The sequence below is a fragment of the Oncorhynchus gorbuscha genome, linkage group LG10 (genome assembly GCF_021184085.1).
Source record: "Oncorhynchus gorbuscha isolate QuinsamMale2020 ecotype Even-year linkage group LG10, OgorEven_v1.0, whole genome shotgun sequence".
Classification (NCBI taxonomy): Eukaryota; Metazoa; Chordata; class Actinopteri; order Salmoniformes; family Salmonidae; genus Oncorhynchus; species Oncorhynchus gorbuscha.
Window position 1 is genome coordinate 26,962,747 of NC_060182.1, and position 121,896 is coordinate 27,084,642.

General features: G+C 44.0%; 5 protein-coding genes, 1 long non-coding RNA gene and 1 pseudogene across 20 annotated transcripts; 4 read left to right on the forward strand and 3 right to left on the reverse strand.

Moving 5' to 3' along the window:
- Nucleotides 1-22,084: 22,084 nt before the first annotated feature.
- On the forward strand, nucleotides 22,085-38,177 carry LOC124045777 (solute carrier family 2, facilitated glucose transporter member 1-like). 3 transcript variants are annotated; one of them, XM_046365388.1, is made up of 11 exons: nucleotides 22,085-22,212; nucleotides 22,316-22,483; nucleotides 27,786-27,881; nucleotides 29,106-29,266; nucleotides 34,064-34,304; nucleotides 34,444-34,606; nucleotides 35,000-35,187; nucleotides 35,367-35,471; nucleotides 35,717-35,818; nucleotides 35,938-36,141; nucleotides 37,197-38,177. In XM_046365388.1, the coding sequence occupies exons 2-11, from the start codon at nucleotides 22,466-22,468 to the stop codon at nucleotides 37,398-37,400; spliced, it is 1,482 nt and encodes a 493-aa protein (XP_046221344.1). In that variant the 5' UTR covers nucleotides 22,085-22,212; nucleotides 22,316-22,465; the 3' UTR covers nucleotides 37,401-38,177. The 3 variants fall into 3 exon arrangements, with proteins under 3 accessions (XP_046221344.1, XP_046221343.1, XP_046221345.1); XM_046365387.1 differs by lacking the exons at nucleotides 22,085-22,212; nucleotides 22,316-22,483 and adding an exon at nucleotides 22,666-22,713; XM_046365389.1 differs by lacking the exons at nucleotides 22,085-22,212; nucleotides 22,316-22,483 and adding an exon at nucleotides 28,189-28,266 and having other exon boundaries at nucleotides 27,802-27,881.
- A 24,458-nt stretch (nucleotides 38,178-62,635) lies between these two features.
- LOC124045779 (targeting protein for Xklp2-like) lies at nucleotides 62,636-72,762 on the forward strand. Of its 6 annotated transcripts, none has more exons than XM_046365390.1 (17): nucleotides 62,636-62,791; nucleotides 63,110-63,246; nucleotides 63,904-64,044; nucleotides 64,143-64,278; nucleotides 66,135-66,221; nucleotides 66,343-66,384; nucleotides 66,662-66,772; nucleotides 67,068-67,177; nucleotides 68,061-68,206; nucleotides 68,373-68,544; nucleotides 68,669-68,807; nucleotides 69,130-69,349; nucleotides 69,594-69,860; nucleotides 70,170-70,316; nucleotides 70,521-70,632; nucleotides 71,087-71,274; nucleotides 71,930-72,762. In XM_046365390.1, exons 1-17 carry the CDS (start codon nucleotides 62,676-62,678, stop codon nucleotides 72,038-72,040), a joined length of 2,382 nt encoding a protein of 793 aa, XP_046221346.1. In that variant the 5' UTR covers nucleotides 62,636-62,675; the 3' UTR covers nucleotides 72,041-72,762. The 6 variants fall into 6 exon arrangements, with proteins under 6 accessions (XP_046221346.1, XP_046221348.1, XP_046221347.1 ...); XM_046365392.1 differs by having other exon boundaries at nucleotides 71,108-71,274; XM_046365391.1 differs by having other exon boundaries at nucleotides 66,665-66,772.
- Nucleotides 72,763-73,807: 1,045 nt separating this feature from the next.
- LOC124045785 lies at nucleotides 73,808-76,825 on the reverse strand. Its single transcript, XR_006840901.1, has 3 exons — nucleotides 76,752-76,825; nucleotides 75,039-75,218; nucleotides 73,808-74,924 (listed from the first exon to the last, which is right to left on the reverse strand). It is a non-coding gene; the product is annotated as an uncharacterized LOC124045785 (long non-coding RNA).
- Nucleotides 76,826-80,886: 4,061 nt separating this feature from the next.
- Nucleotides 80,887-88,451, forward strand: mylk2 (myosin light chain kinase 2). Of its 3 annotated transcripts, none has more exons than XM_046365400.1 (17): nucleotides 80,887-81,081; nucleotides 81,230-81,539; nucleotides 81,857-81,969; nucleotides 82,130-82,208; nucleotides 82,293-82,474; nucleotides 82,650-82,728; nucleotides 84,524-84,866; nucleotides 85,041-85,228; nucleotides 85,370-85,475; nucleotides 85,599-85,692; nucleotides 85,763-85,872; nucleotides 86,228-86,369; nucleotides 86,568-86,638; nucleotides 86,752-86,880; nucleotides 87,135-87,287; nucleotides 87,386-87,518; nucleotides 87,735-88,451. In XM_046365400.1, exons 2-17 carry the CDS (start codon nucleotides 81,278-81,280, stop codon nucleotides 87,840-87,842), a joined length of 2,292 nt encoding a protein of 763 aa, XP_046221356.1. In that variant the 5' UTR covers nucleotides 80,887-81,081; nucleotides 81,230-81,277; the 3' UTR covers nucleotides 87,843-88,451. The 3 variants fall into 3 exon arrangements, with proteins under 3 accessions (XP_046221356.1, XP_046221357.1, XP_046221358.1); XM_046365401.1 differs by having other exon boundaries at nucleotides 84,548-84,866; XM_046365402.1 differs by having other exon boundaries at nucleotides 81,421-81,539.
- Nucleotides 88,452-90,285: 1,834 nt separating this feature from the next.
- LOC124045782 lies at nucleotides 90,286-96,137 on the reverse strand (annotated as a pseudogene).
- Nucleotides 96,138-97,436: 1,299 nt separating this feature from the next.
- On the forward strand, nucleotides 97,437-113,933 carry LOC124045780 (polycomb group protein ASXL1-like). 3 transcript variants are annotated; one of them, XM_046365397.1, is made up of 13 exons: nucleotides 97,438-98,059; nucleotides 101,286-101,368; nucleotides 103,465-103,467; nucleotides 103,632-103,749; nucleotides 103,901-104,060; nucleotides 104,740-104,870; nucleotides 105,078-105,162; nucleotides 106,075-106,197; nucleotides 106,913-107,079; nucleotides 108,755-108,851; nucleotides 109,223-109,328; nucleotides 109,476-110,457; nucleotides 110,767-113,933. In XM_046365397.1, exons 1-13 carry the CDS (start codon nucleotides 98,003-98,005, stop codon nucleotides 113,455-113,457), a joined length of 4,803 nt encoding a protein of 1,600 aa, XP_046221353.1. In that variant the 5' UTR covers nucleotides 97,438-98,002; the 3' UTR covers nucleotides 113,458-113,933. The 3 variants fall into 3 exon arrangements, with proteins under 3 accessions (XP_046221354.1, XP_046221353.1, XP_046221355.1); XM_046365398.1 differs by lacking the exon at nucleotides 103,465-103,467 and having other exon boundaries at nucleotides 97,437-98,059; XM_046365399.1 differs by lacking the exon at nucleotides 106,075-106,197.
- Nucleotides 113,934-114,133: 200 nt separating this feature from the next.
- Nucleotides 114,134-121,293, reverse strand: pcmtd2a (protein-L-isoaspartate (D-aspartate) O-methyltransferase domain containing 2a). Of its 4 annotated transcripts, none has more exons than XM_046365406.1 (6): nucleotides 121,113-121,293; nucleotides 119,955-120,270; nucleotides 119,538-119,640; nucleotides 119,049-119,220; nucleotides 116,215-116,338; nucleotides 114,134-115,709 (listed from the first exon to the last, which is right to left on the reverse strand). In XM_046365406.1, exons 2-6 carry the CDS (start codon nucleotides 120,259-120,261, stop codon nucleotides 115,270-115,272), a joined length of 1,146 nt encoding a protein of 381 aa, XP_046221362.1. In that variant the 5' UTR covers nucleotides 120,262-120,270; nucleotides 121,113-121,293; the 3' UTR covers nucleotides 114,134-115,269. The 4 variants fall into 4 exon arrangements, with proteins under 4 accessions (XP_046221362.1, XP_046221361.1, XP_046221360.1 ...); XM_046365405.1 differs by having other exon boundaries at nucleotides 119,955-120,261; nucleotides 121,014-121,293; XM_046365404.1 differs by having other exon boundaries at nucleotides 121,014-121,292.
- Between the last annotated feature and the right edge of the window lie 603 nt (nucleotides 121,294-121,896).

Genomic DNA, 121,896 nt, shown 5'->3' on the forward strand with positions numbered 1-121,896 from the left:
CGATTCTAGATTTAATTTTGGATTGGAGATGCTTAATGTGAGTCTGGAAGGATAGTTTACAGTCTAACCAGACACCTATGCCTTGTTAATTTGTGGAATTTCTTTCCTTCTTAATGCTTTTAAGCCAATCAGTTGTGTTGTGATAAGGTAGGAGTGGTATACAGAAGATGGCCCTACTTGGTAAAAGACCAAGTCCATATTATGGCAAGAACAGCTCAAGTAAGCAAAGAGAAATGATAGTCCATCACTTTAAGACATGTAGGTCAGTCAATTCTGACATTTTCAGGAACTTCGGAAGGAGTGATCTATCAGCCAGAGTGTTACCAGCTACAATCTCTGTATACCGCTATTGTGCCCATGCGCTTCGCCCAGCCTGTGATGTGTGTGTTGTTGGTCACTGACACTTTCAGTTCAAATGACCAATAAAGCAAGTATGGTAAAATTAAGGCCAGGCTGACTATGGTATCTGTGCGTGTAATGTATCTAGTCCCAAATTGTCTACATGGTTCTAAGAAGTTCTGGTGAAGTTGAGTCTTTCAAGTTTCCATTAAGGTTGTACTATTGGTTATCGATGACAATGTGGAAGAAGTAGATGCTATTTTACATAGGGTCAATGAAAATGTGACTGACTACCTCAATTCGGTCTTACAGTATGTAGCAACATTTGAAATGGTGTTTTACATTGGATAGAAGTAGAGACTCTGAGCTACAAAATGGTATACTTCAGTTGAGGAACCATGGAAAGCAATTTTGCTTTGAAAGTTAAACATGTAACCCCACTTGAGAAAATGGCCCCACCCATTTCTTTAAGGATTCACGTGAGGTCTTGTGCTAAACAGAGTGAGTAGGGTAGTAAACAACAAAAGATTTCATGACTAAAAGTGGTAAAAGTAACAGCCTACAATAATCAAATCAAAGTTTGTCACATGCACAGGATATAGGTGTAAACTGTACAGTGAAATGGTTACTTGCATATTTGCGTAGTAGCAATATCAAAAATAAAGTCTCAATATACAGTACCAGTCAAAAGTTTGGACACCTACTCATTCAAGGGTTTTTCTTTATTTGTAATATTTTCTACATTGCAGAATAATAGTGAAGACATCAAACTATGAAATAACAGATATGGAATCATGTAGTAACCAAAAAAGTGCCTTTGCCTTGATGACAACATTGCACACACTTGGCATTCTCTCAACCAGCTTCATGAGGTAGTCACCTGGAATGCATTTCAACCAGTGTGCTTTGTTACTATGAAATAACACATGTATCTAACAGCCAAAGATATTAGCACTGAAAATGACTAACTACACTAGCTTACAGTTAGCTAGCAAGCGGTTGTTAGCTAGCTAACGCTCAAGCTAACATTTGCAAGCTACCCAATTATGATAGGACAAACTATTTAACCTCAACAACCATCACATGCATAATTCGTAGTGATTGTTCAGTCAGCCAAAACACCCTTGATCAGAATAACGTTAGCTGTTTTCCACTAGTCAGTCACTCAGTCACACTAGAACTAGAGTACTTGCAAATATTCTGGTGAACCTCACGTGCTGGTGGCGGGTAAATTAACCCACTGGCTGGGTCAAAAATCCATAACCCAGCACCAACAACCAAACCTTGTTGTATTTACAGAAAACAACCCAACGATTGACCCAATGCCTGCAACCCAGCAATTGGGTCATCCAAACAACTCTTACATCTCAAAGCCATGCATGCAAGAAGCCTTACCCTGTCATGTGTACACATACTGTATTTCTCTGTCCTCAGTTTGATTGAAGGCCTATATCTGTATTTTTGCCTTGTACCTGATTGCTTCTAGAAAGTGAGAAGGAACAACACATGATCAGGATGAGCTAGCTACTAGTTTAAAGTGATGAAATATCTCATTCTTACAAAGAATGAATATATGGGCTACATTTATGAGAATACACGCATTGAGGTGCTTCAACACCTGCATTGCTTGCTGTTTTAAGTTGGGTTTCTGTACAGCACTTTGAGATATCGGCTGATGTACGAAGGACTATATAAATAAATTTGATTGGACTTATAAATCTTGAAGACGATACACTCATTTATCACTCAAAATAAGTGTTGCGTGAGTGCACCACAAACATATTTCCAGGGTGTTGATGCATCCTCCTCCCATGCCTCTTCCAACACATCAGATGGATACCTTTCCCTTCCCGTCAGAATTAAGGTTTGCTTTGATGTCAAATCATATCATATTGTTGCTAGCTAGCTACCTTAGCTGTTGTGTCCAATTCTGTACTACCATTAAAAGGGGGACGCATCACAAGCCAACTTCACTGGCATTTCAGGGTCGTAATGCATCAGGACCTGTTCAGATAATATGAGCCGTTTTGCCTCCAGAAATGCATTTTCACACTGCTCTGTCCGCCGCCATGTCCTATTCTATTCCAGGAGCTGATATAGATGCTGGAGTACTGCTGAAAGGTTTGGAAGGAATCTTCTGTAGTAATTGATCAGTCCCATGAAAGATCTCACTTCTGATATTTTGTGGTCGTGGTGCCTGTACCACTGCCTCGATTTTGTCCTGTGTTTTGTGTAATCCATTGCAGTCAATTTCATGTCCACAGAAGACAAGCTTGTCTTTGAACTCACACTTCTGTAAGTTTACCTGTAGACCATACTCTTTCAGTCTTTTCAGGACCTCTTTTAGGTTAGCCAGGTGCTCTGTCGGTGCGTCCTGTTATGATCATGTCATCCAGGATACACTGGGTTCCTGGGATTCCTTGCAAAATCTGGTCAATAGTTCATTGCCAAATGGCTGGGGCTGATGCAATGCCAAAAACCAGGCGGTTATACCTGTATAAACCTTTGTGTTTATTGTCAGGTACTGTTTGGAGCTCTCTTCAACCGGTAGCTGCAGGTAAGCCTGTTTCTGATCGATTTTACTGAAGTGTTTCCCACCAGCTAGTGCAGCAAAAATGTCATCCAGATGTGGTATGGGGTATCGGTCCACATGCAACATTGAATTCAGTTACCTTGAAGTCCCCACACATTCTAAAAGACCCATCTTTCTTCACAATAGGAACTATGGGTGTGGCCCATTCGCTTCTGTCCACTTTTGTCAGGATCCCTGTATCCTGCAAGCGATCGATTTCCACTTCCACCTTTGGTCTCAGGGAGTATGGAACAGATCTGGCTTTGCAGAATTTTGGGGTTGCGTCATCTCTTAGTAGAAGTTTTGCTGTGAAGCCTTTTACTGTTCCCATCTGAAAACTGTGTTGTATTTATTCCGCAAGTGTTCCAGTGTTTGGTCTGTGCCTTTCTCTTTGGACTGGAACATGTGGAGCATTTTCAAGTCACACCAGTTCAGCTTTATTTTTGAAAGCCATTCCCTGCCAAATAATGCGGGGCCAGTTCCAGGCACCACATACAGCTGTAACTGCTGTGTTTGCCCCCCATAACGCACTCTGACCTGCAACGCCCCCATTGGGCTCAATCTCTCTCCTGAGTAGGTCTTCAGCAACACATTTGTGTTCTTCAGCTTGATAGCCTTAAAGTTCTCATTGTAGACGGTAGTGGAAATCATAGACACTGCAGATCCTGTGTCCAGCTCCATTTTGAGGGGTTTGCCTTCGATATCTGGTGTCACCCATATTATGCTACTGCTGGGAGAAGTCACTGTTAACTCCATTGTACCAATTAATCGTTCATCTGAATCACTGCCACTGTTCTCTGCTAGTGCATTCACAGACCCTTTAATTTGCTCATTTTTCCTTTTGTGACTGAATTTTGCTTTGCATGCTCTTTGAATGTGCCCCCTTCTACTGCATTTGTCACAAATTTCGTCTTTGAAACGGCAGTCCTCTGCTCTGTGACCATCTCTGTCACACCTGTTGCATTTTTCGGCCACACGGGGTCGCTGTCGGCTGCATGAACTTGTGCAGGGAAATTTGTGACAGGTCAGTACTTCTTTTACTTTGCAACGCAAATGCATCTTTAGTCGCGATTTCCATAGCCACAGCAATTTCAACCGCCTTTGCAAACGTGAGCTCTGATTCTGTGAGCAAACGTTTTTGAATGTCATGCGCAGTGTTCTATGTTATTCTGGTACTAACTCGTTTGAGTAAATGTGAAGCTCCAGTTCAATTACTTGTATTCAGAGTTTTTCTTATTATATAAATGAGTACTAAGTGTTAAGACACTACAATGGCGACCAGGATGATTTCCTGCAGTGTGCATCACGAATACAGATGGAGCTCGTAGGAAGAGGAAGATTTTGACCATGTAGCACAACAGCTAGCAAGCAGTGAAGACGAGGGGAGAGCTGACGAGAACGAGGCGGCAGATCAAAGACCCGTGGAGCCAGAGGTAAAGAGAACGGCTAGCAGCGGGAAAATAGATGTGTTTGACGACACGCCAGAAAATTGGGCAACTTACATTGAACGACTGGAACAGTACTTCATTGCAAATGACATTGCTGATAACAAGAGAGTACCAGCGTTGTTGAGTTTAATTGGTCCAAAAACATACAGTTTGGTAAGAGATTTGACTGTCCCTCTGAAGCCCTCAAATGAAACATTCACAGAAATTGTGGAGATATTGCAAAATCACCTATCCCCCAAACCACTCCTCATCGCAGAACGTTTTCGTTTCCACAAGAGAGATCAGAATGAGGGGGAGAGTGTTAGTACATATGTAGCAGAGTTGAAGAAACTGTCTGAACATTGCCAGTTTGGAGAGAACCTAAATGACACATTAAGGGATCGATTTGTTTGTAGACTGAAACAGAACAACACTGCACATGACCATGGGTGCTCCATCCTTAAAGGGGACATCAGTAATTAACAGAACTTTTCTCCCACATTCACCGTAATCATGTTCCCCTCCACATTTGGCACGTCTTTCCCTCCTTTACATTGAAAAGCTCCATTACCCATTATTTCGCATTTAAAACACCACAATCTCTGACATTGAAACTAAGGAATCCTATCTGTACTTTTCTTGTCCCATAACCTTCTCAAACCTCAGCAGCACTGATAGGCTTTCATTTCTTTGACCAGCTTTCCTTGACCCACTTGGCCTCAATCACTCTTCCTCCCTTCAAATTTTCTATAATATCATCTATGGACATAGATATTGGGACCCCAGTAATAACTCCAATCTAGCATAAGCACCAATGACATGGGTTTTTATTTTATTGTAATTTTGTTGCCCCTTTTTTCTCCCCAATATCGTGGTATCCAATTGGTAGTTAGTCTTGTCCCATCGCTGTAACTCCCATACGGACTCAGGAGATGCGAAGGTCGAGAGCCGTGCGTCCTCCGAAACACGACCCAGCCAAGCCGCACTGCTTCTTGACACAATGCTCGCTTAACCCGGAAGCCAGCCGCACCAATGTGTCGGAGGAAACACTGTACACCTGGCTACCGTGTCAGCGTGCATGTGCCCGGGCCCGCCACAGGAGTCACTAGAGCGTGATGGGACAAAGACATCCCGGCCGACCAAACCCTCCCCTAAACTGGACGACGCTGGGCCAATTGTGCGCCACCCCATGGGTCTCCTGGTCGCGGCCAGTTGCGACAGATCCTGGACTTGAACCAGCATCTCTAGTGGCATAGCACCTTAGACCATTGCGCCACTCGGGAGGCCCACCAGGGACATGGCTTTTAAGCTTCTTCCCATTAAGCTATTAAATTTTCAGAATATTCTCTTGCTGAGCCTGGCTTTCACAAATATTAACAATCTACCATTTCCAATGAACTGAGCTAATTTGACTTTCTACTGCCGACCATTGTTGTCCTTGACCATCATCCTCCTGCTCCATACTATCAGAACTGACACCCATATTGTTCACATTCCAGCACATCTGTTGCTTCACTGACTTTTTCTCAATTTCCTCCATTTTGTCCTCAGTACTCGCCGCCATTTCCCCTTAACAGCTCACGGAATCTCCGCCAGTTCTTTTGTGTCCCTGACCTGTATGAAGCTACCCACAATAAGGATTAGCTTCTGGTAAACTGTTTGCTACTAGTGGCAATAAATGTTGCTGCCACAGGTTTGCCACAGATTCAAATAGAATCTTGAGAGAATTGTCTGCCACAAAAAAAACTCAGGTGAACTGTTTGCCACTAGTGGAAATAAATATTATGGTTGCCAAAGGTTCGCTGCAGATTCACCACTAGTGGCGAACATTTGCAACATTTTTGGCACACGTTTTAGGTTTGCAGCAAATTTGCCACAAACTTGCATGAAGTTTTCATCAAATGTATTTTTGTAAGGGTTGGCTATAGATATAGATGCATGACTGTATTTATGCAGTGAAATTAATTGTGATTTCATCATAATGTAGCTTTCCAATATTGTTTGAATAGCTCAATGTTAATATATTCTTATTTTCTGTATTAAATTGCCAGTGTACGTGGCAATATTGTATTAATGTGCAAGACATTTTCTACAATGGCTTTCTGTTCCATGGTGTTCTGTTGGACCAGTATTTGGTCCTGCTTTCCTGTGCTCAAAGTTATAGGTGCTATTCTACACAAGATGGCAGCAGCATACAGTACTGCCAAGGGGACCCTGCTACCAGGTTCCCCTAATAGCTCTGCATAAGTCTATGGAAGGTTGCTGGGGTGCTGCATAAGGGGCCTGTGTTCAAACATTTTCTCACATTGAAAGCAAAGGATCACTTGCTGTTTTCCGACAATGCTTAGTTAAACATATATTTTCATCTACATCCCTCAAACACAATGACTTCAAAGAAATGTGCAAATGTCACCACCTTTCTTTTCACATCCCCTTTAGAGCAACTTCCTGTTGTTTTTATAGGGGCTTGACCAAAGTTTTCGATCTTTTCATCTAGGAACCATTTGAACTTTTTTAAGGATTGTTCTGAACTTTCACTTTCGTGGATGGGATTTTATCTCCATCTCTGTTCGATAACTTTAGAAAGATCCTTCAAGGCTGGAACAAGTTATTTTACTGTCACATGTAGATTTCCAGTTGCTGGTGTCGGTCATTAAAATTCCAAAGCTGATGAAGCAGATTCTCCATTTCATTACATAGATTGGTCAGCACATTTACCAGCTTGTCCCTAGCTATGACTCATTGCACTGAATGACTGGTAAAATTCAGGGTGACAGCCTGTTCTCCTATTTGTCCCAGTGGCAGGAAACAAAGAGGCAAAGTTGTCCTAATTGGGGAAAGGGAATAATGGCCCTACAGTATTTCGCCAACAGAGCAAACTGAGTACTCTTGCCACATAATTGTGGCTTGAAACTGCATGCACTGTGCTGATGTCATGTCACCATCTTTGTGGGAGTGATGGGTTCCATTTGACACCCCACTTTCATGCTGTGCAACGAACCTTTCGACAGTGTCAACCTCTATTACAAAATGGTACCCTTGATAACAGGGACAAGAGCAGGAGAGAAAGTGAATGTGGGGGTACTTGTTTTGGGTACACTGGTGTCGTGTCTTTGGCTATGCCGGATTAAGTGATATGACATGCTGTTCTATAAAATAATTTCTCCGTACTTAATATCACCTGATTGAGCTAATCATGTAAATGTAATTAACGAGAGTCGGGGCACCACGAAATAATATTTATAGAGCTGTTATCTTCCGAAAACTCTTAAAGACCTAGTAATATTTTACATCAATAGCAGTCAATATTTATCGACACCTTAATTCAGTCTCATCTGAAAGTTGTAAATTCTTGGGTATCTACACGAACCCTGGCTAACAAGTTGAATCAGCAGTACAAAATTGGGTTTAATTATTTATTTACTAAATACCTAACTAATTACACATAAATCATAACTTGATGAATAATTATGTCATAAAGGAAAACGTCCCTAGCGGGCGGAACAGATATGACAGCTTGTTACACAAAAGAAAATGGGCTGGGTTTGAGTGAAAGAGCGGGAAGAATGAGGAACAAAGGGCGAAGCTGTGCTATCGTAAATACAGTATCTTATACATTCTAAATTACCACCCATTTGGAACAGGAAAATGCAATAAATATTTACTCTGAGCTGCGCTTCGGTAGGTTGGTGGTAGATGGAAGGCCGTGTTGCCAAACCGAGTCCTTTGAAGAATGACTTTGGTGGTCAATTGGTTACGTTGCAGTAACGTCATCGTGTGGTAGACAGTAGACTGTCTGTTCCTTCCTAACCTGCGTTTGCAGCTGTTGTTGCTAACTCAACAGCTAGGAGGTATCACTTCTGTAGTGAATAAGAGTTCAAAGTTCATGCCATTTGCAACCAAAGCTCACGCTGATGTTGGCTTCGTTCTGTAGTTATTATCTGAACCATTCTGACATTGAACCGTCATCCTCGGAACCGGAGGTTATATTGTCGTCAAGGCTTTATATAGGAAGGGAGAGGAGGGCGTGTTTGAAAAGTTTTATAGCCCATGTCCCTTCACAGGGGCAGGCCACTGATTGAGCAGTCCTAACCTTATGAAAACCCAAATCTCACATTTAAGAAGCTAAAATCAAGTTTCATCCCATCACGAATAATTTCATATAAAAACATTTAAATTGGGCAACAATTTAGAATCCGATAACTCTGTGTAGACATTCCACTGTAGTTTGTCATCTTATCATTGATAAGAATGTCTTGGATGACAACCGAACTGACATCATATTCATTAAGTACCACCACATATGTTCAATTGGTTGGGTTACCAGAATATAGTTCATTTCCCCCCACCTTCTGATGTTCCCAGAATCTCTATGTTAACCAAGGGGTCTGCAAATGTAACATCAGTAGGGTAGAGAGATGAAAAAGAGTGGAAGAGGAATTTGACTGTCGTAAACCTACCCACAGGCCAACGTCATGACACTGAGTATTTTGCCGCCACCAACCTCCGGATCAGGTCTTGATCTTCCTGTTTGAACTCAGTGAACTGGCAGATCCCATCCCATTCAACTTTACAGTAGGTCCAGGATAGAGAGAGAGTGTCAGAAATGATGGCATGCAAGGCTACCCAGTAAAAAGTTAAAATCGCCACTACTGTACAATATGCTTGCTAGGCACTGGTTTAAAAGAGTGAATAACAGTAGTTGTTTTGAGGGGGAAAGTCCTTGCACCAGCCTTCCTCAATATTTGTTCTCTGCCATGCCACCTATACATCTTCCTTGACTGTTCTACCCATGGGCTTGTGTGTATTTACTAGGCCTACTTTCATGATTTATTAATTGTGCATAGTGTCTCGAAGCACTTATACCATGTGTCTTTTCTCTGTACTCTGGATTGGCCAGTTTGGATGTCTGTCTCCTGTGCTAGGCTGGGATTGGAGGCAGGATGGAGGCAGGATGCTGGATTAGGCAGCGGGAGTAGGTGGGTGTCAGAGCAGGCAGGTGGGGAGGGGGATCAGGTTCCCGTCATGTGAAGTTGAGTCATCCTGGAGGCAGGGAGTATTCCCATGAGCCAGCAGCACTATGGAGGTCACATGACTGTCTGGATTAGGTGTCATGTTTGTAGCCAAGCTCATCCTCTCTCAAGGGAAGTCGAGGTGGCCATCGGCCAGTTCACACCCAGCCTCAGCCCTCACCAACAACAACTGCAAGACAAAAGTGTGTGTTTCAAACTCGCATTGGTCTCACATGCAAGATGTTCAACAAAAACAATTGCTCTGGTGCAAAGTTTGAAGTTCTATTTTTTTCAGAGGGAATCAAATTAAACACAAAGGTAAAATAAACGTTAGGATTGAGGTTAAATGAAAACAATATGGTTTAGCTTTAAGAAATTATTCCCTTCTGAAAATGATAGGTGGCAACTTTGCACAATTGCAAATGCTTAGTAAATCTGGTCCTAAGACCTGTATGTTACATCCTATCACAGCATCATCCCAGTGTCAGAGGTGCTGGTATCAAAGCATTTCCTTAAAATAGCAACTGTACCCAGTGTGATTACAGTCAGCACTAGGAACTGTCCAGATAAGCAGTCTCTCACCTGTACTTAGATGAGAGAAACAATGCGACACTGCCAGGACAGGTGAGAGGGAGGGACAGACATATATTATCAAATGATCCTGGAACAAATGAGTAAAGTCATTATTATGAAAGTGCAGACCTTGTTCTTCCTTGTGAACATCAGTTGGCTACCCTATAGCTTGTTCTGCTATCCCGGTGAGAGAGACAGGCTCGTTCATTCCAAATAAAGCTTTTTAGAAGTTTTGTCTCGTCATGAACAACAGACCCCCTTCCTATGCTAGCTTGCTACCGATGTCCTGGCTAGCTGTCTAAATCGCCTTGACCCCGAAACCAACCACTCCACTCTCTGGACTCTTTTGATCACTCGACTAAGGATGCCTCTCCTTAATGTCAATATGTCTTGTCCATTGCTGTTCTGGTTAGTGTTTATTGGCTTATTTCACTGTAGAGCCTCTAGTCCTGCTCACTATACATTATCCAATTTATTAGTTCCACCACCCACACATGCAATGACATCTCCTGGTTTCAATGATGTTTCTAGAGACAATATCTCTCTCTTCATCACTCAATACCTAGGTTTACCTCCACTGTATTCACATCCTACCATACCTTTGTCTGTACATTATACCTTGATGCTATTTTATCGCCCCCAGAAACCTCCTTTTACTCTCTGTTCCAGACGTTATAGACGACCAATTCTTATTGCTTTTAGCCGTACCCTTATTCTTCTCCTCCTATGTTCCTCTGGCGATGTAGAGGTGAATCCAGGCCCTGCAATGCCTAGATCCACTCCTATTCCCCAGGCGCTCTCTTTTGATGACTTATGTAACCGTAATATCCTTGGTTTCATGCATGTTAACATTAGAAGCCTCCTCCCTAAGTTTGTTCTATTCACTGCTTTAGCACACTCTGCCAACCCGGATGTTCTAGCTGTGTCTGAATCCTGGCTTAGGAAGACCACCAAAAATTCTGAAATTTTAATTCCAAATTACAACATTTTCAGACAAGATAGAACTGCCAAAGGGGGCCTGTGTTGCAATCTACTGCAAAGATAGCCTGCAGAGTTCTGTCCTACTATCCAGGTCTGTACCCAAACAATTTGAACTTCTACTTCTAAAAATCCACCTCTCTAAAAACAAGTCTCTCACCGTTGCCGCCTGCTATAGACCACCCTCTGCCCCCAGCTGTGCTCTGGACACCATATGTGAACTGATTGCCCCCCATCTATCTTCAGAGCTCGTGCTGCTAGGCGACCTAAACTGGAACATGCTTAACACCCCAGCCATCCTACAATCTAAACTTGATGCCCTCAATCTCACTCAAATTATCAATGAACCTACCAGGTACCCCCCCAAAGCCTTAAACACGGGCACCCTCGTAGATATCATCCTAACCAACTTCCCCTCTAAATACACCTCTGCTGTCTTCAACCAAGATCTCAGCGATCACTGCCTCATTGCCTGCATCCGTAATGGGTCAGCGGTCAAACGACCTCCACTCATCACTGTAAAACGCTCCCTGAAACACTTCAGCGAGCAGGCCTTTCTAATCGACCTGGCCGGGGTATCCTGGAAGGATATTGATCTCATCCCGTCAGTAGAGGATGCCTGGATATTTTTTTTAAATGCCTTCCTAACCATCTTAAATAAACATGCCCCATTCAAGAAATTTAGAACCAGGAACAGATATAGCCCTTGGTTCTCCCCAGACCTGACTGCCATTAACCAACACAAAAACATCCTATGGCGTTCTGCATTAGCATCGAACAGCCCCCGTGATATGCAGCTATTCAGGGAAGCAGAAACCGTTATACATAGGCAGTTAGAAAAGCCAAGGCTAGCTTTTTCAAGCAGAAATTTGCTTCCTGCAACACTAACTCAAAGTTCTGGGACACTGTAAAGTCCATGGAGAATAAGAACACCTCCTCCCAGCTGCCCACTGCACTGAAGATAGGAAACACTGTCACCACTGATAAATCCACCATAATTGAGAATTTCAATAAGCATTTTTCTACGGCTGGCCATGCTTTCCACCTGGCTACTCCTACCCCGGTCAACAGCACTGCATCCCCCAACAGCAACTCGCCCAAGCCTTCCCCATTTCTCCTTCTCCCAAATCCATTCTGCTGATGTTCTGAAAGAGCTGAAAAATCTGGACCCCTACAAATCAGCCGGGCTAGACAATCTGGACCCTTTCTTTCTAAAATTATCTGCCGAAATTGTTGCCACCCCTATTACTAGCCTGTTCAACCTCTCTTTCGTGTCGTCTGAGATTCCCAAAGATTGGAAAGCAGCTGCGGTCATCCCCCTCTTCAAAGGGGGGGACACTCTTGACCCAAACTGCTACAGACCTATATCTATCCTACCATGCCTTTCTAAGGTCTTCAAAAGCCAAGTCAACAAACAGATTACCGACCATTTCGAATCTAACCATACCTTCTCTGCTATGCAATCTGGTTTCAGAGCTGGTCATGGGTGCACCTCAGCCACGCTCAAGGTCCTAAACGATATCTTAACCGCCATCGATAAGAAACATTACTGTGCAGCCGTATTCATTGATCTGGCCAAGGCTTTCGACTCTGTCAATCACCACACCCTCATCGGCAGACTTGACAGCATTGGTTTCTCAAATGATTGATTGCCTCGCCTGGTTCACCAACTACTTCTCTGATAGAGTTCAGTGTGTCAAATTGGAGGGTCTGCTGTCCGGACCTCTGGCAGTCTCTATGGGGGTGCCACAGGGTTCAATTCTTGGACCGACTCTCTTCTCTGTATACATCAATGAGGTCGCTCTTGCTGCTGGTGAGTCCCTGATCCACCTCTACGCAGACGACACCATTCTGTATACTTCCGGCCCTTCTTTGGACACTGTGTTAACAACCCTCCAGGCAAGCTTCAATGCCATACAACTCTCCTTCCGTGGCCTCCAATTGCTCTTAAATACAAGTAAAACTAAATCCATGCTCTTCAACCGATCGCTACCTGCACCTACCCGCCTGTCCAACATCACTACTCTGGACGGCTCTGACTTAGAATACGTGGACAACTACAAATACTTAGGTGTCTGGTTAGACTGTAAACTCTCCTTCCAGACCCATATCAAACATCTCCAATCCAAAGTTAAATCTAGAATTGGCTTCCTATTTCGCAACAAAGCATCCTTCACTCATGCTGCAAAACATACCCTTGTAAAACTGACCATCCTACCAATCCTCGACTTTGGCGATGTCATTTACAAAATAGCCTCCAATACCCTACTCAACAAATTGGATGCAGTCTATCACAGTGCAATCCGTTTTGCCACCAAAGCCCCATATACTACCCACCATTGCGACCTGTACGCTCTCGTTGGCTGGCCCTCGCTTCATACTCGTCGCCAAACCCACTGGCTCCATGTCATCTACAAGACCCTGCTAGGTAAAGTCCCCCCTTATCTCAGCTCGCTGGTCACCATAGCATCTCCCACCTGTAGCACACGCTCCAGCAGGTATATCTCTCTGGTCACCCCCAAAACCAATTCTTTCTTTGGCCGCCTCTCCTTCCAGTTCTCTGCTGCCAGTGACTGGAACGAACTGCAAAAATCTCTGAAACTGGAAACACTTATCTCCCTCACTAGCTTTAAGCACCAACTGTCAGAGCATCTTACAGATTACTGCACCTGTACATAGCCCACCTATAATTTAGCCCAAACAACTACCTCTTTCCCAACTGTATTTAATTTATTTATTTATTTTGCTCCTTTGCACCCCATTATTTTTATGTCTACTTTGCACATTCTTCCATTGCAAAACTACCATTCCAGTGTTTTACTTGCTATATTGTATTTACTTTGCCACCATGGCCTTTTTTGCCTTTACCTCCCTTCTCACCTCATTTGCTCACATTGTATATAGACTTGTTTATACTGTATTATTGACTGTATGTTTGTTTTACTCCATGTGTAACTCTGTGTCGTTGTATCTGTCGAACTGCTTTGCTTTATCTTGGCCAGGTCGCAATTGTAATGTATTCTCAACTTGCCTACCTGGTTAAATAAAGGTGAAATAAAAATATTTAAAAAAAAAAAAATGAAAAAGCTGTTTGTTTGGCTAGCACACAACTTGGTAAAAACGTAATGGGCTCTCTCTATAACTGTAGCCTCTGTGTGGTGAAAGTCCTTTCAGTGGTAGATGACGCCATGCAGATATTGGATTGCAAACGCCCATTGTGCTCTCCACCCTACTGTTTCCATTCTAGCATTGTGGCCCGTAGTGGGTGTAATGACCCAATACACAAAATATTTATCACAGAAAAAATATATAGCTGCAGTAATAAATCAAATGTTATTTGGGGGAATTTGTTTACAGGACAAAATGACTAACCTAGACTTTGCTTAGCTTATTATGTACGCAGGTGTAGTAGTAGTTCACCAACCAACTAACATGTAAACAGCAATAAGGAAGTCATTTCCTTTCTCTGACTACTAGGCCATACTGTTGTGGATGTGGTCTGTTTATTGTATTTTCTTATCCTGAACTGTTGCTATGTTCACAATGTGTTGTGTTTATCATTGTTGGTCCATCAGTCAGTCAGTCAATGGTCGGCTAACTAACTAAGGTGACCCTTGCGAATCCATTAGGCCTATTATCATGACAGAGGAGGACCACGTGTCTTGCATGCAAGGGCTATCTATATCTTCACTGGTTACAGCACAACCAAAGCAGAAACCCATTCAATAACCAGTCTGGTAGGTGGAAGAATGGGATTCCTGTTTCTGCTAAATGACTCATTACCTGTCAGTTCTGTCTTTCATTATATACTGTACTAGTTTAATACAAAGCAAACTATCATCTGTACTGTTTTGTATAAATGTATTTTCCAAACCTGGATGTTTTTGATCATGTTTGGCTTTTGACAAGGTGTTCGCAATGGCTTGTATTCAAGAATTCTCTTTTGATATATTAAACAATGCTGATCCCACCAAACCTCCACCCATTCTTTCTTTTAACATTATTGTTTATGTTCAGTTTTTAAAAGTATTGATTAAGTCATATGGACCCAAGTTTTGCATTAATTTGCTCTTGGAGCTGTAGTCTTTGCACGTAGGTCTTTACTGCACCTCACGAAAGATGTTTTCTTGATTTTTGGGACAGCTCCCTACTGTCAGGAACAAAGGTTGGCGTCAATACAGCCAATGATCTCAACAAAAGTAGTGTACTTCAGTCCCATTTTTTTATTAGTAGTAAGACCAAACCTATTGATATTTTTGTCCTATAGTTAATGTTCCTCTGGTGGCTTTGACCTGTAAACCAGATCTACTCAATGTCCCATCCCTCCACTTGCAAAGCTCCAATCCAGTATTATTGCTGTGCGTGTCTTTTTAAAGTGTCTTGTACCCATTTATGGAATTGGCCTGTTTTTTCCTTTTTAATACAAGCAATGACCATTGTTACATTTTTAAATTTGAGTAATTTAGCAGACACTCTTATCCAGAGCACCTTACAGTTAGTGCATTCATCTTAAGGTGGCTAGGTGGGACAACCACATCACAGGCATACAGTAGTAAGTATACATTTACTCAAAGTAGCTATCAGCAAAGTCAGAGCAAAGAGGGGGGGGGATTCAAGTGCAAGTGCTGTTTTTTTAGGGGGGGAGGGGTTGAGGTGAGGGGGATTATTTCAGATATTCTTTGATGAGGTAGGGTTTTAGGTGCTTTCGGAAGATGGGCAAGGACGCTGCTGTCCTAGCTTCAGGTTCCACCATTGGGGTGCCAGGACAGAGAAGAGCTTGGACTGGGCTGAGCAGGAGCTGGCCTCTCGTGGGGGTGGGACGGCCAAGAGACCTGAGGTGGCAGAAATGATGTGCTCGGGTTGGGGTGTAGGGTTTGAGCATAGTGGTAGGGAGAGACAGTTCCTCTTGCTGCTCCGTAGGCAAGCACCATAGTCTTGTAGTGGATGCGAGCTTTGACTGGAAGCCAATGGAATGTGCGGAGGATCTGGGTAGCATGGGAGAACTTGGGATGGTTGAAAGCCAGTCTGGTTATAGCGTTCTGGATAAGTTGCAGGGGTTTGATGGCACAAGCGGGGAACCCAGCCAGCGTGTTACAGTAGTCCAGATGGGAGATGACAACTGCCTGGATTAGGACCTGTGTGAGGTAGGGTCGTACTCTACGGATGTTGTAGAGCATGAACTTGCAGGAGCGAGTCAATGCTTTGATGTTTGCAGAGAACGTGACCCTGGTGTTGTCCAGGGTCACGACAAGGTTCTTTGCACTCTGGGAAGGCGACATCTAGGAGGATAAAAATAGGAGAGTTAGCTTCGACAGTGCGGAGAGCCTCTGTGACAGAGAGAAGAGCATTCTCGGTTGAGTGACCCGTCTTGAAGCCTGCCGGGTTAGAGTCAAGAAGATCATTCTGAGAGGGATAACGAGAGAATTGATCAAACCGTGTACAATAGTGAAAATTCACTTTGTCTGAGAAATACAATGAATTAACGTAGATGGTCTATGACCCTAATAAGATGTACTATCTATTATTGTTTGAAGGCTATAGGCCCATTATCGTGTCTAGTTGGTATAGCCAAGGTTGAGAGCCCTGCGTCACCACCCGGAATACTATAAGATGCACGTGCTTAGGTTAAATGTTATGCAATTATTAAGAGGCTCAGGAACAAAGAGCTAATATCTTGCAATGTCCTTCTCAATGTCCTAGCATTAAATCATTTAGTTAACTTTAGCTCAGAGAAGCACAGTTAGAGACCGAGCATACATGCTATGTATATTGCTAATAACATTTACTGCTAGTGTAACAGTATAATTTTAAACCGTCCCCTCGCCCATACCCGGGCGCGAACCAGGGATCTTCTGCACACATCAACAACAGTCACCCACGAAGCATCGTTACCCATCGCTCCACAAAAGCCGCGGCCCTTGCAGAGCAAGGGGAACTACTACTTCAAGGTCTCAGAGCAAGTGACGTAACCGATTGAAACGCTATTTAGCGCGCACCGCTAACTAAGCTAGCCGTTTCACATCCATTACACTCACCCCCCTTTTGACCTTCCTCCTTTTTCCGCAGCAACCAGTAATCCGGGTCAACAGAATCAATGTAACAGAATAACTTTACGTCCGTCCCCTCGCCCATACCCGGGCGCGAACCAGGGACCCTCTGCACACATTGACAACAGTCACCCTCGACGCATCGCTACCCATCGCTTCACAAAAGCCGCGGCCCTTGCAGAGCAAGGGGAACTACTACTTCAAGGTCTCAGAGCAAGTGACGTAACCGATTGAAACGCTATTTAGCGCGCACCGCTAACTAAGCTAGCCGTTTCACATCCGTTACACTAGACACTTCACCTAATAAGTAGTAGTCCTCAGAAATGTGAGGACTACGGTTGGTATCCATTTAAAGATAATCCGATTTATTACAGTTATGCAATAAGAACCCATTTAACAAATGGTACATATCAGAAATCTTTGAGAAAAAGAATACAAAATGTCCTAAGTCTTAGCAGCATAGTGGTGTATTTTCTATGACATACAAATGTACATCAGGAGATCGGTTTTCCTAAGACTCCATAATCAATGTTTAAACCCAGTTTTTATTATTATTCCAAGAGCGCCAAATCCCAGCATCTCCAGTCTAATTAGCATCACTTTGCATGGCCCAAAACATTAAAACAAAGACATGAAAACATTCTTGGATCTAGTCATCACATCCCTGTGTCGCTCCTCTTTTTAACTAGTCGCCATCCGACAAACAGAATAACGGTTACTCTAACAATAAATCCATAGCACTTACCATACAATGAAACATGTCAAAATTCATAGCTCTTTATGAACTCTTGAAACAATCCAAACATGACAATCTAATTGTTTTAATTAATTTAGTCGGTTCAAGTTGCATCAGTCTTCACCCCTCCTGGCTTCAGTGACCCTAGAACTTCTGTGGTAATGTCTCTTCATTGAGATTGCCACATAAGGTGTTTGACCCCTGTGATAGCCCAAAGATGGTGTCATTGTACCAATACTCAGCGTCAGCAATTCACTAGGCGTATCTTCGCCACTGGCCATCATCGTTCACATTTGTTTACTCTCTTTATATTTCCACTACAACCGCATGCTCAAGTGTTTTGGAAAGAACCTAAAGGGATACAGGTCTATAGTTTTTGACATCAGATGAGTCGAGTGTTGGTTTCTTGAGGAGGGGATTAACTCGGGCCATTTTGAAGTCAGAGGGGACGCAACCAGTGGTCCGGGATGAGTTGATGAAGCAGGAGGGAGAAGGATTTAGCAGAAGGGAGTGATGATAGGATAGAAGACGATGGAGTGGTGGGAGAGATTGCGACGGCTCATGACCATCTGGGTAGGGGCTGAGTGGCTAGGGTTGGTGGAAAGGGAGACAAAGGGAAACAAAATAGGGATCAGGGGGGTTGCAGTGAGAATACTAGGTATTGCTACTAGTATTGCTTGCCTTGTGAGCGTATTGCTTGCCTTGTGAGCATATTGCTTGCCTTATGAGCGTATTGCTTGCCTTGTGAGTTGGAGGGATTGGGAAAGTGTGAGGTCAAAAGAGTGGAAAGATAATCGAAGGCAGACGTCTATAGAGGTTGAATTCGCCATGTACAAAAAGTGATGTGCCATTGTAAGGAAATTAGCTTTTCAAGGTGTCAAGCTCATTGAGGAACTCTCTAAGGGCTACTATTGGGTGATCGAAGACAACAATGTTAAGCTTTAGTGGACAAGTGACAGCATTGAATTCAAATGAGGAGATGGACAGGTGAGAGAAGGAGAAAATAAAACCTCTTCACTTAGGAGAAATTAGTAGCCCTGTGCCACCACTGCGGCAACCAGATGCACTTGGATTATGAGAGAAAACGTAGTCGGATGAAGAGAGCAGCTGGATTAGCAGTGTTCTCTGGGGTGATCCATGTCTCCGTCAGGGCCAAACAGGGACTGAGGGGCAGCATAGGCTGAGATTAACTCAACATTCTTGACCACAGATTGGCAGTTCCAAACGCTGCCAGGGACCCATAATTCCACATGGATTGTGTGCGCAGGGTACACTAAATTAGAAGGGTTGCAGCCAAGGTGTGTGGAGTGTCTGTAAAGCCTATAGGGAGAAGAGCAAACGGGTATAGAACACACACATAGTTTCAAAGCTACAAAAGTGTCATTAATTTTCAGGCATTTTCAAGACTGAGAATTTACAGTCACCTCGGGCTCCATATTCACATAGTTATATCCATAATGTTCATTATTTGTTTTAAAAGTGGACATTGCCAGGCCACTGACAGTAACATGATGCCGTAGCCTACGCAAACAGATTTTAAGAGTCTATATGAAACATGTAATGTTCATGTGAGGGACAATTGCTCCTCCTGATGTTAAACAGGTGTAACGAAATTCCTCTTCTTCAGAGGAGGAGTAGAGTAGCAAGGATCAGACCAATGTGCAACGTGTCCATAATGATATATTTAATAAATCAACAGAACACTGAACAAAAGTACAAACAAACAACCGAAACAGTCCGTATGGTGAAACACTAGCACAGGATACAACCACCCACAAAACACAATAGAAAACAGGCTACCTAAATATGGCTCCCAATCAGAGACAACGACTGACACCTGCATCTGATTGAGGACCATACTAGGCCAAACACATAGAAATATAACAGAACAAAACATAGAAAAACAACACAGGATGCCCACCCCAACTCACACCCTGATCAACTAAAATAAAGACATAAAAAAGGAACTAAGGTCAGAACGTGACAACGGGCTCACTTCCCAAACTATTGACAATGCCAATCTTGTATTAGTGGTGTGGCTAATTTGGCAAAGAGGTAGATTTATGTGTTCAGAAAATATTTTGATACCATGCCATCACAGATCTGGCATGTGAGGGCTGTGGCACCCATCTTAAAAATTAAAGGTTGAATAAAAAAAAAATAAACACATCCAGGAAAGAGCAGCTTAGCATTACCACGATGCAGGGAGTAAACAGCATACGACTGACATGAACAACTCCTATGGAAATTTAGCCGTGTTTTCAACATTATAATTTCTTGTAGTTCTACACTTTTTGTCCAAGGGGTGAAGAGGAAATTGTACAGTTTTAAAGCATACGTCCTGCCAATGTCCTGCCATTCACAGATCACTGCACCTGTACATAGCCCATCTGTAAACAGCCCATCTGTGAACAGCCCATCTATCTATCTACCTCATCCCCATACAGTATTTATTTATCTTGCTCCTTTGCACCCCGGTATCTCTACTTGCACATTCATCTTCTGCACATCTTCTGCCAGGTCGCAGTTGCAAATGAGAACTTGTTCTCAACTAGCCTACCTGGTTAAGTAAAGGTAAAATGAAAAACATGTTGCCATGAGTTATGCAATATTCATATGATATCTGAGTGAGCGTGACAAACAAAATCAATTGGGGCCCACTGGAGGTCAGGGCCCCTGGGCACATGCCTTGCGTACTCGGTTAGTAATTCTGCCACTACCAGGTTTAGATTGCTAGGTGAGTCTAGCCAGCTATCTATAAAATGTTCGTTGACATGGCCTAATTAAGTGACTGTCAGTGACTGACGCAAGAGAATAACTGCTGCTTTTTCATTTTATTTTTGTTTGGGGTCCCCAAGCGGATGGTTGTTGCTTATGTCTAGAAACGGCACTGCTCAAGACATTGCTGCCAGTACGACTGTTCCTGTCAGTCGTGTGCTGTTTACTCCTGCATCAACGTTCATGCCAAGCTGCTCGTTCAAGGATTTGTTTATTTATTTTAGTCAGTCAACCTGTATTATGCTGGCCCAAAACAATGTAGGGAACGTTCTGATCAGTGGTATAGTGGTTGGTAAACACACATAAAACACCCTAGTGACATCTTATCAGAAAAATCCAGAATAATTATTGTGGGAGTTTGTATATGAATTAAAAGCTCCATCACCTATTTTTGAAGATATCTGTCATGGAGCCAGACCTGCGATTGGCACAATATCTAAATATCTATCTATATATTTTTATACAATATGTGCCAAATTTTGTGCTTTTATCTCAAACTGAACAAGTATTATGCTTAGTCACCTCAATATATGGTCTGATTCATATCTCCTCACTGCTTGAACATTTAATTAATCTAATCCCCAAGTAACTCAACAATGGCCATGTTCCTAAATCAACGCTATGCTACTATTCACTTCCACCAGAGCACATGCCACTCAGTTACTTTCAGACCAGCCCTACATCTAAACAGCTTGTCTGTCTTTATCATTGAACTTCAAATCAAATGTTCACCTTACAGTGAAATGCTTGCTTATGAGCCCTTAACCAACAATGCTTTAAGAAGTTAAGAAAAATAAGTGTTAAGTAAAAAATTGATAGGTTAAAAGTAACAAATAATTAAACAGCAGCAGTAAAATAACAATAGCGAGGCTATATACAGGGGGTACCGGTACAATGTGCGGGGGCACTGGTTAGTCGAGGTAATTGAGGTAATATGTACATGTAGGTAGAGTTAAAGTGACTATGCAGAGATTATAAACAGAGAGTAGCAGCAGCGTAAAAGAGGGGTCTGGGTAGCCCTTTGATTAGCTGTTCAAGGAGTCTTATGGCTTGGGGGTAGAAGCTGTTAAGAAGCCTCTTGGACCTAGACCTGGCGCTCCGGTACCGCTTGCCGTGCGGTAGCAGAGAGAACAGTCCATGACTAGGGTGGCTGGATTCTTTGACAATTCTAAGGCCTTCCTCTGACACCGCCATGCCGGGCAGTGGTGCAACCTGTCAGGATGCTCTCGATGGTGCACCTGTAGAACTTCATAACAATTTCATGAAAGACATTTGATGAAGGTAGGCTTTATCAAGCCTTTATTTCACCTCATGGATATGCCTCCTTTAATTTATAATACATTCTGCACACATTGAAGGCTTTACCTTTTTAAAGTAGCCTAACAATACATAATATTACAGCAATAAATTAGTTACTAATGTATACTTGAATTGCTCATCTATTAACAAGTACTCTTGCCTTAGATACTAGAATTACTTTTTCAAAGTAGCACATGCAATATACATATGGACTGAAGTGGGAAAATAGCTCTGTCCATCAGAACTTTCTTCTACAGTAGTACGCAATGATCTACGTCATCTGCCGAGCTATCCACATCCAATTAGAATCATATTTTACAAACGGGCTCTCCCACTCCTTGGAATCGTTCGCTTCGAAGCTGCCGACAGTCAATAACATTGAAAGCTGATTGAATAATATTAACCGGCTTATGTTCAGTAAGAACGTATCAATGGGAGCCTATAACGAACGGTAGGTATACTCGCGTATCATATAATAGATAAGTAAAGACCGCATAATGAAATTGTAATAATGAATTGTGGATTTTCAATGTTTTTTAAAACTTTAATATCAGTATTTACAAAGGCTAACGACGGTGTAGTAAGCACTGGATTTTAGTTTCCCCACTGGAGATAAAAGGATACTAGAAGACTCTTCTGCATAATTGTGTCCTGTCTTCTGCGAGGTATCCCGACAACCATCGATACTTCGTTGATCAATCACCATGGAAGGCGAAGGAAAGGTAATGACAAAGAGAGACCCAGAAACTGGTCAAATTAGCCGAGTAGCCAAAGTATGCTGATGGGCAAAGATAGTCTTGTTAGCATGTACAGTTTGGTTTGTCTACATGATTTATGGATAGTCTACTAATGTTACTAATGCTACTAACTTTTTTTGCAGAGTGTATGGAATAGCCTGGGCAGCACTTGGGCGCATGCCATGAAACGACCCGACACAAAGGATGTTTGTAATGTAAACATTTGACAATAACTAATGTGGTTGGGTTAGGGTTCAACGGGATGGTTAAATTTGTTTGTGGGACCAAAGTCTCAAACTTGCATATCAGTCTAAACTGGATCCTTATACTTAAAGCAGAGTCTGATGGATTGTTTATTTTGTGAATTACATAAAACGAAATGCTTACAATTATTTACTTTATTTGAGTTTGACCAAGTGTCAAAACATCTACAGTTGAAGTCGGAAGTTTACAAACACTTAGGTTGGAGTCATTAAAACTCGTTTTTCAACCACTCCACACATTTCTTGTTAACAACCTATAGTTTTGGCAAGTCGGTTAGGACATCTACTTTGTGCATGACACAAGTCATTTTTCCAACAATTGTTTACAGACAGATTATTTCACTTATAATTCACTGTATCACAATTCCAGTGGGTCAGAAGTTTACATACACTAAGTTGACTGTGCCTTTAAACAGCTTGGAACATTCTAGAAAATTATGTCATGGCTTTAGAAGCTTCTGATAAGCTAATTGACATCATGTGATGTACCTGTGGATGTAATTCAAGGCCTACCTTCAAACTCTGTCTCTTTGCTTGACATCATTGAAAAATCAAAAGAACTCAGCCAAGACAAGAAAACAAATTGTAGACCTCCTCTACAATGGTTCATCCTTGGGAGCAATTTCCAAACGCCTGAAGGTGCCACGTTCATCTGTACAAACAATAGCACGCAAGTATAAACACCATGGGACCACGCAGCCATTATACCGCTCAGGAGGAGACACGTTCTGTCTCCTAGAGATGAATGTACTTTGGTGTGAAAGTGCAAATCAATCCCAGAACAACAGCAAAGGACCTTGTGAAGATGCTGGATGAAACCGGTACAAAAGTGTCTATATCCACAGTAAAATGAGTCTTATATCGACGTAACCTGAAAGGCTGCTCAGCAAGGAAGACGCCACTGCTCCAAAACCGCCATAAAAAAGCCAGACTACGGTTTGCAACTGCACATGGGGACAAAGATTGCACTTTTTGGAGAAATGTCCTCTGGTCTGATGAAACAAAAATAGAACTGTTTGGCCATAATTACAATCGTTATGTTTGGAGGAAAAAGGGGGAGGCTTGCAAGCCGAAGAACACCTTCCCAACCGTGAAGCATGGGGGTGGCAGCATCATGTGGGGGTGCTTTGCTGCAGGAGGGACTGATGTACTTCACAACATAGATGGCATCATGAGGACGGACAATTATGTGGATATATTGGAGTAGCATCTCAAGGCATCAGTCAGGAATTTAAAATCAGGAATTTAAAGCCTTAAAGCATACTTCCAAAGTTGTGGCAAAATGGCTTAAGGACAGCACAGTCAAGGTATTGGAGTGGCCATCACAAAGCCCTGACCTCAATCCTATAGAACACTTGTGGGCAGAACTGAAAAGGCGTGTGCAGCAAGGAGGCCTACAAACCTGACTCCGTTACACCAGTTCTGACAGGAGGAATGGGCCAAAATTCACCCAACTTATTGTGGGAAGCTTGTGGAAGGCTACCTGAAACGTTTGACCCAAATGAATTATTCTGACATTTCACATTCTAAAAATAAAGTGGTGATCCTAACTGGCCTAAAACATAATTTTTACTTGGATTAAATGTCAGGGATTGTGAAACTGAGTTTAAATGTATTTGGCTAAGGTGTATGTAAACCTCCGACTATATGTGTGCGTGTTGCCGTCCTATGTCAATGGTGCTTGCATCTCTTCTGACTGACAACATTTTAAACAAATCATGTTATTTTATTACTTATTGCTCACCCTGAGAAATTATAGGCATAATCCTAGTTAGATAAACGCCTTATGTTATAATCACCAGTATTCCCCTTCATCATCCTTATTCGGTGCATTCGGAAAGTATAATAAGTCAAAGACCCTTTGACTTTCTCCACATTTTGTTACGTTACAGCCTTATTCTAAAATTGATTAAAAATGAATAAAAAATGCAATCTACAAACAATACCCCATAATGAGAAATAAATAAAGGTTTTTTAGACATTTTGCAAATAATTTAACTTCAGACTCTTAACTCAGTACTTTGTTTCAGCACCTTTGGCAAAGATTACAGCCTCGAGTCTTCGGTATGACGCTACAAGCTTGAGACACTTGTTTTTGGGGAGTTTCTCCCGTTTCTTCTCTGCAGAGCCTCTCAAGCTCTGTCAGGTTGGATGGGGAGTGTCGCTGCACAGCTATTTTCAGGTCTCTCCAAGGACATTCAGAGACTTGTCCCGAAGTTGTCCTAAGTTGCCCCGGTCTGAGGTCCTGAGGCCTCTGGAGCAGGTTTTCTTCAAGGATCTCTCAGTACTTTTCTCCGTTCATCTTTCCTTCGATCCTGACTAGTCTCCCAGTCCCTGCCGCTGAAAAACATTCCCACAGCATGATGCTGCCACAATGCTTCACCTTAGGGATGGTGTGAGGTTTCCTTATTTTGACTGGGCAGCCAGCTCTAGGAAAAGTATTCTTCCATTTAAGAATTATGGAGGGCACTGTTCATGGACCTTCAATGCTGCAGAAATGGTTTTGTACCCTTCCCCAGATCTGTGCCTCGACACAATCCTGTCTCTGAGCTCTACGGACATTTCCTTCGGCCTCATGGCTTGTTTTTTTGCTCTGATATGCACTGTAAACAGGATGCACTTGTGCTCAATTTCGAGTCCCATAGCAAAGGGTCTGATGTTTACCTTTCCGGCAAAGGCCCACACATCAAATTTTATTTGTCACACACATGGTTAGCAGATGTTAATGCGAATGTAGCGAAATGCTTGTGCTTCTAGTTCCGACAATGCAGTAATAACCAACGAGTAATCTAACCTAACAATTCCACAACTACCTTATACACACACAAGTGTAAAGGGATAAAGAATATGTACATAAAGATATATGAATGAGTGATGGTACAGAACGGCATAGGTAAGATGCAGTAGATGGTATCGAGTACAGTATATGAGATGAATAATGTAGGGTATGTAAACATTATATTAAGTGGCATTGTTTAATGTGGCTAGTGATACATTTTTTACATCAATTTTCCATTATTAAAGTGGCTAGAGATTTGAGTCTGTATGTTGGCAGCAGCCACTCAATGTTAGTGGTGGCTGTTTAACAGTCTGATGGCCTTGAGATAGAAGCTGTTTTTCAGTCTCTCGGCCCCTGCTTTGATGCACCTGTACTGACCTCTCCTTCTGGATGATAGCGGGATGAACAGGCAGTGGCTAGGGTGGTTGTTGTCCTTGATGATCTTTATGGCCTTCCTGTGACATCGGGTGGTGTAAGTGTCCTGGAGGGCGGGTAGTTTGCCTCCGGTGATGCGTTGTGCAGACCTCACTACCCTCTGGAGAGCCTTACGGTTGTGGGCGGAGCAGTTGCCGTACCAGATGGTGATAAAGCCTGACAGGATGCTCTCGATTGCGCATCTGTAAAAGTTTGTGCTTTTGGGGACACGCAAAATTTCCTCAGCCTCCTGAGGATGAAGAGGCGCAGCTGCGCCTTCTTCACCACGCTGTCTGTGTGGGTGGACCAATCCAGTTTGTCTGTGATGTGTACGCCAAGGAACTTAACTTTCTACCCTCTCCACTACTGTCATGTCGATGTGGATAGGGGGCTGCTCCCTCTGCTGTTTCCTGAAGTCCACGATCATCTCCTTTGTTTTGTTGACGTTGAGTGTGAGGTTATTTTCCTGACACCACACTCCGAGAGCCCTCACCTCTTCCCTGTAGGCTGTCTCGTCGTTGTTGGTAATCAAGCCTGCCACTGTAGTGTCGTCCTCAAACTGGAAGATTGAGTTGGAGGCGTGCGTGGCCACACAGTCGTGGGTGAACGGGGAGTACAGGAGAGGGCTCAGAACGCACCCTTGTGGGGCCCCAGTGTTGAAGATCAGCGGGTTGGAGATGTTACCTACCCTCACCACCTGGGGGCAGCCCTTCAGGAAGTCCAGTACCCAGTTGCACAGGGCGGGGTCGAGACCCAGGGGGTGCTGGGCCATGTTGACTACAATGCTTCCCACAGTTGTGTCATGTTGGCTGGATGTCCTTTGGGTGGTGGACCATTCTTGATACACACAGGAAACTGTTGGGCGGAAAAACCTGGATTCACTTGGTCAGTCTGTCATGGAAAAAGCAGTTGTTCCTAATGCTTTGTACACTCAGTGTATATTGCTGTTGAACTGGATGGTTAAATTTGTCTGTGGGACCAAAGTCTCAACTGGCTCCTGATACCTAAAGCAGAGTCTGATGGTTTGTATATTTTGTGAATTACATAAGGTGAAATGCTTAGACAGAGATTCATGTCTGTGAGTTTGAGGGAAACTTCTATAGACATTAGTGTGACTGCAACTATTTCACATCTTGGAGGGGGTGTCACTCACTAAGAAGAGCCTACGCATTTAGGTGTGTTTCTTACGTAAGTTAAGTGTTCGCGTGTGGCTTGGCACCGTGTGGCCTGTGTAAGCAAGCTGTCCTGTTAGCTTGCCTTGGTTCTGATGTTCCTCATTCCTTAAGTGGATTATACTGAATGGACCACCAGTCTCAGCCAGTGCTTACCATAGTGTCACAATGGTGGTGCACCTGCGAAGCTCAAGGATATGACAGTTGTCCAGATCAATTAATAATTTTAATAAAGCGGATACTCTTTGTGAACAGTTTAGTCTTCAGATGTATTGTTCCAACATTAGACATTGCTAGAACATTTGTCATCAACTGTTCCTAAGGGGATTACACTGAACGGACCACCTGTGTCAGCCAAGTGTTACCGTAGAGTCACTATCACTTGTAAGTATGTTAACACAGAGTCCAAGTCAGGTCTCAATTTCTTGTGCACATTTATTAAGTCTTAGTCCCAATTCACCTGTCATCTCATCCAAGTCCAAGACTTCTTAAATAAAAATCAGATTAGGCTAAATATACCCTCTCTCAAAGCTGGTAAAAATAAAAAAAAGATTACTTGTAGGCTAATGATTTAATGCATGTGTTCTGAAGGCAGATGGAGCACTTTAGCTATTCTTTGTTAAACTGAAGAGATCTTTGTTTTTCCTCTGTGCCCACAGGGGTTGACGCTCCAGCTGATGATGGCAGTGGGAACAGCTGTGATTGGCTCGCTGCAGTTTGGCTACAACACAGGGGTCATCAATGCTCCCCAAAAGGTGAGTGAGAAAAAGAGTTTCAAATGGCACCCTAATTCCTATATGGTGCACTATTTTTGGACAGAGCCATAGAGGCCCTGTATAGAGAATCAAGTAAAAAAAAAATTATGCATATTCTATGTTTGTGACCCTTAGAAGCCTGTCCAAATCCATTGAATGCGAAAACAGTATTGTTCCTATTCTTTCTTGATACCTCTGACTAGCTCAGCAGGTTAAGATGTTCCTCAGAGATGCATGGCGCTCATAGATCTCCTACCCAAAAGGTGCCGTAATGCATGTTCCGACAGATTGCATCTCATCTCTCCAGCAGGAGCCCTGCCAGGTCAATCGAAGGTGATACATCACATACATGTAGGATCTTTGACTGACGTGGTGAGACTCGCTGGTGAGATGAAGTCCTTCTACTGAATTTAACACTTGGCTAAGTGACAGTCTGGCAGATATACTGGAGAGACTCTTGTACTGTATGTACTTCACGCCAGCAGCTTCTTAAGAAAGTTCCTCGAGGTTTCGCTGATGCCTGCTCTGTAAATAAGAATTTTCCTGAAATCCCAGTTGGAGGAGTCACAGATTTCCATCTTATTCCAGGAAGCCTTCAACTGGGAAGTTTGGGAAAGGTTTACCATTGTGATCAATTCACTTGTGGTGTGTCCATTACACCTGGCAGAGATAACAAGGATTATTGTCCAATTCACAGGATTTAAGGGGAGGCTAGAGGAGTGTAACTGAGTTGTCCGATGAAACGAATGTATTTTGCATCCCTCTGATTTAAAAAAAAGTTGACATTGTGCACCAATATAGCATTTTAAAAGCCTGTTATATTAAATGAAGTGCCCTTCTATAAATCTCATTCAGCATTTTGACATGTCCTTCCGTGTGACTTCTAGGAACATCTTAACCCACTTAACGAAAAATGTTACCATGTCATTGGATTTAAGTTCAAAGTTGGGTGAAAAAAAAGATTAAATTAACTATTTTGGTTGAAACATGCTCCAATGTTTTGTCACGATCATTTGGACAAATCACGATATCGCAGATGTTCGCATTGTTCCATTGTTAGTTCTGGGTAATACCTATAATTTCACTGTATGGTTGGTAATTTACTATAAAGTGAAATGTGACTGTGTATGTATGATCATTATATTATTTAACGTCTCCATCAACCTTCAATGATGACTATAGTTTATGTATATTCTTCATGTTTTATGTTTTATTGTACCGTAGATCATTGAAGGCTTCCTGAATGACACGTGGAACAGCAGGTACTCTGAGCCCATCCCTACTACTTCCCTGACCACCCTGTGGTCCATATCCGTGGCCATCTTCTCTGTTGGGGGCATTTTCGGCTCCTTCTCCGTGGGCCTCTTTGTCAACCGCCTGGGCAGGTAAAACTGCAGTGTTAATATATTTTAGGCTGGTATTCATATTAAAAGGTGATTTTAGCATGTAAATCTTGGTGGGGCAAAGTCAACAACAAAAAATATGATGCATGCCAACAAAGCCCACTACACTACACAACACAACACTAAACAATACATGAATTACTGTCAAGGGTGTTCTACAGGAGGCGAAGTCACGTGCAGGACAGCAGAGAGTAATGAACAGGTGCACTTTAATTCCGTTCCACAAAATACAGCACATAAAAACAATAACGTGCCAAAAACACGGAACATGGCAAAAGTAAAGCGCCCGACAATAATCCACATCACAAACAAACAATTACACACAAAGACATGAGTACTAAATACATGCAGTAATTATGGAATGAACACCAGGTGTGTAATGCAACGACAAAACCAATCTAATATGAGAAATGGAGCGGCGATGGCTAGAATGCCAGTAACGCCGAACGCCGCCCGAACAAGGGGAGAAGCCGACTTCAGTGGAAGTCGTGACAGGGCCCCCTCCCCCCCTTGACGTGCTGCTCCAGTGGCGCGCCGACACCGGCCTCATGGACAACCCGGAGGGCGAGGCGCAGGGCGATACGGCCGGCAACGGTGAAACTCCCACAGCAGTTCGAGGTCCAAGACATCCGCAACTGGAACCCAACACCTCTCCTCCGGACCGTACCCCTCCCACTCCACGAGGTACTGAAGGCCCCCTGCCTGACACGAATCCAGGATGGAATGAACGGAGTACGCCAGGGCCCCCTCGATGTCCAGAGGGTGCGGAGGGACCTCCCGCACCTCAGACTCCTAGAGCAGACCAGCTACCACCGACTTGAGGGGTTAATACGGTAATCAGAGGGAAGCTGTAATCTGTAACACACCTCGCTCACCCTCCTCAGGACTTTGAATGGCCCCACAAACCGCGGACCCAGCTTCCGGCAGGGCAGGCGGAGGGGCAGGTTTCGGGTTGAGAGCCAGACCCGGTCTCACTGCGGTGACTTTCCGCACTGTTCTTTTGGTGACGCGCAGCTCGCTGGAGGTGAACATGGGTGGCCTCCCATGTCTCCTCCGTGTGCCTGACTCAGTCGTCCACTGCAGGAGCCTCGGTCTGACCCTGATGCCATGGCGCCAGAACCGGCTGGTACCACAATACGCACTGAAAGGGGGAGAGGTTAGTGGAGGAGTGGCGACACGAGTTCTGTGCCATCTCGGCCCAGGGCATGAACGCCGCCCACTCCCCGGGCCGGTCCTGGCAATAGGACCGCAGAAACCTGCCCACATCCTGGTTGACTCTCTCTGCCCGTTACACTCGGGGTGAAAACCTGATGATCGAGACCCCCAGATGTTCCATGAACGCCTTCCAAACTCTCGATGTGAAATGGGGACCCCGATCAGACACTATATCCTCAGGCACCCCGTAGTTCCCGGAAGACGTGAGTAAACAGCGCTTCCGCAGTCTGTAGGTTCGTAGGAAGGCCGGGCAGAGGGAGAAGACGAAAGGACTTAGAGAAACGATCCACAACAACCAAGATAGTAGTGTTTCCTTGTGAAAGCGGTAGATCGGTTAAAAAATCCACAGATAGGTGTGACCAAGGTCGTTGTGGAACGGGTAAGGGGTGTAGCTTACCTCTGGGCAGGTGTCTCGGAGCCTTACACTGGGCACACACCGAGCAGGAGGAGACATAAACCCTCATGTCCTTAGCACTGTCTGACCGATCCCCGGATGACCAGAGGGAGACGCGTGAGCCCAAGAGATCAATTGGTCATGGACAGCAGACGGAATGTACACACGCCCTACGGGACACTGGAGGGGAGCGGGCTCTGTACACAACACCTTCTCAATGTCCGCATCCAGATCCCACACGACCGGTGCTACCAGGCAGGAGGCCGGGAGTATGGGAGTCTGATCCATGGGCCGCTCCTCTGTGTCATACAGTCTGGACAGTGCGTATGCCTTCTTATTCTGGGAACCTGGCCTGTAGGATAAGGTAAACACAAAACGAGTAAAAAACTTGGCCCACCTTGCCTGACGGGGATTCAGTATCCTCGCTTCCCGGATGTATTCCAGGTTGTGGTGGTCAGTCCACGGTCCCCCACATCATAGTTGCGCTCCGCTGGGCTGAGCTTCTTTGAGAAGAAAGCACAGGGGCGGAGTTGTGATAGCGTACCCAAGCGCTGTGAGAGCACGCCTCCTATCCCAGCCTCGGACACGTCCACCTCCACTATGAATGACAAAGAGGGATCCGGATGGGCCAGCACGGGAGCCGAAGTAAACAGAGCGCTTAGCTGCCCAAAAGTCCTGTCCGCCTCAGCCGACCACCGCAACCGTACAGGACCCCCCCTTCAGCAGTGAGGTAATGCGAGCAGCCACCTGGCCAAAACCCCAGGTAAATCTCCGGTAGTAATTGGCAAACCCTAAATATCGCTGCACCTCCTTTATAATGATGGGAGTCGGCCAATTATGCATGGCTGCAATGCGGTCACTCCATCTCCACCCCTAATGTGGAAATGCGGTATCCTAGGAAGTAGACTAACTGCTGAAAGAATAGGCATTTCTCGGCCTTGACATACAGGTCATGCTCCAACAGTCGTCCAAGTACCTTGCGTACCAAGGACACATGCTCGGCGCGTGTTAGCGGAGTATATCAGAATGTCATCGATATACACCACAACACCCTGCCCGTGCAGGTCCCTTGTCTACAAAGTATTGGAAAACTGATGGAGCATGCATCAACCTGTATGCCATGACTAAGTACTCATAATGGCCTGAGGTGGTATCTTCCACTCGTCCCCCTCCCGGATATGCACCTGGTTATACGCACTCCTGAGATCCAGTTTCGTGAGGAAGAGCGAAACAGTTCATTCAGCCTCATTTACTGCCTTTAAAAAACATAGCTGATATGGCTGACTTGCTTAAACAAATGTGGTTTCTACTGCCAATTGAGATGTACAAACTATGGCATAAGGTGATGACGAGCGGATAAGAGGCAAACCGTATTTTCGATTAAGACATTAATGAGGGAGCTAGGACGGACGTAGGCAATATAACTATTTGTTCAGCATTTTGAAATGCAGCGACAGAATCCAGAACATGGGCCATTCTAACAGTGTTGTCCCTGTACAAGTCAGAACTGTAGGATAAATAAAGGAGGCATTTAAGCAGCTTTTTGAAAGCTCTTACAATATTCAATGATGACATTTCTCTAAAACAGGCTATAGGCTAAATGTGCACCATCAAGTCAGAACAGTAGGCTGTTATGAGGGACGAAATGGATCAAATTATTAGGGTGAGGCACATGGGCTAACAGCTTACTACACAACATACACTTAGTATTACTTTCTTGGCTACAGTACATATGTCCCTGGCATATTACATCATTCATGCAGCAGCATACAATACATTTTTGGACTCACTTTGTTGTGCTGTGCTCACTTGAACAGGAAGGTGGCGCGGCAGTCCTTCTTGTGGGCTCTAGAAAGAGGTCCAAAATTCAGTTGGTTAACAGTCATTTTATTTTCCCAGTCGGAGCTGGTTCCCAGTTGTCTTGAACTGAAGTCTGAGATTTCCCGGTTCTGAGTTTCCAGTTGATTTGAATGCGACAGAACTGATGCTGGATTGACAGCATGGCAAATGTTTTCAAACTTTTCTGGCCCATGCTGTTACTCCTTTATTCGTGATATCCAATTGGTAGTTACAATCTTCTCTCATCGCTGCAACTCCCCTACCGACTTGGCGAAGGTCAAGAGCCAAGCCACACTGCTTCTTGACACACTGCTCACTTAACCCGGAAGCCAGCCACACAATGTGTCGGAAGATACAATCAACCTGACAACCGAGGTCAGCTTGCAGTAGCTCAGCTCGCCACAAGGAGTCGCTAGAGCGCAATGAGACAAAGACATCCCGGCCTGCAAAACCCTCCCCTAACCCGGATGACACTGGACCAATGGTCACTGCCGGCTGTGACACAGCCTGGGATCGAACCCCGGGCTGCAGTGGCGCCTTAGCACTTATTCTTGAATTTGCGATTTCCAACTTGTGTAATGTTTATGTCCAATGGCCGATGAGCACCTATACGCTTTATCTATAATTTCTCTTCATATGACAAGGATTGAAAAAGTTTTGCCAGTAGATTGTCGACTTGATTCATGATGAATGCTAGCTAAGATTTTTAAAGTATGATGTTGACATGATCAGTCCAATCAAGGCTACTGTAGATATAATGTGATTTGATGTCATTTTAACTGTGGCCAATGACCTTGAGCCTTCTTGGATTGGCATTTCTAATGTAAGTCTATGGCAGCACCCAGGGGGCTTGTATTTTCTAGCTCTACCTATAGATTTTGCGGTGACGTAGTGTCCCCATGAGTGACAGAACATTGAGCATATCACGGCGCAACTAGAAAACTGGCTGTCTCACCACCACAAAAAAGCACTGAGCTAGGCTGAATCACCTGCAAAAAAGAGACCATGTTTGTATGCGTCTTTATTAACTCAATTATATTTTTTTTACATTGTTTGCAAACTGATATGTGACACATATTAATGGCAAAATAATATGCTAAACAGGCAAAAAAAAAAAACTATATATATATATATATATATATATATATATATATATATATATATATATATTAGCTAAACAGGTGGGGTTCCCACCTGCCATGAATGATGCGTCGCTGCTGGTGGTAATCATGGGTCATTTGGGTTTGTTGTGCTGTCCTATGCACCTCAACAACAGTATAGCGTTGTTGCGCCTTTAGGAAGTGAAGACGACCTCTGTGAATGATTTGCAGGAGAAACTCGATGCTTATTGCCAACGTGCTGGCGTTCATCTCCGCCGGGTTCATGGGCTTCTCCAAGCTGGCGGCGTCGTGGGAGATGCTGATTATCGGGCGCTTCATTGTGGGGCTCTACTCCGGCCTGTCCACTGGCTTCGTGCCCATGTACGTGGGGGAGATTGCTCCCACCTCGCTCCGCGGGGCGCTGGGCACTCTGCACCAGTTGGGCATCGTCCTTGGCATCCTCATGGCACAGGTAGGCACTGTCCGTCGGGTGACTTTAAAGCTAGTGATACAGCACAGTACTCAAGTAACCTTACCACAGTGTATTTCCATGGTAGTTTATCTTTCATTGACAGCATAATTACAGTGTAGTTAAATATTGTTTCCTACAGGTGTTTGGGATCGAGTCGATCATGGGGAACTACACTCTGTGGCCCTTCCTGCTGGGCTTCACATTCATCCCAGCCATGCTTCAGTGTATCCTGTTACCCTTCTGCCCCGAGAGCCCCCGCTTCCTCCTAATCAACCGCAACGAGGAGCTCAAGGCCAGAGAAGGTAAGCCTCTGACCAGCTACTGCTACACCCTACACCCCTCAAACTCAACTCTGGACCTCAAAGCCAGTTCCACTGCATTTTTTCATTGTTCCCCTTTTATTCAGGGACTGATTTTAGACCTGGGACACCAGGTGTGTGTAATTAATTATCAGGTAAAACAGAAAACCAGCAGACTCCAGACCTCGTAGGGTAACACGAGGTCACGAAAAGCAGGAGAGCTCTTGGGTGTGCTGGCTTTTGTTGCAGCCCTGCTCTAACACACCATTGAACTTGTTAAGGTCCTGACCAGAAGCTTATTAATAGAATCTGGTGTGTTAGATTAAGACTGTAACAAAGGGCTTCACCTCGAGTAGCTCTCCAGGAGGGAATGGAGCTGAGTTTATTTCCCTGCAGTGCTGGAGAAGCTGCGAGGCACTGAGGAGGTGGGTGCCGACATGCAGGAGATGAAGGAGGAGGCCAGGCAGATGATGAAGGAGAAGAAGGTGACCATCCTGGAGCTGTTCCGCTCGCCGCTCTATCGCCAGCCCATCTTCATCGCCGTCATGCTTCAGCTCTCCCAGCAGTTGTCTGGCATCAACGCTGTGAGTGTGGGACACTCTGGGAGACACACACTGACTTGCAAATACACACATGCTAACTCGGGCACACACACACACACACACACACACACACACACACACACACACACACACACACACACACACACACACACACACACTTCAAACTATATGGTCCAGTCAATTATTACATTTTTGTGCAGGTTTTCTACTACTCCACCAGGATCTTTGAGAAGGCGGGAGTCTCTCAGCCAGTCTATGCTACGATTGGTGCCGGAGTGGTCAATACAGCCTTCACTGTTGTGTCTGTAAGTCTGAAACACTGTACAACATCCATAAACAGGAGCCCAGTCCCAGTGATCATATGAGCATCTCAACAATGAGTATTACGATTTTTGGGTGGGAATGGAATTTATCAAATATGATTATTGTTTCCATTATGATATATTCGGAGATAAATGTATAGTCCATCTGACTGTAACAGAAATGAATCCACTTCCCAACCCCTACAAACACCACCATTCTTCTCTTCTTCCTCTCTCTCTTTATTTAGCTATTCGTCGTGGAGCGTGCTGGGCGAAGATCCCTTCACCTCACTGGGTTGCTGGGGATGGCATTCTCAGCTGTCCTGATGACAATCGCTATGGCACTACTGGTATATATAATGGCGCAATAAACATTTTTTTTATCACTGGATTTGCGTATATCATATTTTATGTAGACGACTACCTCAGCCAGCCTCCTCCACTGATGTTCCCCTGTGTTTTTCCTCAGGACCAGCTGCCATGGATGTCCTACGTCAGCATCGTAGCCATCTTTAGCTTTGTGGCCTTCTTTGAGATCGGCCCAGGCCCCATCCCCTGGTTCATCGTGGCTGAGCTCTTCAGCCAAGGTCCTCGGCCCTCTGCCTTTGCCGTGGCTGGATTCTCCAACTGGTCGGCTAACTTCATAGTGGGCATGACCTTCCAATACGTTGAGGTAAGGAGACAGAAAAAAAACTCTCCGATTTTGGGGTTATTGCCTTGATGGCTCTATTACATATGTACCGGTATATCAATTATTACAAACCGTGTAGTTTGTGTCCTGGGTGCTGATTGGCTGAAACAGCATATCAGCCGTGTCTATATCCAACAATATACCACAGTTATGAGACAAAAATAGTTGTTTCCTATTCTATTTATGTTGGTAACCAGTTTTATAATAGCAATAATGCATCTTGGTTTGTGGTATGACATAGCGTCGTGCCTAAGAACAGCTCTTAGCCGTGGTATATTAGCCATATACTACACCCCCTCGTGCCTTACTGCTTAAATATACCACACCCCCTCTTGCCTTTTTACTTAAATATACACAGAGTATACAAAAGATTAAGAACACCTGCTTTTCCATGACATAGACTGACCAGACGAATCCAGGTAAAAGCTATGATCCTTTATTGATGTTACTTGTTAAATCCCCTTCAATTAGTGTAGATGGAGGGGAGGAGACGGGTTAAATATGGATTTTTAAGCCTTGAGACAATTGTGACATTGATTGCGTATGTGTGCCATTCAGAGGGTGAATGGGCAAGGCAAAAAATGTAAGTGCCTTTGAACGGGGTATGGTAGTAGGTACCAATCACATCTGTCTGTGTCAAGAACTGCAACGCTTCTGGAGTTTTCACAATCAACAGTTTCCTGTGTGTGTCAAGAATGGTCCACCACCTAAAAGACATTCAGTCAACTTGACACAACTGTGGAAATCATTGGAGTCAACATGAGCCAGCATCCCTGTGGAAGGCTTTCAACACTTTTTAGAGTCCATGTCCCGTCGAATTGAGGCTGTTCTGAGGGCTAAAGGGGGTGGGGGTGCAACTCAATATTAGGAAGGGGTTCCTAATGTTTGGTTTACTCAATGTACATTGAAAGTACAGTATATATTATATACCTGTAGTTTATAATAGCCCTGATGACTTCCATTTTCAATTTGAAATTGAAGTCCAATTTATGAATGGAAAAATGTGAAAATAATGTTACTTTCTGTCTTCTCTGTAGCAACTGTGTGGCCCCTACGTCTTCATCATCTTCACTGTGCTACTGCTGGGCTTCTTCATCTTCACTTATTTCAAGGTGCCCGAAACCAAGGGACGGTCGTTTGACGAGATCTCAGCCGGCTTCCGCCATGAGGCCGGACAGTCAGGGGAAAAGTACGCTCCTGATGAGATGAACAGCCTTGGGGGAGCCGACTCTCAACTCTAAGATCTCCGACAACACCCCCAACCTCCTTCAATACTACTGATAGACTGGGTGGGCAACATACGCCTGGGCATTTCTAGTTTAGGGACGAGTGCCACTCCTATAGGCCTTCAGAGTCCCACCTCTCCTGCTCTCTGTGGTAAACTGATGACTGCAGTATGCATTGGGTTTCAGGAGGGCGCGATGAGAGACTGCAAATTCACAATAGAGATGTGTAGAGATCGCAACGTTGTATGTGTCATTATGGTGTCTGTGGCAGCATGGGCAGCACCATTGAGGCCAACTCTATTTTAAAGTAGTACATTTTCTTCTGTTGATGTTTAAAAAAGTGAAATGCTATTGAACGCAATTGAGAACGCAATTGAGATTCTCCCATTGGCCTTCCCCACCCAGCTGACTACTTTAAAATGGTGGAAGACCTCAATGGCAATGTCCATGCAAAAATTTTTTATTTCCAAGTAGCGATCTCTATACATCTCTATAGTATTCACAGGAAGTAGAGGCTCTCCTTGTAAACCCTTGTGTAATATTGGCAGATATCCATATCAGAGATGAAAGAGAAAGCGAGACATCTCATAGGCAAATTATTTCATATCCGATCGGGTGGCGCAAACGGGGGAGAGGGGAATAAGTAGACCAGAGCCAGCTGTTATAAATGTTATGCAGGTGAATGAGGACCCAAAAGCGACTTAACAGAAAGAGTTTATTCCAGTCTTTAACAAAAACGATAATCCTGGATACTATCACAGGTAAAGTCAAAACAGGAAAACTGAAACCCTCTAGTCAGTAGAGGGGAACAACTGGAGATGCGACCACAGACTGCAGGTCGCTTCGGGAAGGCGCAGGCCGTAGCTGATATAGACACCTGCTCACACGCAGCATCTGAAGAAGGCAAAAACACGACAGGACGGAACTAGGACACAGAACAGCAAACAAGGATCCGACAAGGACAGAAACGAAAACAGAGAGAGAAATAGGGACTTAATCAGAGGGCAAAATAGGGAACAGGTGTGAAAGAGTAAATGAGGTAGTTAGGAGAATGAGGAACAGCTGGGAGCAGGAACGGAACGATAGAGAGGGAGAGAGGGAGGGGGAGAGAGAGGGATAGAAAGAGGGAAAGAACCTAATAAGACCAGCAGGGGGAAACGAATAGAAGGGGAAGCACAGGGACAAGACATGACGATCTATGACAAAACATGACAATAAAAGGGCGTTTGAGACATCTTCATTATCTTGTTGGTTTAAATCCTCATCAGCCTGAAAGGGAAAATAGCTCTCTATCCTCTTTTGGTCTCTTCCTGCAGCTTAAAAGGGCTGACTTGGTTGCTATTAAGATAACAAAGTGAAACACTGAATTAAACAATGCTTTCCATTCCACTTATCCAATCCTTAATATCACCACAGACTATGCAGTTAGTGAGACACATTCTCAATTCCAACTGTTCATCCACAATTTACTTCAGCAAACTCTGACAATAAAAACAAAAACCCCCGACCAATCTTATTGACAAAAGGTTATAACAAGGCACCATATCCCTGACCAAACCGAGATATTGTCAAATGTATGTCAATATTTGACTTATTTGTGTCTTGGCTCTTCTGTTACTGAGGAGCAATATGAACAATCTTTGCTAAAGTATTCTATTTATGCCATGAGAAATTAATGAATTATGAAGCCAACTCTATTCATGGAAGTTTGATTATATATCCCTCAATTATTTTCTTTATTAGGTGAAGTGTTATATTGTATCTTAATATATGACTCTGGTAGGACCGAATGCTTGTATGTAATGGAATACCAACAGTAATGTCTTTTTAATCCCTTTATTTAATGAATTAACTTCATTTAAAGTTTTACAATAGTCTTGATCTTTGCACAAAACCTTACTCCGACTAAGTGGGACTTAGTAGTTTTAGCACACAATTCCCTGAAAATAACCTTACATTTTCTCAACCACTGTTGGCATAATAATACTGCACATTTGGTTTGAAATGAAATGTCAAACTATACTAGCAACAGTGGTGTAGTGGAGGGTAAACACAAGTAAACACAGTTTACCCAGCTTTTTTTGCCCAACAGTTTACCATGGTCTTGTCAAATTGTTGAACTAGATCACATTTTATAATTATTTAATCTGTTTTTTCTCTCAACACAATTGATTTACAGTATATAAAACAATAAAATAGAAACTTTTAAATTATATTGCATAATTAGATAATGTCAACTAACCAGGCCTATCAAGTGTATTATTGAACTATATTTATAATATTTCTGTATCTGCCCTTTGATCTTTTAACAAATTGTAGCTGTCGTTGATCCTCAATGTTACTTTTGAAATATGCATTTAAATGTGTTCACCACCCCAATATAAACGCAGCAAAAAAAGAAACGTCCTCTCACTGTCAATTGCATTTATATTCAGCAAACTTAACATATGTAAATATTTGTATGAACATAAGATTCAACAACTGAGACAAAATGAACAAGTTCCACAGACATGTGACTAACAAAAATGGAATGTGTCCCTGAACAAAGGAGGTGTCAAAAGTACCAGTCAGTATCTGGTGTGGCCACCAGCTGCATTAAGTACTGCAGTGTATCTCCTCCTCATGGACTGCAGCAGATTTGCCAGTTTTTGCTGTGAGATGTTACCCCACCCACTCTTCCACTAAGGAACCTGGAAGTTCCAAGACATTTCTGTGGGGAATGGCCCTAGCCCTCACCCTCGGATCCAACAGGTCCCAGATGTGCTCAGTGGGATTGAGATCGGTGCTCTTCGTGGCCATGGCAGAACACTGATATTCCTGTCTTGCAGAAAATCACGCACAGAACGAGCAGTATGGCTGGTGACATTGTCATGCTGGAGGGCCATGTCAGGATGATCCTGCAGGAAGGGTACCACATGAGGGAGGAGGTCTTCCCTGTAATGCACAGCGTTGAGATTGCCTGCAATGACAACAAGCTCAGTCCGATGATGCTGTGACACACCGCCCCAGACCATGACGGACCGTCCACCTCCAAATCAATCCCTCTCCATAGTACAGGCCTCGGTGTAGCGCTCATTCCTTTGACAATAAATGCAAATCCGACCGTCGCTCCTGCTGAGACAAAACCGCGACACGTCAGTGAAGAGAACTTTTTGCCAGTCCTGTCGGGTCCAGCGACGGTTGGTTTGTGCCCGTAGGCTACGTTGTTGCCGGTGATGTCTGGTGAGGACCTGTCTTACAACAGGCCTACAAACCCTCAGTCCAGCCTCTCTCAGCCTATTGCGGACAGTCTGAGCACTGATGAAGGGATTGTGCGTTCCTGGTGTAACTCGGACAGTTGTTGCCATCCTGTATTTGTCCCGTAGGTCTGATGTTCGGATGTACAGATCCTGTGCATGCTTTGTTACACGACGTCTGCCACTGCGAGGATGACTATCTGTCCATCCTGTCTCCCTGTAGCGCTATCTTAGGCATCTCACAGTATGGACATTTATTGCCCTGGCCTCATCTGCAGTCCTCATGCCTCCTTGCAGCATGCCTAACTACATTCACGCAGATGAGCAGGGACCCTGGGCATCTTTCTTTTGGTGTTTTTCAGTCAGTAGAAAGGCCTCTTTAGTGTCCTAAGCTTTCATAACTGACCTTAATTGCCTACCGTCTGTAAGCTGTTAGTGTCTTAATGACCGTTCCACAGGTGCATGTTCATTAATTGTTTATGGTTCATTGAACAAGCATGGGAACAGTGTTTAAACCCTTTACAAGATTTTACGAATTATCTTTGAAAGACGGGGTACTGAAAAAAAAATTTTTTGCTGAGTTTATAATAATACAATGGGGTGTTCACAGGGTAACCTTCACAAATGAAATATTGAGCAATAAAACCTTTTATGGTATTTTCTAATCTGTACACCGAAGACTAAGTATCAACATTAGTAAGTAGGACAATGATATCAGCAAATGTGAATATATACTTTTACTAGCAAATGTTACATACACTCCACTTGAACCTATGTAGTTTAGAGGGTGACTTTGTGATGACAAATGGGGATTTGTAGTGTGTCCTCTGATTTTCAGAAGTATAGCTACTGTAGTCTTTCAATCATCTGAGGCAAAACATTTAGGAATTTACTGATTTTATCCTAGTCTTTGATCAATACAATGTATCATAATTTCCCTTTTTCAAGCTGTGTGTCCATGCATGCATGTAATTGTGTCCCTCTTTCTCTTGTGTGTTCGTGTACACACCACAAGTTACTAGGCAATTGACTTTTCTTTAGTATTGAACGCATCCTGTAAATAACATAACATTTAAATAATTGTAGTTGTATAACCAGAACAAAATAAAATCCCATGTAAGCTCTAACTTGTCAATTATAGAGTGGGGACATATATAATTTTCTAAAACAAATCATTTATTAGTGCGCTGTACAAATTTACTGTATAATAAAGATACAATCTATGTGTTGTGCCTAGTGGTTGGGGGTTTAGATTTTTAGCTTTCTGTTTTTAACATAAAAATGTGCCAAGACTGCTATATTCAGTTTTTCCCCTTTTTATGAGGTATTGTATAGCTGGATATTTGGCTCAATAAAAACAAGCTGCACCCAGGGAACCATGTTCATGGTTGTGTCTTTTCTGTTTAACACATTTAAACAGAGAGTTGAAAGTTATCCAAATAATATCATATAAAACTGTATTTTTGCTGTACAATTTTGACATTTTTATCAAATTGTATTGGTTACACACATGGTTAGCAGATGTTAATGCGAGTGTAGAGAAATGCTTGTGCTTCTAGTTTCGACCATGCGGTAATATCTAACAAGTAATCTAACAATTTCACAACAACTACCTTTTACACACAAGTGTAAAGGAATTAATAAGAATATGTACTGTGGCATACAGCAGGTCAGCCACCAGGGGGAGACTCGTTGAGGCCTGATGACAGACGGAGTATACATCACGAGGCGATGGCTCCATCTGCTGGACGTGCCAGGTCTCGACGGGCTCTGCTGCCAGGACTATTTGGGGCTGATTGGGAGTTGGTGAGTAATCAAGGGTTGATTGCTCACCAGCTGTACAAGTCCCATAAAGCTGCCAGAAGGGCAGCACACAGGAGGAGACTAGGGGAAGAAAGGACTCCTGTATAGTTGGGGATGGTTACAGAGGTAACAGGAGTGAGTTCACAGGAAACAGCAAGACCCAGAAGACGGTATCCCGGAGAGGGTCTCATGAACTATTATTTTTAATAAACACCTTTGAAACTGAGTTAATCCTACTCTGTCCGTGTCTGATCTGTGTAAACGTTTTGACCCAACCCCCTGGTCTGCCACAGTACATATAAATATATGGATGAGCGATGGCCGAACAGCATAGGCAAGCTGCAGTAGATGGTATAGAGAACAGTATATACATATGAGGAGTAATATAGGGTATGTAAACATTATATAAAGTGGCATTGTTTAAAGTGACTAGTGATATGTTTATTACATCAAATTTGTAATAATTAAAGTGGCTAGAGATTTGAGTCAGTATGTTGGCAGCAGCCACTCAATGTTAGTGATGGCTGTTTACAGTTTTTTCCAACTGCTTACACACAAAATCTTTTCATGTCACACGATTTTTGAAACCTCTCACTCAAAGTGCAAAACTACACACCAAATATCCAAAACCATAAGCTATTTCTCAGCCTTTGACTCAGTTGTCAATTGCATAAAACACTTTTTTTCAAAACACTACACACAATTCTTTACCTAAAACACATATCTAACAGGAAGTGACTTGCTTTCCTTTTCCAAACCCAACCAATCAAAATGCTACAATTATTCACCAGGTCACACACTCCTCACGTGTGCAAACACTAATAGCTTAACTGATCACTTACCATTCACTGCTTTACTGTAGTATAGGCCAAAGGTCAGATTACCTGTTTTGAATAATGGACAGAGAGCAAGAGGAGTAGGAGGAAGAGGAAGAAGATGATGAGGGCAAAGAAGAGAAGGAAGGAAAGCCATCTATGATGAGATTAGGGCAACACTTGTTGATCATGTGATCAACCACGGTTTGACCATGAGAGAGGCTGGACTGAGAGTCCAGCCCAACTTGAGTCGATTTACAGTGGCGTCCATAATTCGAACCTTCAGAAATGAGAACAGGTATGCAATTATATAATGACTATTTTAGCATTACAGTAATGTACTGTAAAATATGTATGACTGCATAGTATTGCATAAACATTTGTAACTCTAAGCCATCCATTTACTGCACTGCATTGAATGAATGAGGTTGGTTATCATGCTGTACTAAATTTTTTTGTACATTGTTTACAGTTCCTATGCTGAACACATACTGTGTTTGAATGCTGTACAGAGTGGAAAGGCAAAGACATCATTGAGGACGCTTGTTTATAGATGTACAAGAAACTGTAATTATAAATATGGTTTTGGCCAACAATGCAATTAGGATTCGAGAGATAAGAGAGCATATCTTGAATAATGACACCATATTTAACAACATCAATGCTGTAAGCCTGTCGACCATATAATGCATCCTCCAACGGCACTGTTGTGACGATGAAACAACTTTACAACAACTTTACAAGGTGCCATTTGAGAGAAACTCTGACAGAATCAAGAATATGCGACATGAATTTGTAGAGGTATGTATGCAACAGTACTTCAGACATACCATCTTTACTCATCTGTATATCCTTTTGTCTGTTACAGAGAGTATTGGAGCTGGATGCCCATGTAAATCACCATTAATTTATTTATGTGGATGAGGTTGGCTTCAACCTCACCAAAACCAGGCGCCGCTGAAGAAATGTAATAGGACACAGGGCAATTAGCAATGTCCCTGGACAGCGTGGTGGTAATATAACTATGTGTGCTGCCATCACTCAAAACGGGGTCCTCCATTACAATGTCACACTGGGTCCGTACAACACCGGCCATATGCTCACTTTTCTGGATGCAATTTACACAATGCTTGTCCCTGATCCAGATCAGGAGCCTGCTAGATTTGTCGTTTTATGGGACAATGTTAGTTTTCACCGGGCTGTTCTGGTCCAAAACTGGTTTGCCACCCATCCACAATTTGTAGTTTTGTACTTACCCCCATATTCACCTTTTCTAAATCCCATAGAGGAATTCTTCTCAGCCTGGTGCTGGAAAGTGTATGATCGTCAACCCTATGCCCGCATGCTGCTTCTCCAGGCAATGGAGGACGCATGTGGGGACATAGAGGTTGCCTCTGTCCAAGGTTGGATATGCCATGCTAGGAGATACTTCACTCGATTTTTGGCAAGAGAAAACGTATCTTGTTATGTGGACGAAGTATTGTGGCCAGACCCAGGCCGGAGAAGAGATGAATCAAATCAAATCAAATCAAATTTTATTTGTCACATACACATGGTTAGCAGATGTTAATGCGAGTGTAGCGAAATGCTTGTGCTTCTAGTTCCGACAATGCAGTGATAACCAACAAGTAATCTAACTAACAATTCCAAAACTACTGTCTTATACACAGTGTAAGGGGATAAGGAACATGTACATAAGGATATATGAATGAGTGATGGTACAGAGCAGCATACAGTAGATGGTATCGAGTACAGTATATACATATGAGATGAGTGTGTAGACAAAGTAAACAAAGTAAACAAAGTGGCATAGTTAAAGTGGCTAGTGATACATGTGTTACATAAGGATGCAGTCGATGTTGTAGAGTACAGTATATACATATGCATATGAGATGAATAATGTAGGGTAAGTAACATTATATAAGGTAGCATTGTTTAAAGTGGCTAGTGATATATTTACATCATTTCTCATCAATTTCCATTATTAAAATGGCTGGAGTTGGGTCAGTGTCAATGACAGTGTGTTGGCAGCAGCCACTCAATGTTAGTGGTGGCTATTTAACAGTCTGATGGCCTTGAGATAGAAGCTGTTTTTCAGTCTCTCGGTCCCAGCTTTGATGCACCTGTACTGACCTCGCCTTCTGGATGATAGCGGGGTGAACAGGCAGTGGTTCGGGTGGTTGATGTCCTTGATGATCTTTATGGCCTTCCTGTAACAACGGGTGGTGTAGGTGTCCTGGAGGGCAGGTAGTTTGCCCCCGGTGATGCGTTGTGCAGTCCTCACTACCCTCTGGAGAGCCTTACGGTTGAGGGCGGAGCAGTTGCCGTACCAGGCGGTGATACAGCCCGCCAGGATGCTCTCGATTGTGCATCTGTAGAAGTTTGTGAGTGCTTTTGGTGACAAGCCGAATTTCTTCAGCCTCCTGAGGTTGAATAGGCGCTGCTGCGCCTTCTTCACGACGCTGTCAGTGTGAGTGGACCAATTCAGTTTGTCTGTGATGTGTATGCCGAGGAACTTAAAACTAGCTACCCTCTCCACTACTGTTCCATCGATGTGGATAGGGGGTGTTCCCTCTGCTGTTTCCTGAAGTCCACAATCATCTCCTTAGTTTTGTTGACGTTGAGTGTGAGGTTATTTTCCTGACACCACACTCCAAGGGCCCTCACCTCCTCCCTGTAGGCCGTCTCGTCGTTGTTGGTAATCAAGCCTACCACTGTTGTGTCGTCCGCAAACTTGATGATTGAGTTGGAGGCGTGCGTGGCCACGCAGTCGTGGGTGAACAGGGAGTACAGGAGAGGGCTCAGAACGCACCCTTGTGGGGCCCCTGTGTTGAGGATCAGCGGGGAGGAGATGTTGTTGCCTACCCTCACCACCTGGGGGCGGCCCGTCAGGAAGTCCAGTACCCAGTTGCACAGGGCGGGGTCGAGACCCAGGGTCTCGAGCTTGATGACAAGCTTGGAGGGTACTATGGTGTTGAATGCCGAGCTGTAGTCGATGAACAGCATTCTCACATAGGTATTCCTCTTGTCCAGGTGGGTTAGGGCAGTGTGCAGTGTGGTTGAGATTGCATCGTCTGTGGACCTATTTGGGCGGTAAGCAAATTGGAGTGGGTCTAGGGTGTCAGGTAGGGTGGAGGTGATATGGTCCTTGACTAGTCTCTCAAAGCACTTCATAATGACGGAAGTGAGTGCTACGGGGCGGTAGTCGTTTAGCTCAGTTACCTTAGCTTTCTTGGGAACAGGAACAATGGTGGCCCTCTTGAAGCATGTGGGAACAGCAGACTGGTATAGGGATTGATTGAATATGTCCGTAAACACACCGGCCAGCTGGTCTGCGCATGCTCGGAGGGCGCGGCTGGGGATGCCGTCTGGGCCTGCAGCCTTGCGAGGGTTAACACGTTTAAATGTCTTACTCACCTCGGCTGCAGTGAAGGAGAGACTGCATGTTTCCGTTGCAGGCCGTGTCAGTGGCACTGTATTGTCCTCAAAGCGGGCAAAAAAGTTATTTAGTCTGCCTGGGAGCAAGACATCCTGGTCCGTGACTGGGCTGGATTTCATCTTGTAGTCCGTGATTGACTGTAGACCCTGCCACATGCCTCTTGTGTCTGAGCCATTGAATTGAGATTCCACTTTGTCTCTGTACTGACGCTTAGCTTGTTTGATAGCCTTACGGAGGGAATAGCTGCACTGTTTGTATTCAGTCATGTTGCCAGACACCTTGCCCTGATTAAAAGCAGTGGTTCGCGCTTTCAGTTTCACGCGAATGCTGCCATCAATCCACGGTTTCTGGTTAGGGAATGTTTTTATCGTTGCTATGGGAACGACATCTTCGACGCACGTTCTAATGAACTCGCACACCGAATCAGCGTATTCGTCAATATTCCCATCTGACGCAATACGAAACATGTCCCAGTCCACGTGATGGAAGCAGTCTTGGAGTGTAGAGTCAGCTTGGTCTGACCAGCGTTGGACAGACCTCAGCGTGGGAGCCTCTTGTTTTAATTTCTGTCTGTAGGCAGGGATCAGCAAAATGGAGTCGTGGTCAGCTTTTCCGAAAGGGGGCGGGGCAGGGCCTTATATGCGTCGCGGAAGTTAGAGTAACAATGATCCAAGGTTTTACCACCCCTGGTTGCGCAATCGATATGCTGATAAAATTTAGGGAGTCTTGTTTTCAGATTGGCTTTGTTAAAATCCCCAGCTACAATGAATGCAGCCTCCGGATAAATGTTTTCCAGTTTGCAAAGAGTTAAATAAAGTTCGTTCAGAGCCATCGATGTGTCTGCTTGGGGGATATATACGGCTGTGATTATAATCGAAGAGAATTCTCTTGGAAGATAATGCGGTCTACATTTGATTGTGAGGAATTCTAAATCAGGTGAACAGAAGGATTTGAGTTCCTGTATGTTTCCTTCATCACACCATGTCCCGTTAGTCATGAGGCATACGCCCCTCCACTCTTCTTACCAGATAGATGTTTGTTTCTGTCGGCGCGATGCGTGGAGAAACCCGTTGGCTGTACCGCCCTGGATAGCGTTTTCCCAGTAAGCCATGTCTCCGTAAAGCAGAGAACGTTGCAGTCTCTGATGTCCCTCTGGAATGCCACCCTTGCTCGGATTTCATCAACCTTGTTGTCGAGAGACTGGACATTGGCAAGAAGAATACTGGGAAGTGGTGCGCGATGTGCCCTTTTTCGGAGTCTGACCAGAACACCGCCGCCTTTCCCTCTTTTTCGGAGTCGTTTCCTTGGGTCGCTGCATGCGATCCATTCCGTTGTCCTGTTTGTAAGGCAGAACACAGGATCCGCGTCGCGGAAACATATTCTTGGTCGTACTGATGGTGAGTTGACGCTGATCTTATATTCAGTAGTTCTTCTCGACTGTATGTAATGAAACCTAAGATGACCTGGGGTACTAATGTAAGAAATAACACGTAAAAAAACAAAAAACTGCATAGTTTCCTAGGAACGCGAAGCGAGGCGGCCATCTCAGTCGGCGCCGGAAGTAACCGGATGAAGCATAACTTAGCACTGGTAACTAGCCATTTAATGCAAATGCTTCATTCCGACATGTGTTTATTGTATTTTGAATGCAGTGTTACATTTTGAAGGAGATGTGAGGCATTTTACATTTTGTGTGTGCAGTTTTGGGAATTGTGTGTAGAGTTTTGAAGAAAACGAGACAGTTTTGAAAACGCGTGTAAGCAGTTGGAAAAAACTGTAACAGTCTGATGGCCTTGAGATAGATGCTGCTATTCAGTCTCTCGGTCCCAGCTTTGATGCACCTGTACTGACCCTGCCTTCTGGTGTAGGTGTTCTGGAAGGCAGGTAGTTTGCCCCAGGTGATGCGTTGTGCAGACCTCACTACCCTCTGGAGAGCCTTACGGTTATGGGCGGTGCAGTTGCCATACCAGGCGGTGATACAGCCCGACAGGATGCTCTCGATTGTGCATCTGTAAAGGTTTGTGAGTGTTTTTTGTGACAAGCCGAATTTCTTCAGCCTCCTGAGGTTGAAGAGGCGCTGTTGCGCCTTCTTCCCCACGCTGTCTGTGTGGGTGGACCATTTCAGTTTGTCCATGATGTGTATGCCGAGGAACGTAAAGTCCACGATCATCTCCTTTGTTTTGTGGACGTTGAGTGTGAGGTTATTTTCCTGACACCACACTCCGAGGGCCATCACCTCCTCCCTGTAGGCCGTCTCGTCTTTGTTGGTAATCAAGCCTACTACTGTAGTGTCGTTTGCAAACTTGATGATTGAGTTGGAGGCGTATATGGCCACTCAGTCATGGGTACCACCTGGGGGCGTCCCGTCAGAAAGTCCAGGACCCACTTGCACAGTGCAGGGTTAAGACCCAGGGTCTCGAGCTTAATGACGAGTTTGGAGAGTACTATGGTGTTAAATGCTGAGCTGTAGTCAATGAACAGCATTATTACATAGGTATTCCTCTTGTCCAGATGGGTTAGGGCAGTGTGATTGTGATTGCATCATCTGTGGACCTATTGGAGTGGGTCTAGGGTGTCAGGTAAGGTGGAGGTGATATGATCTTTGACTAGTCTCTCAAAGCACTTCATGATGACAAGTGAGTGCTACGATAGTCATTTCGCTCAGTTACCTTAGCTTTCTTGGGAACAGGAACAATGGTGGCCCTCTTGAAGCATGTGGGAACAGCAGACTGGGTTAGGGATTGATTGAATATGTCCGTAAACACACCAGCCAGCTGGTCCCGCGCATGCTCTGAGGACGTGGCTAGCGATGCCATCTGGACCGGCAGCCTTGCGAGGGTTAACACGTTTAAATGTTTTACTCACATTGGCTGCAGTGAAAGAGAGCCTGCAGGTTTTGGTAGCGGCCCGTGTTGGTGGCACTGTATTGTCCTCAAAGCGAGCAAAGAAGTTGTTTAGTTTGTCTGGGAGCAAGACATCGGGGTCCGCGATGGGGCTGGTTTTCGTTTTGTAATCCGTGAATGACTGTAGACCCTGCCACATACCTCTCGTGTCTGAGCTGTTGAATTGCGACTCTACTTTGTCTCTATACTAGAGGTCGACCGATTAATCAGAATGGCTGATTAATTAGGGCCGATTTCAAGTTTTCATAACAATCGGAAATCTGTATTTTTGGGCGACAATTTGCCAATTTTTTTAAATGTTTTATACCTTTATTTAACTAGGCAAGTCAGTTAAGAACACAATCTTATTTTCAATGATGGCCTAGGAACGGTGGGTTAACTGCCTTATACAGGGGCAGAATGACAGATTTTCACCTTGTCAGCTCGGGGGATTCAATCTTGCAACCTTACAGTTAACTAGTCCAATGCAATAACGACCTGCCTCTCTCTCGTTGCACTCCACAAGGAGACTGACTGCCTGTTATGCAAATGCAGTAAGCCAAGGTAAGTTGCTAGCTAGCATTAAACTTATCTTATAAAAAATATCAATCATAATCACTAGTTAACTACACATGGTTAATGATATTACTAGATATTATCTAGCGTGTCCTGTGTTGCATATAATCTGACTGACCATACAAGTATCTAAGTATCTGACTGAGCGGTGGTAGGCAGAAGCAGGCACGTAAACATTCATTCAAACAGCACTTTCGTGCGTTTTGCCAGCAGCTCTTCGTTGTGTGGTATAGAGGGAAATAGTCCTATAATTCCTATAATAACTACAACCTAAAACTTCTTACCTGGGAATATTGAAGACTCAAGTTAAAAGGAACCACCAGCTTTCATATGTTCTCATGTTCTGAGCAAGGAACTGAAACGTTACCTTTCTTACATAGCACATATTGCACTTTTACTTTCTTCTCCAACACTTTTTGTTTTTACATTATTTAAACCAAATTGAACATGTTTCATTATTTACTTGAGGCTAAATTGATTTTATTGCTGTATTATATTAAGTTAAAATAAGTGTTCATTCAGTATTGTTGTAATTGTCATTATTACAAAATATAAATATTACAAAATAAATAAAAATCGTCCGAATAATCGGTATCAGCTTTTTTGGTCCTCCAATAATCAGTATCTGCGTTGAAAAATCATAATCGGTTGACCTCTACTCTATACTGATGCTTAGCCTTGCGGAGGGAATAGCTACACTGTTTGTATTCAGTCATGTTTCCGGTCACCTTGCCCTGATTAAAAGCAGTGGTTTGAGCTTTCAGTTTTGCCCGAATGCTGCCATCAATCCACGGTTTCTGTTTTCGGGGAACAAAATGGCGCCGTAGAGAGAACACGGTGTTTCAGCGAGCTCTCGTGGCATTCGTAAATTTATATTCTTACATTAATCTCCTAGCTTGAAAAAGTGGTAGAATTGGCTAAATAAGTTACCATATAATGAGTCTTGACGACTATTTCGCAAAAATCTCTGACAACATGCCCAATAGAACTACTAAGAAGTCGACCAAAACCACCACCCCTGTGGATGTGCACGAGGAGCTAGCTAACGTTAGCGAAGCTAACACCATTGCGGACCCAGGCACAATGGACCTGATAATTCAAAAGATGACTGATAACATTACTAAAGTGATCGATGCTAAAATAAGAACGGTCTTGGAAGCAATAGCAGGCCATTCAGCTGAAATACAGAGCGTTGTGAAACGTGTTGTTGAGGCGGAAGGAAGAATTGCTGCAGTGGAAACTTCAACTACATCTATGGACGCTAAGATAAAAGCACTTGAGAAACAGGTGCGCGAAATGGCGGAGCACATTGATGACTTGGATAATCGAGGACGCAGATGCAATATTCGTGTTGTGGGACTCCCGGAAAATTCTGAAGGGACACGTTCAGTAAAATTCTTTGAGGAATGGATCCCTGGCTACCTACAAATGGACACTAAGGCTGGTCGTGTGAAGCTGGACAGAGCCCATCGCTCTCAAGCACCGATACCGGGCCCCAATCAGCGCCCACGGCCGGTGGTTATAAAGTTCCACAACTTCACCGACAAGCAGCGCGTCATGGATGCGGCTAGAAACATCGGTTCTGTTGGTAGTCAACATAAAAGTCCAAAGGTCTCATTCTTCAATGATTACTCCACAGCGGTTGTACGAAGACGCAAAGCGTTTGATGAGGCGAAGGCTCGACTCAGGAGAATGAAGATGGACTACGCACTGTTGTACCCGGCCACATTGAAGATTATGGTCAACTGATCACCTAAAAGCTCTACACACCTGAAGAGGCTGCTGCGTTTATTGACTCTCTCGGGTAAATAACTCTAAGCTGCGCCTCCACAGCATTGAATAACTTTGCTTATTTTTGGTTGAATCTGATCATGAAACAGTGGTGTGAGTCCTCACGTACTCCAGCTCAGTAATATTCGTATCTTTATTATTTTTCTTGCTAAAGTAATAGCCGCTATAGCTCAGGCTGAGATATGTGTGAATCCATATTGGTGCCCAGGCTTGGTTTTAGGTGGAATAGCCTCAATCTTCTTCTATTGATTTTATTTTCCATATATATAAAGGATGAGGCTATTGAGCGGCAATGCGGACTTAAGAGTCTACATTTGAGAGTTGAAATCCCCTGTATGTTAGCTAGTGGGAAAACCCCCTTTTGGATTTTTACATGTTTAATTTTTGGGTTCAGTATAGTTCGAGTTCAGGGTTCATATTTTTTGTTTATGCTCAGTGAGATGGAGGAGAGTTCAACACATGGAAAAAGGTACCACCCCACTTTTACAGTAGGATCCAGTCTGAATATTGAATGGTCAAGATGCAATGGCAGATAACAGACTGCGTGTATGCACGTGGAACATTAGAGGGAGCCATAACCCCATTAAGAGGAAGAAAGTATTGTCTTTTTTGAAAAAAGAAAATATTGATATTGCCCTGTTACAGGAAACCCATTTGGATGATAAGGAGCACTTGAAATTACAGCAAGGAGGATTTGGTCAAGTGTTTTTCTCATCATTTACATCCAGAAGTAGAGGGGTAGCAATTCTGGTGAAAAAGAACTTACCACTTAAGGTCTTGAATTGTGTGAAAGATAAATTTGGTCGCTTTGTTATAATTAATGGTACTTTACAAGGGCAGAACATTTCCATAATGAATATTTACTTCCCCCCTGCTCACCCCCCTGATTTCCTCACTAAAGCATTTCTAGACTTTTCAGAATTAAACTCAGACACTGCAGTGGTTGGAGGAGATTGTAACTGCTTGTTGAACCCCCTTATTGATAAGTCTCCCAGCGGTATAGCTTCACTAACTCCTCAAGCTAAGTCACTTAAAGTTATTTGTGATGATCTGGGGTATGCGGATGTCTGGAGAGCTTTCCATCCCTCCAACAGAGAGTTCACTTTTTTCTCTGCACTTCATGGATGTCAGACTAGAATAGACTATTTTTTTATGCCCAGGACGTCTTTGCAGTCTGTTTTATCTGCTAGGATAGGAAGCATAGTCATATCTGATCATGCTGAGGTGATCCTGGACATAAAACTCAACGGGGCATTCAATCGGTCAAGACATTGGAGATTGAACACAACCATTCTTAAAGACCATACATTCACATCATATTTTATAACAGAGTTTAAAGCATTTTTCTCTATTAACTCTCAATCAACAGATAACCCCTCGCTCCTTTGGGAGACCTGTAAAGCGTATGCCATGGGTCTGATTATGTCATACACAGCTACTAAGAGACGGCAAAAAATGTTAGAGGGTGAATTAGGAACTAAAGAGAAGGACTACATTAAAACGCCCACTCCTGCCCTATTAAAGGAAATATCAGTCATTAGATCAACGTTAGACTCTCTCCTAACACAGGACGCTGAAAAGAAAATGAGATTTGTCAGGCAAAAGCTATATGAACATGGCGATAAGCCAGGAAAGTACTTGGCATACCTAGCTAAAAAGAGGGCTGACTCTCAGTCAATTGCTACTATTACTGATTCTGATGGTAATCATTTATATGAAAATAAATTGATAAGTGACTCATTTAAGAAATTTTATACAAATCTTTATGCCTCAGAACTGCCAAAAGATGCACCCAAATTAATGGAGAACTTCTTTGATAAGATTGAGCTCCCTACTATCTCCGAAGAACAGAGGTCCCTCCTCAATGCCCCTATTACCAAGGAAGAGATAATGTTCGCAATTAAGAATCTGCAAAATGGTAAGGCCCCAGGACCAGATGGGTTTTGTAGTGAGTTCTATAAAGAGTTCCATGGCCTGATCCTTGAGCCAATGCGTGATATGTTTAACCACTCATTTTCAAATGACCAACTCCCTCAAACGCTGAGAGAAGCCAACATTTCACTTATTCTCAAAAAGGGAAAATGTCCAGAGTCTTGTTCCTCGTACAGACCAATTTCCCTTCTGAATGTGGATAGAAAATTGCTTTCTAAAATTCTAGCCACAAGATTAGAGGACTCATTCAAATCAAATCAAATCAAATTTATTTATATAGCCCTTCGTACGTCAGCTGATATCTCAAAGTGCTGTACAGAAACCCAGCCTAAAACCCCAAACAGCAAACAATGCAGGTGTAAAAGCACGGTGGCTAGGAAAAACTCCCTAGAAAGGCCAAAACCTAGGAAGAAACCTAGAGAGGAACCGGGCTATGTGGGGTGGCCAGTCCTCTTCTGGCTGTGCCGGGTAGAGATTATAACAGAACATGACCAAGATGTTCAAATGTTCATAAATGACCAGCATGGTCAAATAATAATAAGGCAGAACAGTTGAAACTGGAGCAGCAGCACAGTCAGGTGGACTGGGGACAGCAAGGAGCCATCATGTCAGGTAGTCCTGGGGCACGGTCCTAGGGCTCAGGTCCTCCGAGAGAGAGAAAGAAAGAGAGAATTAGAGAGAGCATATGTGGGGTGGCCAGTCCTCTTCCGGCTGTGCCGGGTGGAGATTATAACAGAACGTGGCCAAGATGTTCAAATGTTCATAAATGACCAGCATGGTTGAATAATAGTAAGGCAGAACAGTTGAAACTGGAGCAGGAGCATGGCCAGGTGGACTGGGGACAGCAAGGAGTCCTCATGTCAGGTAGTCCTGGGACATGGTCCTAGGGCCCAGGCCAGTTGAAACTGGAGCAGCAGCATGGCCAGGTGGACTGGGGACAGCAAGGAGTCATCATGTCAGGTAGTCCTGGGGCATGGTTCTAGGGCTCAGGTCCTCCGAGAGAGAGAAAGAAAGAGAGAAGGAGAGAATTAGAGAACGCACACTTAGATTTACACAGGACACCGAATAGGACAGGAGAAGTACTCCAGATAAACAAACTGACCCTAGCCCCCCCGACACATAAACTACTGCAGCATAAATACTGGAGGCTGAGACAGGAGGGGTCAGGAGACACTGTGGCCCCATCCGAGGACACCCCCGGACAGGGCCAAACAGGAAGGATAATTGTGAAAGGAGACCAAACTGGCTTCATTAGGGGCCGTAAGTCATGCAACAACGTCATGCGGCTTCTTAATGTAATTCAAGCCTACCAACAAAGTGCTGTGGATGGTCTTGTGCTCTCCCTAGATGCTGAGAAGGCATTTGATCGTGTGGAGTGGTCTTACCTATTATTTGCTCTAAATACATTTGGTCTGGGGGACAACTTTATAAAATGGGTGAAAGTTTTATATGATGATCCTCAGGCTGCTGTCCTTACTAATGGGCTACGGTCAAATAGCTTCCCTATACACAGAGGTACCAGACAGGGCTGTCCTTTATCCCCCCCTCCTCTTTGCACTCGTTATGGAACCACTAGCCGAGGCCATCAGGGTAACGCCTGCTATACAGGGGCTGCTCATTGGTGATGTTCACCATAAAATAAGCTTGTATGCTGATGATGTCCTGATATTCATCTCTAGTCCCGAGACTTCAATTACACCTCTTATTAATATTATTGAATTATTCAGCGGATTCTCAGGCTACAAGATTAACCTTACTAAGTCAGAGGCTATGCCACTTGGTAGCCTGCATTCTGTACCTAATACTTCTGTCCCCTTCCCTTTTAAATGGTCTCCCTCAGGTTTCAGGTATCTGGGTATATTTGTAACTCCTAAATTCCAGCTAATGTACAAAGCCAATTTTGTTCCTTTGTTTGATACAATAAGACAGGATCTAGAGCGCTGGAACTCCCTCCCCATTTCTTGGTTGGGTAGAATATCCCTCTTGAAAATGAACGTTTTACCTAGACTATTTTACCCAATCCAAATGATCCCAGTATTACTCTCCAATAAGGTAATAAAGGATGTAAATGGATGGCTAAGTTCCTTTATATGGAGTAAGCGCAAGCCAAGACTTAAGATGGCAATATTGCAGCTGCCAAGTTCTATGGGCGGCTTGGACCTGCCCAATATCAAGTTCTATCAATGGTGTGCCCACCTTTGTTATATTTCTGACTGGATCACAAATGATGACTCCTCTATTTGGTTAGACATTGAGACTTCTCTTTCAAAATACCCCTTACAGGATCTTTTATTTTTCAGAAGTTTCAAGTCTGTAGAAGAACACTGCAATAATCCAGTTACACTTAACACACTCAAAGTATGGAGGTCAGTTCAACGCTTCCTGGGAAGGTCCAAACTAACCTCTGCTCTTACCCCAATTCTTAACAACCCAGATTTCAGCCCAGGATTGCTGGATGCTGGCTTTAACTTATGGCTTAATAAGGGCATACGCAGGCTAAACGACTTATTTGCTGATAAGATTTTGTTGTCATTTGAGCAGATGGTCGAGAAATATCGACTCCCAAAGCAGGACTTTTTCCGCTTCCTACAAGTAAGACATTATATTCTGGAGAGCACCACCTTAATTGGTAACCCTGATGTGTCTGTCATTGAAAGAATGCTTTTTTTCCCACAAAGGAAGATGTCTGTAAGTCTGTTTTATGATACTTTAAGGTCCTTTTCTGCTGTCAACACACAGAGGGTGAAACAAGTGTGGGAGAAAGAATTGTCTGTTACTATTGACGAAGAGATGTGGGAAGACATTTGGAGATATGCAAAAACAATATCTATATGTAACCGTACTAGAGCAATCCAATTAAGAATAATACAAAGATTGCATATATCCCCAAATCGCAGACATGCTTTTAGCCCCACTTCCTCTTCCCCTCAGTGTCTCAAATGCAAAACTGATACAGGCACCCTAACACATTGTTTATGGTCATGTACCAAAATACAAAGATACTGGTCTGGTGTCCTGCAAGAATTGGACCCAGTTTCTTTACTGTTGGGTCTCCCTAGTAGGCATGTTACTTCTGTCTGTAAAAGGAGGCTTTACAACATCCTTACCTTCGCAGCGAGGAAAAACATCCTTTTACAGTGGATTAGTGATAAGGTTCCTTCTATTAAAGACTGGCATAAGATACTATTTGAATGGGTGCCTCTGGAATATCTGACATGTACATTGCATTCTAAAACAGACCAGTTCTACAAAGTATGGGAACCTTATCTAAATTATCTAGAACCTGAGGTATCAACTATTATGCTGCAAGGATTCTCTTAGAATGGCGGGGATCTATGTATTTCAGAACTACACTGTACGTTCCATGTGTGGAACCTAACCTCTTGGTTTAAACTGAGCTTTTTTGTTTAATTTCTGTTTGTAAGTTTGTTTAAAATGTATGTATTGAGAGACGCAATGATGGTGATGGGGTGAGAGAGGCACAGAGCGGGAAGAGAAATGGTGTACGTATGTATGGGTGTGTATAGGTGGGTGCGTGCGTGCGTGTATGTATGCATAGGTGTGTGTATATGCATGGGTATATGTATATGTGTGTATGTATGTGTATGTATGTATGTATGTGTATATATATATGCACGTAGATATGGGTAAGGGGGGGCTGTTTTTCTTTTTGTTCTGTGTGCTTTGTCTCTTGTCTCTGTATCTCTTAATATGGGTGAAAATTGTGAAATTTCAATAAAAATACTGTTACAATCCACGGTTTCTGGTTTGGGAAGGTTTTAATGGTTACGGTGGGTACAAGATCATCGATGCACTTGCTAATAAACTTGCTCACTGAATCAGTGTATACATCAATGTTGTTGTTCAATGCTATCCGGAATATATCCCAGTCCAGGTGATCGAAGCAATCTTGACGTGTGGAATCAGATTGGTCTGACCAGCATTGAACAGACCTGAGCATGGGTGTATCCTGTTTTAGTTTCTGTCGAGGGGGGGGGGGAATATACACGACTGTGATTATAATCGAAGAAAATTATCTTGGTAGATAATGCGGTCTGCATTTGTTTGTAAGAAATTCTAGGTCAGGTGAACAAAAGGACTTAAGTTCCTGTATGTTATTATGATCACACCACGACTTGTTAATCATAAGGTATACACCCCCGCCCTTCTTCTTACCAGAGAGATGTTTGTTTCTGTAGGCGCGATCAGTGAAGACACCGGGTGGCTGTACCGACTCTGATAACGTATCCCAAGTGAGCCATGTTTCCGTGAAACAGAGAATGTTACAATCTCTGCTGTCTCTCTGGAAGGCAACCCATGTTCGCATGTTCGGGCTTGCAAACTATTACAGACAACAAAGGGAAGCACAGCCGCGAGCTGCACAGTGACATGAGCCTATCAAAACGAGCTAAATTACTTCTATGCTCGCTTCGAGGCAAGCAACACTGAAGCATGCATGAGAGCATCAGATGTTCAGGACGACTGTGTGATCACCTCTCCATAGCCAATGTGAGTAAGGCCTTTAAACAGGTAAACATTCACAAGGCCGCAGGGCCAGACAGATTACAGGTGTCTTCACTGACATTTTCAACCTGTCCCTGACTGAGTCTGCAATACCAACATGTTTCAAGCAGACCACCATAGTCCCTGTGCCCAAGAACACTAAGGTAACCTGTCTAAATGACTACCGACCCATAGCACTCACGTCTATAGCCAGGAAGTGCTTTGAAAGGCTGGTCATGACTCACATCAACATCATTATCCCAGAAACCCTAGACGCACTCCAAATCGCATAATGCCCCAACAGATCCACAGATGATGCAATCTCTATTGCACTCCACACCGCCCTTTCCCACCTAGACAAAAGGTACACCTACGTGAGAATGCTATTCATTGACTACAGCTCAGTGTTCAACACCATAGTGCCCTCAAAGCACATCACTAAGCTTAGGACCCTAGGACTAAACTCCTCCCTCTGCAACTGGATCCTAAACTTCCTGACGGGCCGCCCCCAGGTGGTAAGGGTAGGTAACAACACATCTGCCACACTGATCCTCAACACGGGGACAGAATCATCTACAAGCCAGGTAAATACCATTGGAACGCTAATGCTCTGAGTAGACTGCCCGTTCCAGAAATCATCGCTCAGGAAGGAGAAAATTAGCAAGTCTTGATGACTGATGTGTTGGATGGTGCACTGGTGAACACAGAACAAATCAGGCAATGGACTTTAAAGGATGTAACACTATCACAAGTGCATTAATTTATCCTGAAAGGAATGCCTACAGTGACAGAGCCTGAGATAATGCCTTACTACGCTCACCTCTTGGTCTTGAGTGTTCGAGATGGGTGTGTACGTACTATGGGGTTCAAGAGTAGTTATCCCACCACAAGGGCGGAGTATGCTACTGTAGTTGTTGCACCGGTCGCATCCAGATACATCGAGAATGAAAGGCCAAGCGAGGTGACCAAAGATGGACAAGGATGTGGAAAATGAGGTCAGCCTGTGTACAGATTGTCAGAGTAACGGGAAGTCACCCCCCACCGTGCCATTACATCCATTGAAATGGCCAGGAAACCCATGGACACGACTACATGTGGACTACGCTGGATCCTTCCTAGGAAGAATATTCCTTGTGCCGATCAATTCTCATTCAAAGTGGATGAATGTTACCCCATGAGCACATCACCATCACACGCTATGATTGAGAAGTTGAGATAAAGCTTCAGTGTCATGGGTTTGCCTCAAATGTTGGTTAGCGACAATGCTACTTGTTTCACAAGCACACAAGTTTGATGAAGCAAAATGGAATTCAGCATGTAACGTCATCCCCTTTTCACCCATCTTTAAATGGATTAGCAGAACTTGCGGTTCAGAACTTGAAATCAAATCAAATCAAATATATTTATATAGCCCTTCTTACATCAGCTGATATTTCAAAGTGCTGTACAGAAACCCACCTGAAACCCCAAACAGCAAGCAATGCATGTGTAGAAGCACGGTGGATAAGAAAAACTCCCTAGAATGGCCAGAACCTAGGAAGAAACCTAGGTTCTGAGAGAGGAAGCAGGCTATGAGGGGTGGCCAGTCCTCTTCTGGCTGTGCCGGTTGGAGATTATAAAAGAACATGGCCAAGATGTTCAAATGTTCTTAAATGACCAGCATGGTCAAATAATAATAATCACAGTAGTTGTTGAGGGTGCAACAAGTCAGCACCTCAGGAGTAAATGTCAGTTGGCTTTTCATAGCCGATCATTTAGAGTATCCCTACCGCTCCTGCTGTCTCTAGACAGTTGAAAACAGCAGGTCTGGGACAGGTAGCACGTCCGGTGAACAGGTCAGGGTTCCATAGCCGCAGGCAGAACAGTTGAAATTGGAGCAGCAGCACGGCCAGGTGGACTGGGGACAGCAAGGAGTCATCATGCCAGGTAGTCCTGAGGCATGGTCCTCGGGCTCAGGTCCTCCGAGAGAGAGAAAGAGAGAATTAGAGAGAGCATACTTAGACAGGAACCCAGACAGGAAGGTCACGTCAGTGACTCAACCCACTCAAGTGACGCACCACTCCTAGGGACGGCATGGAAGAGCACCAGTAAGCCAGTGACACAGCCCCTGTAATACGGTTAGAGGCAGAGAATCCCAGTGGAGAGAGGGGAACCGGCCAGGCAGAGACACGCAAGGGCAGTTCGTTGCTCCAGAGCCTTTCCGTTCACCTTCACACTCCTGAACCAGACTACACTCAATCATATGACCTACTAAAGAGATGAGTCTTCAGTAAAGACTTAAAGGTTGAGACCGAGCCTGCGTCTCACACATGGGTAGGCAGACCATTCCATCAAAATTGAGCTCTATAGGAGAAAGCCCTTCCTCCAGCTGTTTGCTTAGAAATTCTAGGGACAATTAGGAGGCCTGCATCTTGTGACCGTAGCATATGTGTAGGTATGTACGGCAGGACCAAATCGGAAAGATAGGTAGGAGCAAGCCCATGCAATGCTTTGTAGGTTAGCAGTAAAACCTTGAAATCCGCCCTGGCCTTAACAGGAAGCCAGTGTAGGGAGGCTAGCACTGGAGTAATATGATTTAAAAAATGTTCTAGTCAGGAGAGTGGCAGTGGTGTGGATAGGGGGGGGGCAATGCAAATAGTCTGGGTAGCCATTTTACTAGATGTTCAGGAGTTTTATGGTTTGGGGGTAGAAGCTGTTTAGAAGCCTCTTGGACCTAGACTCTGCTCTCCGGTACCGCTTGCCGTGCGGTAGCAGAGGGAACAGGCTGTGACTAGGGTAGCTGGAGACTTTGACCATTTTTAGGGCCTTCCTCTGACACCTCCTGGTATAGAGGTCTTGGATGGCAGGAAGCTTGGCCCCGGTGATGTACTGGTCAGTTCGCACTACCCTCTGTAGTGCCTTGCGGTCGGAGGCCGAGCAGGTTCCATACCAGGCGGTGATGCAATCAGTCAGGATGCTCTCGATGGTGCAGCAGTAGAACCTTTTGAGGATCTGAGGACATATGCCAAATCTTTTCAGTCTCCTGAGGGGGAATAGGTTTTGTCGTGCACGCTTCACGACTGTCTTGGTGTGCTTGGACCATGTTAGTTTGTTGGTGATGTGGACACCAAGGAACTTGAAGCTCTCAACCTGCTCCACTGAAGCTCCGTCGATGAGAATGGGGGCGTGCTAGGTCCACGCAACTTATTATGTGACTTGTTAATCACACTTTTACTCCGGAACTTAATTAGGCTTGCCATAACAAAGAGGTTGAATAATAATTTTTAAACCTCCAATATGTAACTTTTTGGGAGATCTGATCAAATTTACATAGAAATGTGTTTTATAGATATGTCATTCTCATTGAAAGTAAGTCTAAGGAATGGTCGATTTGTTCTATGCACACAATTTCTATACTTGCCGGTTTTAAGTTTCGTTTTGGCATCTTTTACTTACGGGTTTTGTACACTAGCTTCAAACAGTTTGAAAATACAATATTTTTGGTAATGAAAAGATATTTCACAGAGGTTTAGACAGCAATTCTCCACACTATACTTGCTTGTTTTGTCACATACACTGAAATTAGGCAAACTATTTGAATTTTAGCAATCAGGAAATGGCAGAGAGATTTCTTCATAGTGAATCTTTAATTAATTTGTTTTAAAAAATCTAAAAACCGAATTCCACTTTGACGTTATGGGTTATTGTGTGAAGGCAAGTGACAAAAAAATGCTGAATGCTGAATTGAATGTCATTGACAAAACAGAAAGGTGTCAATGTTTTTCTTCTTTTTTTACAAACATCCTTTCTGAATTTTAAAGTAATCCAAAAATTAATAATCTACTTTTTCAAAAGTATCTGTAATCTGATTACAATATTTGTGCTTACATTTGTGATTACAGTATTTAAAAAATCAGATGTAGAGGTTATTCCTCCTAAATGAGCTAAATATAACTAAATGAAAAAGGATAGAATGTGGGTAGAGAAAAAAACTAAACAATACGGCCAGAGATGGATTGTTTTAAAGTTTTGGGGCGGCAGGTAGCCTAGTGGTTAAAGCGTTGGACAAGTAACCGAAAGTTTGAAGGATCGAATCTCCGAGCTGACAAGGTACAAATCTGTCGTTCTGCCCCTGAACAAGGCAGTAAACCCACTGTTCCTAAGCCGTATTTGAAAATAAGAATTTGTTCTTAACTAACTTGCCTTGTTAAATAAATACAAAAGTTACAGAAACTCCTCACGTGACAGGAAATATAACTTGAGTGTGACGTAGACAACCGGAAGCCAATGGAAAACCGATTGATCTGGACGAGGTTGTTGATTGGCTGGTTCAAATGGCGAGAAACTTTAAACCGTTACGACAACCCTCGTTTGTTATTTTGCGCTCGCGACGTTGCAGTTCAGCTGACTGCTCACTCGATTTCCATTACGCGTTGGTTGTGTTTACGAGGTACGTTATAGTATTTTGTATTTGAATGGACATCTCTTTTGTATCTAATTTACCCAGAGAATTTTGATCAACAGTAAACTTACAATAGCTAGCTAACGTTACCTGGTCGACTAATGCTAACTAACATTACTTTTCATAGCTAACTTCAATACACAATTTATGGTATTTGGATTTTATATAGCTCTCGCGTGTTTACTGTAATACCGTGTATTTTGTCGCTACGCAGTTAAATGTGTTTGTGAATGAATAACCTAAGCTAACTAACTTTGATAGCCCCATTTGAACAACTCACAACATGCATCTAATCTGCTTGTTTAGGTGGAGACAAATAGGTGCGGTGATGGATGCTGAGATGGCGCAGAGTGACTCGGCTAGTCACTACGAATTCGATGCACCGTCACATGTCATTGATTTCCAAGCATTGGATACGGAGGACAACGCAGATATTTGGTTTGGTAAGATGGTTAGCAACTTATGCTTGCGTGCTTGTGAACAATATTTTGAATGTCACTTAATTCTACGTGGGCCTCAAGTGGAATTCAATTAAATGTAAAATGTGAGGGCACAAGTGATCGTTTGGCTCAGGAACGTTTCTTATAACGACTTCAAGTCAAAGTTGAATAAAATTATATTTGCACTTTACCTGTTTTGCGTGTGTTTGGTCCTTTTTCAGGTAGGAATGAGACAATGAGCACAAGATTAAAATGCATGCAGGAGACTCTCATGGGTGTAGAGCTCCTGCACATGCTTCAGGTGATCGCAGTCTTAATGACCTACCAGGCTTTGAAACGTTACACTTTCTGATGGAAATATGGTCTCACAATCTTACCTGCAGAAGGACCAACTGCAAGGACTTCAGTCAATTAAGTTAACCATTTTATTCAATATACTGGCTTGTAGAGTTCTTGAGAGAGAACTTTAGCTGACTGAATGCAATTCAACTTCAGGCCTCCAGGCTAGTAAGAATGGTGCTTCCTGGGATGAATGCATGTATTTCAATGTTTGTCAGCATGCTCCAATGGGGGCCGACTACATGCTTTTGAAGTGGGTGGCAAACTTGCCAAATTCTTGAATATCCACAATTTATTCCTGAATCATTTTATGCTCTGCAGACCAATGTGATGGTCAGGATGAGAGACTGTTTGGCCGTCTTGCCACCCCAAACAGAAACAACATACCATTTGGTGCGACCCCCAAAGCACACTTGCCCAGGGCGATTGTCTCTCCCAGGGTGAAAGAGAACTCACACTCGGGTTGGTACTTCAGACAGTTGTGATCTATCTAGGCCAGATACATTCACAAGTTGCCTGACTATTGTGTAATGTGCTAATTACTCATGTTTCCACAATAGAAGCCCCAAGCACGTCCTCAGTACCCGCCACAGCAGGTGCTCAGAGCACGTACTCCAACATTGTCACATCCTGGGGAAATAGGCCAGCACCTGTAGCTGCCCCACCAAAGAAGGGACCGCCTGCCCGAACACACAGGTATTTTGTTTCTAGAACACTTAGCTAACATCTTGTTTGAGAGTTCTGTGAGGCTCCACATTGAGTTTTCACAAACCCATAGATCATTTATTGTAGCTTTCGTCCTGCTACATTTATGGGGATTCAGAATATTTTGTTTATTGCAAAAGTTAAAAGGAAAGATCACAAGGATAAAAGGGCTTACTCTAATGTATTGTCTCTGTTCCGAAACAAGCTTCTGCCATTTTAGCTGTAGACCAGTCCAGGAATAAATTAAGTTGTAGTTGTCTTTGATTGACAGTGAGGGGGAAAGTATTTGATCCCCTGCTGATTTTGTACATTTGCCCACTGACAAATAATTTTTATGGTAGGTTTATTTGAACAGTGAGACAGAATAACAAAAAAATTCCAGGAAACGTATGTCAAATGTTATAGATTGATTTGCATTTTAATGAGGGAAATATTTGACCCCTCTGCAAAACATGACTTAGTACTTAGTGGCAAAACCCTTGTTGGAAATCAGAGGGATTTTTCTTGTAGTTGGCCACCAGGTTTTCACATGTCTCAGGAGGTATTTTGTCCCACTCCTCTTGCAGATCTTCTCTAAGTCATTGAGGTTGAGGCTGAAGTTTGGCAACTTGAACCTTCAGCTCCCTCCACAGATTTTCTATGGCATTATGGTCTGGAGACTGGCTAGGCCTCTCCAGGACCTTAATGTGCTTCTTGAGCCACTCCTTTGTTGCCTTGGCTGTGTGTTTTGGGTCATTGTCATGCTGGAAGACCCATTTTCAATGCCCTTGCTAAGGGAATGAGGTTCTCACCCAAGATTTGACGGTACATGGCTCCATCCATCATCCCTTTGATGCAGTGAAGTTGTCCTGTCCCCTTAGCAGAAACATCCCCAAAGCAGAATGTGTCCATATTTGATGGTGTTCTTGGGGCCACAGGCATCATTCTGACTCCTCCAAACACGGCGAGTTGAGTTGATGCCAAAGAGCTCCATTTTGGTCTCATCTGACAGCAACACTCTCACCCAGTTGTCCTCTGCCAATGAACATCTGAATGATTCAATCTTCTGATGGGAATGTATATGTGCTTTCTTGAGCAGGGGGACCTTGTGGGGGCTGCAGGATTTCAGTCCTTCACAGCGTAGTGTGTTACCAATTGTTTCCTTGGTGACTGGTCCCAGCTGCCTTGAGATCATTGTCAAGATCCTCCCGTGTAGTTCTGGGCTGATTCCTCACCGTTCTCATGATCATTGCAACTCCATGAGGTGAGATCTTGCATGGAGCCCCAGGCCGAGGGAGATTGACAGTTTTGTGTTTCTTCCATTTGCGAATAATCTCACCAACTGTTACCTTCTCACCAAACTGCTTAGCGATGGTCTTGTAGCCCATTTCAGCCTTGCGTAGGTCTACAATCTTGTCCCTGACATCCTTGGAGAGCTCTTTGGTCTTGGCCATGGTGGAGAGTTTGGAATCTTGATTGCTTCTGTGGACAGTTTTCTTTTATGCAGGTAACAAACTGAGATTAGGAGCACTCCCTTTAAGAGTGTGCTCCTAATCTCAGCTCGTTACCTGTATAAAAGACACCTGGGAGCCAGAAATCTTTCTGATTGAGAGGGGGTCAAATACTTATTTCTCTCATTAAAATGCAAATCAATTAATAACATTTTTGACAGGTTTTTTTCTGGATTTGTTATTCTCTCACTGTTCAAATAAGCCTACCATTAAAATTATAGCCTGATCATTTCTTTGTCTGTGGGCAGACGTACAATATCAGCAGGGGATCAAATACTTTTTCCCTCACTGTAACTAGTCAGCATTAGACCAACCAACTGTATGCTTCCAAGTGGCAATCCTGTTTCTTCACTGAAGGGTGTTAAAACGCAAAGATGCAGCCAGCAATGAGGAAGGACAGCACACGGCCCCTGAAGCCGCACCACCTGTTAAGAAGCTGAAAAGGTCTGTAAACACTTGCACTATCCTGCCACCTGTCTATTGTTATAATGACAACTTTGTGCCTAGGATTATTAAATCCTGCCCTGGATGTAATTATGTTAGTCATCAGTCTAACTGTTCACAGCTCAAACCCAACTGCTGTAAGAACCTTCTGCCCACGTCGAAGGTAAACAACTGGCTTCCCCCTTTCCACCATGGTGAAAATGTTTGGGGGGGCGCCTATTTCGGCATGGTCAACTCTTCATTTTTGGGATTGGAATTATAAACAAACATTGTCTGGTCAATAGTGACTGTGCCAATGTATTGTTTTTTCACATGCAGATAGTGTTTTGTCCCCTTTGCATGTAATACGCTTTTATTGTAAGGACTGTTTGATAATTAACCTTGACCAATTGTCTTGTGGAGAAAAGTAACCAGACTGTCTTGGTTTGTCTGTTTCCCAGTAGTTTATTACTACCCCCCAGGCGCAGTGGTGGTGTCCGTTCTAGTGTGCGACTCAACCCCAGAGCAGCCAACCAGGCCCGGCCTGCTGCAGCTGCTGCGAACACCACACAGTAAGGCATTCTATCTCTAATTAATTCAGCAATTAGCCAAGGAGGCACCATGACCTGACATTGGTGCCGACAAGCCTGTCAGTCCTTTCGTCCATGGCTATGTTAAGGAATTTGAGTTTACATTTCCCTGGGCACATCCAACAGTGTTATAGCCCTAGCATTAACACCTTGTGCAACTAACCAAGTGTTTGCACATATGGCTAGGACAAAAGCCTCCACAACCAGTAGTTCTCTAGGACCAGGATTGTAGAATACTGCCTTTGAAGGTTAATATCCCTAGATTGTGTTCACCCAGGCATAAGAGCTCTGAGCAGCAGGAGATGGTGACCATCAAGACTCTTCAGAAGGAGGTGGCTGACAAGCGGAAGAGGAACATGGCCAGCTACAGGGCAGCCTTGGCAGGCAGTAAGTAACCCTTTCTTACTACGAGTGAAGCGCTGCAAGTCTTCCTGACTTAACCTCTCTGGGATAGGCGGGATGCTTGCGTCACACTTGGCCAGTAGCCAGGGAAAACGCAGAGTGCCAAATAAGACTATAAAAATCTAACTTTCATTAAATCACACTTGTAAGACACCAAATTAAAGCTACACTTGTTGTCAATCCAGCCAACATGTCAGATTTCAAGAAGGCTTTTCAGCGAAAGCATAACATGCGATTATCTGATGATGGCACAACAGTAAACAACGAGTAGCCTATTTCAACCCTGTAGGTGCGACACAACGCATAAATAAAATATAAATCATGCTTTACCTTTGCAGAGCTTCTTTTGTTGGCACTCCAATATGTCCCGTAAACACCACAAATGGTCCTTTTGATTAATTCCGTCGCAATATATCAAAAATGTCCATTTTATTTGGCGTGTTTTATCCAGAAAAACACAGCTTCCAATTTGCGCAATGTCACTACAAAACATCTCAAAAGTTACCTGTAAACTTTGCCAAAACATTTCAAAATACTTTTGGTAGGAACTGCAAACACATACCCTTAGAAATCTGGTTTTCCAATAAACTCATTGAATAGACAGTGACTTTAAAAAAAATATCTGAATGGTTTGTCCTCTGGGTTATGCCTGCTACATAAGTTCTGTTATACTCACAGACATGATTCAACCTGTTTTAGAAACTTCCGGGTGTTTTCTATCCACATCTACTAATAACATGCGTATGTTTATATTCTAGGGATGCGTAGCAGGGAGTTGAATTTGGGCACGCTATTTATCCAAAAGTGAAAATGCTGCCCCCTATCCCAAAGAAGTTGTTATTAAGAGGGATTTCATCTTATCATTCAGGTCAGCTCCCTAAGAAGCTGGCTCTGGCCACCACCGTACCCAAAGAGTTCAACTTCAGCACAGATGGACGCGTCAAGGCGGGCACTGCATCAACCCACAGGGAGGTGGACTTCACTGCTCAGCTCCGCAAGCACCCGTCCTCCCCCGTAAGTAGCTAGCCTTCTGTTTCGCCACATCTCTGCTATGGCTGTTAAAAGGATGGTTCACACAAGCAAATATGTAATTTTCCACTTACCTAGGTTGTTAATTCACCAGACATATTTTTGATTATTTGTTTATTTTAATTAATCTCCTGAATTATTTCCTTCTCAGACCAAGGCGCCAAAGGGTGCCACTGTTCCCAAGCCCTTCAACCTGTCCACTGGCAGCAAGAAGAAGGTGGAGGACCCTGTCCCCTTCATGCCCATGGCCCAACAGATCGAGCTTTTCCAGAAACGGACTCCGACCCGCTACCACCTTCGTAGTCGACAGAGCCAAGAGAGGGGTGCGTATGGTAGCTTTGGCATTGTTGTACATTACAGATGAGTGGCTTTCACATAGCATGGCAAGGATTCATGAGAAGTGTGACGGGGGGGTGGCAACAAATTACAATCTATCATCTCCTTCAGGCCCGTCGCCTGTGAAGAGTGAGCAGCTTAAGATTACCCACCCTCACACCCCTCAGCTGATGACCCGACAGAGGAGCCGTCCCACGGCGGTCAAGAGCAGCGCTCAACTGGAGGCTGAGGAGCTCCAGAAACTCCAACAGTGAATCCACACTTAAGGCTTATTCACACTATCCTTCTACCCTCTGTATAGTAGTTAGTCTGTTGGGCTACTTTTACCTGTGTGTACTCTCAATGAGACTTGAACAAAGCCAAAATGTTTACTGGTGCTCCAGCTCATCCATAGTCCAACAACCTTCAGCTTGAGGCCTGTTCCGAAGGACAGAGCTTTCAGATAGCAATACATTGTGTAGAACCAATATGATTGTTTGACCAGGGAATTGTCTCTACTTGTTCTATTGTTATTTGCAATGTTCAGAACAGTCATTTAATAAATTAATCCACCCCTGTCCTGTATATTCCAGGTTTAAGTTCAAGGCTCTGGGGCTGAACAGGAAGATCCTGGAGGGGGCACTGAACCCCAAGAAGCCTACTGTGAAGGAGTCCACGCACCCAGAGGTATTCCATATGCACATGGACAAAAGACTTGCGGAGCGGCAAGCCAGCAAGATGCCAGATGAGCCTGAGGAGCAGCACACCTTCCACTCCCGCCCGCTGCCTGTCAGGATCCTAGAGGAGGTGGTGGTGAGTGCTACATGACCAACATGTTTTTACTGGATTGTCATGACTTTTTACACTGGATTGGTTGTACAGTTTGTTTCATGTCTGCTCTTTAAGCAAAGGAGAACCGAAGAAGGGCACCCAGGCTAGTAGTATGAGGTGTTCCATACTATCTATTTAAAGCGTTCTGGCACTGGTGTAACACTGACTGTATTTAAGATGTGATGGCTTCGTTATTAATGGTCTAACCACACCTTTTGGTTCACAGGGTGTCCCGGAAAAGAAGGTGCAGTGTCCCACTGTTCCAGAGTCCCCTGCATGGGCCCTGAAGAGGAAGTGCATGGACAGAAAAGTGGAGGAGGTGAAACCCCCAGCCCCGCTCAAGGCCCATGCTGTGCCCCACTTTGGCCTGCCCTTTCTGCCTAAGCTCCAGGACAAGACCCAGGTGGAGGTGTGCCCCTTCTCCTTTGAAGAGCGGGAGCGCGAAAGGCGGGTGCTGAAAGAGAAGAGGCTGGAGGAGCTGAGGCATGAAGAGGTAGCCCCACTAACTGCCTTAAAATTGTTCAGATTTCTCCTCGCGTATCATTTGCCTTACATTCTATCAATATGGGTAGACCTGATGAATGATGCCACTAATGGCATTACAGATGCAGTTGTCTGTCATTAGATGGTGGTGAGAGGTCTTTATTTTTGAACTCTTTGTAAGACTTCTCAATCATTTGTTTGGGATAAAGAATCATAGCCTTTTGCTGCATGTTGTAGAGCTAGGAAATGTTGTCAGGTGTTGGTCTGACAATATAGCCTAAATGGTTCTGTTAATTATTTAATGTTCTTAACCCCTCAGGCACCAACGTTCAAGGCCCAGCCACTGCCAGACTTCCATGCAGTGGTCCTGCCAGAGAAAAAGGTGATTGAGCCCACCAAGCCTGAGCCCTTCAAGCTGCTCCTCGACGAGCGGGGAGCTGCCAAGAATGACCGCTGGGAGCAGATGGTAAGACAACCCTTTATTGAATTCATGACCTTCTGTTTGAAACGTCATGCTGTTGCTTTCATACTTTGACCGTATACAGTACAAGGAATAACTAATTGTTTGATTCTGGCACCAGAGTATGTCAGTCTTCATGCATGTTTACAACAAATAGTACAAAATCCTATTCCCTGCCCCTATACAGTATTTCCTCTGTTTTGTTCTCAGATGAAGGAGGAACAGAAGCACCAGGCAGAGGCAGCCACCTTCAAAGCTCGACCAAACACTGCAATTCACAAAGAGCCGTTCATGCCCAAGAAAGAGAACCGCTCAATCCTGGGTACGTATGACCACCACTGCCTTGCGCACCTCTGCTTTCTGCACTATGGTGGCCATGGACAACCCTGGTCCTGAACCTGTTAAACATCTTTATTCAACCCCTGAAATGTTGCCACCATTTTTATTTAAGGGATTCCAACAACTTGCACCCTGAGCAGTTCTGTTGGATCATTACCCATGTATCAGTTGAACTGGAGCATATTTCTTCCACCACTACGAATAACTGTCTTGTTTTTCTTAAGTCTCTAATTGCTGGATCAGGGTTGCCTACTCCCTTACATGGGCTTTGTTTGGGAAACACTGAGCTTGGCTTCTGCACCCCTAACCCTTTTCTTTTTGCTTCCCACCTTTTCCTTTCCAATTTTTCTCCCACCTTTGAGAACACCTCACCACCCAAACCCTTTTCACCCCCACCCTCTTTCTATTCCAACCCCTTTTCCTTGGCACTCTTTTAGAAGACATTAATAATTCCGTAGTTCCAGAGGTCTTCCAGCTATCCACAGAGCGCCGTGCCAAGGAGCGGCTGGAGTTTGAGCGGGCGGTGAGCGAAAAGGAGGCGATGAGGGCTCGCGTGGAGGAGGTGCAGCGGATGGAGCTGGAGGAGTGCGAGAAGGAGAAAATGGCCAGGCTACGCCAAGAGCAGGTAACTACGAACCCACCCCCCACCCCCCAAAGTTGGTTATGCACTTACAATAACTTTTATTTTACACTTATTTAACTAGGCAAGTCAGGTAAACAAATTCTTATTTTCAATGATGGCCTAGGAAGAATGGGTTAACTGCCTGTTCAGGGGCTGGACAATAGTTTTTTACCTTGTCAGCTCAGGGATTTGATCTTGCAACCTTCCAGTTACTAGTCCAAATTACAGTAAAATGGTTAATGGGAATCCAAACAGAAGGAAAAAATTGTTGCAGCGTGGTAACACTTGATAGACTATAAACCAGAGCTATTGAAATGAATCTTTTTCTCTACCAGGAGTGCTGGCTTTTGTTCCAGCACACACTCCTGGGTATTATTCCTTGGGCACAAGCTAGGGTATAATCTAGGAGGGACTACCTGAACCTCTTCATGAAACGGTTGTCTGTTACTAAATGTTTACCCTAATTCATACGTCTCTGGTGTCTGCTCCAGCACCAACACACCTGATACAACTAATTAATTGCCCTTTCGGCCCTTTGATATAGTTGAATTAGGTGTTAATGTTTGACTTGTTGGAACAGAAGCCCTGCTTGGACCTTGATGTAAACGGGTGCGTGGGTGTTTGAACTGCGTCTTAATGTCCCTTCTCTGTCCCTCAGGTCCACAAAGCCCAGCCCATCAGACGCTACAAACTGCTGGAGCTGAAGAAGAGCGACGTCACACTCACTGTGCCCCAGTCCCCCAACTTTTCTGACCGTTTCCGCATGTAATGGCTGAGGAAAAGATTTTGTGTGTGTATATATCTCTGTGCTTCGTTTAGTTAGTCTGCCTTTATAATTAGTTTGTAGCTGTACATTAACTGCGGTTGTGAATTTGTCCACTAGTGTTATACCTTGACTTGTCGAAAGGGTCTGAATCCATTTTTCTCAACCTGTTCTTGTCTATACTTTCATCATCCTTGATTCAGAAAAGTACATTTGACACGTTTTCAGTTGCAGGTGGTTTTTAACCAAAAATAATAATCCCAAGAGCTGGTGAAATCCTACGTTTTGCCCTTAGTGAGGATTTCCTTTGCCATTTTAGCTACCAGACATGCAGTTCCTAACCTCAGATGGAACGACACATTTCTGTGACGTGGCCACGTAGTTCTGCACAAGGCATTTCTCACGTGATGTAAAATACATGCGTTGTAATCTTTCTGAATATTCGCTTGCTTTTGGAGAACCGCCTGCAACTGAACCTACGATACTTCCAAATTGAGCACAAAAGTAATGTATTGTCAAGTGCAAGTTTTGAAAATGTGCTTCTGACCCCTTTCTACTAGGCAAAGTGTAACGCTATTATGGGACAATTCACAATGTTTTATTGTATAGCGAAGTAACTACTTCTAATCCCATTTTCTCATTCCTGTCTTAATTGTACATGGCCTGTACTTGTTTGTTCTGATTTACTGTCCAATTTCAATTATGTATAATAAAGTTTTTACTTTTAACGTAGTAAAGATTTAGTTCATACACCAGAATTGACATCCTTACTATCTTTTGAAGTAATATCTGCATACTAAACCAGATTTTAAAGAGCAATGTCATAGTTTTTTTTAATGAGTTACAGTTCATGAGCAAATCAGTCAAATGAAATGTATTCACAAGGTCCTAATCTATGGATTTCACATGACTGGGAATATAGATATGCATCTGGTCAGATACAGTGCATTAAAATAAATGGGCCTCAGGATCTTGTCACAGTATTTTTGTTCGTTGACTGTTCCATCACTAATGCAATTTGTGTCCATAACTTATTCCTGCCCATACCATAATCCCACCTCCACCATGGGATGACATCAGCAAACCGCTCGCCCACATGATGCCATAGACATGCTCTGCAGTTGAGGCCGGTTGGACATACAGCCACCTTAATGACCGACTTGGTAGAGAAATTATCATTAAATTGGCAGCGGGTCTAGTGGCCATTCCTGCAGTCAGTATGCCAATTGCATTCTTCTGAGCTGCCTGTGGAGTTGTGTTGTGGCAATTCTTGGATGCCCAAAAAACTATAGACTGCCTTCATCAAACACTGTTTCATGACATTTCAGTGCCATGGCAGGAGATGTTTTGAAACAATTACTGCTTCGCGTACAAGCCAGTGAATTATAAGCGTTACAGCTGGATGAGTCGTCGGACGTGGCCGGGTGGGCACAGCTCCTGGTATATGTCCTTTTATGGTGTGTAAATTAACCCTTGTATAGTCTAAACATTCTGTATACACTCCTTGTCCTCAGGGTCAAAAATGACCTTTCACTAAACCCCTCAAAGCGGATTAATTTAATTTTAAACCCCAAATCTAATTTGTCTGAAGAAACAACCTGTCATTCATCAAACTTTGAATATCTGGGTTTAATCAGTGGACACCACTCGTTTATTACAACACACCTGTCATTGTTTTCTTTAAAGTAGAGGATTATTATTATTACTAAAGGTACTGCATAGGTGTAAACATTGTTTTGCAAGAGATAGCACTTGTATAGCCTAAGAAAGTAGTCGTTTTGAAAGCATTTTATTGAAGGGAAACAACAGCCTTGGAACTTTGTTGCCAACATAGTGATATATATATATACTGTACAATGAGGAATTCAACTACAAAATACTAGTCTTCCGTTATTTTAACCATTGCCCCCACCCACAAGCTGTATAAACGAGAATAAGATACAAAACAAACATGAAGAACATAAATCAATCAACTCTAATTAGCACATGTAGGACAGTAAGTGCGTGCATGGACAGATGTATTTCTGCAGCACATAGTATTTGTTTTACAGTCCTTTGGGGGGCAGAATTGGCATCTCCTCTTGCCTGCCCCAGCTGCAGCCTCAGGTGGACCAGCATAAGATTCAACCCCCTGAACAGCTTTCACAAGCGCTGCAAAGTCTGCTGTGCGAGGGAGGCGCTCCCTTCTTTGAATGTGTGGGTTTTTCAGTGCCGTGCCCAGCTGCTTCAGGAACACCCTCTTGTTCCTCTTATCAGGCATCCAGGTAGGGTTGGTCTTGTTCCATATCACAAAGGCATTGTATGAGGACACATCAATGACGTTATAGAAGATGACCAGGGGCCAGCGGGCAGTCATCCTCCTGCAGCTGTAAGTTCCAATCACCTTGTCCAGGTTGTCCACACCTCCTTTGTTGTGGTTGTAGTCCAGGATGATGGCTGGCTTCCTGTACTCACGATCACTGACCTCAGCCGTTTGTGCAGTGTGCTAAGGAAGACCACATTCTTGTTCCTCTTTGGGAGGTAAGAAACTAGATTGGTGGGGGTGAAGGCAAACTTTGATGAGAAGGTCTCTCCCCCTTGTTGTGAAGGGGGAGCTTAGGCTTGTTCTTTCTAACTGTGCCAACCATGGTGATCTTTATCTTAAGGAGCTGCTGGCTGAGTTCATAAGAGGTGAAGAAATTGTCACAAGTGACATTGTGCCCCCTCAATCCATCTGTCACATCAAGCACAACCTGCATCCCTTGGTTCTTCTCTGGGCCTCCACTGGTCGGCTTCCCTGTGTAGACATGCATCTTCCAAGTGTACCTGGATTGCGCGTCACAGGCCACCCATATCTTGATGCCATTCTTTGCTGGCTTGCTGGGCATATACCACTGGAAAGGAGAGTGACCTTTTGACAAAAGAGATTACTATCAGTAATTAATATCAGTGTCATAGAAAACAATCACATAAATCAATAATATTACAGCAATACATAATACAATGAACAATGACAATCACTTACACTACAGATATAAAAATGTTCCTCTGAATGGAACCAGTTGCTCATCCACTGTTACTTCAGGCCCAGGGTTGTAGAGGTATGGCAGACGCTCCACCCACTTCTCCCAGATCTCTCTTATGGCCGCCAGTTTATCTCACACGTCTTGTAGGTCTTGTCTCACAGTTATCAAATCGTAGCATTCTTGAGAAAGTGTGAAAGACTTTCAGTGGAATCATGGCACAGAAAATCACCCTTCCACTCGGCATCCCAGAGACTACATGTAGCCTTGCCTTGGGACCTATACAAACCCGCTAAGATTAGCAGCCCTATGTAGGCATGCAGGTCAATCTCATCCAACATTTTCCAGTTGTCTCTATATTTACAGAAACCCTCCATATCTGTCATCTCCAGGATGATTTTTTTGATGGCTAGTGTGATGAACATGTAGAATGTTGAGGCGATGTCCTGGGCATGGGCAACTGCATGTCTTGTGGGCCCTAGGGTCATCTTTATGACATTTTGTGCTGCCATCCTGCCCTGGTTGTCATATGGTGACAAGGAAATTTTGTTTTATTTTGTCTGTGAACTTGGGTCATGTGTGGTGTCATGGAGGGGAGGTGCTGCACATGCACAATAAAGTTTTAGTTTTGTCTGAGTTCAATCAGTAGCACACATAATCTAAATTTCTCATTGTGCGTGTGTGTTTTTGTGGTGTCTAAATTATTTTATAACTGCCGGGTCAAAAATGACCCTAAGACAATCTTTGTACTAGAGGTCGACCGATTATGATTTTTCAATGCCGATACCAATACCAATTATTGGAGGATCAAAAAAGCCGGTACCCATTAATCGACCTAATTTTTAAAAAATGTATTTATTTGTAATAATGACAATTACAACTATACTGAATGAACACTTATTTTAACTTAATATAATACATCAATACAATCAATTTAGCCTCAAGTAAATAAGGAAACATGTTAAATTTGGTTTAAATAATGTAAAAACAAAGTGTTGGAGAAGAAAGTAAAAGTGCAATATGTTCCATGTAAAATATGTGCCATGTAAGAAAGCTAAAGTTTCAGTTCCTTGCTCAGAACATGAGAACATATGAAAGCTGGTGGTTCCTTTTAACATGAGTCTTCAATATTCCCAGGTAAGAAGTTTTAGGTTGTAGTTATTATAGGAATTATAGGACTATTTCCCTCTATACCATTTGTATTTCATTAACCTTTGATTATTGGATGTTCTTATTGCCACTTTAGTATTGCCAGTGTAACAGTATAGCTTCCGTCCCTCTCCTCGCTCCTCCCTGGGCTCGAACCAGCAACACAACAACAGCCACTGCAGAGCAAGGGGAACTACCACAGGCTCAGAGAGTGACATGTGAAACCTGCTAGCGCGCGCTAACTAGCCAGCCATTTCACTTCGGTTACACCAGCCTCATTTCGGGAGTTGATAGGCTTGAAGTCATAAACAGCGCAATGCTTGACGCACAACGAAGAGCTGCTGGCAAAACGCACGAAAGTGCTGTTTGAATAAATGTTTACGTGCCTGCTTCTGCCTACCACCGCTCAGTCAGATACTTGTATGCTCAGTGAGATTATATGCAACGCAGAACACGCTAGATAATATATAGTAACATCATCAACCATGTGTAGTTAACTAGTGATTACGATTGATTGTTTTTTATAAGATAAGTTTAATACTAGCTAGCAATTTACATTGGTTTACCTCATTCGCGTAACACGCAGTTAGTCTCCTTGTGAGGTGCAACGAGAGAGAGGCAGGTCGTTGTTGCGTTGGACTAGTTAACTGTAAGGTTGCAAGATTGGATCAGTTAACAGTTAACCCACCGCTTCTAGGCCGTCATTGAAAACAAGAATGTGTTTTTAACTGACTTGCCTAGTTAAATAAAGGTATAAAAAAATATATTTAAAAATTGACATCGGTGCCCAAAAATACCGATTTCCAATTGTTATGAAAACTTAAAATCAGGACCTAATTAATCAGCCATTCCGATTAATCGGTGGACCTCTACTTTGTACCCTGGTGGTGCACAGCTTTCATGGAAATATGAACAAAGGCAATGTTTCACTTTTTCTAATGTTGGGGTCACTCTAGGAAAAGTAATCAAATATTAAGTTGAAAAATATAATTTAGTTTTCTTTTTCTGCTGTTAAACTTAGTGGCGGATCATTTTTTACCCTTAAGACAACACATGGGTTAAGGAAGACTTAACAGGACAACCTGAGAGGAAATGTTTAAAGTACAGGACAGCTTTGTGACATCAAATGGACTTTGGTGGTCAAGATCTGTTGGTATCTGCACTGATGGCACAAAAGCCATGAGAGGGAGACATAGTGGAGTGGTAACGCGCGTGAAAGCAGTTGCTCCCGACGCCACTTGGGTACACTGCAGCATCCACCGAGAGGCTCTTGCTGCCAAGGGAATGCCTGACAGCTTGAAAGACGTTTTGGACACTACAGTGAAAATGGTTAGCTTTGTTAAAGCAAGGCCCCTGAACTCTCGTGTATTTTCTGCATTATGGGCAGTGACCATGTAACACTTTTACAACGTACAGAAGTGCACTGGATGTCTTGCTCCCAGGCAGACTAAATAACTTTTTTGCCCACTGCAGCCGACGTGAGGAAAACATTTAAACGTGTCAACCCTCGCAAGGCTGCAGGCCCAGACGGCATCCCCAGCCGCGCCCTCAGAGCATGCGCAGACCAGCTGGCTGGTGTGTTTACGGACATATTCAATCAATCCCTATCTGTTGTTCCCACATGCTTCAAGAGGGCCACCATTGTTCCTGTTCCCAAGAAAGCTAAGGTAACTGAGCTAAACGAGCTAACACTCACTTCCGTCATCATGAAGTGCTTTGAGAGACTAGTCAAGGACCATATCACCTCCACCCTACCTGACACCCTAGACCCACTCCAATTTGCTTACCGCCCAAATAGGTCCACAGACGATGCAATCTCAACCACACTGCACACTGCCCTAACCCATCTGGACAAGAGGAATACCTATGTGAGAATGCTGTTCATCGACTACAGCTCGGCATAACACCATAGTGCCCTCCAAGCTCGTCATCAAGCTCGAGACCCTGGGTCTCGACCCCGCCCTATGCAACTGGGTACTGGACTTCCTGACGGGCCGCCCCCAGGTGGTGAGGGTAGGCAACAACATCTCCACCCCGCTGATCCTCAACACTGGGGCCCCACAAGGGTGCGTTCTGAGTCCTCTCCTGTACTCCCTGTTCACCCACGACTGTGTGGCCACGCACGCCTCCAACTCAATCATCAAGTTTGCGGACGACACAACAGTGGTAGGCTTGATTACCAACAATGACGAGACGGCCTACAGGGAGGAGGTGAGGGCCCTCGGAGTGTGGTGTCAGGAAAATAACCTCACAATTAACGTCAACAAAACTAAGGAGATGATTGTGGACTTCAGGAAACAGCAGAGGGAACACCCCCCTATCCACATCGATGGAACAGTAGTGGAGAGGGTAGTAAGTTTTAAGTTCCTCGGCGTACACATCACAGACAAACTGAATTGGTCCACCCACACAGACAGCATCGTGAAGAAGGTGCAGCAGCACCTCTTCAACCTCAGGAGGCTGAAGAAATTTGGCTTGTCACCAAAAGCACTCACAAATTTCTACAGATGCACAATCAAGAGCATTCTGTCGGGCTGTATCACCGCCTGGTACGGCAACTGCTCTGCCCACAACCGTAAGGCTCTCCAGAGGGTAGTGAGGTCTGCACAACGCATCACCGGGGGCAAACTACCTGCCCTCCAGGACACCTACACCACCCGATGTCACAGGAAGGCCATAAAGATCATCAAGGACAACAACCACCCGAGCCACTGCCTGTTCACCCCGCTATCATCCAGAAGGCGAGGTCAGTACAGGTGCATCAAAGCTGGGACCGAGAGACTGAAAAACAGCTTCTATCTCAAGGCCATCAGACTGTTAAACAGCCACCACTAACATTGAGTGGCTGCTGCCAACACACTGACTCAACTCCAGCCACTTTAATAATGGGAATTGATGGGAAATTATGTAAAATATATCACTAGCCACTTTAAAAAATGCTACCTAATATAATGTTTACATACCCTACATTATTCATCTCATATGTATACGTATATATTGTACTCTATGTCATCTACTGCATCTTTATGTAATACATGTATCACTAGCCACTTTAACTATTCCACTTTGTTTACATACTCATCTCATATGTATATACTGTACTCAATACCATCTACTGTATCTTGCCTATGCCGTTCTGTACCATCACTCATTCATATATCTTTATGTACATATTCTTTATCCCCTTACACTTGTGTCTATAAGTTAGTAGTTTTGGAATTGTTAGCTAGATTACTTGTTGGTTATTACTGCATTGTCGGAACTAGAAGCACAAGTATTTCGCTACACTCACATTAACATCTGCTAACCATGTGTATGTGACAAATACATTTTGATTTGATTTTATCAAGGGGCAAAGTATTGAGAGACGAGCTTAAAGTTTTCTTTACTGACCATAATTTTCACTTGTCTGACCGCTTGCATGATGACGAGTTTCTCACACCACTGGCCTAACTGGGTGATGTTTTTACTTGCCTGAATGATCTGAATCTTGGATTACAGGGACTCTCCGCAACTATATTCAATGTACGGGACAAAATTGAGGCTATGATTAAGAAGATGGAGCTCTTTTCTGTCTGTATTAACAAGGACAACATACAGATCTTTTCATCGTTGCATGATTTTTTGTGTTTTTCAAATTAACTTAGCTCACGGACAATGTCAATGTGATATAGCGAAGCACCTGAGTGAGCTGGGTGCTCAATTTCGCAGGTACTTTCCCAAAATGGACAACACAAACAACTGGATTCGTTATCCCTTTCATGCCCTGCCTCCAGTCCACTTACTGATATCTGAACAAGAGAGCCTCATCGAAATTGCAACAAGCGGTTCTGTGAAAACTGAATTGAAAAATTTCTGGATAGGGCTGAGCTCAGAGTTTCCTGCCTTGGAAAGTCGCGCTGTTAAGACACTGATGCCCTTTGCAACCACGTACCTATGTGAGAGTGGATTCTCTGCCCTCACTAGCATGAAAACTAAATACAGGCACAGACTGTGTGTGGAAAATGATTTATGTGCATCCTTTCAAGCACACCCACAATTTTTGATGAACAAATAAGGTTTTATATGTAAGATGCCTAAATAAAAATAAAAATGATTGATTATTATTATATTATTATTTGTGCCCTGGTTCAATAAGATCTCTCACTTCCCACGAGCCGGGTTGTGACAAAAACTCACACTCATTCTTATGTTTAATAAATGTATAGTGTGTGTGTGGCAGGCTTACAATGATGGCAACAAAAAAAAACATTTGATAGTGTGCTGACCCTGGTGCTAGAGGGGGGTACGCAGCTGGAGGTTGAATGTTTGAAGGGGAACGGGACTATAAAAAGTTTGGGTAGACTAACCATCTTGGGGACCAGAGGTTGAGACACTCGTTGGATGGAGGCCAAACTGTGTCATTTCAGTAATCAGCTCATTGGGAATAGTTTAATTGGGGAACAGTATCTGATAGTTTAGTGAGACTATTAACACGCCAATAAATATGCAAATTAGGAGTCTGGTCCAAGCCTGGAAAGGATTGGTTGCAACTTGATTAGCCAAGACCCAGACATTTGGATCACTGCCTTCTATGCCCAAATAAAAAAAGAATTGTGTGCACATGCTCTCCTTCATCAGAGGAACTGCATATGTCCTCTTGACGTCTGTCTGGCCTGACATGCATACCTTCATTATCTTCTACTGTTTCGCAACCCTCAGCGCCCTTGCCCCTCGCTTGCCTATTTCTGGACCATGAGGCTGTCGCTGGAAGAGATAACGGAGCAAACCAGCTCACTGTGGCATTCTGCTCTCTGGACAGGACCAACCCCTACTCTCTGACTCTCACCAATACTGGTCTTTCTTGATCTGAGATTCTTCCTACTCTGCCTTCTACAGCTTTCATTGATCTAAGAGGTAGGTACAATTTTAAGAGCTCTGAGAGGAGGCCTGAAGAGTGCCAACCTTTATATTTTTGGAGGGAGCTGTAATCAACTGTACTGACTTTTATCATCTGTAACCAGCCTTTTCATTTCTTGAGGATAACTCTGCCTATGTCTTCTAGTCTAGAGGCTTGTGTTTTGCGGAGGCCTATTGAGGACCACTGTTCATCATGGGTTCCGTGCGGTGTACGCCACCTGTCCCACTCCCCACAAACCTACCTGTCCTAGAGGCCAAAGTAGATGACTTGAGTCACAAGTTAGATGAGCTCCTCTCCAGACAAATAGGTTCCTGTTCCATCTGCTCCACCTGCAGTCTGCACAGCGGCCAGCCAGAGGCAACAGAAAGGCAGCTTGTGGCCCAGTCCAGGCTGCTAGAGAACTTTGAGAGGAAGATCGGTGAGATGCAGAGGACCTTAGAGGCCCTGGCCAAAGGTAACGTTCAATCAATCTGAAATGACACATGGAAGTACTGTATTGTTATTGACAAGCTAAGTTTGACTGAGCTCACTACAGGATTGACCCATGGTTTAGTATTTCAATGTCTCAACCAATACCGTGTATCTGCATTAAAGTTTCAAACTGCATTTCAAAGGAGATTAATAACTGTGTAGTGGACATGAATTACAATGATTTTGCCCACACAATGTTGATGTTACAACAACATCCATGCTACTGTGAAGATGCCAGAGGCTTGTAGGAATTGTGTCCAATTTCCTTTGAGGATAATTCCATTTTGTCTTGTAAATGAGGTCTGGCGCAAAGGAACCCCCACACCTGCCAGGAAGCTGCCCCAGCCCCACCCATTGAGCCATCACCTAGAACAGTATATCTGCCAGTCAAGACCTCACTAGTCACTTCTAAGGTACTTTGAGTCTGTTTCCTTATTGTGTGAATGGTTGTGTATACACTGCATTGTCTTTTTCCATGTTGATACATGTCAACATGGGAAACATGTATATCTAAATGACAAAACATAAAGCAACCATTTTAGTCTGTCCGGTGCTGTGTTCTCTCATGGTCAGGATGAGATCCCGGATCAGTTGGAGACAAACAGACAGCAGGATAAGACACAACACACTCCTACCACCCCAGCAAAGAAAGGTAACTATTCATACTCAATGAGCTCCAGACCAAATGTAGGTGACCATAATCCAGGGTGGATTCAATTGGTGTGTTATTTGATAGAGACGGATGCAAAAAAATCATTGACACGGCTGGCAGTAGCAGTTTTCCCATCAATGGCGGACACTCAAAAGATTTTGACTCAGACAAGGACCACAGTAACGAAGAACCAAGCGGTGACATCCATCGAGGAGTCACTTAGGACAGCATCTCTGCCAGTCAGTGATTCATTAAGCATGGAAAAGGTACTCTTATAATATGTTTCTTCATTGTGTCAATGGTTTTGTGTATACATTGCATGGATATGTGTCTACTTCATATCTCTAATTGGCAAAACATAAAACAAGCCTTTTAGTTGATGATTGGTCAGTGGCACACCTTGTGATATGCTCAAGCTGCCTCTGTTTCTCTCATGCTCAGGCTGAGACCCTGAATCAGTTTGAGACGAACAGACACCAGGAAACAAAGCAACAGACTCCTATCGCTCCTGCAAAGAAAGGTAACTCACTTCCATTTTAGTGGTATGACTATAGTCATGTCATACTCTGTGAGCTCAAGACCTACATTTGGCTAGATTGAGCTGACCAACATTCATGGATTCGATGGGTGTTTATGAGTTATATGATAGATAGGAACACAGAAAGCATTGCCATATGAATGGATAGACATACAGTTGAAGTCGGAAGTTTACATACACCTTAGCCAAATACATTTAAATGTTTTTCACAATTCCTGACATTTAATCCTAGTAGAAATACCCTGTCTTAGGTCAGTTAGTATCACCACTTTATTGTAAGAATGTGAAATGTCAGAATAATAGCAGAGAGAATGATTTATTTCAGCTTTTCTTTCATCACATTCCCAGTGGGTCAGAAGTTTACATACACTCAATTAGTATTTGGTAGCATTTCTATTAAATTGTTTAACTTGGGTCAAACATTTCAGGTAGCCTTCCACAAGCTTCCCTCAATAAGTTGGGTGAATTTTGGCCCATTCCTCCTGACAGAGCTGGTGTAACTGAGTCAGGTTTGTAGGCTTGCTTACCCACACATTTTCTATGGAATTGAGGTCAGGGCTTTGTGATGGCCACTCCAATACCTTGACTTTGTTGTCCTTAAGCCATTTTGCCACAACTTTGGAAGTATGCTTGGGGTCATTGTCTATTTGGAAGACCCATTTGCGACCAAGCTTTAACTTCCTGACAGATGTCTTGAGATATTGCTTCAATATACCGTATCCACATAATTTTCCTACCTCATGATGCCATCTATTTTGTGAAGTGCCCCAGTCCCTCCTGCAGCAAAGCACCCCCACAACATGATGCTGCCAACCCCGTGCTTCATGGTCGAGAGGGTGTTCTTCAGCTTGCAAGCCTCCCGCTTTTTCCTCCAAACATAACGATGGTCATTATGGCCAAACAGTTCTATTTTTGTTTCATCAGACCAGAAAACATTTATCCAAAAAGTATGATCTTTGTCCCCATGTGCAGTTGCAAACCGTAGTCTGGCTTTTTATGGTGGTTTTGGAGCAGTGGCTTCTTCCTTGCTGAGCAGCCTTTCAGGTTATGTCAATATAGGACTCATTTTACTGTGGATATAGATACTTTTGTACCCGTTTCCTTCAGCATCTTCACAAGGTCATTTGCTGTTGTTCTGGGATTGATTTTCACTTTTCGCACCAAAGTACGTTCATCTTGAGGAGACAGAGCGCGTCTCCTTCCTGAGTGGTATGATGGCTGCGTGGTCCCATGGTGTTTATACTTGCGTAATTTTGTTTGTACAGATGAACGTGGTACCTTCAGGCGTTTGGAAATTGCTCCCAAGGATGAACCAGACTTGTGGAGGTCTACAATTTGTTTTCTGAGTTCTTGGCTGACTTCTTTTAATTTTCCAATAATGTCAAGCAAAGAGGAACTGAGTTTGAAGGTAGGCCTTGAAATACATCCACAGGTACACCTGCAATTGACTCAAATTATGTAAATTAGTCTATCAGAAATTTCTAAAGCCATGACATAATTTTCTGGAATTTTCCAAGCTGTTTAAAGGCACAGTCAGCTTAGTGTATGTAAACCTCTGACCCACTGGAATTGTGATACAGTGAATTATAAGTGAAATAATCTGTCTGTAAACAATTGTTGGAAAAATTACTTGTGTCATGCACAAAGTAGATGTCCTAACCGACTTGCCAAAACTATAGTTTGTTAACAAAAAAATGTGGAATGGTTGAAAAACGAGTTTTAATGATTCCAACCTAAGAGTATGTAAACTTCCGACTATAACTGTATATTAATTAAGGGGTGTCTGCTGGTATGAGAGCAGAGCAAAGAGACTGTGTTGGAGAGCAGTGGATTGGAGGAAACCAGCAGGGGGTCAGAGGTCAACCAATGGCAGCAGATTCCCACAGACAGAGTGAAACTAAAAGGGGTTGGATGAGAGAGGTTCCAGCTGTAGCGGTTGTCCCATCAATGGCGGACACTCCAAGGACTGAGACGAGGACCACAGTGGCGGAGAACCAAGCAGCTGCTCCATCAAGTCCCGCCCCCGCACCAAAAAAGCAGTCTGGGTTGGCTGTCCTTATGCCAACTGTGGAAAGCTCCTCCCTCAGACAAGTGCACAGCTGTCCAGAGTCCTTGCAGAGGTAAAGGCGCTTACTCATCACCTAACATACATACTAATAAAAATGATAAATTATTGGATATCGGATCTATATGTGAAAAACACATCCACCACCAATTTGAATCACATTGCTTTCCACCATACAAATTATAAATGCTACTCTGCTCTGATTGTGCTGGCCTTCTTTCTGGTCCAGGCTCCAGAGTTCAAGGCCCAAGCCCCAGTCTGTCTGCCCTGCCCGTAGACCTGCTGTTGGGAAGACCAGCAGTGTTTTGGGAGGGGCTAGTCCAGTTGCAGCCAGTGGAATACAGATCATAGTAGTCCCTACTACAGCAGAAAGGACCTGGCCCAAGTCCCCTACCAAAACTTGCCATAAGGTCATAGGTGATTGTTGACTTCTGTGCACAAAAGGCCTTAGTGTGTTTGATAATTTTGGGATTAGTATGCTATTATACAAATATGTGTACTGACATTGTGCTAATGAGTGTTGCCCTCCCAATCTCTCTCTCTCTATCTATCTCTCAGATGACGTTCCCCCGCAGCCAGCTCCTTTCCTTCACCGCTGTGTGTCTTTGCGATCCAACCCCCCATCTGACACCTTCATCATCCACACCAGAGAGGTGCTGGGGAGGTAAACTGACATCTGTAGCCTACTGGTCTGGAATAGTGGTAGAACTAGTAATCTCCCAGATGTTATCTACTAGCTATTGGGTTTGTGTGTTAATGAGTTAAGAAAAACATATTTTTCCCTCAGCGGACGCTTTGGCAAGGTGCACAAATGCACTGAAAAATCCTCTGGACTAAAGCTTGCAGCTAAGATAATCAACACACGAACTGCTAAAGAAAAGGTGAGTGAGTGAGTGCGTGAGGTACATATTTGTATGTTCACATACACATTTGCCTGTGTTGTTCTCTCAGGAAAGGGCAAATAACGAGGTGCAGGCAATGAACCAGCTGAGTCATCCCAACATCCTCCAGCTCTACGAGGCCTTTGAGGCCAAGCACCAGTTGGTGTTAATTCTGGAATAGTAAGTGGCTCATATTCCACTCTGCTATTCAGTGTCATTGGTTAGCAAGATCTCCATTACACTGTAGTGCTTCTAAACATTCTAGAAATCATTTAACATTTAATACATTAACAATTAATTAATATACTTGAATGATCTCCTGAGGGGGGATTTGGTTTGCTGGCAGCAGACACTAAAGTACAAAGTACAGACACTCAGAGACATAGATACGGAACACTGAATCACCACAAATATGGATACATTATTAAAACAAAGACAAAGTGCATTACATACAGTATACCTCAATCAAAAGTACACAATGGAAAGGGGAGAAAGGAGCAGTGGAGTTGGTCAACCTGATGTCTGTGTGTGGCAGTGTTGAGGGCGGGGAGCTGTTTGACAGGATTGTGGATGAGAGCGCACCACTGACCGAGGTGGACGCCATGGTGTTTGTCAAGCAGATCTGTGAAGGGGTCAGCTACATGCATCAGATGTACGTCCTCCACCTCGACCTGAAAGTGAGTATGGTGGACTGGATGTGCATTCCAGATTTCAAGGCTCACCATCTTCACAAATGCCAGGCACATTTTAATTACCACTTGAAGCACATCGTGGTCAGTCTCACCGTAACTCAGAGGCATCCATGTGTGTTGTTGTAAGAAAAGTAATCAATGGTTAATTTATCCAAATGAATTTGCACACTCCGATGTTCACAGCCGGAGAATATCCTTTGTGTGAATCGAACTGGCCATCAGGTGAAGATTATCGACTTTGGGCTGGCAAGAAGGTAATGCCTCTCTTCAGCTGTGGGTGTGATTCTGGGGGATTTATTGTGAGCATTGGTAGCAGCTTTCTCAAAACGAACCTTGAAAAATAATTTTCTTTCTTCCTCGGAATCAGATACAGGCCGCGGGAGAAGCTCAGAGTCAATTTTGGAACCCCTGAATTTCTGGCCCCAGAGGTGGTCAACTTTGATTTTGTGTCCTTTCCCACAGACATGTGGACCTTAGGGGTTGTCACTTATATGCTGTGAGTCTAAAATATAAGCCTCATATTCCCTAACATCTATGTTAAACCGTAAGTTGTATGGGGCAAATTTACTTCCACGTAAGTAACATTATTACTTAGTGTCCCATTGACATCAATGCATGACTAAGTAAAAATGTGACTTAAGTGGGAGTTAGGATTCACCCCCCCCATGTCCCTACCATGCATGCTCTTTCATTGTGACCTGTTTCCCTGTGTATGTGCATGCGGCACTTCCTTCCTCTCATCCTCCGCAGTCTAAGTGGCCTTTCACCCTTCCTGGGTGATGATGAGAGCCAGACCCTCAACAACGTCCTCTCTGCCAACTGTTCTTTTGAGGATGAGGCCTTTGAGCACATCTCAGCAGAGGCCAAGGACTTTATCTCCCACCTTCTGGTCAAGGAGAGGGGGTGAGGGCCAAAGCTGAAATAATAATCATAACACTCATGATTGTGATGATTATTACGGTTTATTAGTTATACTTCTACCATGTTCCCTGTTTGGCCAGAGGGCGAATGAGTGCTTTACAGTGTCTAAGACATCCGTGGCTCAACAACATTGCAGAGAAGGCCAAGGGCAGCAATATAGTACTGAAGTCCCAGGTCCTGCTGAAGAAATACCTGGCCAAGAAACTATGGAAGGTCAGTTAAACAGAATTCCTGCACCACACAGTGTGGTTCATTTAGTTGGTTTTGTAGTTGGAAGGCACATTGTTCACATTATGGTAGTTTTATCCTCTTTCACTGCAATCAGCTGTGTCATGTCAATTGTTTCCGGCCAACCATTGTTGATGAGACGCATCCAACCTTCCTGCCCTGCTGACTTTGTTGTAAATGTGCTTCTGTGCTTGTTGACAGAAAAACTACATTGCGATAGCAGCAGCCAACAGATTCAAGAAGATCAGCAGCGGTGGGGAACTGACCTCTCTGGATACGGAGACGGATACAATACCTATAGCAACGTAACAATGTCACCCATTAATACAGTACCTGCACTGCCGCCTTACAATGTCACCCCTGTGAAATCTGTACTGACCTACGCTGGACGAACTGCATACTTGTAAAGACCTCCCACATAATCAGTCAGAGAAGGTACTCTTGTCATGGTCTGTCTGTGTAAACAAAACTGGAGACAGTGTGTGAATAAATAGTGGCTACACAACATAATTTCACTCATAAAATGAACAGCAATTTTGTACTTTAATATTTTTTCTTGTGTGGAAATGTATGGAAGCGGATTCATGCCAAAAGATATGACACTACATCTATAAAGGAAATAGTGAAATTGTTTTGTAATTTTAAACGTAACCTTTATTTTACTAGGCAAGTCAGTTAAGAACAAATTCTTATTTACAATGACGGCCTACCTCACTCAAACCCGGACGATGCTGGGCCAATTGTGTCCCCATGGGACTCCCATTCACGGCCGGATGTGATACAGCCTGGATTCGAACCAGGGTGTGTGTAGTGACGCCTCAAGCACTGAGGTGCAGTGCCTTAGACCGCTGTGCAACTCAATAACGACAAACCAATCCAATCTAATAGGTACTTTATTGTTTACATTCATACAATAAGAAAATGCTTCAAAGATAATATGATAAGAGCAGTTCAGCAATTCTTGTTTTGTATCTTCTTCTATAGGGTGATGGAACAAAAAGCTAGAGCCTTGTCCTAAGAGCTAACGAGGATGTGATGCCTGCATACTAGTAACGCTTCCAGCTAATTTTACTGCAGGCAACAATGCAATTGAATTAAATGGAATCCTCATTCAATACAATATGATGGGAACTTAACTATTGGGCATAACATCCTTTCGTCAATATGCTAAGCTAACCTCAATACAAATCTATTACTATAAAGTGTGCGTTCGTTGAACTGACAAAAATAAACTCTACACAAATGTTTTCTCTGCAATTACAAGTTGCTCTTTTCTGAGGTAGTCAAAGGACGCGTTCCAGGCTGACTACATTTCAGACAGTTGCATTGCATCAACCAATGGTTGCATGCTACTTAATTGACTGCGCAGTCAGGCCTCAGATTACTATATCATATGATGTGGTTAGGTGATATGTTAAAACACCTGAAGGTGTTGAGATTTGGCAGGCGTCTGCAATGTAGTCTGTCTAAAACGCTGCCAACAAATATACAATCATCATGGGCGTGGAGGAACTGATCTCTACATATCAGGAAAGGATACAATACATAAGTACTGGTAAAAGAGACAATGTTCAAGGAGGAGAGATGTTATTCCGTACTGATTGTTCATTTTTCGTAACAGTTACCTCCACGCAAAGAAAGAAACGGGTACTGTAATAGGATAAGGTAGAGGTAGAGAGTTTATGGGTCAATCAATGTCACTGTCTGTTGTATCTAAACAAAACAAGCAATTTGATTAAGAAAATCTACATTTTCACTTTAGATCTAATGGCACAAGTTAGAGCCAAAGTAACTAGGAAAGAGATTAAAATGATATACCCTAACCCCAAAGGACAGAGTTCTGTATTCATCTCTTCATCTAGGAGAGCATGTTGTTGAGGTAAAAGGAACAAAACATTTCATAAGACATCAATTCTATCCTTTCATAATGTCTTAAGTGCTTAAAGCCAGTCAATAGAGTAGACACCCAAGAGGCACAACAGTAGCATTTTTTTAAGACGTCGGTGCAACATTTCACTGAATAAAGGATACAGTCAATGATATGCAGTAATATGAAACCCATTTCAGTAACGCTCTCTAAAGCAGTGTTTGACAAACCTCTCCTCAAGTACCCCCTGCCATTCCACTTACTTGGTATATTCCAGAACAAGCACAGTTGATTGAACTGGTCAACTAATAATCAAGCTCTTGATTACTTGAATCAGGATTGGTAATACTGTCTGGAACAGACCAATTAATTGGAATGGGGGGTCTTGGATAGAGGTTTGAGAAACTGCTTTAAAGGGATTTTAAAATCAAACATCTCTAGTTTTTGTATAAATAAGCAGAACATGATAACACAAGTACACTTTTACGTAAGCTGCTGTTAAATATCTAACATGACCATTGTCATACAAGTGACTAACATTATTGGAAAACAAGATGAGTGGCAGGTGTCATGCAGCACTTATGTCCACATTGTATAGACCTTATGCGGTCTTTTCTGAACAAAGTGCAACCATTTGGCCTATTTCTAACAGGTTTCAATAAAACAACATTTTGGTTGCTAAAACACACTTTCTATTCTCCTTCTGCTCAAGTTTCTTATTATCGGATGAGGTAATACTGATGAAGTGGTTCTTTGTGTTCAACATCATCATCATCATAACAAAAACTATTGCTACTGAAAGCTTAATTAGCATCATTAAAAAAATACAATTCCCATTTTCTTCCCATAAAAAAAAATAAATGCAAGCACATTGGATGCCTATATGTATCACTCGTATATTCAAGACTTTCGAGACACTCGTCCTTTACGGGAGGCTTTATTCAAGAATATTTGGAGTGTTCCTTGGCCTGGTGCTGGGGTCACATGGTTTCAGGCTGCTCACTGTTGAAAGGTCTGGTAGTAGCGAGGTAGGGAGGTGGAAGTGCTCATTCCAGGATTGCTGAACCCCTGAGGTAGCTGGTTGTTGTTGTGTGCTCCGGGGACCTGGGGTGCATGAAGTTGTGGGGGCTGCAGGAAGGTGAGTCCTCCTGGGGCCTGATAGGGTAGGGGGCTGGAGGAGGAGGGCGGCACAGTGGAGGTGGAGGTAGACGGGTAGCCCATCACCAGACCTCCCATACTCATATGAGCACTGTAGGGAGGCAGGCTGAACGGCAAGAAGCCCAGAAGAGGACCCAGGTCCATGTTAGCAGCGCACGACAGCTCGGCTGAGGAGAGAGCGGGGCTCCTGGACAGAAGGTGGGGTCCCCAGCCACTGGGCCACCCTGGGTTTCTGAAAGCACTTCCCTCTGAGGGGAGGCGGAGGAGGAGGTAGAGGAGGAGGCTGTGGTCAGGTGTGGAGGCAGCCCGCTCTGCAGGTCCATTAGGAAGCTCTCCATGTCAGTGCGGGGATATGAGGTAGATCCATGCTGATACCTAGCCATGTGGCCATAATGCTGCTGTTGCTGCTGGGGGAGGTGGTGGTGGGGATGGGGAGAGGGGCCTGGCATGTGGAGGCCCACCCCCATGGCCGTGGACAGGGAACCCTGCATGAGGGAGTGGTGTTGATGGCCCATGCCTGGATTGGAAATGGTCTGCAGGGGGTAACTGCTGTACATGTCAATGGGGAAGGCCTCTACATGCTCCTTGGAGGAGGGTCCCATGCTGCATTGCACCGGACTTGGCTCTTCCTTTACGGGCCCAGGTGTGGTGGGGGCTGGTGTGGGGGTGGTGGTTGTGGGCTCCTGGACGTGGCTCTTCTTCAGGTGGCGCGTCAGATGGTCCCTGCGACCAAATCGCTGGGCGCAGCGCGGGCACAGAAAGTCACGGCGGCCCGTGTGCACCACCGCGTGACGCCGCACATCCTTGCGAGTGTAGAAGCGCCGGTCGCAGCGCTCGCACGAATACTTCCTCTCCCTGACGGTGGCGGTGACCTCCAGTGGCGGAAGCCTGTCGGTGTGGCTCCCTAACTGCTCCAGCAGGGCAGGCGCCCCCCTCTTGGCAATGGAGCTCCCCAGGGATGGTGGCGCTGGAGGCAGGGGCGTGGGCGGCCAGCAGGTGGCGCCGGTAGCCCAACTGAGTGCTGTACTGTTTGCCACACTCCTGGCAGTGGAAAACCTGCCTGTTGGCGTCGTGGGCCTGCAAGTGGCTCTTCAGGTGCTCCTTCTGTTGGAACATGCTCTAGCAGAGGGAACGGCGCTGGGTCTTCTGCAGAGGGCGACGGGCCATAAGCATGAGCAGACGGACAAAACACTCATGGGGTATTTTAAGAGAGGACCTTCAAACTTGACACCATTGGCTGCACCATTAATGGAGAATAGGGTGTTGAATGCTGCTGAATGCTGCTAGTGGAGTGTTTCGTATTCTCTCCAGGTGAGGATCTGTCCGCCTGTCTCCCTTTCCAGTACGAGCTTCTATCAGATGGGGGGGGTTCTGCAGCAGCAGCTGCCATAGCAACCCAATAGGGCCTGGGCAAAGAGAGCAGGGTCACTCACTCAGCTGCTAAGGCTCGGACTAGATATGGGTGAGCATCCCTGAGCTTGTGTGAGTTTTATGTTATTGTGTGTGTATGTGTGCGTGTCTCCGCAGGGTAATTCTTGGGTAAGGCCCAAAGTTGTGTGCTTCTTCTCCCTGTCTCATCCAGCCACACGAGCCAGAGGACCGGTTGAACGTGAGTGGCAATTTTGCATGACCACAGTCCTATAAAGAAGCACAAGGTTAAGATCAGCCTACAGTTGTTGTGTGATGAAATTACCAGGGTCAAGCTGATGCCGGACACACCCCATGCAGAGCACCCATCCAAAGCGATGCACTTTACATTATTTTAACTTTGGCAATAGTGTAATATTTAAAAATATATATTACTTGGCTTTTTAAGTTGAAGATTTACTATGGTAAGTCTAATTGTGCAAGTGCTGCAGATCAATATTCATCAAGTGAAACCTGGGGTGGCATGATATGAGTCTTGTATTCTATATTAGAAAAGTATCCTTTTTACATAATTTGATGGGGAAACTGTACAAAAGACCCTCTGATCTGAACAATGAAAAGAAAGGTATGAGAGTTTCACTTGGAAACGAATCAAGAGTCTATATACAACGAACATATGGTTCATCATCAACTCGCGCTGATCAGCATGTATATGAAGTCAAAAACACACAAAAACGTATTCACGTAGTAACTTAAAAACACAAAGTAAATTAACTTAACTCAATAAATGGACTCGTGTAATTCATGAGCAATGATTGAAAAATAATGAATGGGGAAACGTAATACGAAAATAAGGACGTGATGATAACATTCAAAAACATTTTTTTTAAACGTTTGTATTCTGAAAATGTGTTGAGCGCTAACAAAACAGTTATGTTTTCCTTAATTACATAAAGTAATGAAAATAAATGTACATGTTGCACTACTATTTGAAAAGTGCTAAAGAAATTCAGCAAGTTCATGTCACCGAATTTGATCGGTATGAGTAACGTTAGATTTTTACTATCAGCCTGGCAGGCGTATATTTGGGACGTTTCCGTTAAAAATGGGCGTAAACGTACCTTTAAAACTTTCACGATTCGGTTATTGGTCCTTTTCTCTCAGATGTTTTGTAAAACTATTTTTCCAATTTTTTAAAGTTTTATTATTTTCGGGGCCTGGGTTTTTCCTCCGCGGCGCTGGAGTTGCAGAGCGCTTGCATTATGGGAGTGTGACGTCAGACACACCACTTTTTTTACAAACTTTTGTAGAGGTTGCCAACTAAATAAGGTTCACCAACACTGCGACCTAGTATGCAATACTTCATATTAAACCTTAAGACATGGGACAATATTTTAAAACATAGAAAAATATAATTCCATAACATCATTGCATATACTCCTTTTTTCTGTAGAAAATTAAAACTGTTAAATTGAAGGTGTTGTACGCCCAAAAAACAAGAGGATGGCCATATGGGTCCCACATCATGACACTATATAGAGAGGAGGATGGAGGTAGCGGACTCACTTACGACGGGTATGAGGAGAAGATGCTCATCTCCATTAGATTTTCTGGTCAGGTCTCAGGATGACCAAAAATCCTAATGTAACCTTAATCCATGTTTCAAACAGTTCCTTCATTGAGGAACTATTTGAAACATGGATTTAGGTTGCATTGATTGTGGAGTAAGGTTGCATAGCCTACTGCTTTTGTCATTTGTCTTGTACCAATAGCTTCAAACTATATCATGTCAATCTCACAGACTGTCTGTTAAGGTTTGCATTCATAGCTCCAGCTGCAAAATGTGTGGTTACATTTCCCCAGCCCCATCCCTCAGTTCACCAAACAATGTGGCAGCATCAGGCTGTTGAAATGACAGATTGTACCTATTTTTATTAATGTGGATGTTCTCTGTGTGACTTTATTTGGGGATATGGGCAATCATAATGACTAGTACTCTATTTTTTACAGACTATAATCTGTTTGTTTGATAATAACCAAAATGATTTTATTCACCCCTTACCCCAATTTTTGTGTGCGCTAATAAATAGGCAGTTAAGGCACACCCTAAGAAAACTAGAGTACTGGAACATCAATGAAAAATATGAAAAGGATTTTATTCTTAATGCTGTAGTAAATATAATTATGTTCCCTTATGTCTTTATGTAATTAAATAGTAGCCTAGAAAAATCTTATTTATTCTTTGATTTTTTAAAATCTCAAAACAGAATGTCCCACTGGACACACGCTGGTTAAATCAAAGTTGTTGCCATGTCATTTCAATAAAATAACATTGAACCAACGTGGAATAGACATTGAATTGACGTCTGTGCCCACAGGAGTGGTCTCAGATTTTTCCTCTCCATGTTTTCCTTCAGGGTGATCTCTGCCAGGTTCGTCCATGGACAGGTTACATGATGCCATTGTGACCCGTGCTTGACTTGGAGCTGAAAACCGGCACCTAAAATGTTCTACTGCTTGAGCTCCTGTTCCTCTTAGAGAATATTAGCTCAAAAGTATTGTGGAGCTTCTGCACCTAAATATAAACAGTACCGACACCCAAAATGAGTACCAGCACCTATTTCAGTCCAAGTGTAACACTGATTGTGGCTAATTTTGCAGATAGCAGAGCCACAATGGCTTGATCTCTGTCAATTCTCTCCCACTAGCGTTGGTTTGTAGAGTGACTAGAGAGAGAGAGGGGGTAGGGAGAGTTGTTTAGTGTTTCATTCCTGCAGTGTTTTGACCTTTGACCTCACTGTTGTGTTCTGTCCGCCTTGCATTCCAAAGTGACTCACTGGGCAAAAATTGGTTGAATCAACATTGTTAACATGTCATTTCAACCCCCCCTCTGTGATGACGTTGAATCAAAGTGGGAAACTGATTGGATTTGCAAAAATTCAACGTAAGGGCATTTTAAAAAAAAATCACACAACTTTTAACCTACAGGACAGCCAACGACATTTCACGTTAGTTGAAAGCTCAACCGAATGTAAATCAAAACTAGACGTTGAACTGACGTCTGTGCCCAGTATTTTTTGCATTAGCTTATGTGCTAACATGCATCTATAGGTACAGTGCGGAGATATTTGAATGCAGCACCTATATTTTTTCTCAAAACAATTAAAGGAGAAGAGGATTGCAGATGATTTTTTGCATTAGCATTACATATGCAAAAAATAAGTTCATAGTTTCCTTGTTTTTTCTTATCAATACCAGTGTGGTCAATCTTAGGGACATCCACGAGGGCGATGACAAGTTTCAAGTTGAAAGACCACTGAGGAGTGGATTTAGTGTTTTAAATGGAAATGTAAAATCTGATTTGTCAATATCTCAGCCATATTGTGATCAATCCCTTTATTAGTAAATTCCAAATGTGTTTTTTATTCGATTTATGTATATTTTGCACATTTTAGCATATGTGCTAATATGCATCAACTGGTATAGTGTGGCCAACATTGAATGCAAACTCTTTAGGGACTATTGTAATGAGTCCAAAAAACAGATTTGGAGTGAATCTGACATTTAGTCCATGAGAAGAATATTATTTATGATTATTTTAAGTATTAGCGTTACATAGTCAAAAAAGTGAATTGTTAATAGTTTCCCTATTTTGTAAGATATCAATGCCAAACTTAACATGGTTCATCATGATAATGGTTTTGATGACCTTAAAACGTTACAAGTAGATAAGCCATTGTGGAGTGGATTTACAAAGGATTTAAATGGACACGTAAAATCTGATTTCCTGATGACTTCGCCATCTCTTAACCAATCCCTTTGCTTTTCTCCAACTTCGTTATGGTTTCCACATGGCCAGATTTCCATGATACAGTGCTTGTTTACGGAAAAACGACGGGAGACAGAGTCGACTACCTGTGCTAATTAGTGTGAACGGAAGACACCCCAAACGTGATGTCACTGAAATATACTGTCGGTTGCAACTATTAAAACCGGTTAAAGTGTATATTTTGCATTTGTGAAATTATTGTTGATGTGTTATGAAAGTAGAGTGCTTTAAGTTTTTATAACCTTACCGCAATTGAGAATTGATTCACGTTTAGATGGAGTATTTGTCGGTTTTGGCTGACAGCCAATTCGCCTCTTAACAGAACTTGTAAAATCCTTGGATTAAATAAGGAGTAACGTTAGGCTTCTTAAATCCATTATTGGGCTATGCCAAATGGGGTGACGGATATGAGGGCCTAAGCAAAGATATTTATAACTAACCCAAGACAGTTAGTCACCCGTGTTGGTTTAAATGGGAGCAAATGAAGCATAGTTGTCAGAACAAGCATTGTATTTGCATATTTCCGTTTCATCGTTTACAAGCGCGCACTTCACAGAGAAGGCTTTCCCTAGTGGTAATATGCAAATACATGCTGGAACACACCAATCGTTTTTCGCTAGTTCGTGCATGGCTCTGCCCACCTCCTTGCTTGTTCTGACAACTATGCTTCATTTGCTCCCATTTAAATCAACACTGATTACGAACAATCTGTTACGAACAGAGTCCACTAAGTTTTGTAGATGTGACCCTTTTACTTTTTTTTCTAACAGATTGTAGTTTTGTGAACAGAAAACTGTATAGCACTAGCCCTTGTTCTATCTGGGTTAAGCAAAGGTCTGTATAACTAATCCAAGATAGACAACAGCCTATTTTTTCGATGTGAGCAAATTATTCATAGTGGGCAAGGAGGTAGGCAGAGCCAAGCACGAGCAAGCGAGATCCTATTTGTGCGTTCTAGCATGTATTTGGCATATTTCGTTAGGGAAGCCTAGTCTGAGAAGTGCTCCTGTGCAATAACTCAATTCGCTTGTGCACTCCTAGACAATGCCATTTAAAAAATAAACTTTGTCAAAGGGTAAAGTCTACAAAACGTAGTCCACTCTGTTCGTAGCATATTCTAGTTTTGGGAATAGAAAACTGTATTGAGATCAAATGTTTCATCGATGAGAACATTTGCAGAATGTCGGCCAAAATCCATCTGGTGCCATCTTCTCCAATGCAGGCCATTGGGCTTCCTCTCATCACCATATTTGGTGGTGAGTGGAAACGCCAACTGGATGCTTCAGATTTACAGTGAAACATCTGGCTCATTGTTCTATCTTCGGTTTCAGTGAGACTTCTTCATTCAATATGTCGGTCAGCAAACAAATGTTTAGTCTGCATGCCGCCACCTACTGTGCTGGAGTGTGTTAAGTGAGACTGCTTATAACAGCACCACCTGTAGGCCAATCTGTGACATTATTTTTTTACCAAATTACTCTGTGCCAGTTACTTTGTGCCAATTTAGAAAAAGTTACACATTTATGCTTGAGTTATTCGACCATGTCAAGAAAAATAAAATAAAAGAATACAGGAGAGATAAGCAATAGCTTCGCCGTGAACCACTATTAATACAACAATATGGTTTAGTATGCGACGCTAGCTAAGCCATTGCGCAGAAACACGTCATCAGGTCTAACGGTCCATCGATATAAAGTTATTTTTGACGAAAATGAAAACGTGTCAGTTTGAGGTTGGAATTATAACACAATCAGCTACTTAAGACATTGGCTCGAATCTAAAGTTGTGCCTTCAGAAATCGAGAAAATTAACAATCGTCCACTTCCCAAACCCCAGTCTGGTCCGTTGAGTCCACGGAGTGAGTCTTGGGAAGTATCGCGATGTTGGGCCCTCTAGGTTAGAAACTGTGGTAGTAGCTTCAAGACGAGAGGCGCCCCCCGTATGTGTTTATTAGCTAGCTAGCGTCTTACTAGCCTTTAGGCGCGTTACCGTGCACTAGCGTAGAACAACAATAGTTTATATAGCTAAATGATTTAGCTCAACAAGAGGCGTGCCTACCGAGCACCAGACGAGCGAGAGAACTAGCAATTACGTGGTGAGAAGGCTAGCGAAACGGAGAGAAACAGTTCAGCTAACGTTAGCTTGCTAGTTCGGGGTTTCTTGATCCACCGACCGTATTTAGCTTGCTAAAAAGCTAGCTGCTGCTGGAGGCGCAACCGATAACTGCTAGCTACTAGAGGGGAGGAAATGAAGGACAAACAGAAGAGAAAGAAGGAACGCACGTGGGCTGAGGCGGCTCGCATGGTAATACTATCTTTAGTTGTAATATAGTAACTAGCTAATGTACTGACAGGGAAGAGGAACACTCAGCAACCAAACACATATTAGTCGGAGCCTGTGCTGTCTGGTTGGCACTGCACGTTAGCTAGCAGGGAGTGCTCGGTTAATCTCCTAAATTAATTTAGCTAAATCGCCAGCATGTTAACAGTGAAATGAGTAAATGCACTGAGGCCCTGATAACAAAATACTTTTATTATTCATATGAATAACGTTAGTCATTCCAAGTGTGGTTGTAGCTAGAGTCGTGTATTTAGATGGCTCTGGTTGTATCTAAGCTAACGCTCATTGTTGACAGGAGCATAGCTAACATACGGGTACGTCTGCCTTCCAGTTTGACCCTTTGTTTGCTAGCTAGCGAGTTAGCATAACCCACTGTATTGGTAAATTAGCCAGACTACCAGTGGTACCACCATTCACTGAACATGTAAACAAATAACTATTTCAGAGTTATCCACTCAAGCTAACGTTAATTACACTATCTGCTCTTATTTTAACACATTTAGACAGGTCCCTTTGGTTATGGTCAGAGCAAGGGTCAGGGGAATACCACCCCAAGCTTTAGCTAATGTTATCTAGGTGGTAGCTAGCGACAACCATTCAAAGTTGGATACAGTTGTCTTTATGTAGCTCTCATAATGTTTATTGGATAGCTAAGCTGGTGTATGTATGTAAAGTTGTTATTTAGCCATATTGATAAATAAGACAGCTAAGAAGTTTCTTGTAGGCTTCCAGCTAACGTTACTACCCAATGGTATACAAATTATGTCTGTGTTCTTGTGTAATGCAAGTCCTCTTTTGGCTTTCTTCAATGACCATTGCAACATTTTATTCTAATTCAGTTTTCCATTATGGTTTCTTCCGCAACAAGACAGACACCCTATTCTCTATGCTTTGTAGAGTGGTCTAAATATACAGGTCTACTATATGAGGTAGATTAAATGATGTATATTGTATCAGAGAGTACTTGGATTAAAATTGTGTGTAAAAGGGATATACTATTGGGAATGTCATGAGGTTGCCAGTCAGAGCTGTGTCTTGATGCTGAGTAGGATAATCAGGCACCTACATTGTGTAGTTGTGCAGAACCCTTACACATAGTGCCCATTTACTGCTGTAAACGGTCTGCATTCGGCAACAGTCCATTAATTTAAATGGTAAGCAGACCCCTCTTCTGCGACTCAACTGCCAAATGAGGCTGTGTTGCATAGCCGTATCATTGGTGTTTCTTGAGGATTTAGAACTGGATGCAGTTAATGACACATTTTATTCAGTACACATAGCTATAAAGCCTACCATGTTTTATATTGTGCATGCATACTGCAGATGCATTATATCTCAACTTTGGCTAATTTTTCCTTTCTAATATGGGTGTGGAAGTTACTTAAATCTTAGGGTGGGGCTCTATTCCGTTGCCAGACCCTACTTTTCTGTTCCCTGCCTATCAGCATCCTTGCACGCCACAGCAGAGCTAAATAGCTCCGTGCCATTTTTGGTTTTCACTGTGTGGGGAATGCATGTATTTATAACCGAAGCCCATATGTCACTGCAGATCCTTGTGGTGCGAATGTTTTGGCTAGGCTAGCTTTTGGGGAGCCTAAACAATATTCATAGGCTGAGGTGAGTCCAGTGTGTTCCGAAACTTGTGCTAGGCCATGCTAGCTACTCATTATTCTCTGGGGCATACAGGAATAACAGACCGATTTAGTGATAAGAGACGTAAACAAAAATACAGACTTTCAAGCGTGTTTTGAGAACCGCCAGTGAGAAACATGCATACCTAGTTTGCACGCTCACACATTCAGATAAATGGGGATGGGCCGGTGTGACATTCTATCTTCAACAAGATAGAGGAACACGCTTTGACTGCACCCACACCACCATATGGAACAAATCCATGTAGGGTTGCATAACACCACATACAAAAAAGGAGAACTTTCAAGACACTTTTCATACTATTACCAACAATGTCATGTTGCCTAGACAACCATAAGCACAGTCTGTGTAGGCTAGTTTATCATTTTCATATAGATTATTTTGACTTACTGAAGATAGGCCTATCTGCCTTGGCATTAATCAGGAGTTTGGTAGTGGTGTGTGATGGGTTTTCTCCATGCATGACTGGGCAGGTTCTTTTCTCCACAGATTGCAGAGAACCCTGATAGGTCTAACTTATCCACCATCTGGCCTTTTGAGTTCCTCAGAGACTGTTTTCGGTTTCCTTTTTCTGCAGGGACAAGGACAACATAATTGTTACATTGAATGCCACATGTCTTGGTATTCTGTAATCAACACCTCACCGAATCATGGTGCATACTGTTGCTCTATTGTGATGTGCATCTTTAGTGTGTGCCTGTGTTGTGTGCTTGGAGTCGGCTTTGTCTGCTGGTCTCCCTGACCAAAATACCCTTTCCTCTTCTTCCAATTTCCTGCACGCGTGTCCTTGGGTTAATTTGAAGGAGCGCTCTACTACCCAGTCTGTATTATGTGTTGTTCCTTCTCATGCATCCTGTCATGACGACACACTGAGAGGCTCTGGATTGATCGCACAACCTCAAGCACCTATCTCTGGTCTTATTAATGGAAATTAATCAATAATTCACCGTATTTTTAAGGGAGTGGAGGTGGCACTTAAAACCACAAATGCTGCTAGGATATGTAGTGATGTCACTTTATTAGAATTAGTGGTGTAGTGGAGGATAAACATTGTTTACACCTTTTTATTTTGCGTGTGTGTTTACCCACCTTTTGCGTAAAAATGCTTTGAAAGTATAGTGAGCATTACTTTCACCACAGCTGGCAATCAGCATTTATCCACTTGTTTTTTATCACTTATTTAAATTGTTATAGTATGTTTATATGAATTGGTTCTCCTAGAGGGATAGGCCTAGTTGTGGGTGTATTGTGTGTTGTGCTATTTCACTGCCTTAGTGGATATTAAAGCCACATGCTTTCTGCTGACGAAGCTTGAGTGGTTAACTCAGGCATTTTGAAACATTTTAATAAATGGACTCTAGTTTAATACACTGCCTTTTGTGAATCTTCCATTCATAAGGTATGGAATTCACATTTTGTTGCCTTTTTTCACCAGATATTTCTGAAGCTTACTGGATGTATGGTATAGTTGTAGGTATATCTTAAATTGTATCTGTATGGGCTATAACATGTTCATGACTGACTGTAATTTTTCCAGGTTCTAGAGAACTTCTCTGATGCCCCCATGACACCCAAGCAGATCCTGCATGTTATTCAGACCAAGGGGCTCAAGGAAATGAGGTAAACAACCAACATACACACATTTAACGGAAGGGTGATATTCTGGCATTTAAGCCCTTGTTCTACCACTTACCAGAGTCAGATGAACTGCCATTTTATGTCTCTGCGGGCAGTATGAAGGAAGTTAGCATTGGCTTGCAAAACTACTGCTAACTTGTGTTAGCGCAATGACTGGAAGTCTGCAGGTACAATAGCAATGCTACAGTAGCATACTGCACGCAGAGACATACAAATGGTATCCACAATTTCATCTGATTCTGGGTAAGTACGGTTGAAGTCGGAAGTTTATATACACTTGGGTTGGAGTCATTAAAACTCGTTTTTCAACCACTCCACAAATTTCTTGTTAACAAACTATAGTTTCGGCAAGTAGGTTAGGACATCTACTTTGTGCATGACAAGTTATTTTTTTCCAACAATTGTTTACAGACAGATTATTTCACTTATAATTCACTGTATCTCAATTCCAGTGGGTCAGAAGTTTACATACACTAAGTTGACTGTGGCTTTAAACAGCTTGGAAAATTCTAGAAAATGATGGGCTAATTGACATAATTTGAGTCAATTGGAGGTGTACCCGTGGATGAATTTCAAGGCCTACCTTCAAACTCAGTGTCTCTTTGCTTGACATCATTGGAAAATCAAAAGAAATCAGCCAAGAGCTGATCTCCACAAGTGTAGTTCATTCTTGGGAGCAATTTCCAAACGCATGAAGGTACCACGTTCATCTGTACAAACAATAGTACGCAAGTATAAACACCACGGGACCACACAGCCGTCATACAGCTCAGGAAGGAGACGCGCTCTGTCTCCTCGAGATTAACATATTTTGGTGTGAAAAGTGCAAATCAATCTCAGCACAACAGCAAAGGACCTTGTGAAGATGCTGTAGGACACAGGTACAAAAGTATTTATATCCACAGTAAAACGAGTCTTATATCAACACAACCTGAAAGGCCACTCAGCAAGGAAGAAGCCACTGCTTCAAAACCGCCATTAAAAAAAGCCAGACTACGGTTTGCAACTGCACATGGGGATAAAAATCATACTTTTTGGAGAAATGCCCTCTGGTCTGATGAAACAAAAATAGAACTGTTTGCCCATAATGACCATATTATGTTTGGAGGAAAAAGGGGCATGCTTGCAAGCCGAAGAACACCATCTCAACCGTGAAGCACGGTGGTGGCAGCAGCATGTTTTGGGGGTGCTTTGCTGCAGGAGGGACTGGTGCACTTCACAAAATAGATGGCATCATGAGGGAGGAAAATTTTGTGGATATATTGAAGCAACATCTCAAGACATCAGTCAGGAAGTTAAAGCGTGGGTCTTCCAACTGGGCCTTCCGAATGGACAATGACCCCAAGCATGCTTCCAAAGTTGTGACAAAATGGTCTAAGGACAACAAAGACAAGTTATTGGAACGGCCATCATAATGCCCTGAACTCAATCCCATAGAAAATTTGTGGGCAGAACTGAAAAAGCGAATGAGCAAGGAGGCCTACAAACCTGACTCAGTTACACCAGCTGTGTCAGGGGGAATGGGCCAAAATTCACCCATCTTATTGTGGGAAGCTTATAGAAAGCTACCCAAAACGTTTGACCCAAGTTAAACAATTTAGGCAATGCTACCAAATACTAATTGAGTGTATGTAAACTTCTGACCCACTGAGAATGTGATGAAAGAAATACAAGTTGAAATAAATCATTCTCTCTACTATTATTCTGACATTTCACATTCTTAAAATAGTGGTGATCCTAACTGACCTAAGACAGGGAAATTTTACTAGGGATAAAGGTCATGAATTGAAACACTTCAGCCAAATACATTTAAACTCAGTTTATGTAAACTTCCAACTTCAACTGTAGAACAAGGGCTTAAATGCCAGAATCTCCCATTATACCTTTAAAGCCCATCTTTATGGTAATGTATACCAGCAACAAAACCAAGAATGGAATTGCTCATGTTTTATGTAAAATAAGTCAATATGTTACGAGAATATCCATGAGAAAGGAATGTTTCAACTTTGACTCACATTTTTCACAATTCTTCCATGATCTCTACCTGGCCTGATCCATAATATGCTCAACAAAAACAGAAGGTAAGATGGCACAAGAACAAAGGGACAATATTTCCATTTAATGTTTAGCTGTCTCTTTGCATACCATAGGTATTGTTCTGCTTCTCACAGTCATCTTCTCCCCACTCTTTCTCCATCACCCCACCCTGTCTCTCTCTCTTTCTCTCTCTCTCTCTGTCCACCAGTGGCACAGCCCCTCTGGCCTGTCTGGTGACCATGCTGCATTCCCAGGTGAGGGGGGACAGAGTAAAAAACAGCATCTTCTTTAAGCTTCCTGGCAGGATGAGTCTGTTTACCTTGAAGGTAAGGAACCAGCCCAATCCACACACCCATATCTCAAACACGCACGTACCTCTAATCGCTACCCCTAATAAACCTCATACAAACCCATATCTGGAATACACACACATGCATGTTTGTGATAGCAATCTCTCTTCTGACTGTCCCTCTGCAGAAAAACGCTCTGCAGTGGACCAAGAGTTCGAAGGAGGCGGAGACAGCCGAAGCCAGCACACTGGCTACTGCTAACACAGCAACAGCAGGGCCAACGGAAGGTGCGGAGCAAGAGAGCTGTGACTCCATGGAAACGGTTGCAGCCAGTGGAGAGAACGATGGTGTGTGGTTGTGCTCACCACATGCTTTCATCAGTGATCATTTAGTGGAGAGTAAATGCCCTTTTTATTTGGTGTTTACTTCCACTGTAAATTCACATTGTTGAAGTTTACATTACTCTCTGCCCATCTTATCAACCTCCTTTTTACAGTTTATCCAGCGTTTGTTTATTCCACTACATCACTGGTCTTTATTAAGCACACACATCTAACACATCACTATTAAATCTCTCTGACTGCCCTGTTCAAAGGCACTTTGAAAACAACACAGGAATATGTGTCGTGATAAAGGTGGAAAGAGCATGCCTATGATAGAATAAATTGAAGTGTTTTTAAACAACTGCAAACCAGAGACATTTTTTCTTATTTTTAGGATGTGATTGTTGCTGTGGTTACGGGTGCACATGAAACTGCCAACCCATGGCATAAATCTTTTTTATTTTACTTTTATTTTTTTAAGAAACATTTTATTTGTGTGAGCTGTTTATCTGAGTACATGGCTGAAAAGTGCTAGATGATAAACCCCACCAATTGTGATAATGAAAACCAAAACATGTGCAGTGTGAAAAACCTTATTGTCAGTGTTAGTGGTCCATGGACCATTTATCATCGACTAAACCATTTGGAACCCAATAAAGAGAACCATTTGGTGTCTGACCATAGCCCCCTCTACCCCTCACAGCGTCCATAGATGAGAGCTCGTCCAGTGCCTCATGCTCCACAGAGCCCCAGACCAGGCTGAGTAGATCTGGAGTCTCTGGACAGGTGCGCTCTGAGGCCCAGGCACAGACCCGACTAAGTCGATCCAGACAGGTACACTTTACCCCCTCAACCTGGGCTGTCTGTATGTGTACTGTTGCTCAGTAGGGATATTATAGGTGGTTGTGCGTAGGTCGAGTCGTAAGAGGTTTTTATCAGTACTACATGCATAGGAAATGATTGCAGATCGCCATTGTCTGGCTTAGTGATAACCTTAGCATTCTATTACCTCTCACCATGTCCGTTTCTCCTTCGCTGCAGTCGAGCAGACAGAGGAAGAAGGCTGTGATGATGCCGCGAGTGGTCCTCACTCCACTCAAGGTCAATGGTGAACACGTCCCATCAGGTGAGCACTTCTCTCTGCTAACCCCTTTGCTACCCTAACCTCATCTCGCTATGCCCACACACAACCTCTTCCTGGGCAAAACATTTTTGCGGAATTTGTAGCATTACACACACAGACACCTCTGAGTCATATTCCTACAGTGGGCTTGGACCATTTCTCACCCAGCATGGGCCTCTACTTCTTTGCCAGTCTTTGCAGTCTTTATGTGTTGCCTATTTACTTTTGCAGCAGCATTCTTAGACTGTAATCTCTTCAAGTTTCTCAGTAAGCTCTGGGTAACAAAAACATGAGTGGCCTAAAAAACAGTTTTAGTGCTATCTATGGGAAGAAAGTGTAGGAATGGCTAGTGTTCCTGCAGGTGTCGTGTTGACTGAAATGTGACCTGTGTGCAGTTTTGACTGTGCTCCTCGTGCACCCAGAGTCTTTCTCATTCTGAGGATCCCCTGAAACCCTCCCCTCTTGTGGCTGATTGTCTGTCAGTCTCTGCGTGCAGAATAACCCTCCTAGCCACTCATTGTCTGAGTGCAACTTCTGTCCTCCCTGCTTCTTTTTGTGTGCACCTGGAAATTCCAGTCTCATATCAGTCCTTCCCTCCCGCCTTACATTTAGCTGCCCAGTAAACCTAATTGCTATCTATGAGGTGGGGGAGCTCTTTCTGAGATTTCTGCTCCACCCTACCCCCCACTCTCCTCTCTCTGTGTTAATGTGGGACTGGGTAACTGCTCCCTTTGCTTTGTCTGTATTGCTCACCTGTCCCAATCCCCCCCACCCCGTGCTATGGGCTCTGCTGCCTCCCCTTTTGGCTTGTCTGCCTGACCTGCCCACCCCCGCCTTCCCGCTCGTAAGTCCCCCCTCAACCACGTGACCGGAGTGTCTCACCAGGCTCCCCCTCCCCCCACCTCTCCCCCTCAGGAGCAGCGGGGAGGCGCAGGGAAGACTCTAGGGGGGGTCCAGGCCCCACGCTTCGTGCCCGCCCCGAGCTGGCTAGCTGGAAACGCCCCCAGCACTTCAAGAGCTTGCGTGGCTACCACTCAGGTACAGGGGTTAGACCCGGGTATAATAAAACCCACCAACCCAACCAACCTCCCTCCAGTAAACCCTAAAACACCAACCCCTCACTCTCCAAGTTGTAACCCAGTTTATTTTCATCATTGTTCAGGACACCTTTGGCAAAGAGATATACCTGATGGAACCTGAACTGTAAACAACTTGACAAATCTGTATATCTTATGAATTTAGCTGTCACAAATGAAGAGGTCAAAGAACATAATCTGGACATAGTACACAATCTGTAGAACTATTAGATGTATGTCTCAGTTTCTACACAGGCCAGCTGTCTCCGAATAAGCGTCAAACCTGGACTTTGGGTCAATCCCAGACTGACAGGGGTGATTTGGTAGCTAACCAACAGTACGCTGGTCGCTACCATTGTCAGGGTTGCATTGGTCACTAATGCTAACTGAACAGCAGTGCATTGCAGGTTTCTAACTGAATGCCAGGGTCGGCTAGCTATCCCAACACAGGCTACCCGGCCAGGACATACTTAACCGCTCACTGACTGATAGCTGTTGTGATTGTGTTGGCTGCTAAACTAAACGCCTGAATGACTGTTGATGGATCTTAACTGGAGTTGTTGGCTTGCAATGGAACGGCCATGCTGTGCTTGCTGTTAGTTGAATGAATGAGTTTTAAACCATATCCATTGGATAGCATTAGCCACTTGTGGGCCTGTGGTTGTGTATGCCTGCAGGGCCCATGAAGAGGAGCCGAGGCGGGGTGGAGGTGGACTTTGAAACGCCCGGCTCTATCCTGGTCAACACCAACATCAGGGCTCTCATCAACATGCGCACCTTCTCTGCCTTCCCAGCCCACTCCCAACAGCAACTCCTGCAGCTCCTCCCCGAGGTTGACCGTCAGGTGAGGGAGCTTGCTCATAATTTATAATCCTAGTCATCATTTACAGTTGAAGTCGGAAGTTTACATACACCTTAGCCAAATACATTTAAACTCCAGTTTTTCACAATTCCTGACATTTAATCCTAGTAAAAATTCCCTGTTTTAGGTCAATTAGGATCACCACTTTATGTTAAGAATGTGAAATGTCAGAATAATAGTAGTGATTTATTTAAACTTTTATTTCTTTCATCACATTCTCAGTGGGTCAGAATTTTACATACACACTTAATATTTAGTAGCATTGCCTTTTAAACCGTTTAACTTCCCACAACAAGTTAAGTGAATTTTGGCCCATTCCTCCTGACACAGCTGGTGTAACTGAGTCAGGTTTGTAGGCCTCCTTGCTTGCACATGCCTTTTCAGTTCTGCCCACAAATTTTTGTCCTTAAGCCATTTTGCCACAACTTTGGAAGTATGCTTGGGGTCATTGTCTATCTGGAAGACCCATTTGCAACCAAGCTCTAACTTCCTGACTGATCCACATAATTTTCCTCCCTCGTGATGCCATCTATTTTGAAGTGCACCAGTCCCTCCTGCAGCAAAGCACCACAACATGATGCTGCTCGCCCCTTGCTGGTTGGGATGGTGTTCTTCGGCTTGCAATCACCCCCCTTTTTCCTCCAAACATAACAATGGTCATTATGGCCAAACAGTTCTATTTCATCAGACCAGAGGACATTTCTCCAAAAAGTACGATCTTTGTCCCAATGTGCAGTTGCAAACCGAAGTCTGGCTTTTTTATGGCGGTTTTGGAGCAGTGGCTTCTTCCTTGCTGTGCGGCCTTTCAGGTTATATCAATATAGGACTCGTTTTTACTGTGGATGTGGATACTTTTGTACCTGTTTCCTCCAGCATCTTCACAAGGTCTTATGCTGCTGTTCTGGGGTTGATTTGCACTTTTCACACCAAAGTACGTTCATCTCGAGGAGACAGAACGCGTCTCCTTCCTGAGCTGTATGACTGCTGCGTGGTCCCATGGTGTTTATACTTGCGTACTATTGTTTGTACAGATGAACGTGGTACCTTCAGGCGTTTGGAAATTGCTCCCAAGGATGAACCAGACTTGTGGAGGTCTACAATTTTTTTTCTGAGGACTTGCCTGATTTCTTTTGCTTTTCCCATGATGTCAAGCAAAGAGATACTGAGTTTGAAGGTAGGCCTTGAACTACATCCACAGGTACACCTCCAATTGACTCGGATTACGTCAATTAACTTATCAGAAGCTTCTAAAGCCATGACATTTTCTAGAATTTTCCAAACTGTTTAAAGGCACAGTTGACTGTGATACAGTGAATTATAAGTGAAATAATCTCTGTAAACGTTACTTGTGTCATGCACAAAGTAGATGTCCTAACTGACTTGCCAATACTAGACTTTGTTAACAAGAAATTTGTGGAGTGGTTGAAAAATAAGTTTCAATGACTCCAGTCTAAGTGTATGTAAACTTCCTACTTACACTGTATAACTCGAGGACAGATTCCCGGACCCAGGTTAAACCTTTTCCTGGACTAAAAAGATTTATCAATGGAGATTCTCCATTGGAGTGTGCCTTTTTAGTCCAGGCCATAATGTGTCATCATTTCTGTGCCATATTGTCTGTGAATGTAACCCAGTATGTCCTGTCTTCCTTCTCCAGGTTGGACCTGATGGTCTGGCTCGCCTCAGTAACTCGGCTCTCAACAATGAATTCTTCACTCACGCCTCCCAGAGCTGGAAGGAAAGGCTTGCTGAGGGTTAGTACCTACTTACTTAATTATATACTATGGTTGGTATAAAGGCCCACTGATAACACGTGGCTAGGGGTTAGTGACTAGCTACACATGTGGGGAACTCTTTCCTTTCAGGAGTTAATTCGCTAGCAATTTATTTTACTCGGCAGAAATTGCCAGGTATTTTTCTAGAAATAACAGTGTACAATAATAACCCATGAATTACTGTCTCTTGGGTATTCAGTATCAGAAAGTACCCATTGATGCTATCACATAGCTTCCTACTAAATACCATGCAAATACCAGGGGAAACAGAATCAGTCAATACATGAAGTTATATATAAAACTATAGCCAGTTATCTATATGTTAATCTAATATTGTTTGACCTGCTCAGGGGAGTTCACCCATGAGATGCAGGTGCGATTCCGCCAGGAGATGGAGAAAGAGAAGAAAGTGGAGGCATGGAAGGAGAAGTTCTTTGAGGAGTACCACGGTCAAAAGTAAGTCTTCTAAACATCCACAGCCACAACATCGGATGTTATTTTTTTAAGCTGCCTTTTAATCCATGGACCATTTGCAAATCGACTTGATTATTTCCACTGTATAACAGTGTATATACTCTTTATACTAATGTTCTTTTGCTGCAGGTCTGGCCTGACCCGAGAAGAGTCTCTGAAGTTGACAATGAGCGAAGCGGCCGATGCTGCCACCAGCGTTCTGGACAGCAAAGTGGCTTTGGTGGCGGCGGGAACGCCCAAGCGCCGCAATGTGGGCAGGCGGAGGCGTGATGGCAGGATGAGACGGCGAACGCGGGCAGACTTGAGACGCAGGGCGCAACGCACCCTCTGTAAGACCAACTCCCCTACCCTGCAGTCCTCCAAGCAGCTGGAAGGCACGCTCACTTTAGATGCAGCTTCTGTTGCCTCTGTCCCCTTGCCCGTCCCAGAGGCCACCGCGGTGCAGGGAGGAGAGGTGGTGTTACAGGCCGACTGTGAACTGGAGGATCCGGCCCAGTGTGCCTCCCTAGAGCCCGTGCCCTGCCCTTCCCCTGTGCCTGTGCTCCCACCTGTGACCATGCCTGTGCCCACCCCGACCCCCAGTCCCAGCCCTGTATCCATCAGCGCCTCCGATGAGCCTGAAGTCACCGCCCGCCTGCTCCCTGAAGAGCCTGCACCTGCCGTCGCCTCAACCTCCTCTCCCTCCTCCTCGTCTTCCTCCTCCTCCTCCTCATCCTCCTCCCCTTCCTCATCTCCCTCCTCCAACTCCGAGAGACAGGGGGGGTTCACCGCCGGCTTGGATTCTTCCTCCTCGTCCTCTTCTTCCTCCACTGCCGCTGCCACCGCTGATCCACTGGACGACGGGGCCTCCATGGTCACCTCAGTCACGGGGGGCACAACCACCAGCAGCCGGGAGAGCAGCCCTGCAGCCAGCCCCGCCCCCATCATCGCCACCTCCGCCCAGGCCGCCAAGGAGCAGAAGAGGAGGCCAGACGAGCCCCAGGCCTTCTGCAGCTTCCCCGAAAAGAGGCCGCGAATGGAAGATCGTCAGTCCTTTCGTACCACAATCGACGGGGTTCACACGGAAAAGCCGCAGCCGACAGCAGAGGAGCCCAAGGTCCCACCTATCCGGGTATGAGGTCACCATTTGTAATTGTAACCCTTTATTGTGGCTGTAGTGGTGCAGTAGCAGGCACTCAATTTCTGACAACCTGGAATCCACAATCTGTAAAGTAAGTTTGATTATTGTGAATTGTCTCCACCAAAAATGTCAAACCACGTTGCCAAAAACCAACTTCCTTCTCTGAAGATGGTAAATCATTAGTGATGATTGACTGGGTTTCGGTGTGGGATTCTTAGCAAAGCAATGGATGCGAATGTCTGTTATATGGCCTTTGTAAAATCCATGTTTGATATGCTCTCCTTGTCTGTGTCCCTCCAGATTCAACTCTCCCGAATCAAACCGCCCTGGGTCAAAGGGCCGCCAACCTACCAGATCTGTCCCCGCATCGTGCCCCCCGGCGAGGGCTCGCGGCGCTCAGGGACGGGGGCGCGCACCCTGGCGGACATCAAAGCCCGCGCCCAGCAGGCCCGGGCCCAGCGCGAGGCCGCTGCTGCTGTTGCAGCCACTGGGGACGGACCAGGGCCGGGCGGGGGCAGGGCTGGTGCTGGGCTACAGGATCGCAGCAGTGGAAGACGAACGCGAGAGCACCCAGGACCCGTCGAGCCCGGAGGAGCAGGAGACGTGGAGGAGCAGGGATCGCCTGCGGGCTCTCATCCGCCTGGAACACAACTACAGCAGTCCAAATTAGAGCCCTCTACCCCCACCCCCAACACAGCTGCCTCATCCCCCTCCCTGTCCACCTCTTCCAACCCCTCCCTGTCCTTCTCCGAGCCCCCGCAGACCCCCACTCCATCCCCAACCACCCAGGAGGAGCGACAAGGGGAGCTGAGTGGGGAAGAGGGGACAACACCACCACCAGTCAAAGGCACCTCCAACGGACTCTCTGACAAGGCAGCGCTGCTGGAGCCTGAGTCTGTGTCCAGCCACTTCAGAGGGCGGGGCGAGGGGGACGACTGTGACAGGACAATGACCAAAAATGGTCCCCTGGCGCCCACCTCCATCCCAGATTCTCTGCCCAGGTTCGGGGCCCAGGGAGTGGATGTGATCAGGTCCCTGGCTGGGGGAGGAGGGGGTGTCATCCAACATGGTTCCCACCACGTGGGGCCACAAGAGAACCCCCCCACCCCAGCCAAAGAGGGCCACAGCCAGAGCGAAAAGCATTCGCAGCCCTTGGAGAGGGGGAGAGATACAGCCTCCCTCCCTCGTCTCCCACCTTCAGTCAGAGAGGACGAAGCAGGGCATCACAGCGATTCCACGGAGACGGCCTCCGACTGTGAGAATGAGAGCCAGGAGGAAGAGCCCCACCTGAGCATGTGGAGCCACCGCCTGCCTGCTCAGCGCAACGGCAACATCCAGCACCTCCAAAGGTTGTCTCAGCAGGCCCACGGCCAGCCTGTGATCTGCAGCCCCCCTCTACAGCAGATCCAGCAGCCGGTCATCCAGACTCACGTGTCCAACCATCATGGCCACAGCCAAACGGTCATCCAGCCCTGCTTCCCCAACGGCCTGCCCAGCCAGAGTCTCATACAGCCAGGCCAAAAGCAGCCACAGCCTGAATACACTCCCCACCCAGACCAACAGACTCTTGCTGCGCCACACTCTCAAACCCAGAGGGGGCACAAAACGGACCCAATGGAGGACTACAAAGCGTCCAGCCGGGGCTCGGCTGAGGAGAACTGTAGGCTGGGGCTGAAGCCTTCTCCCATGCACCCCACTGCTGCCTCCAAGAGGCTCCCTAGTTCGGCCCGACCTGTGTCCACAGTGGAGGCCAACAATCCTCTGGTCACCCAGCTGCTTCAAGGCAGCCTCCCGATGGAGAAAGTCCTGCCGCAGACGCACTCGTCCAGCAAGCTAGAGATCAACCGCCTGCCAGGGGGGCCCCAGCCAGCCCCCCAGTCCCAGCTCAACTGGCAGCAACAGACCAGGTCTCCGGGCCTTCGCTTCAGGGGCCCTACAGAGGCCCATACGGGGGAGTCGTCTGAGTTGTCCTCTCAAAACCAGCAGAAGTCCCCTGTTGGCCGAGGAGGCTCCCCTGGAGCAAGCCGGAGCTTCGGGTCCTCTCCCTTGGGTACAGTGCCCTCCCGCATGGCCTGCCTGCTGGAGGAGGCCTCCTCTCGGGCCACAGCCATGCAGCAGTACCTGTCCCAGCAGCCAGGTGGCTCTGTGCCCCTCGGGGCCGTGCCCGTCATCACATCCCTATCTTCATCCTCTTCCGCCAGACGGAACTCCCAAGAGTCGGCCGTTATCAGAGAGTCTCCAGAGAGGCACCACAACAACATTGCTCAGCCCCGGGCCACCCCTGACCTCTGCCCCTCTGAGGTGGTCCCCACTGTCAAGATAAACTGGCACCCTTCCAAACCCCACCCCCCACACCAACAGCAGCTCTCGCCCGCACTCAACGTGAAGAGCGAGGTTTCCTCCTGGCCCTCTTGTCACGCTCTTGCCAAAACCTCCCCCTCTGGCCCCATGGTATGTGGTGGGCCAGGTGTGGTGGTCACCAAAAAGGAGGCAGTGAACTCTATGGACGGTTACCTGACTGGAGGAGTTGGGGCTATGGAGGGACTGCTGAACATGGAGATGTCTTTAGCCCGCATGGCTAAGAAGGAGGCGCAAAGCAAAGCTCAATACTCTTCCACCTCCCCCTCTTCATCTTCTTCTTCGATCTCCTCCCTCCCTTTCCAGCTCTACGGTAAGCTGCCCAAGCAGGGCGGGGGCAGCGATGTGTCGGCCCCCGGCTTCAGCTACACGGCCAACGTGTCTGTGGTAGACGGCAGCGGCTTCTCGAGGAGCATCGCCGATGGTGTCCTTCAGCTGCGTCAGCGCCACAGTGCCAGCCAGAGCGCCACGCTCAGCATCCAGGCGTTTGCAGACAGTGCCGCTGAGGAGGTGGCCCTCAAGTGCTCCTGCCGCCTCAAGGCCATGATCATGTGCCAGGGCTGCGGGGCCTTCTGCCACGACGACTGCATCGGCCCCTCCAAACTGTGTGTATCCTGCTTGGTGGTCAGATAGGCGCTTTCTCTGACGTTGCTACAGTGTTGGTGGTTTGGTGTGCCACCTTCAGCAATCCTTGCTCCATGTATAAACTGTTAACTAACCTAACACACCCAGGACTTGTGAGAGAAACAAGGGTGTAGGACTTAAGGCTTCGACAAGTTCCACCCTCGGAAGAGGGTGGAACACAGGCAGTGTGATGCCTTGTATTATACAATCGGTCTGTATTTTTTGTTGCTTATTTTTTCTAATGCCTTTATGATTATTATTTTGTATTATAATTATTAATGTGAATTTACTTGGCACGGTTGATTTGTAAATTGTGCCTTTTTTTCTTTTCTCCAAAAAACATTTACCTCATCTTGACACCTGTCATCAGTTCAGTGTGAAAATGGTGGCTGTTTATTGTTTTTGTTTTCCTCTCTTGGGAATTTGTTCTAGTCTTTCTTGCAAATAAATATTTTTTTAAATCATTAAAGCAAGCATAAATTACATTGTTTTTTTCTAATTGCTTTCTTTTAATTTTTCCCACACAAAGTGAAGACTACTCTGCAGCTAAGCACAATATTCAAAACTAATCAAGCAGTCTGGTCTTAAGCAATACAACTTTTTAATTTGCTTGCAGTATAGTTTAACTTATTTGAATGATAGTCACGCTACAATTATTTTCCAAACATCTTGTCACACGTAGATATTTATTCTAAATACCAATTTTTACTTCCGCTGAACAACTTGACACATTGTAGAATGGAACCACAAACATTTGGAGCCGGCCAGTGCTGGAGAAGTTTGGCACTGAGAACAGACAAAACATTTTATAAACAACCGATAAACACCATCAAAGAGCATTACACTGAAGTTCCAATGTAGACCAATTAGTACTTAAATTCCTTCACAGGTGGATACATACATTCTTCACTACTTTGACTACAGTTCTGCATTAAGAACCCAATGGTAAATTGCTATCCCACACTCATTCACTTTTTACCCCTAATCCAAGGGTGTTCTACAGTCTCCCATTATTTGAAAAGATGTGAATTTGGGTAATATTGTTTGACAATGTGGTCCTTTCATTTCTATACATACTGTATGCAAAAATGTGTTACTATACTTTAATGCCTGGAGCCCTCGACATTTGCCTGAACAGAAATGGCCTCTTCAACAAATCCCCTGCTTTCACCAAGTACATTCAATGCAGTAAGATATGAACACAGAATGAGAAAATATTTTCACAACATTTGGGGCTTTTAGTACTTGTAAGTCCATCTCAAAAGCTCCACTGAATTGTTCGGTCAGTCAAAAGTATAATTTTCCAAACAATCACATTTACAAAATTCAAAGGGAATAAAGGAGGACTTGGAGATTGGGTGCCCCGGTTAGGCACAAGACTGAAGATATCCCAAAAGATGGGTAGATGGAGTTCACAGGTAGGGAATTGAGTGAGATTATGAGAATTGAGTGTTCAGAGGAGTTGTTGGGATAGTCCTTATGAGGCTGGTGGTGGTGACGTCTCTGGGGCTGACTAAGTAAGCTTCCAATCCCTAACTCGCCATCCTTGTTTTTCCAACTCAACTGTTACCTCCTAGGCACCTCTGGATAGGCTTACCTGGGCTGTCAGGGGAGGGGGAGATGGTGTCATTACCATATTGCAACTTATTAGATAGGCTGTATAAAAAAATAGTAGGAACTCATTTTAGCCATTCCACTGGAGTTATCAGCCTATTTCTTACACATCCATTACTTCTGAATCCAGAAAGGGGAGTCAACAAGGGCATAGGGATGGGAACAAGTTAAAGAATGGGCGCACAGCTTCACGTCTTCTGTCCCTCCCTACTTCTCTCTGTAGTGAAGCAGGTACATCTTCAGAGGCTCAGGGAGCGGCAGACCCAAGATCCTCTCTCTTAGCAGGTTCACTGGAGCCTCATGTAGAAGGGCACCGCCCTCCCTCCTCTCCTCCTCCTCTTCCTCAGGATCTCCTAGAACCCTGCAGTTCCCCTCTTCCACTTCCTCGTCCTCCTGCTCTTCTTCGGTGTCGGTTCCAGAGCGGTTGTTGTTGTTGTCCATCGGCCCGGGGATGAGGCGGCTCATGAATACGTAGCGGTTGGAGAGTAGGGTGGAGCCACGGTGTTGGGCCCGCCTCCGTCGGAACCGCTCCCTGCTGTGGGCCAGCCTCCTGGGCAACGGCCCTGGCCCCGCCACTGTCTTCTTCAACGTCAGGCGGATAGAAATGCGAGCCAAGTCCTGCAGAGTCCGCACCTCAAACATGGTCGCTGGGGAGGCACAAACACCACACGATGAAACCATTTCACCCTCCCCACATAGTAAGTGATGGAAGTTCTGCAATCTCATTTTCTAACTATTCCAACATGCATTTTAGACAACAGTGTTCAGCTGCTTTCATCTCCTGCCTCCTTCCCCAGTCTCTTGAGTCTGCAAGGCCTGTATTCACAAAGCCTCTCAGTAGGAGTGCTGAGCTAGAATAATAATAATTTAGAGGGTGCCTATATTTCTTATTTTTTGCAAATCCTAACTCCCCCGAGACACCCTCGGAGAGTGGGGTGCCTTGCTTCTCCCTCCCCTATCAGGTCCCCCTGTTGTATTCTTTATAATCTAAAATAAAATGTTTTATCCTAGATCAGCACACCACTACTCAGACGCTTTGCGAATAGGGGTCCAGAACTCCAACATGGCTACTCATCACACAAAAGGCTCACTTTGAAAACTACCTCTGCTACAAAGACAATTATATGACAGATATGCTCGTACAGTACTTACGTAAAGGCACTGCTTTAGATTTACTGTTGTCTCTGTGTTTGGGCAACACCAGTGGGGCAAATGACACAGCAATGATCTTTTTGGTCTCCCAGCTGTTGTAGCCTGTTCGAGTAATCTTGGTCAACTAAGGAGAGGAAGGACAATGATGTGTTTATGTGTAATTGAAATGTGTTTGTATTAAGCAAGGTTAATAAATACATCTACAGAGCATTCGGGGAAGTATTCAGAATCCTTCCCTTTTCCAAATGTTGTTATGGCCTTATTCTAAAATGGAATAAATAAATAAAAATGTCTCAACTTACACACAATAGCCCATAATGACAAAACAAAACTGTTTTTTAGAAATGTTTGCTAATTTCTCAAAAATAAACAAACACCTTATATGGTATTTTATTAGGATCCCCATTAGCTTTTGCAAAAGCAGCAACTACTCTTCCTGGAGTCCCCACAAAACATAATACAGAATGACAATACAGAACATCAATAGACAAGAACAGCTCAAGGACCTACAGTACCTACATACATACATACATACATACATACATACATACATACATACATACATACATACATACATACATACATACATACATACATACATACATACATACGTTTTTAGACCCTTTGCTAGGAGACTCGAAATTGAACTCAGGTGCACCCTGTTTCCATTGATTGCCCTTGAGATGTTTCTACAACTTGATTTGAGTCCACCTGTGGTAAATTTTATTAATTGAAAATTATTTGGAAAGGCACACACCTGTCTATATAAAAAAGGTTCCACAGTTGACAGTGCATGTCAGAGTAAAACCAAGCCATGAGTTTGAAGGAATTGTCCGTAGAGCTCAGAGACTGGAATGTGTCGAGGCACAGATCTGGGGAAGGGTACCAAAACATTTCTGCAGCATAGAAGGTCCCCAAAAATACAGTGGTCTCAATCGTTATTAAATGGAAGAAGTTTAGAACCACTATGACTCTTCCTAGAGCTGCGCAATCGGGGGAGAGGGACCTTGGTCAGGGAGGTGACCAAGAACCCGATGGTCACTTTGGCAGACCTCCAGAGTTCCTTAGTGGAGGAGATGGGAGAACCTTCCAGATGACAACCATCCCTGCAGAACTCCACTAATCAGGCCTTTATGGTAGAGTGGCCAGACGGAAGCCACTCCTCAGTAAAAAGGCACATGACGGCCCGCTTAGAATTTGCCAAACGGCACCTAAAGGACTCTCAGACCATGAGAATCAACATTCCCTGGTCTAATGAAACCATGATGGAACTCTTTGGCCTCAATGCCAAGTGTCATGTCTGGAGGAAACCTGGCACCATCCCCACAATGAAGCATGGTGGCAGCATCATACTGTGGGGATGTTTTCAGCGGCAGGGACTGGAAAACTAATCAGGATTGAGGGAAAGATGAATGGAGCAAAGTACAGAGAGACCCTTGATGAAAACATGCTCCAGAGCACTCAGGACCTCCAACTGCGGCAAAGGTTCACCTTCCAACAGGACAATGACCCTAAGCACACAGCCAAGACAACGCAGGAGTGGCTTCGGGATAAGTCTCTGAATGTCCTTGAGTGGCCCAGCCAGAGCCCGGACTTGAACCTGATCAAACATCTCTGGAGAGACCTGAAAATAGCTCTGTAGCGACTCCCCATGCAACCTGACAGAGCTTGAGAGGATCTGCAGAGAAGAATAGGAGAAACTCCCCAATTACAGGTGTGCCAAGCTTGTAGAGTCATACCCAAGAAGATTCAAGGCTGTAATCACTGCCAAAGGGGCTTCAACACAGTACTGAGTAAAGGGTCTGAAGACTTACGTAAATCTGATATTTCAGTTAATTTTTGATAAATTTGTAAACATTTCTAACAACCTGTTTTTGCTTTGCCAATATGGGGTGTTGTGTGTAGATTGAGAAGGGGGAAACTATTTTATCTATTTTAGAATAAGGCTAAAATGTAACAATGTGGAAAAAGTCAAGGGATCTGAATACTTTCTGAATGCACTATAATTAGAAGGGGAAAAAAGTGCATTTATATGGAACCTTTCTCTAAACCCAAGTCATAAATGAAGCACAGAGCATTAGCTACACACAAAGGAAACAAGTGTCAAAATGTATCAATGGTATAAAAACCACTTACATTTGACATTTAAGTCATTTCTAGGAGCAGGACCAAGAAAGATGAGACAACACAAACTCTACAACAGAGAATGCAAGGGACAGGGGAGATGAAACCACAAGACACCAGAATAGATTCAAGTTCTAAAAATAGCACTGGGTGAAGAGATGAGTTTATTCTAGTTTAGGGATCATCAACTAGATTCAGCCACGGGACGATTTCTTTCTTGAGCGAATGGTCGGGAACATAATTACAAATAATTTGTAGACTGCAAATTGACCACAAGAAGCCCAAACAGATCATGTTTGACTAAGACATAATCATTTCAAACCTTGCTTACATTTGTATATGATCACGTGTCTCTCTATTATTTTGGGGAATATTTGGGAACATGTTTATTTTATTAAAATCACTTGGAGCTGATTTCCTGGTGGTTTTACAGTATATTATGCCCCCCCCACACACACACAAAAATTGTCTGAATACTTATGTACATGTGTTTTTTATATACATTGGAAAAAGAAGAAAAAAAAGTTTTTGCTTTGCCATTATTGGGTATTGTGTGTAGATGGGGGGGGGGATATTTAATCCATTTAAGAACAAGGCTGTAACGTAACAAACTGTGGAAAAAAATCAAGGGGTCTGAATCATTTCCGAATGCACTGTATAGTTTGGGTATAGTTTGTGGGTATAGTTTGTGGGTGTGCACAAATGCTGACCTTCTCCTCCAATGGCAGCACTAGGATTCCTCCTACTTTGAGCAGGTTCTTCATGTAGTCTTCCTGCTCCCGCTGCACCCCAGCTCCACAATACACCCGGTCATACTGACCACTCTCTGGGGCTATCTCCAGACAGTTCCCTATCACGAAACAGGGCTCGCAGAACTCAAACCTACACACACACAGACAGAAACACACGTTTCCACCATTTCCCCCATTCCAGCCCCATTCCGAAACAGTTTTCTCGACAATCTTATTAACAACACCTAACCCAGAATAAATGTGCCCTGTACACCGAAGACACAGACTCTGTGTGGTGAGTAGCCTACTCACAATAACTGTTATCTTACTAGCTTGTTACAGAGTAATTACATTTAACTGGTTGCGCCTGATGGCATTATACCAGAGTTATAGGAGCTTCTGCTCTGTTGAGCTCCTTTCTCTTTCTACCACCTTCTCTCCAGCTCTCTCATCATGAAACCCTCCTACCTGTCGAAGCTGTCGCTGGTCTTGATGAAGAACTCCAGTTTCTGGTATGCATACTCAATGACATCTTGGTGCAGCTCCACACCATGGTTCACTCCAAATGGACCTACAGTAAGGATGAGAAACAAGGAAAGAGTCAGTCCATCAACAAGGAGAGTCCATCAATAATTTACACTTCTCCATTTTCTTTCCCTTAACAGGGCACATCCACAGGCTTGTGTATTGCAGTGGAGACCACAAGTGGCTGAGAGTCTCAATGGCAAGAATTGTGCTCAGCCTCTCTTGCTCCATTGCAAAGCACTTTTCTAATTTAAGTCACCAAAGTTTTGAGAATATCTAGTGAATCTGGAACAAGTCTATCCCTTTTCACACAGCCTATATTTCACCTGGCCAAGTGAGGTTTGTGTTGTCCTGACTCACCCAGTATGAGTCCCACCATGGTGCTGAGGTAGCCTGTGCCACTGCCCAGGTTGAGGAAGGAAAGGCCAGGCTGGAGGTCCAGGGCCTCCATCACCTCTGAGTAGATGCAGGGGGCTGAGAGGTGGATGTTGCCGTGCCTCCAGGCCAGGTCCTTGTAGGCGCTGTCCCGGAACTCTTCCAGATAGTAGTCGGCCCGGTCGATTGCCCTGAAGGCCTGCTCCACTAGGTCCGAACGGATGTACTGGGCCTGCTTCAGGTTGTCAATCAACTCGTCATTGTCCTCCCCAGCACTCACTGCTCCTCCCATCTTCACAGTCTCAGAGAGAGAGAGAGAGAGAGAGAGATTAAACAGAATGTAAGCTTGAGAGATCAGGTTGGTTTAACTAGGATTGAGTCAGACAAAAGGTGTCAAATATTGATCAATTGATTAATCATCCCCCTCGTCTCCCCAATGATCCGTACCAGCTTCTGTACTTTCCGAAATGCTGACCTCAGACTCCAGATAATAACTTTTTTATTGCTATATTTGGATTAACCACTGACTTGGGACATTATAAAAAATAAATGTTATTTTCCATCTGCATTTAACAGAGCCAAGCAGTAGCTGGAGAAAATAATGAGTCTTTTAGGGTCTTGAAGGTGTGTGCAAAATACAGGCCTGGTTTTATAACCACTTTCTTCAAGTCTTTCATTAAGTTCTTATAACATAAACAAGTCAAATAACCCCTTTCCCTGTGTTTTCACCAGTAGCCGGGCGGTGGCACTGCCACAGTACACGAGAATCCTAGTGACGGTGGTAAGAGAGGCATATTTCGCACCAATCAACGGACACACAAAATACAGCTGCGCCACTGAATAACAAAAGAGTCTGTATTACATAAATATTCTCATTGCCACCAAAACTACTGCAACCAACATTTAGGTCATCATTTCATACGCATTCGTCATAGTGTTTTGTTATGCCTTATTTGAAATAGTTTGATAAGGCTGTGTTATCAACAACCAACCAAGACGTGCACAAACTGCAGCCGCAATGTGAACTACATAAAAAAGTATCACCTTTGTCTCTGTTGATGTCGTCTATGAAGAGCTGCTATGCAGAGAAGAAAAATTATGGTCTGGTTGGAGCTAACAGAAATACGAAGCAGCTGTCTTTACCTTATGGAAGTGACGTTTAATCGACGCTGCTTTATAGTGTCAACTGTACTTCTCAAAATTATGTTGAAATCGTATATGTTGTTACCTTCTCGTTTCCCCCCATACACATTCAATAGATTTCACCACTATTATGGATGTAAACATTGACCAGCTGACAATAACGTCACACGCAGTAACACCCAAATGTGCGCTCAGCACCCCCGGTGGAGTAATATTGTAAGATCTGACAGGCGCCAACAACACCTGGGCAGAGGAACGCGCCACTGTGAAAGAAAACTATTTTTTAATGTAACCTTTATTTAACTAGGCAAGTCAGTTATCTTCGATGGAATATCCGTCTTGCATCGGCCTAGATGTAAAGAGGCAATTTTTCTCCAATAGAAACTATGCTTTAAATGCGATTTCGTAATAACCATTTAAAGTTATTTACCTTGTTTGACATGAAACATAAAGCAATATGTGGGATGGATATTGCCACGTTCATGTTCTATTCGGTACTGGGAAACCCTGACATTTCCAACATGCTGATAGTATTTATAAACGTGTGGCGTTCAACGAATCATCAATTCGGACATTTTCGAGTTTGTTAGTGCCGACCAGAATACGAACGCGGCATAAGACAATTGTAAGCCTATATGGATACAGTGCCTATCTATAGACAGTCTGCACCCCTGTCAAAATGTTAATATTTTGTTGCATTATAGCCTGGAAATAAAATGCATATAGTTGTTTTTCACATTTATCTACACATCCTACCCCACAACCAGTGTTTCCACAGTGTCTC

Excerpts from the sequence above, each read along its gene's own strand:
- LOC124045777 (XM_046365387.1), top strand. The coding sequence starts at position 22,681 with ATGAAACGACCCGACACAAAGGATGTTTGTAAT. Across the intron at positions 27,882-29,105 it reads TCATCAATGCTCCCCAAAAG|ATCATTGAAGGCTTCCTGAA; the intron begins GTGAGTGAGAAA and ends ATTGTACCGTAG. Across the intron at positions 35,188-35,366 it reads AGTTGTCTGGCATCAACGCT|GTTTTCTACTACTCCACCAG; the intron begins GTGAGTGTGGGA and ends ATTTTTGTGCAG.
- LOC124045780 (XM_046365397.1), top strand. The coding sequence starts at position 98,003 with ATGAAGGACAAACAGAAGAGAAAGAAGGAACGCACGTGGGCTGAGGCG. Across the intron at positions 106,198-106,912 it reads CTTGCGTGGCTACCACTCAG|GGCCCATGAAGAGGAGCCGA; the intron begins GTACAGGGGTTA and ends GTATGCCTGCAG. Across the intron at positions 110,458-110,766 it reads CCAAGGTCCCACCTATCCGG|ATTCAACTCTCCCGAATCAA; the intron begins GTATGAGGTCAC and ends GTGTCCCTCCAG.
- pcmtd2a (XM_046365403.1), bottom strand. The coding sequence starts at position 121,221 with ATGTGTATGGGGGGAAACGAGAAG. Across the intron at positions 120,271-121,197 it reads GTATGGGGGGAAACGAGAAG|ACTGTGAAGATGGGAGGAGC; the intron begins GTAACAACATAT and ends TCTCTCTCTGAG. Across the intron at positions 115,710-116,214 it reads ATCTAAAGCAGTGCCTTTAC|CGACCATGTTTGAGGTGCGG; the intron begins GTAAGTACTGTA and ends GTGCCTCCCCAG.
- LOC124045779 (XM_046365390.1), top strand. The coding sequence starts at position 62,676 with ATGGCGAGAAACTTTAAACCGTTACGACAACCCTCGTTTGTTATTTTG. Across the intron at positions 68,207-68,372 it reads GCAAGCACCCGTCCTCCCCC|ACCAAGGCGCCAAAGGGTGC; the intron begins GTAAGTAGCTAG and ends TTTCCTTCTCAG. Across the intron at positions 71,275-71,929 it reads CCAGGCTACGCCAAGAGCAG|GTCCACAAAGCCCAGCCCAT; the intron begins GTAACTACGAAC and ends TCTGTCCCTCAG.
- mylk2 (XM_046365400.1), top strand. The coding sequence starts at position 81,278 with ATGGGTTCCGTGCGGTGTACGCCACCTGTCCCACTCCCCACAAACCTA. Across the intron at positions 81,970-82,129 it reads CCTCACTAGTCACTTCTAAG|GATGAGATCCCGGATCAGTT; the intron begins GTACTTTGAGTC and ends TCTCATGGTCAG. Across the intron at positions 85,229-85,369 it reads AACTTGCCATAAGGTCATAG|ATGACGTTCCCCCGCAGCCA; the intron begins GTGATTGTTGAC and ends TCTATCTCTCAG.